This window comes from Rhipicephalus microplus, unplaced genomic scaffold (genome assembly GCF_043290135.1).
Source record: "Rhipicephalus microplus isolate Deutch F79 unplaced genomic scaffold, USDA_Rmic scaffold_15, whole genome shotgun sequence".
NCBI classification, from domain to species: Eukaryota; Metazoa; Arthropoda; class Arachnida; order Ixodida; family Ixodidae; genus Rhipicephalus; species Rhipicephalus microplus.
In genome coordinates, this window is record NW_027464588.1 from 6,737,757 (window position 1) to 6,881,935 (window position 144,179).

The following is a 144,179-nucleotide window of genomic DNA, read 5'->3' on the forward strand; positions in this document are numbered from 1 at the left end:
ATCCAGGGACAGGCGCACGGACGGACGGACAGACACACGGCTAGACGGACGGAAGCAAAAACGAACAGACGGACAGGGGCAAGGACGGACTGTCAGATACTTCACACCACTCACCATCATGCACTCCGTGCATATGCATTGATTTTTGGTATTGCTATAGCTATTATATGGATTCTCTTTACTGGATTTTGCCGCTGAAGTTGGTGTCGTCGTCATTCACTATATATGTATATACAGCTATATATATATATATATATATATATATATATATATATATATATATATATATATATATAAGAAAAAATAATCCTGAAGCAGACTCCGGCACACAAAACCGAACCACGACCTCTGAATTGTGAGTGCGCGGCAGCGTTGAGCCAGGAAGGAGCCTTCTTGCCGTTTGAGCCTTCTTCAAGGTTCAAACGGCAAGCGATTTATATCTACCACTTGTCGCTGGCAATGGGCATCTCGCGAGAACTACAATTGGGTTCTCCGCATTTCCAGCGCGAATGCGCAATGAGCGTGCGTCGGCTAGGGAACCTTCATGTGCGCGCGTCTTCGTTTTTTTTAACTGAGAAGCGCGCACATGAAGGCACCCTAGTGTCGCCAAATTTTGCTTCCTGTGCCCATTTCGACATTCATTGTTCCTTCATGGGACACGTCATTTGCCAGACAGTCTAGATGTTTGCGGAATGGGTTCAGTTGCAGCGTCAGTCAGAAAGGATGTAAAATACTCTACAGTTTTCTTTACACTTAAGCTTCATATGTAGGTCCATTTCAAGAGAGTAATCTTATGAAACTATTCCCAATGTGTTTTATTAAAAGTTGCCTACGCCGTTGTATGACGCCATAGCACCATCTTTGTCCTTTCGAAATATATCATACTGACGTAGAAAAATGGTGTTTTTAAGGTGTGTATTTTGTACACACTGCACTTTGCGTGAATATTTGTGTAGAGTTTTTGTACATCATCGAGAATTCTAAGCAGTCCTCTGACCTTCCATAGTATAATTTTTGTTTCCATATTGAGCGTAAAATAGTACTGTGTGTACAAAAAAGAGTGATTTATGCATGATAGAAAATAATGACCATTTACAGGGCCTTTGCGGGGTAAAGTGTGGGATTGGGCTAGTTGGTAATCCATATAAAACTTCTAGGCGCGTAAAACTTCAGACAACTAACATAAGAGACAAGGACGAGCGCAGTCCTTGTCTCTTATGTTAGTTGTCTGAAGTTTTACGCGCCTAGAACCTTTGCGGGGCTCTGTGATCAAAGTTTTGTCTTTTTTTTTTTGAGCGGTTGAGACACTCTCGTCACTCCTTTGGCGCTGTTTGTACCTTTTGACGGGAAGTGTCAATGGCATCTGTTGAAGCGACGGACAGTCGCTCTACCGAGCGTTGTTTACGCAAAGTTGGTTCGTCACGGCAGATGGAGCCTTCGTTCCCACTAAGCCAGGGGTAGAGTGGACCTCTTTGGCTGCTAGTGTAAGTCTCTTCACTCTGTTGTGTCTTTTCAAGTTCAAAGTGCGCTGAAAGACTATGAAATCGACAGCTTTTTAAAGGCTCCGCACCTAAATAACCAAAAAAGGTATGTAACCATACCAGTTATAGTGCCCAACATTAAGTTGTAGAGTGCGATCCCACAATGATAAGAGAGTTTCTGAGAGCGTTTCACCCGCAGTCTGTATAAATCATAAAAGCTTAACTGTTCCTTCAACGACTTTCGTTACTTAAGCGTCGCGCGCTTTTTGTATTGATGTTTCAAAGCTTAAACGAACTCGTTTTATCACCTGTTGAGTACTTACCCCAATAACGAGTTGTATCAGTGGGTCAAGTTGGGCTTCTATTGATTGTTGCACCGTAATTGGGTTGATGGGACACTGGTTATTCCACAACACATCCAGCTGTTGTTCAACGCTTGTCGTTCCTCTGCAGAGTTTGTACGTGCTGAAGTGAAACAAAATTGTGAGCGTGTGAGGCATTTTTGATGAAACCGCGAGTGCTGGAGCACCCATTTTTCACAAGGTGTGCCATGGTTAAGCTTCCCCTAACATTAACTCTCCAAGCCTGCAAGCATATTTCGCGTTGAAACAGAAATCACTGTGCTACTCACTCATTTGTTATGCCACTGAATATCAAATAATTATCACGGTGTAGTCACACAGATGAGGGCCAAGTGTTCTGGAATATTGTCGAACTGAAGACTTGTTAAATTTTTAATGGAATGTACATATAGTGCTTCTTTTAAAAGTAACCCATCCATTTTGGCGTATCTCCAGTCACTCTTCCGACAAACGGACATTGTCCATTTATAGACTTTTTCACTTAAGGATTCCTGGGCACCGCATAGTCTTACCGCAACTTGCACATTATGAGATCAATGTGTGACGACCTCGCATATTACTTCACGACACAGGGTTTATGATACGCTATAGTTACGTACGTCATGTGATGGCAAGATGTCATCCCCGTGCCGTTGAAGTACTTTACCTCGATACATGCGAGAATGTGCATCATGTGCGTAAATGCGTGAGCAACATCAATGCCAGGTCATGATATCGTTTCAATGCAATCTAGATGAGAGTAAAATGAAATAATGTACAAGGAGCATTGATAGGGTGCTTTGAACACGCTGTAGCGATTGAGAGCCAAACAACTGTTGCTGGCAGTGACCGAAGCAGCAACCTTCAGTTTCTGCCGGCGTCAATCTGTCTATTTGTTCTTTCTACTTTCGTCGCGTCTATGATCACAATTTCTACGCTACACTTCGGGACAATTATCATCCTCGCTACCTTCTTTGCCCTGACTTTCTGGCGATTTTCATTAAGCTTGTGTCAAATAAATAACGCAACAAGCCTTAGACATTTCTTCTATTCATTTTGGTCAGTAATCGCACGTCAGTAATGTCGGCTACAGAATGATACGAATACGCAAATAACATAAACGGCTTTCCTCGAAGAACTTCGCCAAGCTGCTCATCAGAATGTGCATGCATACATGACAAAGGCGCGCTCGTAAATGTTACCTTTTTCATGAATAGCAAAACGGTTTCTTTTGCAGCCCTTTTGTTTGATGTTGTATATCAATATGCATTATAACGCACAAAGACAAGACTTGCAAGCTATGACACGTACCACAATTACTCACGCAATACTAACACTAGTTAAGCAAACGTCTGATGGTTCTGTCTGATGGTGCTTAGTGATGTATAGTTTCGCATAACATTGGCTTGTGGGGAGTCCGCTGTCAGCGTGTGTGGCCCTATGCGTGTCTATTGTGGGAAGCAGTCGTGGTTATCACTGGTTATCACTTGATAATGTTTGCTAACTGTTGGCTGCAGTAGTGTTTCTCGCTAACTTATATGACTCTTGACTTGCATTAGATAGTGTTGCCTGTCCGTGTCGTTCATCTAGTCTTTCTCTCGCTGACTAATGTGATGAAATGACGCCCGTTGTTGAGTACTGTTACTTGTGTTAGGCTTTAATAACATTTGGGCACCAGTAGCTCCCATTATTGGTGAATAATTGTCTCTAAATATTAGATACCTCTCGGCTAGTGTTGGCTACAGCTTCTTAGTTTTCGCTAACTGCTGGTTAGCTAATTACTGGTTAGTGTCGGCTAACTGTAAGTTCGAGCTTGTGTTGGCTAATATTCGCTGTTTCACATAACATTGATAACCGTAGTGAATGTCATCTGCCGGTTTTTTTTTAATGTGAATGCCTTTATTAGTCGGGCTATATCAGGCGTCCATTGGGATCCGTCCACCGCCCTCTCCCATAGCAACAGCTGCGGGCGCACGCGTCCCTAGCAACCAACCCAATCCCCCGCCATGTCACGCTTCGGCGTCGGCAGCTGTCAGCAACAGCTGCGGGCGTGTGCGTTTACGCTCGCCCCTAGCAGCAGGAGCCCCCAACTTCTTGACTTGAGCGTGACTTTCCACCTCCTCAATGCAGTGCCTTTGAAACACGTTTGTTGCGTTTGTGCTGCTAGCGTTTGTGTAGCGTTTGTGTTCATAAGATGATGACATTACGACCATCAGGTATAGTGACAGGTGCAGTGCTTCGCCTCTCCTTCTCTCACCGTTCGCTCTCTCTCCTCCCTGCGCCCCACTTTCCCGTCAAATGAAGTCAAGTGGGCACCTCACTCTCGACTGGATTAAATAGTCAACTTAGCGCCAAATCCATAACCACGCCGATTCCCCTGTGGGGTTGTGAGTTTGGCGCTAAGTTGACCATTTAATCCAGACATGCACCATCTGGATCAACCGCAAGTTTTACTAAAGTCACTCTCGACCGTTTGCTGTCTCGCTGCTCCTTAAGGCGATGGCAGAAGTCAGTGAAGGCGAATGTCTGACGACAGCGGTACCCTCTCTCAGCGCAAAAAAACGTTTTCTCATTTCCTCACAATTCTCTTCGGAGAGGTGGGAGAATTTTTTTCTTGACATGCTAAATCTTCTTGACAGTCATGCATATGACTTGCGACTTTACGCTCAAGATTAAGGCCAAATACATGTTCAGGCTATGATGAGTGCATTTACACTTTTCAGAATGGATATGCAGCTTTTGGTTGAAATCATAACTGCCTTATTTCGCAGCAGTAAATTATTTCATTTATTTGTCAATTCAATTGCTTTATAACAAGAATACGATGATGTCATGTTTTATTGTGGAAGCTGCATTAAGCGTATTTCGATGATTGACTTATTTGGGCCCTTGTCTTAGCGATGTTGACATCGTTTTTCATCCTATCGTATATTCTTGGCCTCACTACAACTAAGCACAACGTTTACGTTTTATACCATATATTACAGCGTTTCGTTTCTAAATTTCAGCGTCGTAATTGTAAGGTAGTACACGACGGTGCTTAGGAGGGCAAGTATCATTATGAACATTGGGGTCGAAATGAACTAATGACATGTAGAAATCATTGAATTTGTGTCTTAGCACTACTTTATGACAAAACAGCGCAGACAAGGAAATGAAGACAATACTCAGCGATGTGTCCTGCATATTCATCTTCCGGTGGTCTGCGCCACTGTGTCATAAAATAGTTCTGAGACACCAATTCAGTAGGTCTTACACCACTATTCCTACACACACTTCAAGTCACAATGCCGAGGTGACCGATTTGATTTGATTCGCTAACCAATCAAATCTCAATATCGCCACTGTAACAGTCTATTAACTTAGAACGGTCCAAGTAAACAAACAACAAAGGAGTACTTACCATGAGCCAACATTGTTCAGGCACGGAATTGTCAAGCCATTGCTTTTTTTCATTGTTATCTTCAGCGTCGGGTTTGATGCTAGCTGTGTGCTAATGATGAGCGTAAAATTCACTCTCATTGTTTTTCCAATCTGGGCATCTGTTATGCTTACGTCGCTCACTTTGACGTCCTGTACACCTGAATGAAAGCCCGGGAAAACATGGCGCATGTAAAGGCTTTGGTAGCTTCTAATTATCCACCATAGTTTGAGAACGCACTCCTAATAAAAAATGCAGTCATTAGAAATGCAAAAGTCTGCTTTTCACTTTGCACCAAATGGTTGTGAAAAACATGTCCACAACAAAAATACATAACATACTAGGATAAGGAACAGGTGATGAACCATTGCCTCAATAAGATTCATCCGATACAGATGGGGGCTTTTAAAGCTGCTCCTATTGCTTAATCACTTTTTGAAACGCGACAGTGAATGAATGGCACAATGACCGACCACTTTGCTCAACGAGTGTCTAGTTTGCATGTGTGGATCGTGGAAAGCGCAGCAAAACATATGGGTTAACAGAAGCCACTGTCTATAAAGGCCGGATAACCACTGCGAACAGGCAGTTTTTATCTTTGTGTCTGTTTCACTCAAATTCACAATGCAGCTGCCATGCCAGGTTATGTTTTAGAACGACCATTAAGTTATATCTTTCTTTGTACTTTATTTAGGTACGCCAAGTAAAACACTTATAAATAGAACAATGTGGTAAGTTTTTACTTTCAGTCATTGCTTCACTACAAATAACTCTTCATCCTTTGAGATAAGCTACAGCCCCGCCCACTTAACAAATTGTGCATCTAACAGCACTCATTCATTACAGAGAAGTAAAGGCTGAAAAACCCTATATTTAATGTTTTTACTACAAGTTAAGCTACTCCACGTAAAGAACAAAATATTTACTTTTTGTGTCTTCTTGAGAATTGAAACAGCTATGACAAGTTCTCTCATCCACGGGTGTGACCATAATTTTATAAAGTTATCTGCCTCCTTCATGGCTAAACCTGATAGTGCAGTATTGTTGTAATTCACACTTGCAGTCTGTTAAGCAATTTACCATGAAGGAACTGCATGAGTTTCATACAACAAAAAAAATAAAACTCAGCACTTTTCCGCACAGTGCGAGAGACAACAAATAAAGCAGATGGGGATGGTGTTGCTACAGCAGTAAGAAAAACACCGCAGGTGCAATACTTCAAGTACCCTGGTTCTTTGGCGAGAAAGTTGTTATCAGATTTACCGTCTTGTGCAAAGCCAACTCAGCAGGCGACCCAGCTCGGCTGCCACTACCTATAGGCCTAACAAGCTTTAGTCAAGCACGCACGGGCTGCGGCCATTGCCCCATGCGTCTCAAACGAAGGACTTCAAGCTAGCATTCGTTAGAACCAGCCCATGACGGGCTGCTCCAAGTGCACCACCTGTCGTTCCTAAACCTTATTCAAGTTTTAACCAGCATCAACGCCTTAAGGATCATAGTATTACGCTGAAGATGAGACATTCGCAACGTCCATCGTTCAATTACAAGTGAGGCGAACACTGACGGAATTAAACACCAAGACGGAATGCTTTGCCAAATCTGTCCGGCTCGAAGTCATTTCACTTTGGTTTTGGTAAGTACAATGGTCTGTTTGTACTCGTGAAAAATATTACTGCTAGCCTGCCTGGCGTTCTATTCCTCTTTTTGTCTGTTAGCACTTTTGTTGCGTATCAAATCTCGCTTGCATCTTCTATACCAATACTGTAATAAGGTCATCTCAAACTCTCATTAATGCGGAGAGTTTCGTGTTATGTAAACACCAGCAGGTTTGCACTTCATTACTTTGCAATGAAAAGAAATTTATTTTATTCTTATTTTTATTTATTCAGAATACCCCTAAGGGCCCTCTCACAGGAGGATACTACATAGGGGGGGGGGCTATAACACATACAGGTACATGAAATGATTAATAGAACCTGAAAACACGCAAACTAAACACCATACAGCTACTAAATACATTAGAATAAATATAAGGTCAATATTCTTACCGCATAATCTTAAATAATCAGAAGAAATAATATGAGTCAAACAATATTAAAACTAAAAAAATATATTCAAATTGAACTACACAAAGAAGGAAATAGAGTCACAAGAGTACAATAAAACGCAATCTAGCTTACTACAAACACACGCGCCATTAAGCATAAAGGAATGGCAACATCACCAAAAACACGTGTGAATAACTGAATTAGGCAAACACAGCAATAAATAACACGAACCATGAATATACGCAGTTTCTACAAAAAACACGGTTGGCAGAAAAATGAAAAAAGAGGGGAGAATGCCGCAAAAGGTTCACACGCTTGCACTCATGTTTAGTAGGTTCTGAAATTCAGTGATATCGGTGACGGTTGCAATGTTTGAAGGTAAGTCATTCCACTCGGTTATTGTGTGCGGTATGAAGGATCTAGCATAATGAAAAGTGCGACAAGGGAAGCGTTCGATTTTAAAGAGATGATCGCGGCGCGGAAAGATAGCAGGGGGTGGCCTAAAGAAATCCTCGTGAAGTGATGTGTGATGGTAGAGCTTATGAAGTAGTGATAAGCGAGCAATTTTACGGCGACGTGATAAGAGTTCCAGTTCGGCACGAAGTTTCGATGAAGTGACGCTGGTGTGACGTGAATAATCAGAAAAAATAAAACGTAGAGCACGGTTCTGCAGGGCTTCGATGTTTTCAATAATGTAGTCTTGATCGGGATCCCAAATGGCTGAGGCATATTCTATTTTAGGACGGATTAGGGTGATATAAGCCAGTTTACGCAAGGGCGAGGGGGTGTATTTCAAATTACGTTTAAGGAACCCGAGTGAGCGATTTGCTGAAGCAAGGGTGACGTTAATGTGGTGATGCCATGACAGGTCAGACTGAATGTTAACCCCAAGGTATTTATAAGAAGTCGTAAGTTCCACTGAAGTATTATTTAGGAAGTAAGACGTTGGAATACGGGACGCTTTTTTAGTAAAACACATTAGCTTAGTCTTTGAAGAATTTAGTGTCATTTGCCATGCTGTGCACCACGAAGTTAAAGAGACAAGATCAGATTGTAGAGATTGTCGATCAGTTTCAGATGAAATAGTATGGTAAATGACACAATCGTCAGCGAAAAGCCTAACTTTAGAATTGACTGAGGAGGGTAAGTCGTTAATATAAATAAGGAAAAGCAAGGGACCAATCACACTTCCTTGGGGAACTCCAGATGAGACTTCAACAAAAGGAGAGTTAAAGTTATTGACAGACGTGAATTGTTTTCTACTGGAAAGAAAGGCTTGTAGCCAGGCGAGAACAAGTGGGTGAATATTAAGCTGCCTAAGTTTTAGTAAGAGCCGATGGTGAGGGACACGATCAAATGCTTTTGAAAAATCAAGGAATATAGCGTCAGTTTGAATGCCGGCGTCCAATGATGAGTGCAAGTCATGGGTAAATCCCGCGAGTTGAGTTTCGCATGAATAGCCCTTGCGAAAACCATGCTGGTATTTAAAGATGATATTGTGTTCCTCTGATATTGTGTTCCTCTAAATAGGAGATTACCTGGGAGTGTATAATGTGTTCCAAAAGTTTACATATGGTACTAGTTAAAGATATGGGTCTTTAATTAAGCGGGGACGAGCGATCACCAGATTTAAATAGCGGCACTATTTTTGCTATTCGCCAGTCGTGAGGAATGGTGCCTGATGATAACGATAGAGAAAATATTGCTGCCAAAAAGCGATAGATACCTGAGGAAATATTTTTCAGTATTTTGTTATTGAAGCCATTATGATCGGATGCAGAAGAAGTTTTCAACTTTTTGAGTAAAGATAGGATACCAGCTTCGTTAGTTATTATTTCCGACATATTAATACTGGCAACTACATCTATGTTAGGGCATGAAGTAGTATCCTCAAGAGTAAATACTGATAAGAATGTATCATTTAATAACTGAGCGCATTCGGATTCCGGAACAGGGCTTCCATCAGTATTAACGAGATTTACATCAGGTTGGTTACTAGGATTTATCGTGCGCCAAAAGCGCCTAGGGTTATTTTTTAGCATTGATGACAAATCATGGCTGAAGAAACGACGACGAGTAGTTTTTAAAAGGCGTTGGTATAACTTGTCACATGCTTTATAACGACACCATGAATCTGATAATCTGTTTTTGTCCGCTACTCTGAACGGTCGCTTTTTTTATTATTAAGTCGACGCAGTTGATTATTGAACCACGGAGCGACGTTGCTTGTTTTTATGGTAATGACTGGTATATATTGATCAATTAAGTTTGAAAGAGCATTTTTAAAAAGGTTCCAGTTATCTTCCATTGAACGCGACAAATGGGTATCTAAAAACTCTCCAGTGAAACTGGACAATTTGGCACTAACAAAGTCGGCACGGTTGTAACACCTTATATGCTTGTTGGTAACTCTTCTTTCGTTGAGTGAACATATTAAGTTTCCCGTGATTATGTCATGATCAGAAATACCATCAAGATGGCCTATATTAGTGAAAAGATCGGAATGAGAAGTTAAGAGTAAATCAAGAATGTTTGCGCTTGTGGTCGAGCAACGTGTCGGTTTTTCGATAAGCTGGCACAACGAAAAGTTGAGACAAGAATTTAGAAATTCCTGTGCCTGGGTGTCGGTGGATGAAACAGATAGCGTAGACCATTCAATATTTGAATAGTTGAAGTCACCGAAAAAGACAAGAACCGCATTGGGAAACCGCGTGCATACTTCAACAACAACCCGATTAAATTCACTTTCGAACGTTGAATTCATGTCAGGAGGGCGATAAAAAACGCCAATATTTAAATCGGTAGAAACAAGCCTCAAAGAAACAAAAACGCATTCAAGAAATGAATTAATAATAATGGGTAGAGCAATGAATTTTTTACAAATTGCAATGAGCACACCACCGCCTCTTCGATCTTTTCTATCACAGCAGAAAAAATTAAATTCTGCTTGACTGACAAGAATATTACTATCACAAACAGTATCGTTGAGCCATGTTTCTGTTAGTGTGAAGATAGATGGCGAGCATGAGTCGATTAGCGAAGATAGCTCAACACGTTTAGAAAGAACACTTCTGATATTAGTGTATAAAAAAGCGACCTTTCCATCTGGACGAGATGGTGCGGCTGCCTGTACTTTTGAAGGGGCACGTCATGTCGATGTGTCCTTTGCAGCGCGAGCGTCGACATGCACTGCGCAATTAGCATTTGTGTCCCAAATGTAAGTATCTTTGTTTAGGCACAGTTTGTCGAAAACAAGACGCACACAATCTCTTTCTTTCCTTACTGTTTTTGAAAATTGCAGCAACTTTCTGCGCTTGTCCCGCACAGCCTCAGAGTAGTCACGTGCAACACTGAGGGGCGTATTTTTGAGTTTGAAGCCTTTGCTCAGGATTGTTTCCACTTCTTATTCATTGAACAGTTTAGCGATGATAGGGCGTTTTTCTCTGTGGAGAAGCGACCTATTCGGTGAGCTCTAGCTAGCGAGGAGATTGAAAAGTCAAGACGGCTCGTGCAAAAATCACGCACAAGGCGTTCAGACGTTTCCCACGTTTCAAACCGTTCCCCGTCCTCAATTCCATAGAATATTACGTTTGACCTACGGGAACGATTCTCCAGGTCATCAATCTTGGCTTGAAGGTTTGAGATACCCTGGTTGTTTCCGCAGGCTCCCGTTGGTGTAACCGACTCCATTTTACTTTCAAGTACCTGAACACGTTTCGTCAATGAGTCCAAATCGGTCTTTAACTCTAAGTGGATTTGCAAAATCTTATTCACCGATTCAAGCACGCTTGCATTATTGGCCTCAAGACGTAAAACAGCTCCATGCACTATCTCTAACTTCTCTTCTTGCGCCTTAGTCATAGGACCAGGATTTGATTCAACATCGCCACTACGCATGAGAAGGCGCCAAAGGTACAGGGCAGTCGAACGTACACGCTTCAAAAAATCGGGTGGCCACGGCACTGCTAAAAAGCAGACATCATTGTCACGGTAACAACAAGATTCATAGTAACCAACCTGAGCAAACATGGTCAATGAGCGCTGCGCCGAAAAAGCAGCGCCGTGGCCCAAGCTGCCGTCGAAATGTGCGCTCTTATCAACTGCCGGGTTATCCGATGCTGTCCCATGTTGCCGGATGAAGGGAAGTGATGTGTCCAAACACGGCGGCGCAGCGTACAGCACATCCGAGGATAGGCCGCAGAAGCTCGGTGGTCCCTCCTTTTCGCCGGCTTGGGGCAAGACGACCCACTCAAGGGTAACGGGTGACAGCAGGCCAAGGGCATAGAGCCGCACCTGAGCAAACATGGTCAATCCAAGCAAATAGCCGAAGGTCACGATTACATAACAATGTGAGAAACATCCAACTCTATACTCACTAGAACATGACGTTAGAGTCGGCGTCTGTACAGAAGCCGCTGCCAAGACCGAGAATCCTAACGCGATGAACAACACTATGAGGAGCATATTCATTTTCTAAAAGCAAATACTAATCTCCTTAGCGCTAGTGTAAACGTTTCGATTGCTATGCATTGCATTCATAAAGCAGATGCTTTTATATACCCGAATGATTGAGGATTAATAGGCTTTGAATGCTTTACGCACGAGAATGGCGGACAGTACTGAAGTAAGCCACTTCCGTTTCCTGTTTTACATTTTTGAAATACCTACTTCATGTGCTTCTATGGCACGTGTGATCTATTTTTGAGTGATATCCCTTAGAATAACACATGCAGCTTACACTATGCTGCGATGAACTGGGCCAAAATGTCATTGACAGCACCCGGCCCCATGTGCACGTGTGTTCCTGTTATGGATATCTCCACGTAGTCTAACCAAGATCTTTATATATCGCTTACGATAAACAAATCAACTTCATTTTCCAGATAGATATGTAGGGTTTCATGTCCCAAAACCACCATATGATGATGAGAGATGCCGTAGTGGGGGGCTCCGAAAATTTTGACCATCTGGGGTTGTTTAACGTGCACTCAGATCACATCCATCGAAAATGCAGCCACCGCAGCCGGTATTCCATCTCGCGACCCACGCGTCAGCAACCGAGTACCTTAATCACTAAACCACCAAGGCGGGGAAGCGTCGTAACCTTGAGGCCCTTTTTTCAACTGATGGAATATGTCGTGGAGGTATGGGATACTTGCAAAATTAGCTTTAGGTTTGCTTTTTAACCTGATTTTTACCCCTCAAATCAATCTTCACCTTCTGTGAAATCCTTTTGGCTAGAGCAGCTAGATGGCGCTCAGAGAACCATGACTGCTTCAGTCGTTCTACTTGCCTAGCAAAAGTTTCGTACATGCGATGCGGGCAAGATTTCTTGTGCGAAGCTTTCACACAGGACATCGCAACGTCATTCTTTATTATTTTCAAAGAATGAATTTACTGGGGCACGCTGATGGCCTACTCAAATCATTTCTTTTTTGCATCAACTCAGTTGCGCGCACGTATAAACGCATCACTCGAATGAGTGATGTATAAACACATCACTCGAATGAGTGATGTGTTTATACCTTGGTTCGCTGTACTCGTAATATAACCGGGTATCTTTTTTAGTGTTATTGTTTGCTCTGAACTTGATGATTGGCCCGCAATTTTTAATCACCAACACTGTAATGACAGCAGAGTTCATAATTTGGCGCACTCTACTCATAATTCCACCTATTCTTGTAACCGATGAAGAAGATGGGTTCAATTGCAAATTATTGAATTCTGTGTTATTAATAATCGCTGATGGGCTTCTTCTATTTTACTGTCAGGGTGGTACGACCTATAGTCAGGCAATTAGCTGTGTCCCCTGTAGCAATCTTTAGCAACTCCTCTTTCAATAATCCACATAAACCGATAAACCAAACATGTTCAGCGTTATTTTCGTGTTTGTTTTCAATATCGTAACGCACTGATTTCATACGGGCAGTGTACCCCATTCTCTTGTAAGCAGCTCAATTCCTTGTCACAAACTTCCATTCAAATATGAAAGCCGGAGATCTTGATGGCTTGTGCTTCTGAACCAGTTCCAACAAAATATCCAACAAAACATGACATCAGCGTAGGCGTCCGCAGTGAAGTGTGACCAAGTTTGAGCACTCTGACGCAAAGATTAGAACTATGACCAAATTATTCTGTTTTCAGATGTCGACCACCACTAGGTTTTTTTTAAAGTACAGTTCAATGCTTTCAGCTCCTTGAAGTATCGGTATTTCACTGGTTATTTTACAACGGCCTTATAAAATAATAATGCGCAATAAAGGCTAAGTGTTGCCGAATAGCTGGAAAGATTCAACTTTGAATTTTCACAGTTCCTACATGGAATTTCTGTATTCAAGTAGTAATGCACTTTTCAGACACGTTGATCTAAATTTGTGTTCTGCACAACAGATTAGCGGGTGGATTTTAAAATATGCTGGGACGACTCGGGCTCAAACAGCATTGAGCATCACCCGGCTTGTTTGGTACGTGTTTTTCAATCACTTTTGGCTTAAATATTACCTTTAAAGCATTAGCAATCATTTTCAAAACAAACACCATACTTGTGTTCACTAATCTATTGAACTTTAAAAGTGTACTCATGAAAAAAAAGCGTGATTCACTTCACTGTAAAGCCAGTTTTCATCTTCCATCTTTAAGTGGAACCGTTACGGGGCTGCACTGTTAAATTGCGCAACAGGCAGAAAAGGAAAGACTTTGAATTGTACGTTTTACGACACTCTCTCTGCCTGTATATGGTAATGTATATACGTAATTTGACTAGCAATATATTCGCTACTACCCCTGGTTCCCATCTGATGCATTTTACCGCCAAACAGCTCTGACTTTAGGAGCAGTTTATGGTCAATCACTATTGATCAGCTAAATAGCATGTTAAAAATCGTCGAATTTAGGAAATATACAATAGCTGCGATGAACTAAATAGTTCTAAGGGAGTGAAATTTGCAAAATTCAGAAGAAACAAATGTTGCCTAATATTTTGACGGAATAAGTACGTTTATCTATTAGGTCGATAAAAAGAAATGCACAATAAGAGGAGCATTCTGCCTTCATGTTCAATTTGTATTTATAAAACAATACTTCATTTTATTTTCATCTGCACGAGTATAGGTAAGTGGCCTACCACAATCCTTCGTTCTAAGCGGCTTCTAAGCAGTTTTGGAGGAGCTACGCCACTATATTTGGAAAATTTGAGCTTATTTCCCCCTCAATGTCCTATGTACCTCAGTAGTTTCGTTACTGACTAGTTTTCTCACTTAGTGGCTGCTTTGCACTTGTTTTATTGTGACAGTGCTAAAAAACCTCTGTCGCATAAAATATGACCTCAGCACTGAAGACGTTGTGCATGAGGAAGAAATCTGGGTGGACGCAAAGAATAAACCCAGGGCTTAAGCCGGAATGCAACACAAATATTTTGTGTCGTTTTCATGCCAGTTCTCTAAAGTGGTCCAGAACTAGGCCTTTTAAAGGGGTCATATGTCGGGTGTAAAACCAAGTAGACTGGCGTTCAACAGAAGTATATTACAACACGAGGCATAACACCCTGTGAATTGCTATCAATCCCATTACGAAAGACTCAGCTGTGACTAAACATCATCGCGAGCAACCATAGCATGAAAGAAGTGTGCAGATACGTAGGTTGCACTTATTGCTTTACGTAAAGGTAGTGGGTACATCACGGCAGTTTTTTCCGCAGCACCGCAGGAGAGTTTACAACACTCGCGGACGTTACTTCTCTCCCAGACAGCAATCATCTTTACTCAAAAGGGAGCCGACGACGTAGTTATTCAATGGGGATATAGTGTCAAGTTGAGGTTGCCATGGTCGTGATCTGAGATCTTGGTCCTGCTCACCTCACGTTGCTAGTTTCTGAGGCTAGCGTTTGTCAGCTGTCTCTCCCACTGTTCTAGGTGTCCTAGATTCTGTGACAGGAAGTATTGATGGGGTCACCATCGCCCACCCATATTATATGGCAGTGTCTATTTCTTGCTGAACAGGAGTTATATTTTCTTCGGTAGCTTGCATAATACATGCAGTATAAGAGGAAACCTTGAGGGTATCTCACTGTCGGAAGTTTTTGTAACAACACCGTTTGTTTTCTTGTGAGCTTAAGATGTGCGGTGGATAAGTGCTTATGCTCATTTTTTAATGACTAAGAAAGGCGCAATTTGTTTACAGTGAAAGCTGTTATGATATCAAAACTTAAGTCACGCGAGGAGCCATAGTTGTCCGCCGCCACTGGTGCCCGCAATCGCATCGCACGAAATTAGAAAAAAAAGTTTAGTACCAATGACACAGAGGCGCTTGAACCCGGGTGCACTGGGTGCCAGTCCAGTAACATATCACTGAGCCACACCGGTGCTTAGGGCTTGTTGACAAATTTGCCTTGGGCAGGTTTGATATCAGGAAATCTATCGTGTTAATTCGACTTATACAGTGTTTTCCAGCAGCGCAAGAACAAGCAGTCATCGCACAATGCGAATAGCGGAACAAGTCAACCGTTCAATGCTCCAAGCCATTACAAAAGCTTCTTGTTCACCTATAAACAGTGGCGCATAGCCACTTCAGGCATAATTGCAATCATCGCAACCATGCAACCCACTGCATTCATTGTCATCAGTTACTACATGAACAATTGTCACAAAATTTCGTGCAATTGTTTGGCTCATACCACTTTTCTCAGAAGAGTGGCGAAAAATGGCATAGCGAATGCCGGCCTGCTAACCAAAATTTTCATTATTATGTCGTAGTGGTTATCAAGCAAGTGCGCTTGCAGAAGTTACCCAATGAGTGTTGAGAAAAGGCTCTGAAAGGCCGCTCTTCTAGCTTTCGCTGTGACTGTGCTGCGCCTTCTGCACAGGCCAGAAGTTTTTGTACTGATTGAGTATAGTTTGACCAAGGCTCGCAAACTGCATGGATAATCTATCCTCTTTTCCTAACAGTATGCTTTAATTACGCACCCCGAACGCACGACCTCCAGTGACATCGGCTTGTTTAGGCTGTTTTACTGCATCCTGCAAATGTTCCACTTGTGAAAGGTGTGTCACGACACAAAATAAGCAAGTAACAAGTGTTCATCAATAAAACTCCTGAGACTCTCTCACTCTTTCCTGCCGGATTCCCAACGAAGCGTTTGCTAAAAAGTTTCACAACCGAATTTGTACCAATCATGAAGAAACTCCGCGAAGAGTTTCGCTTTACAGCCTGAACTCTTGCCATCTTACACAACAGCCTCTTTGGCGGTATTATTAGTTGCAGCAATTGTCCGCCGCAGCTGATGTGCTAAATGAGAAATGTGTACAAGTCGTATACGACACAACGTGAATGGTATAAATCAAAATATCACCGTATTCACTTAAACAGCTCGGATACCTCAAAACGCTTGACATATAAAAAAACAACACGATGTTCCATGCATCCCTTGATGGGCAATGCGTTTACTCACATACAATTATAGCTAGTTGGTAAAATTTCGACAAAGGTTGTCCAGCATACCGAAATATGTATGCGTATTTGACGAACATAACGCAATGAATGGCATCATATCGATGGTAAGCTATGTTGCGAGTGGCAAGAGAATAACTGCGCAAGTAACATGTTACCATGGTCAATTTTCCATTAGCAGAGGCATGTGATAACGTGAGCGGCACAAAATGACGTTCACGCCAGAGCATGTACTTTGCTTTCTCAAATGAAACCTTAGCGAGGTGGTCCACTCGTGGCTTGCGTTCTGTAATGGTGTCTAGAGTCGACTAAATCTGTTGGCCATCAATGTCTAATATTGACTAGTGTGTCCGAGTGTTGACTAGTCGTGTCCAACTGTGGGCTATTGTTTGAACGTGGATGCTGGCCTTCTGAACAATGAGCACCCGTGATTCAGATTAATGCACACCGAAACTATATATTCGTCGCCTCAGCGCGTAGTTTACTTCGGCCGCCATGGGAACAAGAAAATAAGACGTTCCTAGAACACATCGGCACGCTCAAGTATTTCCTTTCTGTGCTCTTCTCCAAAAAACGCTCCCTGGATCCGACCATAAGCTCCGGTGGCATCTTGTAATTATGCACGACCTTCCCAAAAAGCACTGGCTGACCCGATTTTGCAGCTAAATCTTTTTATGCGCAAAATAAAGAAATAAATAGGTGTACATTTCCGATTCCTTAATTTCTTTGATCAGCGTGAGGAGACCTTTTACAAGCAATGCTCGAGGGAAGGTCACAAGCTCACTTGAGCGTCATTTGCATTACAGGATTAAAACAGCCATGTATTTTTTTCTTCTAGGTAATTCTTATTATAATTTCGGAAATTTGACATATTCTGGAAGCTTATTTCATATGATATGTTTCGTACATTAACTAGGAGGCAATGATTTATAGCATTCAGCATAATTAGGCAGATTCGAATGCTATTCTTGTACTACTTCTGTCCTACAGTAAACAAGAATCTTGAGCCTATAGCCATCAGTTTTCACTCCATGAACTATTTATTTATTTGCCCCATAACGACTGTGTATGTTGGGACACACTGAAGATTTATTCTATTGCTAATTCTTCACTGATTTTACACTAACATCTACAATGTAGTGAAGAGAATATTCAAAAAGTTGGTTGTTGAATTTTATTGCAAGACAAGAGGTCGCCTTCAAAATCAACTTCAACCAAGCGGTGCGACTTCATTTTAGTTCTTTTTTGTTGAAAATCAAGCAGCAGCTATATTCACTTTAAATGACTGACATCCAACCGTAACTCCTTCGTTCAGGATTGCAATCTGAATAGTGAGTGTTGTTGGCGCCGTCTGTAAAAGATAATCGACAGGTTACTACGGCCAGGTAGAAATGCAACTCTAGAGAACCGTATAACTGCGACCTGAATGCAAAACAATGTCATAAACCAAAGTTTCATTCCTCTGTATGTGTGGTTTCATTTATTTTTTCTCAAGATTGTGCGCATTCATGCTTACAACGTGATTTGAATTCACTTGTTCAATATGTAGTCTTTTTAAAATTACAATATATTCTCCAATTTTATTCATTGAAACCCTAATACGATTACCAACTAGGTGTTTTGGAAGCACCTGTAATTTATTTTGATAGGGATTCCTTAACGTTGATGGTGATCACGTTAAACTACAATATTTGCCTTTTGCCATCATCAAAATGAGTCCGCCGAGCTTTCAGTCTAAACTGCGTCCTTGTGGTTTGCACGACAACGCTATTTTAGCTTATCTAAGAAGTTTTTGTGCTATGTTACATCCTTAATGTTTCATTTGTCACTAACTTCTGCTGGAATAACGAAAGTCTGAAACTTTTTTTGAGATGACTGTTGAGTACGTTGACACACAATATTGGCTGATTTTAATTGCATGCATTTGGTTTTTTTTTGTAGACTCACTGCTTCATACTTGACGCAGGCCTGCTTAGGCAGCTTCGTAGGACTCATTCCTGCACTACTGGGGTTTCATCCATAACATTCTTTGTCAAAGTTTCTTTTGATTTCGTTGCTTGATGTGAACAACGCTTCGGTGAATATGCATGTTGTGTTGGTTTAGGTGTTTCCTGCATTGTATATGCTGTGTGCGCTGTGAGATTTGCTATACGCGAGAAACGAAAGATTCATGTAAGCATGTCGTACTGTGTGTAAGAAACCATGTAACCGAGCATGTGTGTCAAGTACATGCGCTTAACAGGCGCAAATAGTGAATCCAGTAGAAAGAACATACTGTCACGCGCTAAGAGCTCGAACGAACGTACAAAGGGACGCGACTGTCGAAAATCTCAGAGAAAGAAGGACGTCTCCGCTGGCACGGGTTGCTCGTCTTCGTCTTCCTCGTTCACCGGCACAGAACTGACCCACTGTTCACTGGCACAGAACACCAGGTGGCATTACTCCTCCCCCCAAGAGAGCATCGACCCGATGCTCAAACAAAAGTGTGCACAGCAGTGGGTCGAAGTAGCCAACATGAAGGAACATTAAACAAATTAGTGCACGAGAGAAAATGCGTTCCGGGCCCGGCAATCGGAAATAAACGGCATTCACTGTTCACATGAAGAGTTCACTAGCACCAGAAGAAAATTCGCATCACCGCGTAAAGTATGGTTTTAGGTGGACTACGTGTACAGTCTTTGGGCTGGTAACCTGCGCTGAAATAATGGCGAGCCTCCGTCTGGAACCACTTCGTAGTTCACGTCGCTCACACGTCTGAGTACTTTGTAAGGTCCAAAGTACTTCCTCAAGAGTTTCCCACTGAGACCTCGCCGCCTAATGGGCGTCCAAACCCAAACTTAGTCACCACATTCATAATTAACTTCTCAATGGTGGGTGTTGTACCGCCGTGCATCTGCGCACTGTTGAATTCGGATGTGCACACGGGCCAGTTGACGTGCTTCCTCAGCGCGCTGAATGTACTCATTGATGTCAGGGGCTAATTGGTCGAGCTTGTCGATGTCCTCATATGGAATCATGGCGTCCAGCATAGTTCTAACATCTCGACCATAAATGAGCCGGAATGATGTGAAGCGTGTAGTTTCCTGCGTTGCAGTGTTATACGCAAATGTTACGTACGACAGGATGTCGTCCCACGTTTTGTGCTGCACATCCACGTTCATAGAGATCATGTCAGCTAACGTTTTGTTTAGGAGGAGGAGGAGGAATAAATGAGGAAGGACAGGGAGGTTAGCCGGTTCTCAGACCGGCTGGCTACCCTGTAGGGTAGCCAGCCGTTTTGTTTAGCCTTTTTGTTAAACCATTACTCTAAGGGTGATACGCAGTGGCCTTTCGATGGGTTGTGTAACTCAACCTGAAGATATCATCCAAGAGTTTCGCTGTGAATGATGTCCCTCGATCAGTGATGACATGTGACGGGGCGCCATGCCGTAGCACAATTTGATGCATAACGAAACTGGCAACTTCAAATGCGGTCCCTCGTGGCAACGCCTTCGTCTCAGCGTAACGCGTCAAATAATCGGTTGCGACAATAATCCATTTGTTGCCAGAAGAAGACAAAGGAAACGGGCCTAGGAGGTCCATCCCCACTTGCTCAAACGGTGTACGTGGTGGAGCGACCGGTCACAGACGGCCTGCAGGCTTTAGATGTGGTGTCTTTTGACGCTGGCATTCACGGCATCCCTTCACGTAGTGTTTGACACAGGCAGACATTTTAAGCCAGTAGTAGAGTTGTCGCACCCGATCCATAGTTCTCGAGTAGCCCAGATGGCCAGATGTGGGCTCGTCGTGGCAAGCTATTAAGACGTCATCGCGGAGGGCTTCAGGCACGACCAGAAGATGAGATCTGTCACCAGCACCGGCGTTCCTTTTGTATAAGACGCCATTTCGTAGGCGAAATGATGGCAACGTTCGCGACATCGGACAAGGAATGGGCGCTGTGCCACCTTCTAAATGATCTATAATCATTCTTAGATTGGCGTCATTTCGTTGATGCGACAACAGATCCGCTCCGCTGACAGTTGCCACGAAGGCGCTGTCCTCTTCTGCGCAAGTACTGGCGGATTGAAGAGGTGCTCGTGATAGCGTGTCGGTGTCTTCGTGCTTTTTGCCTGACTTGTACACGATGGTGACATCAAATTTTTGAAGGCGCAGACTCCATTGTGCTAATCTTCCTGAGGGGTCTCGTAGATTGGTCAACCAGCACAAAGCATGATGGTAAGTCACCACTTTAAATGGTTTTCCATGGAGATGCGGCCTGAACTTTCTAATTGCCCAAATGACCGCGAGACATTCTTTCTCTGATGTGGAATAGTAAGATTCTGCGCGAGACAGTGTGCGACTTGCGTAGGCTATCACCCGTTCAATGCTATCTTGTCTTTTTACCAAAATAGCTCCAAGACCAATATTGCTGGCTTCAGTGTCAGCATTTTCATCGAAGTGGCCGAGCACGGGAGGGGAAGAGAGCCGGTGCTGTAGTTCCGCAAAGGCAGTCTGCTGTTCGTCAGCCCAAACAAATGGTGTGTCATCACGCGTGAGGCGTAATAGTGGCTCCGCAATGTTAGAGAAATTTTCAATAAAGCGCCGATAATAAGCGCACAGACCTAGAAATCGCCGAAGACTTTTCTTCTCAGTTGGAGGTAGAAAAGCGGTGCCGCAGTTTTGTCAGGATCAGGCCGAACACCAACGGCGCTCACGACGTGACCAAGAAACTTTAATTCTTCGTAGCCGAAATGACATTTATCAGGCTTGAGTGTGAGATCGGCCGATCTAATGGCTTCGAGCACATAACAAAGGTGACGAAAATGCTCGTCAAACGTTTCTGAAAACACGACATCATCGAGGTAGACGAGACAGCTTTTCCACTTGAGGTCTGCCAGGACGGTGTCCATCATTCGCTGGAATGTGGCTGGAGCGGAACAAACGCCGAAAGGGAGCACTCTGAATTCATAAAGGCCATCCGGCGTTACAAAAGCGGTCTTTTCCCGGTCACGTTCATCGACCTCTATTTGCCAATAACCGCTCTTCAAGTCGACGGACGAAAAATACTTCGCGCGTCGCAGCTTGTTCAGAGAATCATCGACTCTGGGCAACGGGTACACGTCTTTCTTTGTGACGTTGTTCAACTTTCTGTAGTCGACACAAAAGCGAAGCGTGTCATCTTTCTTTTTCACAAGAACGACTGGTGATGACCAAGGGCTGCTTAAAGGCTGTGTCACGCCATCCTGAAGCATTTCCTTAACCTGCGTTTGTATCGCGTGCCGTTCGGTTGGCGAAACACGGTAAGGCTGCTGCCGTATGGGATGCGCGTTGTCGTAGGTGATAATACTGTGTTTCGTTATCGGTGTTTGACGTATCTTTGAAGAACGTGCAAAGCATGTGTGATACTCCAGCAACAGCTCGCTCAAATGCTGCTTGTTCGCTTCAGAAAGCGTTGGATTGATGTCGACGCTGCGGAAAGGCGCTTCAGCAGTGCCGATGGCCTCGGAATCAAAACACTCTGTGACATTGGCGACTGGGTCGGCGTAGGTGATGACAGTTCCAGGAAAAAGGTGCCGGTGCTCGTAGCTGAAGTTTGTGACAAAAACGTTGCAGTGGTCATCACGAAGGTCGACAAGGCTTCTCGCTACGCAGACACCCTGAGACAGCAAAATCGAGTGATTGCTTTCTACGACTGCTTCATTGTGCATCACTCCGTCCGACGCCACCAGAACCACAACAGTTGCACGGGGTGGTAACGTGACAGCGTCGTCGACGACGCGAAGAGACACTCGGGAGTGGCTGGGGTCGGCGTAAACTGTTGTGGCGTTTGTGGTCGCGAAAGTGACTAGACGTCGTCGAATGTCAATTATAGCACCATGCTCCCTGAGAAAATCCATGCCAATGATCAGGTCTCGAGAACACTGCCGGAGAACGCTCAAACTGGCAACAAATGTACAACCGCGGACTTGCAGTCTTGCCGTGCACATACCGAGTGGCGTGACGATATGCCCGCCAGCTGTACAAATCGGCGCTCGGTTCCAAGGCGTCGTTACTTTCTTGAGAAGGGCTGCCAGCTTTTCGCTAATTATGGAATAGTCCGCACCAGTGCCCAATAAAGCGCTGACTTCGCGACCATCTAGTAGAACAGGAATATCTAAGGAAACTCTTCCGCAATCAGCCGGTGGTGTTGTTGTCGATGTATCGTCGATATCTTCAGTCCACGTCGATAGGGGATCTTGAGCATGACCAGTCTGAGCGGCCTTGCCCCTGAAGGTCGCTGAGGCTAGTTTTCCCGACGCGGGCTAGGTGACCGGCCTTGCGCCACACCCGCATAGGTGCGATAATTCGGCGGGAACCGCCGCGGTCATGGAGAGCGTGAGTGGTGCCGAGATGTCGATCCGCGCTGCTGAGCAACGTAGTCAGCGATTTCCGGAGGCCGCTGGCCGAACCTAGGAGGTGGGGAGTTGGCCGAAAAACCACGAAGTCCCAGCTCTCGATAAGTGCACTGTCGGTAGATGTGCCCAGGTTCACCACAGTGATAGCAAAGGGGACGTCGATCGGGGGCCCGCCACACGTCTGATTTTCGCGGAATCGGTCGGCGGTCACTGAGGTACGGGCCCGCTTGGACTGCCTGAAGCATGGCTGCGGCTGTGGCATAAGGCGGAGTGAAATGTGGTGCAGGTGGACGCAGAGTTTGATCTGCCGGAAGCATGGCAGGGGCCGCGGTGGGAAGCGGAGGCAAAGGTGGGGCTGGCTGGAGTAGAATTTGTGCATACGACATGCGAGGAAAGTAATTTAGGGGCCGCGGCTCTGTCTGACAGGACGGTTCTCGTATTGCCTGCTGAACTTCATCTCGGACGATGCCGGACAAAGAACTGACAGTGGAGGCCGAGGGCACAGATGCAAGGGCACGCTCTGCAGTTCTTCGCGAATTACAGAGCGTATGAGCTCTCGGAAGAAGTCGACGTTGGCCCCAAAACCACCCATATAGACCGTAGCAGAAGCAAAGTTCACTTGCCGCTCGTACGTCTGGGTCCGTTGCCGAAGCGTGCTTTCAATCAGGACGGCTTCAGCAAGAAACTCTGGCGTAGTCTTGGGGGGGGGGGCTGCGTACAAGGCCACCGAACAACTGCTCCTTCACTCCACGCATCAGGTATCGCACCTTCTTCTCTTCCGGCATGTGAGGGTCGGCTCGTTGAAAAATACGCGTCATGTCCTCAACATACATTGCTACGCCTTCATTTGGCATTTGCATATGGCACTGGAGTTCACGTTCAGCTCGCTCTCGGCGATCGGGACTTGCATACGTTTCGAGAAGCCGGCGTTTGAAATCCACCCATGACGTGAACACACCTGCCCGGTTTTCGTACCAAACACGTGCCTCATCATTCAAACTGAAGTAGACATGTCGGAGCTTGTCTGTGTCATCCCACATGTTATGAGCGGCAACGAAGTCATAGTGGACTGGCCAATCTTCAACATCCTCATGGACAGAACCATGAAAGGAATTCGGCGTTCGTGGTTTGAACAGCGTATATTGCAATGGCGTACGCCTTCCATACCGGCTGTGTTGGAGCAGCTTGGGACGGCGCTGCCTGGAATAGTTGGGGCCGTCATCTCTTCTGAAAGAAGTCCGAACTCAGGGTCCAGTCCACGGATCCTGCGGCTAGCATGGTGAACAGGCGTAACCACCGGTATGGGGCTGGAGCTTCTTGTACTGGGAGGGGTTCGGGGCATAGGGTACCGAGCACCTCCACCAGTTGTCACGTGCTGAGAGCTCGATCGAACGTACAAAATTTCAGAGACAAAGAAGGACGTCTCCGCTGGCACGGGTTGCTCGTCTTCGTCTTCCTCGTTCACCGGCACAGAACTGACGCACTGTTCACTGGTACAGAACACCATGTGGCAATATACGAAGATAAGCAAAGTTGTAAAACTAAAGAGACGTAGAAAACATTGAGAAGGTGGCTGCCACTTGTGCTTTAGCTTTGTTAGAGAAAATTTAAGACAAACATTGACTAAGGCATAGACGCTCAGGTGCCCTTCCGAACATAACTTTCAAGAATGCGAGACAAGAGCTTTAGTTTGTGTGCCTTGTTGATTAGAAAGGGTGGCGGAATCTTGTCGGGCAATAATTTGCCTTTCAAATGCGTAGCATCTCTCAGTCGCGCGATGTCCCGGGGCGTGCGTCGGCCTCGTCTACACCCCGACTGCGCATGCTCGCGCCTCGCGTATCGTGCCGCACGCTTGCGTCTCGTGGCAACTGTTTGCTCACCGCCCCCCTCTTCTCTCACTTCGAAAGCGTGCGCTAGTAAAAACCGACTGGTCGTGCGCTAGTAAAAAATAGCGTGCGCTAGTAAAAACTGACTGGTCGAGCAGCACAACCGTTCACTGGCCGCCCTGTATATGTAGGCACTGGATCGCACATCAACGTCCCACTCCTCGTTGAAGGCGACCCTTATTACAATAATAGCGAAAGTTGGGCTAGTTGGTTATTCCTACTTGGGAAGTAAAAACAGCACAAGAATATTTTTGCGCTGTTTTTACTTCCCAAGCATCATCTCTTATTAAATTCGAAGCACTTCTCTATCTATCTCTATCTATCTATGTACCTAGCCGCCTACGGCTTTTATCTCTCCTGGTCGTTTCGGTAATATTGACACCAAACTTGGTATGGCATAACATGACTGTATGAAGGACATATTTGACTACTTAAACCATGAAAATCTTGACATATATGTCATGAGTGTCATGATTTACATTTCATGGTCCTGCAGCTCTTGCGGTAGTTTTGTTCACATGGCCTGTAGCAAAACTGGTATGGTATGGCATGAATGCATAGCAAACACAAGCGACCAAACCTAACATGAAAATTATAACATGCGTCTCATGTAACAACATGACTACATGCCACGCTCATGATTCACTCGCGGCCGTTGCGCAAGCGTCACATATACCAAATTTGATATTACAGTACGTGAATGAATGACGAAGGTATGTGACTACTGCGAACATGATAATCATGATATGCGTGTCATGTAACAACATGACTGCATGCTACGCTCATGATGTGCTCGCGGCCATTCCGTTAGCTTCACATGTACCAAACTCGGCATTACGCGACGTGAACGGACGACATAGGTAAATGACACACCCACACATGATAATCACGACATGCATGTCATGTAACAATACGACCACATGCAACACTGATGATGCGCTCGCGGCTGTTTCGCTAGCGTCCCGTATGCCAAATTTGGTACGTGACGCCAATGGATGACGAAGGTATGTGACTGGTGCAAACATGATAATCATGAGAGGCGTGTCATATGAGAACATGACTACATGCCACAGTCAAGGCGGCAATGCATTTCGACGTGACTCGCTGCGCGTGCTTGCCGGCTCTCATTTCGTCGCATCATGCCAGCGTTGCCGCGCCAGGCGCCAGTCCTGCCATTTACTCGCAGGCGCGCACCGCGCTGCATTGCTTTGACGCATGCGCGTCTCAGCGCATCCGGCGTCCCTCCGTCACAAAAAGCGCGAGGCGCAGTGTTGTCTGCGTAACGCATCGGCGCGAAATGCAGCATGCCGCATTTCACGCTGCTTGCCGTGGGGCCAAGCCGACAGATGCTGGTCGCGCCTGGCGTCAGACTACAGAGTGCTCGCGTTTTGCTAACGTACACGGTGACTGTGCCCAGCCTGCGCGTGTCAACGCTACATTGGGGTATATTGGGCCCTTCATAATGCGCTAGCTGCCGTTTTGCTAGCTCCACATATACCAAATTTGGTGTTACGTGACGTCAATGAATGACGAAATATATGAGTTGTGCAACAATGATAATCCTGACATGCATTTCATGTAAGAACATGACAACATACCACGCTCATAGTGTGCTCTTGGCCGTTTCGCTAGCTCCACATATACTAAACTTGGTATCACGTGACGTGAATAGATGACGTAGGTAAACGACACATTCAAACATGATAATCCTGACACGGAACTCATGTACGGCATTATTCACCTCCACCTCGTAACGTTGCGCTGTTTTTAAAGTGGCATAACAGTGCTCATTCGCGCTTCGCATGTCATCGATTGCCACAGTACGTGGGATCTGCCATTTTTTTTTTCTTTCAGTGAGTAAGAATATAAAGTCAAAATAACAATTAAGCATTCTTTGATTACTTTGACGTAACAGAGGAACAAACCGCAACGTACTTACCCCGATAAGTAGCTGTATCGACGGGTCAAGATTTGCAGTTATCGATTGCTGAACAGTGATTGGGTTTATGGGACACTGGTTATTCCACGGCTTACCAAACTGTTGTTCAAGGCTGGTTGTACCTCCGCATAGCTTGTACGTGCTGAATAAAGCAATTTTTTTTTCAAATGAGAGTGAAGGTAGGCTCATATACAATCTTAGAGACTGTACCAGTGTTTCTTAGGCATATCTGCCAATGGCCTACATGCCCGCCACTTCAGCGCGCCAAGCCTGCGAGCAGATTTCCAAGCGCAAAAGAGACACTGAGGCGCCCACTTCATGCACCACCAATAGCACTAAACATCTAATAAATGTCATAGTGTTGCCTTTGAAATGAGCGTGAGGAATTCTCACCACTCGCCTATTCAAGCAGGTTACTAGATCACTCCAGAGTTTGCACAGTACTCTGCAAAACGAGAGCGGGAAAGGGAAGCGAGTGTGATGAGGAGGGAAAGAATAATCGGAGAGAGTATAACGTAGCAACGAAAGGTTTAGAAAGGACGAAATAGATAGAAATAAGTGTTGAAAGACAGAAAGTAAGAATAGTGAAAGAGAGACAAAATTAGACAAAGAAAAACAAAGCAAGCATCGTGACCAGATACCACACCTCCTGGCTAAGCCGTTCATGCACGATGGAAAAGTCACATTCTCCAACAGAGACATCGCGCGCAACTTCCGCTCTAATATCCTCGACATCTTGGAGTTGCGCCCTATCACGCGTGACGGCAGCGCGGGGACTCCGCTCTCAACAGCGCTACAACAGCCGCTGCTCCTATGCGCGGATCAGCTGCTTCTGGCGGGAGCTTAGTCAGACGAACAGCCTCGCGAGGGTCCATGCCAACAAATGTTTTAGGGGCTAAGCTCCTTATGGCGTGGCTCGGGCGTCCCTCGTATGTAACCACCGGTGGCACATACCCGAAATAGGTATAACACTTGACCTCCAAGGTGGTGCCAGTGAGAGATTTCTTCTGTGCGTTGTTTAACAATAAAAATAGTGCTCAATGTACATGCCAATGGCTGCTAATGGGGAATGAGAGACATGAGCATTCGGTTTTTAGTCAACGCGCACGCTGCGATCCCCATTAGCAGCCATTGGCATGTACATTGAGCACTATCGGACAAGAAAGGGGTGCTACATTATTCTCGCTGGGTGTAACCTCCTTAGCTTTAGAAAGGTGTAGCGAGCGTTGAGCCGCAGTGCCATGAATACAATGAACTTGTATATACCATGAATGAACTCAAGGTGGTTAAAAATGAGAAGTATATACGAAGCACAAGCCGTAAGAAAGTAAAAGCCGAATTCTCCTGTCTCTCATTTCTCATTAGCAGCCATTGGCATGTAAATTGAGCCCTATCTGACAGGGAAAGGTTGCTACGTTATACTCGCTGGGCGTAACCTCCTTGGTTTTCGAAAGGTTTAGCGAGCATTTGGTCGCAGTGCCAGGAATACAGTGAACTAGAATATACCATGAACTCGAGGTGGTTAAAGGTGGGAAGTGGACCCAAAGCGCAGGCCATAAGAAAGTGTGCGTGTGCCACCTCTCGTTCAGTCCTTGGAATGTCCGCTGGATGGTGGTGCTTCTATATGGGGAATATATGATAAAAACATGCGACATGGTGGGACTTGGAGTGTTGAATATATGAACGAACGGACACACAAACAGATGCATGGATGGACGCATGAACGGACGCAGGGGCGGATGCACGAAAGAACGCAGGGATGGGCGCACAAACAGACGCATAGATGGTCACACAGACGGACGCATGGACGGACGAATGCTTCGCCCCACTCTCCATCATTCACTCCGTGGATATGCTGCCATTTTTTTGAGTGCAGTTATGAACTTGTTTGAGTTGCGGCCCAATCGACAGGGCCATAAATTTCTCAGATGGCCGACGAGTGTTCTTGCTCGTCATCTGAAACTTACATCATGGTATACTAAATGTTCGGGTGTTTCTTTGAATATTTCAATAGGCGTGCCTTTAACCAGCATCTACAAGTACGTTGCGAAACGCCCTGATCTCATCGACGGCACCGTGGTGTACGACGCAGCTCACGTTTACCTGCGCCGTTGAGTTCACATCACGACAGTTCGCATCACCATCATGGCTCTGGTCCTGCAAACAAGTTGAGTTGCGAGCCCGCCACAAAACGATCGAGTTCGTGGCGAATTATCAGTCAGTTTCTCTGTACACAGTGTGTTACAAACAAATATTTTTTTTTTCTCTGCGGTGATGAGCAATGGTTTACCGTGAAAAGGACGTTAGCTTTCGCAAAAATCCTAAAGGGCACGCCTGCCCTTCTCTTTAGGATATTTTTTTTTCTGCGGTGCAACTTCGGTGAGAGTAAACTTGGGCGAATGTGGGATAATCGCTGATTTCTCCCTCTCTGGTATTCTCAAACAACACATGACACCATTACCGCTGAGCAGCTGTTTAAGTTGCAGCATTCGGCAGTGAATCGAACTTCAGTGGCATCTGTAAAAAGGCGATGTAGCATCGAATTACCGAACTTTAGATATTCGTGGTCAGATTGCGGTCATGGGCATCTGCGGTGTTTTGTATTGAAAGTGCAAGCCCGTGTTGTATCGCAGCAAGGGGGGACTTAAGGGGCAGATTCTGGTGTGGATGGCGGAGAGAGCAAGGTTTGTCTTGTTGCACCCCCAGTCTTCATTAAATGACTGTAGTTGGTCTCAGTATTGTTCGTTCAGTGAGACAAATATCACGTAGTAGTTCATATTGTTACCATACAGGGTCATCGTTAGGTATTAGAATATTTCACATAGCTATCACTGATAATTTACACCACTGAGAGGGCCACAGAGATTAATGTGTCACAGGTAAACTGGGTGCAGTTTTTGTTCGCGCTCGTGGTGTAACGAAAAGCTTAAGGAGGCCCGCCTAAATGTCTGCACCACCTCAGGTTAACCTTTTGAGCATGTGCACTTAACAGCGACAGCAGGTTTTGCTTACGAGTTTATGGCAAGCAGTGTGCTATGAACGCGCTTATCTTGATCAGCTAACTATGTAGAGGCATAGTTTCAGATATCCTGCGCCATTTTGAGGTTTCGCCGTCGGCTGTTTATCCAGGGGCCTCGCGGTAGGTTTTGTGATGTCACTGCACCTGGTCTAATTCACCTAGGCTTGTAGCCTCCTTGCAATAAATGACTGAAACACTGGCGAGGGGCTCAAACATGGTCACGAGCTTTACAGAAGTGGGGCGCGTACTGCGGATATACCAGAACTCACTGTCAGCGAAGTACTTGCTGCACACAGTCGATGAGGGCGTGGGGCACTTTATCTTTCTGGATTTGACTATCCACTTCTCCCCAAACTTGGGGTCGTTATAAAAGTTTTGAAAGCTAACAACCTTTTCACGGGTGAGTGGTCATATAGGGGCACAGAGAAGTACTTCACCATTGCGCGGCACTCGCTACGGAGGCAAGCGACTGCAGTTCTAAGAAACAAAGCGTCATGCTTTTTAAATGAGCGCTAAAAGCGGAGTCCCATGGTTGTTAAAACAGCGTTGGTAGCCACCACATACAAAATAACCAACTGAACTGCTTTTTTGTCGAGTTGTACCACGATGGTAGTTTCTGTACGGCGCCGCGCCTAGAAAGCACGTGAGTCCCCGCGTTGACGTCCTAGAAGCGCGGTTCGCAGTGCCGCCAAGCGCTGCCAACCAGGCATATAGCCTATAGCCTCGCTGTGACTGATGATGACTAGATAGCCATGGATAGGGCCTGTGGCATAGCCAAACTTTTACTTGGGGAGGAGGGGATCTTCGCGCTATAATATATATATATATATATATATATATATATATATATATATATATATATGTGTGTGTGTGTGTGTGTGTGTGTGTGTATTACAACACAAGTTCACAATCAAGTAGCAGGCTTATGAATTAGCTGGCGATGTTGGTCAGCCCCAAGAGCAGTGTTTACTGAGAGTTTCGTTTCACCATTTATACAGTTGTCACTGTCAGTATACACTGACAACAAATGAACGGATTTCAACCAGTGTCGCATACGCCGATCTACACGTCCGCCGGGAGGCGATGGTTGTTGTTGCAGGCTGATAGTTTAAGATATGACCCATGATTTGAAAAGTTTGCTTTTGCCCCACCTTCGTTCATGAGCTAACGGCGTCGCATAATTGGGATCGAAGCAGTGTCTTGAGCATGGGGTGTACATTAGTGCGTAAGTGGTGAAACATCTCAGTCATTCTGTTAATTATTTCAGTAAATGGGAGTGAACATTTTGTAATCCCACATTCTTCTGCCTTTAGGAACATAATTTTACGTTAAAACACATATTTTAAGTATTCTGCACTCTCGATTTTCTCATGGGAGCAAAGCGATGTCTACATTCCTAGCCCTCGCGAGCCTTGGCCACTTTATTGGGCACTCTAAAGCAATTGAAGTGAGCAGACATCTTTCGAAAAAGTCTTGCTGTGTAGTGACACTAACGCACAATAAAATATCTCCCTCTTCGCATTGTTTTTTGATGGGAGTGGAAGCAGATACCGTATCAACTTTTCGCACGTAGAGTGTGCTTTCACACTCACTGTACACAGTTAAACTACACGTCCTTTCAACGAGAACTTTGCGGGCACTGCTAATCTCCTGTGGGATGTTGTAAATAGGCGTGATTTCTCTAATCTCCATTCTCGAGAGATGGTGATGTCCCCCTTTGTACGCCTGCATCAGGTCGCCAGCGTCACCAAGTTTAATTCTATAAATGTCATTTGCTTTCTGGGCAGTGTAGCGTATTCAAGGCTACTCCGTGGGCGCCGTCTACGAAAGCCCAATTATACCATCGTGCTTTTCTCCTGCTGTTTTATTGAGCAGCGCCTCCTTTATCTCTCTCTCTCTCTATCTCTCTTGCTTCATTTTAGGGCGCTAATCAGAGAAACCGGAGCAATCGTGGAAGCCACAAAACGCGTATAGCGCAGTACAATGTGTTATCTGCACAACTGTTTTCTGAAAAGGCGCCTTCAGAGCGATGAAATAGACTTACTTCTAAATACTACTTTTGGGTCTGAAGAAACGACTTGCCGCTCTCCTAATACCCTTGTTACACCGGCAGGCTAAACCGTGGTTACGTTAACCGTGGTTCACTGATGTCACATGGCACACGTAACCGTAGTTATGCCGTTAACCACGTGTTTAAGAAACCGAGCTTGGCAACATCAGTTAGGCAGATAACCGAGAAAATGCCGGCACGCACCCGCGATGAGTGGATGCCACGAGTGCGCTTGGTGTGTTTCTGTCGCGAGAAATGTGGTATGCGTTTCCAGCTCTATAGCAGCTGTGTAACATCAGTGAACCGTGGTTGGCGCTAACCACAGTTTGACTTGGTTAATTCTGGTTGGTCGTAACCGAGCTTAGCTTGCCTATGTAGCATGGGTATTACAGATAAGACAATAAAGCGTCCCTGCAGTCCACTGCCAAAGATAACCATTCCCTTTTTTTGTTCCCTTCTAGTGACAACAAAATGTTGAACAAGTGCTGATGACTGGCCGGGTGTGTAAGGGTTCATCATCTAGCAAATAGCGCTGCAGGCAGGACACAAGGAAGAAACGCAACGCTGCACTCGTCTTTCTAGTTTCGTCCATCCTTGTGTCCCGTCTGCTGCGCAGTTTGCTTGAAGGTAGAAAATGATAGTGTCATGTTCAATATGTCTTCGTCACAACGATGTATTTACAATATGCTCTCTATAACTTAAAACTGGGCGTCTGGCTTGTCAACAATGATTAAGCATTCATGGTAGCACGGCTTAGCGAAGCAGAGTGAAGGCCGTTAATCTGCGCACTGCTGGTTCGTGAAATGGCAATGCGTGGCTCTACGTTTCTCTTTACAGGATATTTATGAAGGTCATACACTGTGCCGCGATGCGTGGTGAAGGCAGTTAGCCCAAATTAACAATGTTCCTACTGAAGTGTCTTTTTGGCAGGGCAAAAGAACTCTGGAGGAGTGCATTTATATTTCAGTGCAAGTGGCTGCATTGGTCGGCGTTGCACGACAGTGTGAAAAACAATTCGGGAAGGGGGAGGGGGGAGGCGGTAGCTTCGTGAGCACCCTCTTCCCTTATCTGGCTGCACCACAACATGGGGCGACTTATGAAACTGCGTACTGCAGAGACAGCAAGTGGTGTACAACAAGAAACGCCCGGTCACTTCATTTATCCCTCTCTAACAACTGAAGCAGGAACCGTATTTTTACGTTACTTCGTTGTAAAGAAACTCTCTTTTTACGTTTTTTAATATACTAAAGGCGCATAAGTTTCCAGTGCACCTGTTATAAGCTTGTGCGTAGTGTAGAAGAGTATTTATTACAGGTATTTGTCAAAAGACACAGCGAAGTTTGTGTATGGGGGCTACTCCTGAAGACTTAGCTTTCATGCTAGTGCAACTTTCCACGTCAGTGGGCAAACCAGAAGCCTTCCAGGACATGAGCCTGTAAACACTAAAACCGTCATCGCATGCAGTGGTCTAAATTACACTATACTGTAATTCCGTACACTGTACGTGTAGACGACAAACATTTTTAACGCAGGAATTATAGCTATATAGAAGCATATTTCCAGACTCTGCGCCAGTTAACAGCATTTGTAAGTTAAAAAATGAGTGTGCGAATGTCATCGCATTGTATGCGCATGCCATGTAGTCAGAACGGACAAAGCAAGAGCTAAAAAGTCACGCCATATATGTGAGGAGTGGCTCTTGGCAGAACGTAAAATATGTGTACGGAAGATGTAAAATTGGTAGAAGGCGCTGCCGTAAATATCTTCAGCGTGGATAAGTGAACTATCTGCATAAGCATAAAGGAAATTACCTAAATGCATCGGTGCAATTACAATGGTCATTGCTAGCTTGACGCCGCCTCACGGGGAGAGCTCCTTTCAGTGTGTCGTTGGGATAGTAATGACTAACCTGTATATTCAAGATCCTAACTACACACTCCCCAATCAATGCTGTGAGATAAGGGGCAACATGAGAGAGAATAATATTTTTAAGAACCACGAACAGCTGGGCGAGTTGATAATTCATCTTACCTGAGTGAACGAAAAAAATTTGATTCACAAAAGGAGGCCACATGGACGCAGCGCACTGCCCAGATGTTTTCCTTTTGCACTTTAATTTTTTTACGCACTCAGTTAAGATGAAACATTTCTTACCTGCATATTTAGTAAGTATTGTAACATATTTTTTGGAATTCATGTTCAACCACACTGAAAATTTTGGCGTTCAGCGCGAAAATGGCATCCACTAATTTCATCTCTTTAACAGTCTTTCAAAACTGAGCATTCTCTAGGTGAACAGCAATAATAATAATAATAATAATAATAATAATAATAATAATAATAATAATAATAATAATAATAATAATAATAATAATAATAATAATAATAATAATAATAATATAATAATAATAATAATAATAATAATAGTAATAATAATAATAATAATAATAATGTATAAATAACAATGAAGCGGCATTTACCATGAACCAACGTTGTTGATGCACGGAACGGTGGAACCACTGCTTGTTTTAATTGTTATCTTCAGGGTTGGGCTCGATGCTAGTTGCGTGGTGATGATCATAGAAAAATCCACTTTCATAGTTTTCCCAATCTGAGCGTCCGTTATGCTTACGCCACTCAGCTTGACGCTCTGAGCACCTGAATGAGAGGGAGAACATGGTGGCGCATATCAGGGTACACATAGCTGTTCATTCCTACATGACGTTTCATGCGCGTGTACGGTCAAAAAATACAGTTATTCAAGGTGGATAAGTTGGCCTCTTACTTTGTACTAAATGGTTAGTCATTTTTATGTTTTCACCCCTTCATTTTACACAAACGTGTATTGTGTGAAGAACAAAAGGCGTATGTGTTTTCCCAGACTAGAACCTAGCACCTGAACGGACACACAGAGCAGAAAAAAACATCAATAGGAATATTAAGTTTCGCGCGTTGATAATGCCTAACGCAAACCGGGCCAGAGTGTCTGGCAGTTCGCAGGCTTGAGCACGCAAACTAAAACAAAAGAGATCATTTTCGAACATAGCTGCTAGAGGTAACGCTCAAATGTTCGCTGCCGCATGTACACGTATAAATGCTGACGCGCCTTGCCACAGATCAGTGGATCGGTGACCGACGACTTGTTCACTGTATTAGCCTACTAGTGCCAGCGTTTATCACTGTAATGTGTCTTTCCATCTACTGACCACAAGTTCGGCCTATTTAACATTTTTTGTTGGACATACAGTCTACAGTCTTCGTCAACGTCATGATCACGTGTCAATACATACAAAAGCTGTTTGATACATTGTGAACAAAATGTATTTCTTTACGATTATATTAACTAGCCGAAAATAAACTGGTCGCTTCCTTCCTGTTCATTAAGCTCACTTTCAGCCGACAGTTTACAATTCGTGGAACTGTGCGAAGACTTTAACCTTACCCAACTCGTAACGCAACCAACAAGAATGGGCCCCACTTCATCAAATGTTCTTGATCTGATTCTCACCACTGTACCAGACCTTGTCCATTCTATTTCATATATCCCAGGCATAAGTGACCATTGTTTCGTGCAATTCAATCTAACAGGTTCTTTAAGGCGTCGGTCAAACAATCGGAAAACAATAAGAGACTACTCACGCGGCGATTATGACTCAATCAACAGTGAACTTGAATCGAATTTTGAGAGCTTTGCTAATGGCTTCTTTGATCGCAGCGTTCAAAAAAACTGGAACTTGTTCAAAATGAAAGTTGAATCTCTAATCATGCGATACATTCCCACATACGTTATTAAGGGTCGCCAACGCCCCCCTTGGTTATCAACTGACATAAAAAAATTGCGGAATAAAAAGAAACGGTTGTTCCGTCAGGCAAAGCAGACTAATTCGTTAGCCCGTTGGCACATGTACAAATCTGTCCTTTCCGAATACAGAGCAGCTATCAAGGAAGCCAAGCGCGTTTTTCTTAATAATACCCTTCCCTCAATTCTTGTAACCAACCCTTCTAAGTTTTGGAAAACTGTTAAACCTAGGGAAAAGAAAAACATTTCGCTTACGAACTCAGATGGGCAGCCTGTTCGCTGTGAAGAGTGTTGCATTGCATTAAATGATTTTTTGTTACTTCTTTTTCAAGTTGTTCTGCTTCTGCGTTGCCACAAATGCCTAGTCGTGATTTTTTACCCAAGTATCCTGTTACCGTTGATGTCGTTGGAGTGCAAAATTTAATTCACAAGCTTAAGTTATCCTCTTCTTGTGGCGTAGATGAAATCAACTCAAAGTTTCTAAAAAACACTGCATTGTATTCATCAATTTACTTGTCCCTAATCTTTTCGCAATCTATTCAGACCTCCACTTTGCCGCTTGACTGGAAAGTGGGGAAGGTGGTCCCTCTGCACAAATCTGATAACACACAGTCTCCTCTCAATTACAGACCAATTTCCCTAACCAGTGTTCCTTGTAAAATGTTAGAACATATAATTTACTCCAACCTTGTCTCATTCCTAGAATCAAACTCTTTTTTTACTCCCTACCAGCACGGATTCCGAAAAAGTTACTCATGTGAAACCCAACTTCTTTATTTTACTAATGACATAGCATCGGCTTTAGATCGCGGCTCACTTGTGCATTGCATTTTTCTTGACTTTCCAAAAGCTTTCGATAAAGTACCTCACCAATTACTCCTCCTGAAAATTAGTGCCTTAAACATTGACCCGAACATTCTTAAATGGATTGAATGCTTTCTGACTAATCGCACTCAGTTTGTAACAACTAATGACTATAACTCACCTCTTTCTAAAGTAACATCCTGCGTACCCCAAGGTTCCGTATTAGGCCCTTTACTTTTCCTTATATATATTAATGATCTTCCCGACAGCATTAACTCCGCTATAAGGTTATTTGCAGACGATTGTGTAATTTACCGCGAAATAAACAATGAATCTGATAACCAATTTCTACAGTCAGACCTTGACACTTTCTCAACCTGGTGCAATAAATGGCTTATGACTCTCAACTCTAACAAATCTAAATGCATGTCAATAACCCGGCGATCTATTTCTCCCCCCTGTACCTACAGAATTAACGCCGTTCCCCTCCAGCATGTCTCTTCATATAAGTACCTCGGCGTTTACATTACCAACAATCTATCTTGGCACACGCATGTTACCTACATCTGTAATAACGCTAACCGAACGCTAGGATATTTACGCCGCAACTTTTCTCGCGCTCCGCTGTCCCTCAAAATTCTATTATACCGATCACTAATTCGCCCAAAGCTTGAGTACGCGTCCGCTATATGGGATCCCGTGCAGCAAAATTTAATCAACGCGTTAGAATCTGTTCAGAACCGCTCAGCTCGGTTCATTTGTTCTAATTATTCCCGTACTGCTAGCATATCAGAAATGAAATCTAACCTTGACCTGCCCAATTTAACTGTCCGGAGGAAACTGGCGCGACTGCATTTTTTTCATAAGATATTTTTTCACAATCCATCAATGAAGCGAGACCTCATTTCACAACCGTCATACCACTCATCGCGCATTCATCACCAGCATAAGGTTGCCATTCCGTTTTGCCGCACCAAATTCTTTTCAGCAGCCTTCTTACCGAAAACAGCCGCCGATTGGAACCACCTTCCTTCTTCCTTTGTAACAATAACAGACCCTTTGTTATTCAAGACTGCAATTTCTCAGCAATTTTTGTAACTATACGCAGTTTCCATTATCTCTCTTTGTCTTGTATGTGCTTGAATTCTTACTTATACATATTTAGTTGACTTATGTTGCCTTTCTGATTTGCGCATCTGACACTTGTTTCTTTATTTTGTCTTTTTTTTCTTGTGTGTTATAAAATGTTGTACCCACCCCCTCTGTAATGCCCTACGGGCCCTGAGGGTATTCTAATAAATAAATAAATAGATAAACTCGTGAAAGAACGGAGTATTGTTCTCCAATTGGCGTCCTATAAAGCACAAATGGCAGCAAGCCTTAGCAGTGGTATAATGAGCATGCTAAACTTGTTCTAGTAACATGCGCTCACATCCATTTTGGCAGCAGTGTGCATATGCATGCCTGTCCATGGCGATTTCTGCAAAATTAAAGCTATTTTATTTGAAATGCTTGCCGCTGATCACTTTTTTCTTTCGATGACGAGAGTACGTCTCACCAAGAATGTTGAAGCAGAACAAATAACATAATAATTCAGAACAATTGCCTACGTAACTACCATTACTTGAGAAGCGTCCTATATACACAAGGGTAATCTAACTGTACTCGTCAATTAGGAATGGTATGCTGGGTATTACATCCAGAAACCACTATTTGAGTAAAAGAGATGCCTTGGTGGAGTGCTCCATACATTTGGAGTGTTTTGTGTTCCGGACCTCTAGCATTTCTCCTCCATCGAAATGCGACCGCTGCCGCTGAGATTGAACACTTGACTTTCAAGGCCATGCACCATAACAACTGTACCACCGAGGCGCACATACTGAACAACTAGTCACTATTTCTACGTCGCAGTGTAGGACCACACTGCTCACAACGCGTTTGTAGATTGCCAAGTATGGCTCATGTACACGTACATTACCTAAAGGAAACCAGTAACTGTTGGCCCCAACCATTCTACTTTGTGAACATTAGGCACTGCGAAAATAACTTTGTTTTCGGGGTGAAGCTCCTTACGCTGGGGCTCAGTAACTCCTCCGTAGCCACCCCTTACTTTTCACAATGATCACTTGATGGCACTGCGCCGTTGCAGTACGTGAGTGATAACTAAATGGAGTGGAGGCAGGCAGGCAGACAGGCAGGCAGACGGACGAACGGACGGACAGACAGACAGACAGACAGACAGACAGATGTACGGAAGGACGGACAGACAGGCAGACAGACAGAAGGACGGACAGACAGACAGACAGACAGACAGACAGACAGACGGACGGAAAGACGGACAGACAGACAGACAGACAGACGGACAGACGGACGGACAGACGGAGAGACGGACAGACAGACGGATGGAAGGACAGACGGACAGACAGACAGACAGACAGACAGACGGATGGAAGGACAGACGGACAGACAGACAGACGAACGGACCGAGCTTCACCCCGTTCATCATCAGTCACTGCGTAGATATACTGTGAATTTTCGGGTTCGCATGGTGGAGACACGTCCGAGTAAGAACGACGGTTCACACATTCTTGAACTCCTAAAGGCCCTGCTCAGCAGCCTATACCCGAACGTCAGGCAAAACACAATCAGTCACATCCTTGCTGCTGCTATGTATCAAGAAACTCCAGCCAAAGGTTGGGGGCGACTGGATATGCATTACGTGATTTACCGATTACTTTTAATAAAATTTTTTCTCTCTCTGTCTGTCTTCCTCTCCATCTACAACTCATAAGGGCACAATAAGCAGATATGGCACGTTGTTTTTGATGACGTGATTTCTGTTTTGTTAAAAAACGTCTCAGATTCCCCACGCAAAATGCGCTTAGAATTAACCACTCAGTAAACTGCAGATCTTATACGAGTATTTTTCTGCTGATTAATGTTCATCTCGTGAAATATTTCTGAGCCCGGCGCACTCGGTCAACTCGGAGCATCAGTCATTACAAACTTAAAGTTCAGGTATTGTTCACTGACTGCACTTGCGGCAAAACATCACGTTCCCAATGAACAGATAAAGGTCCTAATTCTTTAAAATCCTTTTAATCTCTAAACAGCCATGATGAAACACGCCTACGTAAAAGCGGAAAAGGCTAAATTTAAAAGGCTCGTTTTTATTTAGTTACAACTTTAATGAAAATCAACAAACAGTCAGGTTAAGGTAAATAGGGCGGAGGCTCTTTATATTTTTCTAGCTGTATTTAATTGGTATATAGATTTACAGAAAAAAGGGAACAAAAACATAACATGCAGCTGGCAGATACCTAACCTGCAAACTGTAGTTAACACGTCCCGTAATCTACCAACTTAGCTGCAGTGGCATTAATCAACTCGTTCAATTTCAATACCTGTGCTTACAAACCTTCCCCGCCACTCATAGCCATAACGCCGAGTGTAGAACAATCTTTTTTGTCGGCTGGTACTACGTAGGCCATAAACTCTATACGTGCTGGCCACAGCCTAATAAGCCCTCACACATTATCTGAAGACTTCCAGCCTGCATGAACGAGACCGGGAATTTGTCTGGCCGTTCGGGCACAAATAGCAATATTTGTTAGCTTACGAGCTTCGTGCAACCTTATTTCGAATTATCGAGTTTTAACCCCAGTGATAAATGTTATTTTATTAACACGCTTGTAGTCGTTGTCAGTTATGTCCTCTAGCTTGCTCTTAGAGGTTGTTTACAAGTTTAACTTTCATTTAAATTTAGCCTATACTTAAAGATACTGATCTCATACTGCAATTTAGATATACGCAGAACGGCATGTTACCTAACACTGACTCCTATTAGTGTCACAACAAGTTATACAAATTTAAAAGCTGAAAATCACGATGAGGGGTGCATGTACACACCTTACTATACTAGTATACTCACTGGAACATGATGTTAGCGTAGGCGACTGTACTGAAGCTGCGACCAATTTCGAGCACGCTAGCACGATGGATAACACAAAGAACAACAGATTCGGCTTTCTATCAGCAAGCACTGTTTTGCTTAAAAGCCTAGAAAACAGGCAAACACTTTCAGTTCTCAGTAAAGTTGGTATTTGAGTGGTTAATTTATACGTGTGCTGTAGAATATTAATGGGCAACAAAAGCTACACGTGCAAAAGCAGCGGCGAGTATTGACTCGTTCATTTTCCGGTCCCTTGCACTTTCCCGGCACATGAGAATAATTTTTCACTTAACTATCACCAAATAGAACACGAAGTTTACAATGTGCAGTGACGTGTCTCAACGAAATGGCTTGAAAATGCATCCGGTTTCGTGTGTGCTGTCGCCGTAAAAAATTCGATAGACTCTAGAAAGAACTTTATTATTCACTTACAATGGAACAGTGTTTGTGTCTACCTGTTAGCCAAGTCCTGTGACTGTTCCTGTGACAAAATGTGTCCTATATATATATATATATATATATATATATATATATATATATATATATATATATATATATATATTTATTTATTTATTTATTTATTTATTTATTTATTTATATCAAGATCATTCACAACCCAAGACCAAGGACGCCAAAAGCACCACCATGACGCATCAAATAGCACTACTTCCTACGATCCAGGTTCACTCGTCTGGCTGCATGTTCCTTCTGCTACACCTGGCCTTTCTACAAAGTTGGTCTCCAAGTATCACGGCCCATATCGGGTGCTACAAAAAACGTCACCAGTGAATTACCTCATTGAGCCACTGGAACCATCTTCTGACCAACGTCGTCGTGGCCAGGAAATTGTCCATGTCTCGAGACTTAAGCCCTGCTACGACCCTCCCGTGTTTACTTGTCCATAGGTCGCCAGGATAGCTCCTTGTTTCGCGGGGAGTAATTGTAATGAATCTGCATAACGGACGCTCTGCTGGTAATGAAGAAGACGATGATGATCGGTGGCTGTAGTAGTAGCTCGCGCACGCCGCTCGCCATTAGCCAGACCAGCCTGATAAAGCACATATTCCCAAGCTGCGTCTGAAACTTTCTCTACGTACAACACCTCTGTTTATATATATATATATATATACACGCGTGTGTGTGTGTGTGTGTGTGTGTGTGTAAAGCTAAATCATAAATTTTTCTACATGATCTGCCAGTGCTACCTCAATACGAAGGCATAACATAATAAAATTACTGACGCGATCCTTCAGCATTTGACATTGTTATCTATATAAAATTCTGGAATGAACATCGTTTCAACTACGGCAGAGTTTCTCCTGTGCTTGGGGTCACAATTGATAAGTTTTATGGCCTGAATGCGTCACCTTCTTGATTGCTTTGCTGTGAATTACTACTAAACACTTAAGCAGCTTGGTTGAATAGTATCATTGCTGTGATGGAAGCCAAATTTGTAATCTTGTACAAAACATCATAAATACCACAAGAACAGTAATAATGAACAGCATAATACAGAAAATAATAGTATTGAAGGTTATACGTCCCAAGATTAAGATATCAATATGAGACACGTCCTACTGGAAGGCTCCGGAAGTTTCGACTCTCTAGTGTTCGCTAACGCGCACTGACATCGCCCGTATACAGTCCTATACCATTTTGCTTCTATCAAAATGCGACCGTCGCGAGCGGGATCAAAGCAGTGACCTTCGGTTAGCAGCCGAGCACCTTAGCCACCACTCCAACGCTGCAGACAGGAAAAATACCTGAAAAAACCACAGATGCTATAAGATAATTGAAAAGAATTCTGTGCGAGCAATGAGAAACTTGTCCTTGTGCTTACTTCAAATATACATTGAATTGAGTTCTCATTCCTACGCACAACTAAGTTTGTAACCCCATCGGCTGCTATAGTTTGTCGTTTCGTCACACAAATATTTCCAGATAAGCCACGTCATCAACTTTTCAGCGTCAGTACTTATGGCGCTCTGTATATTAGTTATGTATGTATCTCAATAGTTACCAATCTCTAGACTAATACTGTCAATAAAAGCCAGATCAACGCCGGTTTTTACATGCAAGCTTCGTGACGCATATCTAAATTAGAGAGAGAGAGAGACTTTATTTACAGAAAGGTAGAGAGGTCGACCTGAATTATAGTTAGCTCTGGCCTGCTACTCTACACTGGGGAAGGGTGACTGGGGAGTGAAAGAATGATGAATGGCGGTAGTAAGGTAAAGAGATGATATGTTCTTATTAAGCTGGGTGACTCTACCAACGTGCATCCAGTCCAGTGGCTTCTAAGAAAGCGATGGCGGCTCGTATAACCACATGTGTGCTGCTGGCCTCAGGCCAAGGACCTAACACAACCTCATCGAGTAATGATCGACTAATATATCGGCCAAGCGAAGAGATCAGTTGCTGACATTCGCTCGCATATGCTGGACAGTCGCAAAATATATGTTCGAGCGTTTCTGGCAACTTACAGTGGCCACAATTGGGACCTGTGTCATTACAGTCAATCAAGTGAGTGTAACGTCTCGTGTAAGCCACACCGAGGCGAATGCGGTGAATAATGCATGAGATGCTTCGCTTTAACTTGTGAGGCGTACTAAACTTCATTTCCGGGTCCCATTTGTGCAGCTGCTTGTGCTGGTGTTTTGGTTTCTGCCAGTGCTCCAAGATGGAGTTGCGCATTACGCGTCGAAGTAGGATGTCAGTATCTTGTCGAGAAAATACGATGCACACTTCCGGGGCACTACTTAAAGCTCTCTTAGCTTCAGCGTCCGCCTATTCATTGCCCATTAGGCCACAATGAGCAGGCATCCATTGAAATGTTACATGACGTCCATTTTTTGTAGCAATGCCAAGAAGATCTGCAATTTCAATCGATAAAATATGATATGGACCTTGTCCCATGAAGCCATCGATGGCTTGAAGAGCAGCTTTGGCATCGCAGAGTATTGTCCATATACGAGCGGGTTCTGTCGACATGAAACGTATTACCTTCCGAGTAGCAACAAGTTCCGCGGCTGTTGATGTGGTCTTGTGATCTATTTTGAAACGTCGAGCTATCTTCATCTGCGGGATGACAAAGGCTGCGGCGGAGGTCGTGACGTAGTAGATCCATCAGCATATACGTGCGCCACACCGTCGTACACAGTATAAATGTGCAGCAGTGTAAGTTGCTTTAGGCCAATCGATGATACAAGGGACTTCTACATAATCCCAGAAATCTGAAGTATGACAAGTGGTCTAGGCAGTAGCCACGGAGGTGTCTCAGGAACACGTGGGGGAGAAAATCTTGGCGGTATGATGTTCTCGAGCCGCGATATAGCTCTAGAATAACTGCAGTCTCGGTGGCTGGCAGGGAGCACTGATAGGGGATGTTGCCTGTGTGCAGTCAACATTCGAAGGTGGACTCGAAGAGGCTCACAGAGCACATATACTTTGATTGGACAAGCCCGAGCTTCAGCGAGAGTTCCCTTGGTTGATGTGCATTGAGGTAAGCCCAAAAATGTTCGCAACCCTTGAGCTTGGATGCTTTCTAGCCTGCTCGCACAACTGGGCTTCATGCTTTAAAGCATGGGCATGCTGTATCTTAAGTACCCTAAAAATAAAGATCGGTACAGTTGCAGGAGAGCTGCCTCCGAAGGGCCCCATCTTGCTCCGGTCATGACCCGAAGAACGTGGACAAAACTCTTGAGCTTTGACTTCAAGGCTGTGACGTGTTTTGTCCATGATAGGGTCCGGTCAAGGATAACAGCCAGGAATTTGTGTTGCGCAACAGCACGAATTTCTGTTCCATTCACAGTTAGTGGGTATCGTGTCATTTGTTTTCTTGTAAATGCAAATTAAGTCTCTAAAAGCTCAGGTATGTGCACACTATATTCATCGTTGTCTATTTTTCATGTCAGGCTCCGCCGCGGTAGTCTAGTGGCTAAGTTATACTCGTCTGCTGACTCGTAGGTCGGGGGATTGAATCCCGGCTGTGGCGGTTGTATTTTCGATGGAGGCGAAAATGCTGTATGCTTGTGTGCTTTGATTTGGGTGCACGTTAGAGAACCCCAGGTGGTTGAAATTTCCGGAGCCCTCCACTACGGCGTCTCTCATAATCATATGTTGGTGCTGTGAAGTTAAACCCCACATATCATCAATCATCAATCAATGCTTTATGTCTGGTATTCAGTGGTGCACAGCAAACGTGAATTTTAACGTCACAAATAACAGCTAAGTACTGTATACTGTAAGTACTGTATACAGAAACTATACTTGTCGTGACATGACGTGGTTGTTTTGAGCTATTGCGCACACCTGACGTTACACTAAAAACAATGTAGCATTGAGTCAGTGAGTTGTGTACGCTGTCATGAGTAAGACGCATGTGCTGTGATTTACCTGTTATCGCAGAAGAATATCTGCATGCAGATAAACCTTATCTGCTGCAAGCATCACAAGTGCCGTGAACTCATTCTGTAGAATAAGCCTGAAATGAACCCCTCACGAGTTATTGCAGACATGATGTCGAAAAAAATGTAAAGCTAAATGAACTTGGTTACAACAAAATTAGACATAATGCACTAATTTTGAAACTACAGTTTTCTTTCCCTTAGGATAAGCGATCAAGTGCTATGAAATTAATTGTGTGTGCACAAACGTTGCCTTTTCTTTGGCGATACAAGTAATAGAGTGTGGTAATGAAGGTTATGTAGGAAGTCAGCACTTGTATTTTTGTCCTGCGCTGATGTTCCCGTTCATTTAGCGCTATTTTTCCTCCTCATCAATAAGTACCAACGCGCACAAATTTCAACAGCAATTGTGAGGTTTCTTATTGATATCAAGCGCTGTCCTATTATCGCATGTAGGCCCAGACAATGAAAATTTCATGAACATAACTTTTTTTTCAAATTGTCGTTTTGTGCTCTTGCTAAAACTATTTTATAGTCCCTTCTTACTATTTATCGACGCAGCACGCTACCAGGAACGTCACGGCTTCGTGGCTGGTGTCGTAGACCTCACACAACAACGCAAAAGCAACGCGTCAGTCGTCACACGGAACGTAGAAACGGCAGAGGAATTGGCTATCGCGATGGCCATAGCCCACACTGACGCCTCATGTGTAATCAGCGACTCGCAGACAGCCGTTCGAAACTGCGCCAGTGGCAGAATCTCCCCCGAGGCATTGCGGATTCTTAGTACAGGCTAAATCACGAGGCGGACAAATACGTGCACATTCTTTGGTTCCCTGACCACACACCACTACTAGGTAATCCAGAAAACAGTCAGAATGAAGTGGCGCACAACGTGGATCGAGGTCTTACGTTCCGAGTCGGGTCAGACGAAGCGGCCACCCAAACGGACTTTTCTGTGTCGGTGTGGGAATAGGACAATCGGCTCACTAAATTTAACGACATTATTCAACACTATTGACTGCAAAGGCGGGAGTACCCTCCGCTTCACCCCAAGCTAAATCAGGCCCAGTCTGTTCGGTGGCGGCAGCTACAAACACGCACATACACCAACCCTGTCATCATGCATCACATATATCCCGACGTCTATAGTTCTATTTTATGCCAGTACTGTACCACCAGAGCCACTCTTGACCATATCCTATGGGAATGTTCAGCATTATTCAGAAATTCTGAGGTCGCGGCCTCCAATTAAGGCCTTCGGGTGCGTTGGCGGACTGCGCTGCTCAGTTCGTGCCTGGACCAGCAACTTTGGGTAATCCAGCAGGCCAATGAAACTGCCGGGAGACAGTCGCTCTGTTAGCTCCTGGGGGGGGGGGGGGGGAGCCCGGCCCAGCAATCTGCCTGAAACTAAAAAGTCTATCTCTTTCTCTCCCCTCTTACCACGTTCTTACGCAGAACCTTTGAGGCTATAGTAAATAAACCAATAAAAATAAATAGGGCGCCTGTACTCTCAAGAAATTGCGCAGGATCTTTATTAATTGTCGAGTAATTACAATACTGTTTAGGGGTTAAGCACCTTAAGCTTTGGGTCGTGCGTCCTCGATTTATGTAGTAGTAGTAGGTAGCCACGTCTTTTTTAGCCCTTGGATTGTCCGCTGGTTGGCGGTACTTTTATATGATGAATATATAATGAGAAGATGCGAGATGGTGGTACTCGGAGTGTCCACTAAATGTAACAATGGACGAACGGACAGACATACAAACAGATGGACATATGAACAGGAGGGAGGAAGGGTGACGGGTTATAGGCAATGTTTGTAATACTGTACTTTTGTGTCACAAATGTAAATTACGTTATCTTTTATAAACAGTGTACCCGTATATATGCAGCACAATTCCTCAAGCAATAGTGCTGTTTCTTCCTGGGATCATAATATCCCTGATTTCTCTGAAGTGTGGTTTTGCGAATATTCGAAAATTTTGCCAATGATTTCAGTAACGTAGCATCGCATCTGGTACTCGAATTGCCCAATTTATATTCAAAACACCGAATATCTTTCAATAATCAGCACCGACAGGAAACCGTGAAAGCAACAAAATGCCCACGCTTCCTGACGTCATTTTTTGTCGCTTTCGTCATTGCATTTACAAGCATGCGGTGGAAGCTTTTACGAGACTATTGACATCCTAAGGAACACCGGATGAAGCCGTTTTTGTTTAGAGCGCCAGTGTCACCGATGTGAAATCCTCAATATTCTAATTTTATCACCATCAGATTTCTGTTTCTGATAATTGATATCTACGGTTTAACATCTCAAAAAAGCTTTTAATCCGATTAATTATGTCATAATATTAAAAAATTAACATACTTTGAAATTTGGGGGTTGCTCTCAGCATAATTCAAAATTACGTTACCTCGACATTACAATACAGAAGTTATAACGGGTTCTGTTCACAGATGAAAGAAATAACTCTTGGGGTCCCACAAATAATATTATTAGGTCCTCTATTTTTATAATGTATATAAACAGCATTGTTAATAAACCCTTTACTCTAAGTACAGTTTTGTACGTGGACAACAAAAGTTATATTTTTCTTAGTAACAGCCTAGGTAGGCTCTATTCCTCAGCTAATAATTGGCTGAATCAATTTTATATTTTGTTTTCTGCGAACCACTTACAGCTGAATGTCGGCAAAACCAAATATGGTGTTTTTAAGCCTGTAAATAAAGCAGCTGACAGTTATATTTGTATAATGTTCAACAATACTGTACTAGAACTAATTTTAGTTTTTAAACTTCTCGGAGTTATCATTGATGAAAATCTTAGTTTAACGCAACATGTCATGAAATTCATTCCTGCATCTGGAAGTCAACTGGTGGATTGGTTAGGATCAGGCACTTTGTTCCCGTTTGGGTAATACGTCGTTTGTATCACGCTGTAATTCAATCTAAGCTATAGTTACTGCCTGATATGGAGAATCATATGCCAGTCAAACCTGAATAAGCTCATGATTCTTCAGAAACGAGCAGCTCACTCAGTAGAAAACCTTCTTAAAATATGGTCTTTTTAAAAATTACCTATATTATCTTAGGCTCGTAATATACATACGGGGTGAACTCGGGAAAAATGCAACTTTTTTTTTCAAAGCTACCTTTCAACTAACACTCAATAGAATTTTAGGCATGATCAGTTTAGAGTTCACTATGACAGAAGAATGAGCAATCATAGCGGCAAGTGCAACAGCTGCCCCCTCCACCTCTTCCGAAGAAGAAAGTTCCCTTTTGTAGAACATTACACGGTACTAAACCACTTACATACTTATTCATATCCTTTGTAAATTCACACCGCAGTACTATCCGTATTGCGAAAAACTGCGTGTCTAAAAGTTGCTTTAAAAACGCCATGAAGAGGTACTTCCTTTCTGTTAGTGACTGGATTTATTGCTAGGTCAGTTATTTCGGACGTATTGGTTTGGGTCAGTTTTGTATGCTTAATTATTTTTTTAATTTGCTAATTTGTCAGTGCTACTTTCTACTTGAATACATTTTTTCTTGTTATTACAATTGGTATTAGCCTATACAAAATATTTGTTTCTGAAACGTGTCAGTTTCTTTTCTGTCATTTATATGTAACATAATTATGTTTGTTACTCTATTGCACAAACTTTGTATATTATTTTGTGTTCTATGCTACCGCATGCTGCCGCACTGTTGGAGCAATGCACGGGTGGCGAGGCCTCAGTATGGTAGACAATGTTCTGCCTTTTGCCTTGCCATCCAAGACTCAGTCTATGTTTGAAATAAACAACTCATTAGTATTATTATAGAACTACCATATGATTATGAGAGACGCCGTAATGAAGGGCTCCGGAAATTTCGACCACCTGGAGTTTTTTTACGTGAACCCAAATTTAAGTACACGGGCTTACAGCATTTTCGCCTCCATCGAAAATGCAGCCGCCGCAGCCGGAATTCGGTCCTATGACCTGCGGGTCAGCAGTTGAGTACCTTAGCCACTAGACCACCGCGGTGGGGCAGATTGCTGTTTCTGTTGATGTCACTTGTGAGTCGTGACAAAACACCATGACAAAACGTAGGTGGTACATCAAGTATAAATTTCCTTTGTTTTGCATTTGTACTGATATGGGCACTTGCGTGGTCTTTTCTGTAAATTAATTATGTGTTTTAACTAAGTGAATTTTAATGGTGCAAAATTTTTCTTCTGATGCGGCTGTTATCCAACGACTCGTTCTGAAATTTATTTTGTATAATATGATCGTGGGTACATGGCAGAATACAGCTTCAGATGTGTTATTACTTTACGCGCTTACTTCAACAGCTAAAGGCAAAGAAGTCAAGTTCGCGTGAATTGTTCTTTCAAATGCAAAATTTAAAGCGGACTGCTTGATTTTGGTGCTGAATCTCAAGTTGCGTTTAACTGCTTGTCCATTTGATTCCTTATTGTGTCTATAGTGTATCTGGGGAGTTCACTTCAACGATGAGCAATTTTTGTCTTACTTTTATTCACAGCCTGCGCGCTAAATACCACTGTAAATGCTGCAGTATTGGCTGTGTATGTGCCTACAGTTGCAAAACATTTCGAAGGCTCTGGAGGGCACAATATGTGAGCTTGCCTCACCTTGCGGAATCGTAGTATTTTTTTACTTTTGTAAATAATGGTAATGTTCAATTCTTGAAGATTGTGCACAGCTGTTCCGAATAAAATGCTGTACGATTCGAACACTGGCATGAAAATGGTAACATATATTATTCGACAGCGATCTGTAGTTTGTGGTGAAGGATTGCGAGAAAGATTAATGTAGTCGATAAGAGCCAAGCATCTATCTGTTCCGAAGCGAGACTGTGAATACATATGCTTTCCCTCTCAGTGCAAGCTCGCTTATTGGCTTCTTGCGTATCAGTTTCTCTCGTTCCTTTTTTCAAGTCTAGGTGAATTCAAGACCTTACCCTTTTATGGTCACTACACCGTACCTTCCCAAGAACTTCCGCCTCCTGCACTTCGCCTGGGTTCGTACTCAGTATGAAGTCTATTTAATTCTTACTTTGAGAATCGGGGCTCTTTTATTTTCACTTACGTTTCACTCGTTTTCGGCAGAAGGTGTTCAAGATCCATAAATAATGCGTTCTGTGAATTCCGCCAATAACTCTCCTCTGGAATTTCTATTACCGTTACCATAATCCCCTGCTGCATGGTCTAGAGCCTGGTTCTTTCCTACCTTGGCGTTGAATTCGCCCATCAGTGTGGTAAACGGTGTTTTCACTTTACTCATTGCTGATGCCAGATCTTCATTGAAGCTTTCATTTAAAACGTCGTCATGGATGTATCTAAGCGCGTAGCCCTGTGCCATCCTCATCTTCTCTAATGTTGCCACATAGGCAATTTAGGTATGTGCATCTGTGTAGCGGGGAACAGGATGCTGCCAGACGAAGAGGACGTTTGGTTGGTGCTGAGTGAAATACCTATTATAAGGTAGAGTGTGGCCAATCCCCCTTGTGGGTTGAGCCAAGATCTCCTAGACAACAAGACTCGACAAGACTTCTCAATCATAGCCGTAATGGTGCTGTCCCTGGCGTGCAGATTATCACAACGGGTCTTATTCGGGGAATCGCTGCTCTCTGCAAAGATGGCAAGTGAGAATGCTTGTTGTTCACGAATTTCTGCAAGTTTAAGACCCTCCAGCAGCACTGTAGGTTCATCAGAGCAGTTAATCACCCATAACCCTTGCGCAACCGATAGCGTGCAGTAGGGTATCAGAACTGCCTTTTTATGCAACTGAGATGCACGGGCTCCACATTTGCGTCAAAAATTTTCTCGCTTGCAATAAACGCTACTGGAATATCGGAATCTACCGTATTTTGTCCTGTGCGGCAATCGACAGTGGCACCACATAGTTTCAAGAAATCGTGTCCCAGAATGACGTCATGCGTAGTATAAGGGAAAACAGCAAACTCTGCAACAAATTTCTGGCACGCACAACTAACAGTCACAGTGCAGACACCAACAGGTTGGTTTCTGCACCACAACAGGTTTCACATCACACAGGTTTCACATCTCCGCTCACTCCACGAAACGTATCAGGATGGTCCCAACGAAACATAACTTTTCGTCCAAGGAGGCGGGTGAAAACGAAACTCACCACTGACACGGTTGCACCTGTGTCCACCAACGCCATTGTTAGTACACCATCGATAAGCACTTGGACCTTATTTTTAAACATTGAAGCTAAAGGAGGTATCTCTGTTGAAACTGAAGACTGTCCGGTGACCTCACCTCTAACGGCCGCGCTGACTAGTTTGCCGTAGGAGGCGAGGAGTGGCGGCGCCGGGGAGACGGTGAGAGGTTGCCGCGAGGGGCAGGCGGTGGTGTCACACTGCAGTCAGAGGCCGGAGATTGGTTTCGTAGCGGTCCTGGGATCTCGTAAGACGTGCTTCCTAAGAATGTCGGTGCTCGTGTAACGCCCGAACGGTATTACCTCGGTGATCGGTTGTACCATGGCGGCTGCCGGTAGTTGCAATACCTGGCAATGTGGCCTTCCAAGCCCCAGTTATAGCGGACTGGTCAATGACGCTCGTCAAACCAATACTGAAACCACTCAGCTGTGAAGGGTCGGGGACGAGCTTGCTGAGCGGGGGCTGCCCACCTTTGTGTGGCGGGGTCGTGACGAAGGCGTTGGCCATATCGCTAGTCGGCCGCAAATGAGTCACGATGTGGCCACGGAGTTCTAGTTTTGTTGATGTCTATCACACATACCGATGTTTGTAAAGGAGCTAATGGCGCCGCCGTATATTAGGGTGCACTGGTAGACGGATGAGGAATGGTTTCGTCAACCCAACCACCTTGTCGCTGCAGCTCTTCACGTAGGATTGCCCGAATAGTAGCGGAAGGGTCAGCGGGTGGGCTCACGTTGACGCTGACAGCCGTTGTCACATTTGCCAGCTCACCGAATTTCGGGGCAATACGATGGGTCTTCAGCTTCTCGAAAGTACGGCAGTGACGTTGGACGGCGAAGACGGAAGTGAGGTCTTCTCTGCCTATAAAAGAATTGTAGACATCCTCTGCTATACCCTTCAGAAGGTGTCCGACCATGTCCTCTACAGACATATACGGGTCTATGATCTTGCAGATCACCATAACCTCCTCTATGTAGGTGGTACACGTTTATCCACGAGTCTGAGCTCTTTGAGCCAACGTGCGCTCCGCGCTTTTCTTTTTCGAATCAGAGTCGCTAAAGAATTTCTGGAGTTCTTCAGCGAAACGATCCCACGTTGTTAAGGAATCTTCGTGGTTTTCGTACGACATCAGGGCAGTTTCCGTGAGAAACAGCGCGACATTTCCCAGTTGGTCGGCGGGACCCCAGCAGCTGTACTTGCTCACTCTTTCGTAATGTGTCAGCCACACATCCACATCCTCTTCTGCTCTTCCCGCGAACGGGTGGGGTTCTATGTAGTAATACTGAAGTGCAGCTGGCACTGACCTTTGCGTGGTTGGGAAACCGTGACCTTCGCTCTCGGCCATGATGGTTGTTGGCAGTGGCAGACCGGCAAGACGATGGCTCCGGCGAAGTTCAAACAGCTGCGGCTCCATGGTTCGTCGACGTGCTGTACCCCGCACCTCGACCACTTTGTTACGTTTACGAGAGAGGTTTATTCAAAGGCGACGTAACGGTCGACTCGAGGGTATACAATGAACGCGCCCCTGAGACTTCTTGCCACCAACCGAACGTCCTCTTCGTCTGGCACTACCCTGCTCCCACTACACAGATGCACATACCTAAATTGCATATATGTGGTAACAATATCTCATAAGGCTTAATATTCTATATCCCCGCCACCCTTTCATTATAGTTTTAGTATTCCTTTATATTACCGGTTATATTTCTGTGAATAAGGACCATCCATCCCGTTTTTTATGTGAGTCAATCCATGAGAGCAAAGAACGTGTCTATTCTGTAGCACTGCATAGGCCTCATCTGTATTCCTAACCTCATTGAGCCCTATTACATCCCACTTTACACCATCTAGATTGTTGAATAAGACAACTAAACTTGCCGCACTGGATAAAGTTCTAGCGTTAAACGTGCCCCAAATTCAGGTTCCAATGGCGGCCTGTCCGGATCCAGAGATTCTCAGCACCCTCTGCTGCGTTGCAGATCTGACCACCACCGTGGTCAGCTGCTTCGAAGCTGCTGGGGACTGAAGGCCGAGGACTATTTGGCGTATTCATGTGCGATGTAGTGATCAGATACTGCCGCATGGTAGCCAATTTTCCTCTGTTTAGCGAGTGTGTTACCGGCAATGGTCACCATCGAGGCCACACCCCCGGCGTCTTTTATCCAATTCCATCAAAATGCGGATAACTTTTTTAATCCGGTAGGAAATTGCGTCGCACGGTAATTCGAACCACGTACCTCTTGTATGCGAAGTCTATACTCTAATCATGACGCCGTCATGAGCTATAATTTAATTACTATCTACTAAACATGGCATCGAATAACGTCAATGTGCGTACAACGTAAATCGCAGACACTGACATATTTTGCAACGCATATCATTCACGTCAGCACGAGGTCTTAGTTTCCTGTTGGCTACTTCGCTCAATGATATATATATTGCCAAACTGACAGCAATAAATTGCGCGTCTATGCGAAATGTCGGTATTCTCGCAGTCACTGCATTTACTTAATGCACAAATGAACTAACGTGGCACACGAGTAAAAGAAATATATTTTACATGTGTCGCGTAACTTTATTGTCATGCCTGTCATGACATACATGACACAATCTAGTGTTGTGGGGGCCGTTTGATCACCCCTTAGTATACCAAAAGTACGCCTTTTGTGCATAATTAACATGTGCTGTGAGTTGTGACTTCAGTATAGCATGCATTTACCATTCGCCGAAACATGAATAGCATGATAAGCATGCTCCGTGCGCCGTGACATGTGTGAAAAGGCAAAATGGTCCTTAGAGTGCTGTAAACTTAAATATGCATTGAGTAATAAGTGCACATGAGGAAAGTGAACGACAGGCTGTGTCAGTAATTTACAGGACATGTTATTACCAATCAAGCAAGCGTCCCCTTCTCCCAAGAATTTCAATGGCTAGATCCCTCACCCTGACTACACACACTCACGCATGCCAGAGTGCTTCCATCTCTGTTATTTTTTTTTTGTTTTAGGCAATACGGTGACAAAGCAGCATTAGTCATGGAGCATCAGAGTCACTCCAGAGTTAGAATAAAGTTTCTGGTTGGCTGCACAAGCACTCCATTTCTCCGGTACGCACCTTGACGTAATATTATCCAAAGAAAGCTAGAAAAATTGAACTACAGGTATACCTTGTTGTGATAAGTGGCGCGGCACTACTAGTCATTGAAGAAGAGACAATGCTGTCCTTGCTCAGTCTATGATGATTCGGTGCTAGCAGGTTATCGTCGAACAATACTAACACATCCTAGCATCTATGCTGCCTTCGACGGCGTACGAGCTCCCGAAAAGTCGCCAATAACGGCTTCGGTACACTAAATATCCTGCGATGCATATCCAGGACATTACCTGTGATAAAGCAGAGGGCAATACAAAATGCTGTAGTGAGATCTTTTCCAGCTTGCCAAAGTAACGTCAAGGCAAACAAGAAAACATGCAACCAACATAAGATACCCTAAGCTTCATATTTATGCAATTTTATTTAATAACAACTCACTGCATACACAGTAAGAATAAAATAATAACATATGTAAAAAGAGGGGAAACAGAAATGAACATGTTATGTTTGAGCAAGAACACAATTTGTTAACAAGATGAAAAAAATGGTACGTACATGAACAGTCCGAAACCTACAATAAGAAAGAATAATGCGGACAGATGACACTATTGAAAGTGCAAATAAAAGATGACCAGTTTCTTATATTATCCAAAAGGTGCATCAAAAGCAACGACGTAATCAAGAAGTTATTGCATTATTAGCGCATGAATAAACAGAAACAAATCAGTATATTTAAAAAACATTATTTCTCGTTATATAAGGCGTTAAGGATGCTGCATGGTGACGTCTCGTTCGGCATACGACAAGCGGCTTCATACTGGTACTTGTACCACGCACATGAGTTCGTTATGCCTTTTGTTACCCTTTCAGTGCAATAGCCTTCAAAAGTCCGCTTTTCTTACGCATTAAAACAAGCTTTATTATATTATTTCTGCTCATATGATGTACTTGAAAAAACCACAACGTGTAGATCGTAGATATTCGCAACAACTCAGAGGAACTGACACGGCCTCCCACTGACCGTGCAGACTTCACAGCGGAATGCCTTGCGAAAACTCGCCGTATTTGCGACCAGGTCGCAGAGCTCTGCATGGTCTTTGTCTCCGCAGAAATGGCTACACAAACTCACAAAGAACGTTTGGTCTTCACTCATTGACTCCAGGAATCGGAGCTTGGAATAGCTTTGCGTAGCGGAATTGCTGTCCTCGAAAGCCCGTAGAGTCACGTTCAGGGCGAAGACCTCCGCGAGTGCTCGCTTCTCGCGTCTGGTCTTCGCATCATAGAGCGAGCACTTGAGCTTCTGAGCCCATCGAGAATCTGGCTGACCCTTCCCGTCGAGCATTCTTCCGTGACTGTCGAGCGCATGAACCAGGCTACGGGCGATTTCGAAACCCAGGCCGCTGAACATCATGAGACTGGAGCCATGCCTGCATTCAAAACCCGCAAGGTGAACACGTCATCAGTGCTGTACAGCCAGCGGCAGAAAGGGAGTGACAGTCAAGTTAAAGCAAATGTTTGGGCAAGTTTTCCCACAGTTATCAAAGAATTTAACAGCGCACAAAGACAGACAATCAAGGGAAATGCATTTACTGCTCTTAAGTCATACTCAACGCTGTGTAAGTGTGTCTTCCTAGCTGCTATGTTTTCTTGAGTGGTTAAAACCTCTCATTGGCAATCTAGTAAAGACCTTAAATATAATATTACAACGTGAACGTTTCAGGCTTTCATCTACACCAAATGCATTCGCGCCTCTAATTTGATAAAAATATGTCCTAATGGTACGTTTTTTGATGTACAGATAAGTAGGCGTCATGGGGCGATTTCAGTATGCTTTCTCCACCATAAATATTCACAGTTCAGTTGAATACCATTACTGAAGTGTTTGAGCATTTCGTCTCCATTTGACTGTTGTCGAGGTAGCCAAATATCTAACCCAAGTTTTTGTACATAGCTTCGTGACATCAAAGCGACCACGCTGTGCCACCACAGATATAATCCATGTCATCAGTAATCATCTAGTGCACTTCCCTCTAGTTCTAGCCTACTTTCTTTTTTTATGTGTGACCTTCAGATCCGAAGGTCACGGGTGGCAAGTTGTCTTTTCGCCCACTTCACTTAGTTCACGGCTATATCCAGAATTTTCAAGATACACTTACAACAGTACAGTCAACGTTCCCCATGCCTTCGTTGGCTTCATCGTCTGCTGGTTTTTGTTAAAAATAGAACTAGAGTATGGCGCATTTGAAGTGTTGAAAGATTCTGCACGCAGAAGTTTGAACCACCTATTCTAAGAGTGTCTTCGTTCTTGCATACCTCAAACTAAAAGCATGAGCTGATTTTACAATGGACCACTCTGCCACATTCTTGTGTATTTCTTTGGCTCTGGGGCATGAAAGAGAGACAAGGAGAGCAGAGCGAAAAGCAGGGGCATCCATATTGCCGGATGCATTGAGCTCGGGTCGCATTCTGCTCCTTCGCGACCAGTCTCGGCTTATCCTTGAGATGGCAGCTGGCCGAGGCTCTCTCCTAAAGCTCCCTGGTTTAGAAGTGCCTCGATCATTGCACTGTTCAGCCGTAAGGCATGCATGGTTCAGGGGTTCAGTGCAGATCGCTTTCACCTTTCTGTAGCCTAACATAAAAAGACACTAGAGAAAAATATAAGGTGGTATTGATTGCTGAAACAGCGGTCCAGATACCTCGTGGTGCTACTTTTGTCTCGAGGTAGTGATTCTTTTGAAATAAAATCACGGTTTAGCTCCGCATCGCGTGACCATACTTCAAATTTCCCAACGGAAACCATTTGTTTCACGTCACTGATGCTATGCCCAATGTGGCTCGCCTTTACTGCATGGCAACTCACACTAGAGCAAGAGTAGCGGGAGCCACAGCAGCAACAGCGGCAATTGAACAATTTTCTACCATAGCCTCTGCGATGGCCAGCGCACAGCGTCTTTTGATTCGTTCAATTGAGCCCGGCCTGATGGCATCGCCTATTTAGCATAACCAGGCAAAAACAAAATTTTAACCGCTTACGCAATTCCCCATAGTAACGTCAGGCGGCTCTATTTTCGATAAAGCAAACCGAAACGGACAAGCAGCATTTCACTATGTCTTTTTTATACACAGTTTCTTTTTTATTGCAGCTAGTTTGACTACTAGTGAATAATAGTAGTCGGATGATCTGACGTCCTCGGGATCATTTTCAAACTATCGCACTCATGGGGCATGTCGTGTAGTACGTTTAGCTTAATTTCTCGGTAAGTAGGGCACTGCTGTTGAAAATATATCCGTTTTAGACGTTGTCTTACATTGAGCTTTCACTGTTACATAATTGTTATTTGCCTTTAGTGTCTCTTTAACATCTTTCAAAACCAACTATTGTACTCTTGGTAATTCCACTCACCTCCTATAGGAAGGTGCAAGGAGGGCGCAAACACCGACTTCAAGGTAATTTTGGCTGTACAGGTAGCGGGCACTACGAGTAAACCAGCGGACGCGCCTCGTGAAAAGGCTGGAGAAGTAGCGGTTGGTCCTCGACTCCTGCAGCACTTTCATCGTTTGAAGCCGCAGAGAGAACAGTGACGTGCCTTCTGCGGGAAACGCTGTGGTGATCTCGTTGAGCATCTGTCTGCTGAAGAATGGTTCGGGAGGCCAAAGAGAAATGCCTAGCTCGTCGGCTATCTTGGCTTCCGCCCTAAGGCTTGTCAACGGAGTGATACTATTAGTATTTGTAATGACAACGCCCAGGGAGTTAGTAATAGAATCCAATATGGCTTTCACGTCGGCCCGTAGCGATGCGTTGAACAGTTTGGACATGTAAACAGCGACAATAGTGAGACCGTGCATTTCGTGAACAGCCAAGAACCACAGAGTCCTGGCGCTCAACGTTTCAGGGTTTTCATGCCCAGAATAGAACGTGTCGAAGCGGGCACCCATCGTCCACCCGTAGATGTAAGCGAACATCCACCCGGCCACATTTAGAGCTACTTCATTCGGTAGATCTTCGAGCATGGTGAAAGTGTCGTTGATTGTCGCTTTGTTAAAGGCGAGTATTTTAGTTTCATTTGAAATGGTCATGCCGAAAGCGCCTTGAAGTGAATTCCGTAATGCGGCCAGCCACTGGCCAGAACCCACACTGCGAGACAGGACATGAACTTCTGCGATGGGCAGAATTCCGTCTACCTCATCTGCTTCTTCACCCTTCGGATCCCGTCGAAAGGACAAAGTATTCCGCACGATTCTTTCATCGAGACGCAGGTTGGTCAGTTCTCTTTTGCTCAGCGTCACGGTGCCTCCAGAGAGAAAAGGCGCCATCTGGTGGCGTAAGCACAAAATATTTCTGCTTAAATGGTGAGTAAGAAGTGTATTGATGCTACAGAATAACACGTTTTAAGAGACTGTAGTATTCCATTGAAAGTTTACGAAAGCATGGCTTCAAAGATGTACCTAATCGATAACCTGAACATACTCTATATAGCACGGGCAGAAATGTATGTGCAGAACAAATGCAGGAGCCTTAAAATTGAGCTTCTTTTTTTTTGCTATGTCTTTGGCTCTTAGAAAAGTTAGCACTTTTTAGCAGGCTGTGTGGAGTTACTAAAGATTGTTAAGCAGAGCAGTTTCATTCCCATATATATTCGACGTACAGGACTCTTGCATGCTTTAAAATAAAAAAAACGTTTGTCATTATGAAAGCATCTTGGGTCAATTGTACGTTCTGCGAATGCCAGTGGACACTTAAAACCTACAAAGGCGACTCAGACTCCCGCCAAACAAATTAATGACAGCAATTACTCTTCGTCTAGCTCTTGTACATGGCATCGTGTTATGCCAAATATATACTGGCTTCGCGTCATGCCAATAACGCAATTTGTTTCCAAACTTGTCAACTCAAATTCTGGACATTTCCGCAACTTTTAAGCAAAAGAACTGCTTAAAGTATCCTTTCATTATTGCTAGCGTTTTCGTTGCACAATTGTAAGATAACTGGTGAAAAACATTCAAACGGGGTGTGTCTCTCGAGCCACATTTCAGTAACTCGCATTGCTTACATGACGTCCCTTATGAGTTGATGCCCCTATGAGAGCAGGACGACTTCTCCAGTCGTTAGCTCCAGCGAAACACCCCTGTCCCAGATTTTTAACGTGATAGCGTTAGAGAGCGCGTCTCGCAAAAAAAACCGGCGGTGGTGTCGGGCCCGTTGGTTATGAGCGAAAAATTGTCTGTGTGGCTGTGACGGAAAAATCAAGTTACCGATATAGCCACGGGAGGCCGCTACATGTCCATGCATGCGCGAGCGATCACACTGAAAAAGCCTCACGTTCGAAGAAAAATAAAGTGCTCAAGGTCACAAGGCGCGGTAGTTTCTTTGTCCTGCCACCTCTCCCTGCTTAGCTTCTAGCGCTTTCGTCGAGACGAGAGAAGAGATAATCCAATTTCAGCGTGCGACAAACCTTTGTGACTCCACTCGCACTGGATGGGTTCTTATAATTTTTGCGGCGCTTCATTCATGAGGCAATAAACTCTTCTGGTGAATTCATTCTACGGTTACTTTAAAAAGTGTTTCAGGGCCCCTCTAACGCGTTCTGCAAGCATCATTAAGTAATGCCTTACCTAGTTCCCCTTCTTTTTTATTCACCGCGCAAGAACCAACGTAACTTAGCTGATTGTCTGTAAGTGCGCAAACCATATTTACAATAAGATTCACGCATCAGAATCTTAACAAACGATGCCCTATGCACTTAAAGTTAATGTATGGTACCTTTATGATTGCTGTTTAGAAACTCGAATGACGTAGATTACCTGCTCCCGGACAACGCCTCCTTTATTTCTTTCAGTGCCAGTGCGAAAGCGCGTTTATCAACGGTGCCGTGAGTCCGCCTTCGTACAGGGAATAGTACGTGATGCGAAGCGGCATGAGGGGTCGCGCTAGGGAGCCTGCATGATTACCTGTTTCCTGTAGGCTTCCTAGGTGGCACTGCTTGCGTCACACGTGATTCCGCATGCTTTCCCCTGGAGATGCAAAATACATGTTTCTCGCCACAATATCATACGTCTGTCACATTTGTTCTTTCATGCTTCTTTTTTGTGGCTCGAAACAACGCCGCCACCACATCACGGTGCAGCGCATGTAGTAGCGTTGCACTTACACTTCCCTATTGGTTGCCCACTTAGCGCCACGAATGACGACACGCTATCTCGAAACCATATTTTTTACAGGGCCAGCGTGACCACCCACATAGTGAGCAAGAAGAACGCAAGACGCCGCCCCACAGATCTCTACACAATTTAGAGAAAAATTCGTATGATTTTCGTCGTGAGGCATTGCATGAGGGACTCCTTCCTCCATGACAACAAAGCACACGCGAAGGCTACGCGATGGGTGAGAGCATGGAAGGGGCTAGAGCAGAATGCGGTGAACGGCTAGATTGGGCACATCTCGCTGGCATTGATCAAATAGAGGAGGCGTTGTCTCGGATCACCAAAGGTGTGGTTGCTATTCTACTAATAACTTGATTTTTAAAAAAATTATGAAATATCAGGTGCATGGAAAATAAACGTATGGAGAAGCGTCTGACACGAAAAATACCGTTTCATTTCTTCTGCACTGTTCTTTTGTTGAACTACTTTTCTCCATACAAATTACAAAGCTAAGTTGTCCGAAGAAGAAAGGCATGAAATTAAAAGCAGCACTCGCAAAAATTAAGCCTAGCAAACCGTCCAAGCGCCAACAGTCGTGCTATTCCAATCAACGTATAGGAAACCTGATACCTGGAGGACAGCGAACATTTCAGAATACCATGAGAAGCACTCGACAGATGAAACATTGACCAAGGCCAGAAAAGCATGCGACTGTCATCGTTCAACTCTGCTGCGGTACTTTAACACGTTCACATGATTAACTGCACTTGAAAACTTTCTGTTTCACGTCATTATGAGCAGATGTATTTACTCTACATATCCAGCGTACTCATATGCAAAGAAACTATGTTTCTACAACACGACCTGCTGTACAACTCCGTCGTATGCGTCATCTCCAAGGGACGAAAGCTCCGCCATGCGGAACACAGGCACAGGTCCTGGGTAATCACGGGTGATAATGAAGCTTTCTTCACGGTCCAAGTTTATCACGTTCACGTCGAACCAGAGAGATACTCGCCAGTTCAGGGACAAGTCCACCAGTATGGGAAAGACCGGGTTACCTGCGCATGCAAACGCGCACCGGTGTGTTCTTTTTATTTCATGCTCAAAACCGATACCATTAATAACGAAGCCTCGTTGGCCCTGAGCTGAACGCGAAATTTTTTGACGGGGTCTGTCATTTCAACACCCCAAAGCTGACACCAGCGCGGTCCCTTGGATAAGGTCAAATTGCCCTTCCAATACGATACCACTGAAACATTCTTTGAAAAATCTCGAGGCCTAGGGCTGCATGTCATATCGGTAGAGGTTCATTGAGCAAAAGCGACTCATACATCTGTGACATTATGACACCCAATAAGGCAGGTGCCTTTGCTCCTGCGTGCATTGTGCGGTTTGGCTACCTCCCAATAAAACTGACCACACGTGGTCAGCAGTTTCTTACGCTTCAGTGAGCTGGTGACACACCTCGTATTGACACATTTCATCACTACAGCTTACCTCCCACTGTCCAATGAACCTAACTCTTCCAGTACCTCAAACAACCTCTCACGCTGCATAGATACCTTAAGGGACCCTCCAGAGACCTGTCGCTTTGCTCGTCATAAAAGGTACACGCAACGAATATCTGGGCAGCTCCTTTTCTAACTCGTCTGCTGTCACACATGTCCCGTTTATTAGGGAGGCGATCGCCGGGCTAATTCCAAGAGCCGAAATATCGGCCCCCCCGAACCGCACCACGAAAGCGTGGACAATTTAGAAGTGGTCCTTTTTGGTGCGCCAGCGGACGCCGGCTGTGGCCCAAAGAACAAGTCAGAGCCGAGAGTTGATAAACAAACAAATTATATTCTCAATAATGGCAGATCAAAAACAATACCTAAAATGCACACTCCACAATAGTTGCATACAATATGTCACCAATCAAACCAATCAATCAACGTACTACACAATACAATCAGCCACACTTGAAACAACGGACACGGACAACAATACGCACTACAATGTAGTCGCATGCATTGAACAACCAAGACACTTAAATACTAAAGAGATAGAAAACCTATTCAGTCCAATGTTCTTGGAACCAAAGTCTAGATGATACTCTCCCGAGAATCACTCACTCAAAGTCCAGCGTTGTTGTCGTTCCGCAGCCCTCGAAGTTTCTCTTTCAGGAAACCTCCCGTCTTCATATGGCCACTCTCCAAGCTTCAAACTTCTTCGTCGGAACACGTCGGCTCCACACACGCAGCTGTCGCAACGCGTCTTCGCTCGATAGCGGTAAACACACACTCTTGCCTGTAGCTCGAGTCGTCACCCCTCAGGTGGAAATCCTCTTCATCTCCGGCTTCGTCCCTACAGACCAAAACCTTCGCCGACTACACGGCGGAATCCCTACGCACTCTGGCATTCACTTCCGTCTCCTCCTGCTTTCTCGTCTCGGCTGCTCGATTAAATACCTTCCGCGCCACCTTTCAGAAAGTTCTCCTCATTTCGTCGGCGCGATGCGCAGCGAAGGCTGGGAAGAGGGCGAGACGGTTGGAAAGCCCACCGCGGCCGATGAGTCAACGCGGTTGACCACGCCCCTTTCGTTCTGAAAAAATCGAGTGCTTGCTCGGCCGCCGTTGTGGGGTGAGGAGGTTCGTCGGTGAAGCCACGCTTCTGCGGGGAGAGCGCGCGCCCGGGCAGCCTTGGCCGTTTGTTTTCTTTTTTTTCCTTTTTTTTCTTTTGACTTCGCGGCGTTTCTTCCGCCCGTTATCGCAAGAATTTGGTGGCGCGCCCATTTTTAGCGCTCGTTCTGTGACACTGCCCCCCACTTTAAGAATATTATCTCATAATATTCAACACCACACAAACGACCGCGAACAGTCATTACACACTCTCACAGACTGTAACATAGTCCGTCGCTCATGACACGTCACATTCACAATAGATCACTTATTACAATTGTACATTGTAATTCAATTACACAACACGTGAAAACACAACCACAAGCACATGAGTACAACACTCCACCACACATTCCCAATAATACAAATGTACAAAGTTCTCTCACTACAACAATGGTACAATACTATACATCACATCACAGCACAACACTTCGACACTTGTGAAACAGGATACCACAACATTAACACAACATATGGCACTCAACGCTGCCAAACACATTCTGCTTTCACCTCAGCACTTATCCTGTGTACTTTGTAACACAGGATAAGCTGCGCTTGCGTCCCTTTTTGCGGTGCTCGCTCGATCTCTTCTTGTGTTTCCACGTTCTTTTTCGGCCAGCCCTTTTTAACGACAAAATCTGAGGCGTCGTCTGAGCCATCGTTGTCTCTTCCGACACCGTTAACGCGTCATTACATTCGACGGGTCCTGTCTGTTTATTTACCCGCTTGATCATGCCTCTACATTTTGCCTGGCTGGCCAACTCCGTCTCCTTTACACTGTCGGTCGGTTGAGGTCGTGCCGACGTAAGTCCAGTTGCTCGGCCCGTGAACTTATTGAACACGATCATCTTCTCATTCGCTGTCTCTTGGGCCGCGGCTTCACCTTGGGCTCTAGTGAGATCCGTCACGGGCTGCTCCTCCGCTGTATCTCGCGGTCGCTGGGTTGGCGAGGGCTCTATCTTAGGGTCTTCTCCCAAACATTCCGGATCATTCGGTCCTCGTGCCCCGTCGATGTTTCCGATGACAAGGTCGTAAAGGGGGGTCGTCATACATAGAGTGGTAACTTTCCCGCTGAAATACGGGGTTTCCACCTCAATCTCTGCTTCGGGAAGCATCCGAACTGTACGGTCAATTAGGCAAACCGGTTTCGTTTTGCCTGTTAACTCACCTTCCCGTACCAAATTTCTCCGCACGATAACAGTGGAACTGCCGGTATCTCTTAACACCGTAACCTTTTTGTCCGCAACTTTTCCAGGCAGCGTTGGCATTCCTTTCGTAACACCGGTTGGCTGTTTTGACATTACAGCACCCACAATAGGAATTTTCTCCCCATTTTTCAATTCTACGAATCCGTCGGTGACGGCATTATTATCGGATTTCGGTGCTGCTTGCACACAGGATACCTGGTGAGTTTGACTCGCTCCGTTTCGACATGCATCTGCTTTGTGCCCAGTCTGACCACACTTAAAACATTTCACTACCGTAGGGCTCGTAAAGATCGTTCGACAGTTTTTCGCGCGATGACCCACTCGGTTACACAGAAAACATCGCTGAATGCTCTTTGGTGCACGCTTCTTTTCTTTGGGAGCCAATTTCTTCGCGTCATCGGGACAATCCTTCTTGACCTTGGCCAAATTAGTGCCACCTTGCGCTTCCAAGAATAGATCAGCCAATTCAAGCATGTCTTCAAGTGAGTCAGCCTTCCTCTCTTTTAAGTACAGTGACAGGCTTGGGTGGTAACTAGTAAGAAATTGTTCTCTAATTAGCAGCTCTCTAAGCTCATCCTACTCCTGCGCTGTCCCTGAAAGTTCAATCCATCTGTCTAAATAATGGCAAAGTCGGGCGGCATACTGCGTAGCCGTCTCACCATCAGCTGGCTTTCCTGTCCGAAATCTGTCCCGGAATCCTTCCACGGTAAATCTAAATCGCTTCAGCAAAGCAGCTTTCACCTTTGTATAGTTGGCTGCATCGGTCCGCGTCAGCCTACCGTACACACTGAGAGCTTCACCACTCAAGCAAGTACTCAAAGCAGTTGCCCATTGATGTTCCGGCCAATTCTGGCTCCGTGCAATCGTCTCAAATCTGTGAAGGTACGCGTCAAGGTCGTCCTTCCTTTCATCAAACGCGACGAGCAGCTTGCTTGGGTTCAAGCGGAAGCCATGATCTTCCCGTTCGCTGCTTTCAACTCTAGCTTGGACTGGAGTTTCACTTCGCTGTTGCAAGCGGAGCCGCTCGAGTTCCATCTCGTGGTGCCGCTGCCGTTCCCTTTCAGCCATCTCCGCTTCTCTTTCTTCTCTCGCCCTTTCGGCTGCCAACTTCTCTCTCTCTAACTCAGCTGCTTTTTCTTCCTTGGCCCTCTCTGCTGCCAACCTCTCTCTCTCCAACTCAGCTTCTTTTTCCGCTTTGGCTCTTTCGACCGCCAACCTCTCTCGTTCCAACTCAGCTGCTTTTTCTTCCTTGGCTCTCTCAGCTGCTTCTTTCTCCTTCTGGCTTACCCATTTCCGTAGTTCGGCGCCGGAAAGACCCATCTTCTCACCAAGCGCAACTAACTTTTCGAGATCCATTGTGTCTCGCAACTCGCATATAAAACCTTGCCGCGTGCAAAAAGTATCTGCCTAAATCAGTCTATCGGAACACTACCCTGCACTCGTTAACGAGAACACTGAACAACACACAAAACCGTTCCGATAGCACTATCAACAACTCGAGGCTCTTTCTCACTACTTTGGACACACTGTGCACCAAAAAGTCCTATGTCGCGGACGCCAGATTAATTGTCACACATGTCCCGTTTATTAGGGAGGCGATCGCCGGGCTAATTCCAAGAGCCGAAGTATCGGCCCCCTGAACCGCACCACGAAAGCGTGGACAATTTAGAAGTGGTCCTTTTTGGTGCGCCAGCGGACGCCGGCTGTGGCCCAAAGAACAAGTCAGAGCCGAGAGTTGATAAACAAACAAATTATATTCTCAATAATGGCAGATCGAAAACAATACATAAAAATGCACACTCCACAATAGTTGCATACAATATGTCACCAATCAAACCAATCAATCAACGTACTACACAATACAATCAGCCACACTTGAAACAACGGACACGGACAACAATACGCACTACAATGCAGTCGCATGCATTGAACAACCAAGACACTTAAAGACTAAAGAGATAGAAAACCTATTCAGTCCAAAGTTCTTGGAACCAAAGTCTAGATGATACTCTTCCGAGAATCACTCACTCAAAGTCCAGCGTTGTTGTCATTCCGCAGCCCTCGAAGTTTCTCTTCCAGGAAACCTCCCGTCTTCATATGGCCACTCTCCAAGCTTCAAACTTCTTCGTCGGAACACGTCGGCTCCACACACCCAGCTGTCGCAACGCGTCTTCGCTCGATAGTGGTAAACACACACTCTTGCCTGTAGCTCGAGTCGTCACCCTTCACGTGCAAATCCTCTTCATCTCCGGCTTCGTCCCTACGGACCAAAACCTTCGCCGACTACACGGCGGAATCCCTACGCACTCTGGCGTTCACTTCCGTCTCCTCCTGCTTTCTCGTCTCGGCTGCTCGATTAAATACCTTCCGCGCCACCTTCCAGAAAGTTCTCCTCATTTCGTCGGCGCGATGCGCAGCGAAGGCTGGGAAGAGGGCGAGACGGTTGGAAAGCACTCCGCGGCCGATGAGTCAACTCGGTTGACCACGCCCCTTTCGTTCTGGAAAAATCGAGTGCTTGCTCGGCCGCCGTTGTGGGGTGAGGAGGTTCGTCGGTGAAGCCACGCTTCTGCGGGGAGAGCGCGCGCCCGGGGAGCCTTGGCCGTTTGTTTTCTTTTTTTTCCTTTTTTTTCTTTTGACTTCGCGGCGTTTCTCCCGCCCGTTATCGCAAGAATTTGGTGGCGCGCCCATTTTTAGCGCTCGTTCTGTGACATCTGCACCCATATGCTCACTGAACTTTCTCGCTAAGGTGTTTTTTCTGAAAACGTTCACACGTAGTTCCTCTACACTTTCAAAGCACCTGATTCAAGTCAGTTTTCCATGCACTCAATACTTCTATTCACATCTTCGTCTACAACTGCGCTGTGCGTAAGCTTTCGCAACTTCACGACACCAGCCCGATCTAGTTCTCGTGCGCTGGCCTGACTAGGCGTGACCATGGGCGTGAGCTTTATTGGCGTATATAATATGTGCCGAACCCATCTATAATCCATCCTAACCTTCTAATTAGCCGATTTCGCAAGCCATTCTAAAGTCGTAAATTCAGTTTTAAGAGTAGCAAGTGTCCTAGCCTAGCCTTCATTGTTCCGTTTAAGTGTGCTACTGCACTGTAAGGTATATTCATCAGTCAACAACTAATCCAGCTCTCAACGTAACTGAACATCATTTCACTGATTCTACTACGAGCCTTCCGAAACACCTCGTGTCACTCTAAGTTCGCGTAAGCCGTCCGGCTTGCTTCCACACTTACCGAGTGGAAACCACTGTAACTTGAGGTGCATTGCACATCAATATCAATGCTTGCCTCCCACAACATCAATGCTTGCCTCCTCACGAATGCGGGTGCTCTGTATGGCATGCTCTAGCACAGGCTAGTGTTCAAAAATATTGAAACCAGTGACGCATACTGCTGATTTCCTGCATAGGTCCACATGCAGAGGTGCACCATGTGGCCTGCGACTGCCTTCCGTCTCTGCTCACCATAGATATATGAACAAAACGTGGATACACTAGGCCACTTATGATTATTTAATGTATATATTACAGGTTTGTTTCAGTTCAGCTTATTACCTAAAAGGCCTTCTTCCTAGGTAGCTTGGCATAAGCGGTGAAGTTTCGTAGATGTTAAAAATTAACGGCAAGCGTCGTTTCAGTGTTTCAAGCAATCAACGATACAATCTTGGAAAGCAGATGAAGCATAATAGTTTATGTTATCCCATAACTCCTCCTTCTCTTGCACCAAAGCCGCCGTATGCACGTAAAATTTAAAACATGACAAATATTCCAAATGGTAATACCGTTATATGCCTCCGTCGCAGCAAATTACATTAGTAAGCATTTGTAACCCGGGAACTAAGAAATAAATGCTTGTACGCTTTCATGGTCTAAATTACTTCTAGTTATAAAATGAACTTCTCCCACTGTGTGATTTCGATACCGATTATTTTGTCTTTAATTTTCTACTACGAGCTGTATTCGTAAAACTCGTACTCGTAAAATCTATGCACGATCGCTTAGCCCCCGTTGTCATTTTTGCGTTCATTGCATCTTGAACAGTCTGGATTCTTTGTCAATATTCTTGTTAATAATAGTATACCTTTTTGAGACTCTTAAAATACTGCTAATAAAAAATATGCCCAGCCAATGCAACTGCCACGGCGAACAAGGCTGACACTGACCTTGCGTGTTTTTTTTCTATATTTTGATTTCTTGCGTGCTTGTCTGCGTGCGTATTCAATAAAGCCATGATATAGCTCTCTGTATGCATGCTTCTTTTTGTGGCCCACCTGTACATATTGCACAACATTGCAGCTGCATTGCACAACCTCTCATCATTACTCGAGAGAAGAAAAGTTGCGTTAGATAAATGTTTTTCGAGTTTTCGTTATTCTTTTCACCAATAAAGGCACGATAAAGGCTTGTGCATAACAGTTTGTGTGTCATTTATGAAAACCGATTATAAAAGACCTTTCTTGCAAATATAATGTCCCAGACAATATGTTTTCTACAACCTAGTACTGTAACCCATCTTCTGGTAGCTCTGTAAACTCACGAGCCAATTGACATATGTGGAAGCCGGGAGGCGCAAACACCGGGAGCAAAAGAACACAAAGCTTTTAGCCGCATGCTGCGAAGGGAATTGCTTCTGTTAGCTCCTTTGAGTACACTCCTAAGATGCTTAACCACATCATATGTAAATTAATACTTGATGTTACAAGCATATGACAACCGTAGTGGTCAATGACTTTTCGAATACTGAATACCTACAACAATTTTTGCTAGGTCCCGTAACAATTAGTCACTTTTAAATATTCGGCATCTATTTACTCTACTTGGCACCTGTAAGTAATGTACTAAAGCACAAAAAGGAAAACATAGTTGGGTTAGTGTTTCTATTTTTATTCCCGCGAACATTGTTGGGAATTCGGCGCAGCATTTTGCTTCAAAAAAGAACTGTTAATAATAAATATACAAGTGTTCAATACATTATAAGTTATTTGTGTCTGACGATCTACAAACACTCAAGCAATATTGCCACAACCACTGAGCAGCAGAGAAAGTAACTAGCAAAGTTAACGGATTAATGGGAATCAGCAGTGCTATGTGTCTAAGCACCTCTTGTCTTCTTGAAAAACATTTTAAACGTATTAGCGTTTATGCATCATCCATACGCTTGCTGAATGACGCAATGTAAATTTTTGGTGAACCTCACCTGACTTTTTGCTTCCACGTTTGGGTAGTTTCGGTTCCATAGGCCACATCATTCTATGTTCACGCATAAACTGGACGAATGGTGCCGGATCCGTCGCCTGTGGTCTATCCAGGCACATGTACAGCGCCCGCGAAGCTTTCAGTTCGTAATCGTGCGAGATGCCTTTGTCCGCCCGAAGAACTTCTTCTATATGGTGCATGAAGTCCTCCACCTTTATAATGTACATTCTTAGCACCTTTTCCTCGTCAGTGTCGAAAGCCGCCTTGGTGTGATTAGTGCAAAAATACAGAAAATTAGTGCCATTTTTAGCACATAATTGCTAGAAAAAACATGGTGAACCTTCTTTTTATGAATTGTTAAACGGACATCATCATTTAGTTGGGTCTTTTATTATATTTAGTGCACGAAACGATGAACTTTAATAATATCCACGTCGCAGCAGTCAGTAAACGAGAATGAAAGTTTGGGTGAAAATTTGACGCGTGTCACAAAGATATAGTGATGCATAAGTTACTAGAGAGAATCCCATTTTACCTCAAAACTGCCATGTCCGCCTTTAGATCGGACATGGCACGGAAAAGCGGCAGAGGGTTTGACGCCGTGCTAGGGTCTGCATAATAGTGCACGAGGGCCGCATGTGACTGACCCCTGAGCTGGACCATTTTAACGTAACGTGCACATAAATTTAAGGACACGGTTGTTTTTGCATTGTTCTCGCATCTAAACGCGGCCACCATGGCCGGCTATGCAACCTGCGCCAGTTAGCTTAGTAGCTGCGTAACCTTAGCCGGCGTAGTACCATTGCGGATAATGAGTATAACAATGTCAGTACTTTAACTTGGGTGCTTTGGGAGACATTCGCCGGAATTACAGAAGCGTAGTAGCTCAGATGTGAAGCATCTTTCTGTGTGTGTGCTGTGAGGGTGGCGTGGGGGAACGTTCAATAAATAGCAAAAACTTTAACGATGGCAAAACAAGTTTATCTTTTTATTATGTATTTTTTTCCTCTCTTCTCTGTTGTACGAGTCTCCACACTCCCCCTCCCCCTTTTTTTGAGAATGGAAGTGGGCTGTCACTTTATACAATATACCAACGGGAGATACTAATGATATATGAATTATTGCGAACCATGAAATGATTGACGGCAAAACAAGTGCGCTTTGCTTTCGTGTTAGCACTGTTTTTTCGGTAGTACTAACTTGGCATGGCCTTCACATTGCCACGGCCGCTGACATCGCGTTAGACCACACAAACGGAATCGCTACATAGAATGCGTTGCCCTAGAATGCGTCCTCCACACGTGTATCGCACGTGGTGAAAGCTATGTGCTTCGAGTTTATAGAAAGTACCTAAAGTGGTTAAAGTATTTTGAAAATACGTTACAAGTGTTGACGCAAGCATAACGAAGCTGGCGTCAAGTCGTGCAGAGTCTGAACCAGCAAATCTGGATGATTCTCAAGTCTTCTTACCTTGCTACTAGGCTATTTCAAGGTTGTTTCTAGGTGTTCCGAACAAATTGTTAACAATTATGTGTTATATTGGCTCCCACTATGATAGCAGTTATGTGACTTCTGGACGAATGCTTAATAATAGAGAACGCATAACCATCATGAACAATAGGACTCCGCGAAAAATACTTACCCAAAGCTACCCCTGCGTAGAAAACACGTAGCTAATGCTTTGTAATTAGCGGAAAAGTTTCATGATAGCTGTGACAAGATTTAATACGAAATGCGTAGCACCTCTAGAGGTAGATACTTCTAGCATTTATTCATCGAATAGCTTTGTAAAGATGCGCGTGAAGAAATCCAGGCATCTTTTGCTCTAAAGCCGAGACTGACTGCCATCGTCGAACTTCAAATGATTTTCTTTATAGATGTTACGTGGCGATTCGCACCTTGCAATAACTGTCGTTAACACGTTCTTGCTTGTAAATACATAAGTATTGCTTCAAGAATGACACGAGGTTTCGTGCACCTACGTTTCCACAGACGTAATGGTAGAACTGAGAACACGGGTCTGCCGAATGGTTGAGCCTCGCGAGCAGAGAACTCCCGAACAGGATGCAGTCTTCGGTCGTGCAGACATGTTCCTCACTAGCGTGTCGCGACGCCAATTGTCGAGCGATGAAAACAGTCATGGCCACCACCACGAGAATACAGAGGAAGATAGCGCTAGACAGCGTCGCCCTCGAGGCCTCCTCTTTTTCTAGCTCGAGAACCGATGGCGAAGACGAACGGCGCCGCACGGGAATGACCTAAAAAGGGAACAGGTGGAAACAGCCTCTTCAAGACAACTTCGAAAGGTTAGGCAGATCGCCCACTCAAGCGAGAAGTGTAAGTGATAACAATGTTTTTGTTTAGAAAAAATTTATTGCCACAAACGTGAATAACACTCAACAGAACATTTCCTTCTTAGACATACTGTAACAATGATGACAAAACCGACGTAATTTACATGAACATGGATAAGACATGACGTTCATAAAACATGTACATTCGATGGTTCACTCAAACACAACCACAAAAAATACTTTAAGGTAAACAACAGACACAAGTCAAACGGTGAACGGCTACCGCCACGAATATATTATAGTCAACGTTGAGGAGCGTTGAGCATTTTGCATATTTACATGTTGGCATGCCATTTCTGCCGGCGCATCGACGCATCAGCCTGCCAATACCAGGCTGGCCGAAAGACAAGTTTCACTCGTCCGTCACAGACCGACACAAAAGGGCAAGACCAGTGCCAACGAAATTCCTCTTCACCGAGGAAGAAGAGCTCCTCCGACTAAACAGACAGCAGCTCCGAGTACAATCGCTCTAGGATCGGGTAGAGCGCGCGGCGGCGGTGGCCTGCTGCAACCGCTTCGCAGCGGTTGCGCCAGAGGCAGAAAGAGCCGGCAACAATGAGAAGACAAGCGAAGCGGCCTCGCGAACAACGCCCAGAAGAAACGAAGCGATTTACTCTGAGGCAGCGAAATCCGGCATGTACAGCTCTCCAAAAAATGCGAGCAATGACACAATGCCTCAGAAAATACTGATTTGTTTCCAGAAGGGAGCAGTTCGGACATGTTGCTGACTGGACCATTCTCCACCGTTCGATGAGGTCGAGACTGGGAAGCACACCCCAACCCAGGCGCCACATGAAGTCCTGAAGGTGTCCAGGAAGAAAAGAAGCCGTTAGCGTGTTCAAAGACACCCGTCTAGAGCGAGCACGGCGGGCTGGCGGGACCAATGTAAGCAACAAAGCAGCAGTTGTCTCAACTATGTGCTTGTTCAAAACATCTATGCCAGGACAGCTCGACTTGACATGGCGAAAAAATGCAACAGTTGTTGCATAAAGCGCAGGAAGTGTTATTGTCTGCGGCCCCCTGTTAAGTTGCACATTAGGCATCAAATGCCGAAGGTGAGTAACCAGAAAGTAATATGCAAGCGTTCGTGTGGGAGATTCCTCCCCCTGCACAAGGCGCAAAAGGAAGCTCAGTGCCAGCATCCGACAGCGTATGGACACTGAAGGGAAAGCAAAGCCTCCCTGAGAACGCTGCTGTCCCAGTGCCGCGCGAGAGACCAACTCAGACCAAAAAAAGGTAGACAAACCAGACTGCAGTGATCGCACGATACGTAAAGATGGTTGCACGACGTGAGAAAGGTACCGAATTCGACCACAAAATACAGTCTGCGCAAGGTACCTACGCTCTAGAAGCGGGAAGTCAAAATCCCGTGCATTCTGACTTTTCAGTCTTACTTCTTCAAGAGCGTTTAAACAAACGGATTCGAAAATGCCGTAGTGGTTGTATAAAATACCTAAAAGACGAAGGGACGCGGCCGGCTGAATAGGAAAACCGGCGCTAAGACTGGAGCTTGGAGGGCAAATGAAGGAATACAGGGATTCGGAGATGTTCAACGCTGCACCTGAAATGTCGCCATAATGGGAAAATACACGCAAGCTGCGTGAAAGGCTATCGCTATCTTCATCTGAAAGGTACAAGGTTATATCATCAGCGAAAGTTGTGACTTTCACAACATCACTACCAGGAAGCGCAAAATCCCGGACACGTGAATCCGCGTCAAGAGCACGCAAGTATGGCTCAAGGCTGCGGACAAATAGCACAGGAGACAATGGACATCCCTGACGGACCCCGCGTGTTATGGAAATGGTGGCACTTTTCCAGCCATCCAGAACAAGAGTGCTTTTCAGGTAAGTGTATGTGTTTTTATTCATTACCACAAACGAATGAGAAAAGCCGAAGGCTGTGAGCACATTAAGGATATACACGTGCTCTGGTCAGTCAAACGCTTTTTCCTGGCCCAAAGACACAAGGATACCACGCGCAGATCGCGACAGAATATAGGATATGATATCGCGTGTGGTAAATGACAAGCTTTGTATTTCTCGTCCAAGCACTGATGAAGCCTGGTGATGACCTACCAGGGTGTTCAACAGACACCTCAAACGGTGCACGGCTACCGCCGCGAATATATTATAGTCAACGTTGAGGAGCGTGATAGGTCTCCATCTTCAGAATCACCAGAAGAAGCATCACCCCTTGGAATAAGCACAAAGGGTTCATCTCGAAAACTTGATGGAAAGACACCGTCCTCGTAGCATCGCCGGATAACCGCAGTAAAGGTAGCACCAATCTCATCCCAAAATGCCAAGTAAAACTCAACAGGAAAATCGTCTGGCCCAGGGGCCGTTCCACGTTTCAGATATTTCAGTGCCGCTTTTACCTCTTCAGGCCACGGAGGGATGTGCAGACAATCCGCAGCTTCTTGAGAAATACGGGGCAAACATCGCAGCATTGGCGGTGTTTCATCACAGTTAGTCCGCATGGCCGAACATGACATTGCTTCAAAATGCGCCAAGAAAACAGATCCATCACGCGTAGGAAGCCGCTCTGCAGGTGGTATTTGTGCTGTCATAGAGACATATGGCTGTGATTACCCAAAAAAGAAATGTCTCGCGTAGCGCAGCACCTCGGGATGGCACATGGGTTGTGTCTACAGCGCCATGCTGCTGCCTCCAGGGACGAAGCAGCTGTCAAGCGCTGAAAGCGTTCACGCAGTTCACGCTCACACGCTTGCATCAGAGGAGAAGGCGTCTCGGCGCGCAAAGCAATGCGTAACTTCATTGCAGTATCAGCAAGCTCTTCAGAAACGCGCTGACGAAGCGAACGCCCCTCCACTGTGCAGCGCAGGCGCCACTGTGTTTTAAGCGCATCCCAATATTCAGGACCAGGCGCCGTGAGTGACACACGTATTGCGCGTGACAAATCTGATCTTGAGCGCGCGTCCTGCAGGACGCGATCTTCAAGACGCCATGGCTTTACCGAAAAAGAAAATGGAACTTCGAGCTTCAAGACAATAGGCCGATGATCAGATACGTACACAGGAGAAGGTGGGAAGGACGGAATGCATAAATCGGAGACAAACGCCTCTAACGCTCGTGGGATATAAACCCAGTCGAGCCTGCTGGAGGATCGTCTGTGTCACCATGTCTAAACAAAGGTATTTCCGTGCACTACATTGTGCGCGTCCAGTAATGAAAAGTGGTGGACAAAGCGTCACAGCTCACATGAATTCGAAGCAGACCGGCCCCAGCCAAGACCTTGTACATCGGTTCACGTATTTAGAACGCAGTTGAAGACGCCAATCAGAATGACATCACGACCGTCAAGAAAAAAACACATCCAGGTCTCTAAAAAAGTCATTAGACTGTACAGCTTGCGCTGGCCCATACACACACAGTATCCGTAATCTGAAAGAAAAGTAGCTACAGTCTAAAGCCAAAACACTGCCCACTCCATCGTAAAAAGCATGATGATCCCACAATAGAGCTCGATTAAAAATAATAATACCTACTCCCGTAAACGATATGTAGCGAAAGAGAAATAACAATCTAAGTTGAACTTTCGTTTCAAAGCAAGCTCGTCGGATAGCGAGAAGAAATATGTTTCCTGGAGGCACAAAACATCACAATTTGCAGCGTGCGTGACACTAATCACTTCAGCCTGCTTTTCCGGACTGCAAAAACCCTGAACGTTCAATGAAATAATATGCAGTGTAGTAGCCATAATAAAAAGTAAAGACAAACCTGGACGCATAGTTCTAGACGGTGTCCTGAAAAGTGTCCAGGAGACACTTCCTCAACAAAATTACAACGCACTGTTCAACCCTCAAGAAGAGGGTCGAGGTTTTTTGGACTATTGGAATTTACCACGGCCATCACTGCGTTCATCATAGTAAGAGCTGGAAGTGTGCCCTTGCTTTGTTTCACGTGGAGCTCTGATGTCGACGTCAAAATCGGCAAGGCTAGACAGTCCGATGCTACTATCCAGTCCCAAGCTGAAGCCGTCTTCCGAAGACGTGTCCTGAGAAGGTAGGGACTGAGCCGCCGGGAAGCTTGGATCCACATCCTTGATGCTGGCAGCACTGTCCACGTCTCGGCAGGCCGGTGTAGGCACCCTTTGTGTGGGCGATTTTTGACGTGTACGACGCGATGTCGAAATGGTTGGAGCGGCTGCAACAGAAGAGGCTGTGGTATTTTCGCCACTGTTTTCCGAAATAAAAGGGCTCGTAGGTTCAGCTCCAACAGCAGCAGCCTGAGAACTGGGTTTATTTGCGCACTGAACATGAATTGGCGTCAGAGAAGAGACGCCGACGCCGTTTGCAGGGCAGTGCGTTGCGTCTTTCGAAGCGCACGGTTCCTGCACCGGCGGGAAGGCCGACACGCCAAGCGTCGCATCGACTATCGCGCTTTCGTTGTACGCTTTGTTTGAAGGAACTTGAAGGGGTGAGGCTAGCACAGCGTCGGTGGCCTCCTCTGCGTCCCCCGAGTTGGTAGTTGGTTCCGTTGCCAGTGTCTGTGGTGGAAAGGCACCAGCGGCAGCGTCTGAGTAAGAGCGGCGGACAGGGCAAACCACCGTTGGGTGGCCGTCCCCGCAGCGTCGACACGGGCGGTCACATCCTTCACTAACGTGACCATGCACACCGCAGCGACCACAATACGGTCTTGTGCACTGGGCTCGTAGATGGTCCCCTGAGCCGCATCTTCGACATACACGCTGGAGACCACGCTAGTCGAACGTAGCACGGTGACCGGAGATGCGCAGGTAGTTCGGCACAGGATTTGCGGCGTTCATCTCCATTCGAACATACCGCGTTCTAGTGAGTACGCCACGTCGTCCGCTCATCAAACCACTGGTGACAGTGAGCACCTTGCCATATGGAGATAACGCTTGGACGAGAGCTTCGTTTGTGACGAACGATGGCATGAAAAGGGAGGTGACGTTGGTCACTTGTGGGCCAACGGGAACGACTTGAACACGCTCGCTGCCAATCACCAGGCAGACAGCATTGACGATTAGAGACATGGAGACCATGCTCTTCACGGTGAATTAGAAGTTTCGAGCTCCCTGATGCTGCAAGCAGTATACCTCTGAGAGGCCGACTATTGAGGCCGTCGCAACAACAACGGTCTCGGCACTAGTCCCCGTAGGGACAACAACGTCGAAGACAAGCGCCTTCGAAGGCGTTCAAGACGCGACGGGCACCACAACTCCTACTGATGGGGGGGGGGTAGAAAAAGTGGGTAACGATTTAGAGTACCAGGCACTCCACTATGGAGAGCTGACGGACGCCCCTGACGTAGAACAATCAGGGACGTCCTTGGCACTTGCAATACGGGCGAGGCTCTTTATAGCGGCACCCGGTCGTCCCTCGTAGCTGTTGCAGAATGTAACAAATATAACATTTTGATCTCCAAGGTGGTGCCGGTGGGAGATTTCTTCTCTGTATTGCTGAACAATAAAAAAATAATGCTAAATGTACATGCCAATGGCTACTAAGGGGAAATGAGAGACAGGAGCATTCGGCTTTTAGTTAACACGCACGCTGCAATCCCCATTAGCAGCCATTGGCATGTACATTGAGCAATATCGGAGAAGAAAGGGTTGCTACATTATACTCGCTGGGTGTAACCTCCTTAGTTTTAGAAAGGTTTAGTGAGCGTTGAGCCGCAAGGTCATGAATAAAATGAACTAGTATATACCATGAATGAATTCGAGGTGGTTAAAGGGGGGAAGCAGATACGAAGCGCAAGCCGTAAGAAATTAAAAGCTGAATCCTCCTGTCTCTCATTTAACATTAGCAGCCACTGGCATGTACATTGAGCATTATCTGACAGGAAAAGGTTGCTACGTTATACTCGCTGGGCGTAACCTCCTTGGTTTTAGAAAGGTTTAGCGAGCGTTGAGCCGCAGTGCCATGAATACAATGAACTAGTATATACCATGAATGAACTCGAAGTGGTTAAAAGTTGGAAGTAGACACGAAGCGCAAGCCGTAAGAAAGTAAAAGCCGATTTTTGCTGTTTGTCGTTTCCCATTAGCAGCCATTGGCATGTACATCGAGCACTATCTGACAGGAAAAGGTTTTCCTGACGTTATACTCGCTGGGCGTAACCTCCTTGGTTTTAGAAAAGTTTAGCGAGCGTTGGGCCGCAGTGCCATGAATACAATGAACTAGTATATACTATGAGCTCGAGGTGGTTAAAGGTGGGCAGTAGACCCGAAGCGCAAGCCGCAAGAAAGTGTGCGTGTGCCACCTCTCGTTCAGTCCTTGGAATGTCGGCTGGATAGCGGTGCTTCTATATGGGGAATATATTATGAAAAGATGCGAGATCGTGGTACTTGGAGTGTTGAATAGATGGACGAACGAACACACAGACATTTGCATGGATGGACGCATGAACGGACGCAGGGCGGATGCATGGACGAACGCACGCACGGACGGGCGGATGGACGCATGGACGGTCACACAGACAGACGCATGGACGGACGGAAGCAAGAACGAATGGACGGACGAATGCTTCGCCCCACTCTCCATTATTCATTCCGTGGATATGCTGCCAATATTTTTCATCGTGGCGTTTACGGTAGCGTTGCCGCGAGAAGAATAGGCGGAGTGCGCGCGGATCTAGTGGAGTGGCCGGGGCGTTTCGAATCCCCTAAGACCACATTCTGGAAAAAAAGAAAAGAGATAGTGCGCGGGAAAGCGATTGCGGTCTCATATCAAGTTCTCTCGGCATCGAAGCAAGAGCTACGAAGTCAAGTCGCATGCATCCTACCCCCAGTGAATGTAGTTCCACAATAGCGCCCGTATTTCCAACGTGAAATATAGAAGTTTCATTGTTATTTCCTACAAACAGCTATGTGAGACAAGACGCACCTCGCACCAGTAAGATATTTCTATCTCTTCTACATTATTCGTTGTGACCTCCCGTTTGTTGAACGCGCGAGAAAGTCTCACCTTTTCACAGGACACGAGAATGAGGCAAATGCCAACACCACTTTATTCAAGTATCATGAATCAACGGGCCCAGATATCAACCCTTCTCAACCTTTTCAGATTTCGCGCTAAATATCGGGATGCTTCGCGACAGCGCAAGTTATGTTCGGGGCAAGCAAGCGATGGCTGGTTAGTAGAAGGCGCCTGACGAAAAGGGAAGATTATGAAAAGCTGCTGCTCAGGACGGGTCATTAAGCCGTCATCCCTAGCATGCGCCTTTGTCGCCGAACACCGGGAGCTTTTGTTCATCGCTCCTTTCGCTGGTGAATTGCCCACGTGGCGGAAGCGTTCTGACAGAAAGCCTTACTGAGAAAAAAGTTATCCCCGTCACAATACCCATCCTGGCTGTGTGCTGTCACATTAATTCTGAACAGGCAGCCGCACCTTATGTGCAACAACTCGAGACAGCTGATTGACTGTCTAGCGAGGTCTGTTGATTCCGTACGTGACACTACAGTTAGGCTGTACCTTGAATAAATGGCTGTTTGCTTCTGTAGCCGATTTGCTGCAGGATAAGGGCAGCAAATTGTGAGAACGCAGAGGCGGAGACACGTCTCTGAGAAAAAGTAAGTTGTTTGCTTCCTTGGCGAAGCATCAAAAAGCGGTTGATCCCACAAGTCGCCGTTGGGTGAGACGGGATATATTTAAAAGAAAGAAATGAAGGGCGGAGAGCTTGGTGCTCGAAAAGGAGATCACGAGGAGTGGACAGATGTCATGCTTGGCACCAACTCTGATTTATTATTACATCGAGAATTGGGTGTCGGTGAATTGGCAGGTGACGCCTGCGTGGATTCAGCCTGGTTATTATACGGCGTGGTCCGTTTAGTGGTTGCCCTGGTCTTCGTAAATTAGTATCAGTGTGTGAATAAACTGGCAAGTATGCCAGGAACTAAACAGCCAGACCCTACCAGTTCTTCAACGTACCGTCGTGGTCATAGAAACCATCGTCATCAACCCTATCAACCATCCTTAACCAGGCAGATTATCTAAAGCACCGACCTTTGATACCAGGCTTTTGTTCTTCAGAACGTGTTGTAAATTGGGAACCCCACTGCGCCGTCTCACATTCTCTTGGAACTCCGGTTTCATCTGTCCCACTGAAAAAGAATTCCTTTGAAGTTTGAGTTGTTTCATTTTTTGAGCTGTACATATTGTGAGATAATAATAGAAATTCACCATAGCCACAACTGTTTTTTTTTTCACTTGGTCACGTAATTCACTTTTCTAACCCACCAGATTAAAAGAAAAAGACTGGCCGCGTATCTTCATGTTTTTCCGCAAAGTACGTCAAAAGACGGTAGTCTTCTTTCTGGGGGTGCTGTGTGAGATATGGTGCCATCTGGTAGTAACGGTAAAAGCAAAAGTTTTTTTTTAGAACGATGAGCCACTGGTAGGTGGCAGCACAAAGGCGCTTTTGGTAAGAGTGACTGTCTGTGCTACCTTTAGGTTTCATAGTAGGACATTTGTTTTCTCATGCCGCTAGCAACCATGCACTGCAGAGAAGCTGGGGCACAGGCCACACCACCCAAGGCAGTCGCCATTTATCAAATGATCGTCGTGCGCTCTGTAGCTCGTTAGCTAAACTGGTGCTTTTACTTGCTTTAGATGCATCTCCTGAAGCTTCGACAGCAAACTACTTGCGTGCATACGGCACTACTTTCCGAAAAACATACTGCAATAAACAGTGCCTTTCGGAGGACCTATACTTTGTGTTTGTTGTTGTTTATCTTCCATAGCAGGCCCCATTTGACAATGTGACAGCGCCAGTGCGTGTTATTCGGTGCTACGCTACACTTTTGCGCTTTTCGTTGCCGTAGAGACTAAATAAAAAAATGGCAGCATATCCACGGAGTGGATGATGAAGAGGGGGGCGAAGCATCCGTCCGTGTATTCGTTTTTGCTTCCGTCCATCCGTGCATCCATTCATGCGTCCACCCATGCATCCATCCGCCCGTCCGTGCGTCCATCCATGCGCTCGTCCATGCATCCACCCTGCGTCCGCCCATGCGTCCATCCGTTCGTGGAGCCATCCGTGCGTCCGTCCATGCATCTGTCTGTGTGTCCATTCGTCCATCTAGTCAACACTCCAAGTACAACAATCTCGCATCTTTTCATTATATATTCCGCATATAGAAGCACCGCCATCCAGCAGACATTCCAAGGACTAAACGAGAGGTGGCACACGCACACTTTCTTACGGCTGGCGCTCGTGTCTACTTCTCACCTTTAACCACCTCGAGTTTATGGTATATACTAGTTCACTGTATTCATGGCACTGCGGCCCAACGCTCGCTAAACCTTTCTGAAACAAGGGAGGTTACGTCCAGCAAGTATAACGTAGCAACCTTTTCTTGTCAGATACTGCTCAATGTACATGCCAATGGCTGCTGATGGGGAATGAGAGACAGAAGAATTTGGCTTTTAGTTTACGCAAACGCTGCGATTTTTTATTGTTCAACAACGCACAGGAGAAATATCCCACTAGCACCCCCTTGGAGGTCAAAGCGTAAGACATGTTACGTACTACGATGGACGAACGGGTGCTGCTTTGAGGAGCTTCGCCCATAAAATGCTTTTGAACTCTCATAGCAATGTCTCGAAAGCACGTGTTTCTCCTTTCTTCAGCGGTGGTTGATACGCCAGGCACGTCGCGTGGTGAACGGTGACACGCTTCGCCTGCATAAACAGAGTGTGGCTGCGCCGCGTAACTATAGCTGCTAACAAGGCAATATGGCAAACCTATTCACTACTTTGGTCACATAGGGAGCATATACAGTGGCTTTATAGCTTTAGTTAAAGACCTTAATTTTTTTCAGTGAAGCACTAGGAAATTCGCTATCCCGCTGATAGCATTGCATTTTCAGCCCAGCTTACTAAACAATTTGGCATTTAAAATTGCTTACCTATGCGTTTTCTAAATAAATATATTCACTGCCTAACATTGATGTATTGATGTTTTTCTTCAAGTAGGCGTAATATTCACTTCTTTGTTGACCATGTCCACAATTGTAAACACAGCGACCAGATTCAGATGGGTGGGTTTTAAGCATGGAATTTAAGTTTTCGCCAGATGCCTGAATTGTTGCACAGACACCAATAGGCAGACAGACAGAGAGACCAAAGTTTTGTCATGAAGTTAAGCCAGCTTTGTGCGGGCTGGTTTGAGGCCTACAGGACGGCTTTATGCTCTCCCATAGTACAGTACCTCGTACTCTAAATTGTTAACAACTCGTTCTAAACACACAGACCAAAGTCTTTGCGTTGTAGAATCCCGAAAAGGCTATCGTCTTCAACCATCCTCTTAAAAAATAGTGGTGATATATGTACCATGGAGAAGCCCGATACTGAAAATGGTTATATGCAAGGCGATTTGGGACAGAAATCTGTTATCCCTGCCGTTCGTGTTACGTAACATGGAGGGCTAACGCATCGTCTGTCACTCCGTAGGTTGCAATGTTGCTGGTGTGAATGTCATACTGCATCTTTCGTTTTCCCGTTCTTCCTTTGTTTGAAGTAGTGTATTAAAAATAAAATGCATGCTTCAAAGAAGTAGAATTACTTTTTTAAGGAGAACAGCAACTTATAGACATTTTTACCACAGAGGAGGATTCCCTCCTTCGTAAACTGCTGCACGGAAGTACAAAAGTTGAAGTCACAGCTTTGGCCACCCTGCATTTTTGGGGGTCACACATGTTAACAACAGCCGAGAGGGGCTCATGGTGGCGCCCATAGGGAATCTTCAGAGAAAAGATCTATTGCGGTCAATTAGTGGAAACCACGAAGTGATAACTAGCCCCTCAGCTAAGTCACGAACGTTAATGATGGGAATGAACGTTAATGGTGTTGAACGTCAATAAAGCTACGAACGCCAATGACGCGTATGGCGATTTCTGTACCGATTCCCTGCCCCGCCACGGTGGTCTAGTGGCTAAGGTACTCGGCTGCTAACCCGCAGGTCGCGGGATCAAATCCCGGCTGTGGCGGCTGCATTTCCGATGAAGGCGGAAATGTTGTAGGCCCGTGTACTCAGATTTGGGTGCACGTTAAAGAACCCCAGGTGGTCAAAATTTCCGGAGCCCTCCACTACGGCGTCTCTCATAATCATATGGTGGTGTTGGGACGTTAAACCCCACAAATCATGTACCGATTCCCTCTGTAGTACATATAACCGAAATGTTCAAAAAGTATGACATAGAAGCTGTGAAAGTCACTCTGTCGTGAATCTAAACCTGACCATTCTGGTATTTAAATTTAGAGAAGTCTTATTTTATTTTTTCCTTTCCTGTAACCATGTCCTGTTCCTTAGTTCGCCCTTCAGAATGCAGCGACCACTATGTACACAACCCAGCAGACCATCTCACAAACGCACACGAAACACACCTTTCCACTTTAGCCAATGGGTGCATGGGCAAGCGTGGTTGCGAGGCGCACACTAGCAGCGCGTAGGATACAACAGAACTTCTGCGCAGTTTAGCAGTTTCATCTGCTCGACCTAAGTGTACCTAGGTCTTACTTTTGAGTCACTCTTGCATTTAAAATTTCCTGGCCCAATGTATTTCATACCTACTGAAGACAATGTGTCAGAATTTTCACAGAGGTATACTAAGTGCTGCAAACATCCCTGTCCAATTTAGCCGTCACTAACGCGAAGCATTAACGAGTGCAGCACATATCATAGTACTTAAGCACAGTGCAAAGCACAGCACATACAAAGTCCACAGCTGTCACACCTGTCCCGTTAATTTAGGGAGGCGATCGCCGGGCTAATTCCAAGAGCCGAACTATCGGCCCCCCGAACCGCACCACGAAAGCGTGGACAATTTAGAAGTGGTCCTTTTTGGCGCGCCAGCGGACGCCGGCTGTGGCCCAAAGAACAAGTCAGAGCCGAGAGTTGATAAACAAACAAATTATATTCTCAATAATGGCAGATCGAAAACAATACGCAAAAATGCACACTCCACAATAGTTGCATACAATATGTCACCAATCAAACCAATCAATCAATGTACTACACAATACAATCAGCCACACTCAAAACAACGGACACAGACAACAATACGCACTACAATGCAGTTGCATGCATTGAACAACCAAGACACTTAAGGACTAAAGAGATAGAAAACCTATTCAGTCCAAAGTCCTTGGAACAAAAGTCTGAATGATACTCTTCCGAGAATCACTCACTCAAAGTCCAGCGTTGTTGTCGTTCCGTAGCTCTCGAAGTTTCTCTTCCAGGAAACCTCGCGTCCTCAAATGGCCACTCTCCAAGCTTCAAACTTCTTCGCCGGAAATCCGTCGGCTTCACACACGCAGCTGTTGCCCGCGTCTTCGCTCGATAGCGGTAAACCCACGCTCTTGCCTGTAGCTCGAGCCGTCCCTACGGACCAAAAACTTCGCCGACTACACGGCGGAATCTCTACGCACTCTGGCGCTCACTTCCGTCTCCTCCTGTTCTGTCACTACGGGCAGAACCTTCGCCGACTACACGGCGGAATTCCTACGCGCTCTGGCGCTAACTTCCGTCTCCTCCTGTTCTGTCACTACGGGCAGAACCTTCGCCGACTACACAGCGGAATTCCTACGCGCTCTGGCGCTAACTTCCGTCTCCTCCTCCTTTCTCGTCTCTGCTGCTCGATTAAATACGTTCCGCGCCACCTTCCAGAACGTTCTCCTCATTTCGTCGGCGCGATGCGCAGCGAAGGCTGGGGAGAGGCACGAGACGGTTCGACTGCTCTCTCCGGAAGATGATTCACTCGGTCTGACCCCGCCTCCTTCGTTCTAGAAAAGTCGCGGCCTTGCTGGGCCGCCGATGTGGGGTGAGGAGGTTCGTCTGTGAAGCCATGCTTCTGCGGGGAGAGCGCGCGCCCGGGAGCCTTGGATGTTTGCTTTCTGTTTTTTTTTTCTTTTTACCTCGCGGTGTTTCTGCCGCCCGTTGTCGCAAGGATTTGGCGGCGCGCTCATTTTTAGCGCTCGTTCTGTGACAACAGCATCAAAGTTGATCTAAATATATCATACCGATAAGTCTATCCTGAAGTCTTGCCGCTTAAAGTCTTCGCACAAGGGCGTCGTTCCACTCTAGTCTATGGATAACCGAGATGACAGACTGATGATGATGATGATGATGATGTACCTTCATCTTTGCTGGCACTCGCCCACAAAGGGGGATCAGCCAAGAACCGGGCGGCTGGATCATCAAGTGTGTTCAGTCAGGCATTCAGGAAGTCTCGTAGTTGTAAGTAATAACAATAGGCTAACAGGGTAATCTCTTTGTTGCCCTTATGTAGTCGCACACAGCAGAGAAAACCTCCCTGTGGCTATAACCTAATGTAATCCCTCCGAAGGATAAAATTAGTTCCACGTTTATTTTGAAACCTAGCTTCTCAATTGGTTCGACCAGGTATCTTTTTCTTTGATAAGCATAACGTTTACAGTATAAAAATAAATGATCTATTGATTCCAATTCCTTGCAAAAGAGACACAACGGAGATGCTGTTAGTCCAGCTTTATGTAGGTAGTAATTCAGATGCGGAATTCTGCATCGTAACCTGGTGATTGTAGTTTCTAACTGCCGAGATACACACCACTGTTTGTTCCAGCAATATCTTAGATGTACGAAGTCTCTGACTTTATCCAATGATAATTTTTCTATTTCTTTGTGCAAACAAGTCTTTCTATATCTTAGTGCTGTTACGTAGGCAAAATCAGGTAAAATAGGTAAGATTGGTCCGCTTAAAGATGCTTTGGCTAACGAGTCTGCCATCTCATTCGGATAAATTCCGCAGTGGCCGGGTATCCATAGCAAGTGAAATTTTTTCAGGTTTTCTGGTAATAAACTGCTAATCATACTCATTAATGTCAAATTTTTTGCTGTAGATAGTGCAGTGCATACTGAGAGAGAATCGGTAAGTATGACCATTTCTGATTCGCTTGCAGGAAGTTTACGAAGCGCTAGAATTATAGCAAATAATTCAGCGATGAATATAGGCGTGTAATCTGGTAATCGAATTGAGAAAGACCAGTCGAGAGAAGTACAGAAGATGCCTATTCCAGCCTTTTTGTTCAATACGGATGCATCCGTCGCAATAATGTTGTTTATGGACAGATGAGTCAAGTAATCTTTTAACCGAATATTTAAATATTGAAGGGGCAGTTGTTTTGCATTAGAGGGGAAAATATCATCAAATTTAATTTCAAGCTTTATATTAGGTGTCTTCGTTATGCAAATCTGATAAATATTTACATTGAGAGGTTCTAGCAACGCTTGGACGAACCTAATCTGAGGGGAGTGTAGTCTAGACCATTGTGTTCCAAAGAATGCGGTTGGTTCTTGAATAAAAACGTATGAAACTTGTCGCAGAGGCGAATTGTATATTTTTAAGAAAGTTTGGACTGTAAGAATTCTAAACCGAGTTAACAAAGGTGGAAGGCGCGCTTCCATATACAAAACATTGTTTGCCACAAATTTTGGGAGTCCAAGACACAAGCGCAAAGCTTCTCTTTCTAATAATATTAATTGTCTCATCTTGTAAGCCGCGCTGCCTGAAAATAATACACACCCGAATTCCATAATAGGCCATACATACATCTTGTAAATCATTATCAATGAACTCCTACGCAATCCTATTTTTCTGTTTCCCAATTTGTGTAACCACCCCAAGGCACGTGACGCTTTACAGCCAACCTCGTCTATATGGCTTTTCCAATTTAGCGTCCTATTATATACGATGTCTAGGTATATTAGGAAATCGACCTGGGGAATGAGTTCGGTACAATACATCAGGGAAATGTTGACACGATCCTTAAAAGAGAATGGCAGAAGCGTGCTTTTTTTGACGTTCAATGACATATGGATATTGTCAAGCCATCCTTCTAGCATGTTCATGTAATTCTGTAATGCCTGATACAATGAGTGCAGATCACTGTATGTTGCAAAGAAAGCAATATCATCTGCTCATACGTAAATTTGGATATCCTGATGAGTTGGAATGGAACTTAGTAATATGTTGAATAACATTGGGGATAATGTTGAATAACACGAGGTGTACCCTGAGGTACACCTCGTGTCTGCTTATATTTTTTAGAAGAGCATCCATCCAAGAAGCAATAAAATTTTCTGTCTTTCACAAACTCTGTAATCCATGCTGTTATATATTTTGGAAAGCGATGGTCTTGCATCTGCTGGATTAGGATAGGATATTCCACTTTTTCGTACGCTTTAGCTAAGTCTAGAGTGACTAGTGCACAGTATTCGCGGCGATGCCGAGCCAGCTGTATGCGACTTTCCAAATCCACATGTGCACACCAAATGGAGTATCCCGATATAAAGCTAATTTGTCTGGGGTTTAGTATTATATGTTCATTGATGTAGTTTATTAAACGGGTATTTAAGACTCTCTCTACAAGCTTGACCAGGTTAGATGTCAATGAAATATGCCTTATGTTATCCAGAGTAAACTCCATTCCCTGTTTCTTAAGTATCGGAATTATTTTGGAAAGCTTCCAATCGGCCGGAATCCAAGAATTTTTCAGTGAATAATTAACTATTACGGATTTCATGTGGCGATATTTCGTATAACACTTTAATCATTGTAGAGGTCACCCCATCAGGTCCGGGAGCAGCGGACGGTAAGCTCTTCATCACATCCGCCAGTTCAGCTAAAGATACCTCTTGATAATCACAATCCACCCTTAATTTCTCCATGGACTTTGGCATAATTGTCGTAAACCTAGTTTGCAAGCCTTTAGCAATATTTTCCAAGAATTCAGAGAGTTCGCGAGGAGACATAATGGTGGAATGACTGCTTTGTGTCTGTGGAATCATTTTCCTGGCACGTAAAAACCTGAAAAGCATTTTCTTATTTTTAGACTTAGACAGATAATTAAATTTATTCATATCATAGTCTTCTTTTGCTTTGCGCACTAGACGCTTAAAATTGGCGGCCATGAATTTATAATCACTCCAATTTTTGGGGCATTGGTTAATTAACAGCTTTTTCTAAGCTGCTTTTCGCTTTCTATACCCCCTGACACATTCTAGATTCCACCACGGGCTAAAAGATCCCGCTGTGTTCGAGTTTACAGTAAACGTTGAATTTTTTAGTGATCGTTTCAACATCGCAGATAGACTCATAGCCCTAAGGTCTTCCTGCATTTTCTCGCGAAAAGTTAACGTAGATTTTAAGTCTTTTTGTAATTTAGCATAATTTACGAATGAGCCAACTTTCCCTGCCAAACTAAACCTCGGGAACTTAATTTCAAACGTAATGGGAAGGTGGTCGCTGTTTGTAGCCCAATCTAATATATTCCACGAGGATATACTTAAAGTGGGGCTGGAAAATGTTAAATCAATAGTCGATTTAGAGTTACCTCTTACAAATGTAGCAACATGTGAGTTCAAGCAGGAAAAGTTATTATCCAGCGTCCATTCCCACAAACGTCTTCCGCATACATCAGATTTGAAGCCCCAAGACACATGGTGAGAATTGAAATCACCACGCATTACTATTTCTTTTCTGCATGAAGCTACCATAATATCGAGGCATCTCGTGTCTTGAACTCCTGCAGGAAAGTATACGTTTGCAAAAGAGAAAGGCGAGCAGTCTGGTAGTGTTATGTCTAACACCAGAATTTCGTAATTCTTATCCATACACTGATACGATATCTTGGCTCTGTGACTAAATTTAGTTGATATTAAGAAAGCCAGACGCCGCCTCTACTCGACCGATCCAGCCGTATTAATCGATAATTTTTCATGTAAAATTTTTCACCGTTACCAAGCCAGGTTTCCTGAATGGCAATTATGTCGGGAGAAATTTCCGAAGAAATATATTTTAAATCTGTGGTTGCCGACCAAATAGACAGGCAGTTCCACTGCAGAATTTTTAGGGAACCTATTTTGATGCTATACTTGCAGAAGAAACTGCCTGATCCAGAATATCTTTTTTCAAGATATCATTTTTTGAAAGGCTCTCAAAGAAGTCTTTCTTTGACAAGTATTTCTTGGATTTTGGGTTCTGAGAAGACTTTTTAGAAGGGGGAGACCTGTTACGTTTTAAAGTTCTTAGAGATTTTGTGTCCATATCTGTAAAGTCTCCTGAATCATCTGTCACAGATTCTGACTCAGCCTGAACTCTATTTTTTGAAGGTCCTGTTTTCGGAGAGATAGATCTATGAATGACTGTCTGATTTTCCTCCTCTGTACCTCTTGAAATCAACAGAGCGTGGGAATCCCGATTTTGCACAGAAACTGTACCAATGATTTGTGTCAGCTGTTGTGTTAACATATCAGCCAAGATTCAAAAAGAGTAGCTGCCAGACGCTGCATTGCCTTTTCAGTGGACTTTTCAATAGCCTCAGTTATCGACCTTGCGAGCGATGCATCCATCTCCGCTGTGTGACGGGATGTTATGCCTGCGTAACCTTTCGTTCTTTCATGCATTTCTGCTACCGCCTCCCTCCTAGAGCAACGCCTGCGTTCTATGATTTCTAGAACACCCATTTCTTTTACTTTTGCACCACATTCAGCCGAGTCTGCAGGGTGCGCTCCATTACACAAGCAGCACTTCTGTTCATCGGATTTGCAATCGCAGCTGTCATGGCTCTCTCCCCACAGACGACATCTAGCCTGTGATCTGCATGCTTTCACGCTGTGGCCGAATCGCCAACATTTTGAGCATTGCAAAGGTTTCGGGGAAAGTGGTTCTACTTTGTAGATAAGTGGCCATGCCTTAATTTCTGTTGGCCTAACTCTTCCTGCAAAAGTTACTATAAGTGATTCAGTAGGCGATTTTGTTTTATCAGTCGTTCGGGTGCATCGATAGACTGAAACTGCCCCAGCTACAGCAAATAAGTCAAGAATTTCTTGAGGTGTCAGACTCGTATCCACCCCACAGACTATGCCCTTCGTACATGCAAGATGAGCTGGAATAAACGGGCTCACCGGCTGTGCAGCATATTCAGAGCAATTCAGGAGCTCTCGGACGCAATCCTGGTCTGCAGAGCAGCACAGGATACCCCCTCGGCGAACTGTCGGACCTCCGTAATCTTCTGGAAAAGCGACGAGGCTTTCTGGAGTTCCAGTTGTATCACCTTCGGATTCTTCATTGGAATGAAACCCCCATTTGTAGGAACCAGAGCCACAGGGACGTAGCTATCTCCACTGCGTATCAAGGTATCGAGCGGCCAATCCTTGACCGGTAGTGAGGCCAGCCAAGGGGAGTGCCCTTGGCCGGGTGATGAGAAAGACATCAGAATATTCTGACTTGCCTGACCTCCAAAGGGCTGCAACAATGTTTCAGTAGAGAGAAACTAACAAGAAATACGAGGCATGAAAAGCAAACCAAATCCTAGCTACAAGGATCCTGCCGCTCGACGTTGAGCCGATCTCCGATGGCGAGCGACGCGACTTGCGTTCTCAATGGCTGCGACAATCAATGGCTGGGACTCAATGGCTGCGACTGGTTCTCAATGGTTCTCAATGGCTGCGACTGATCGCTTTGTTTTGTTTTGTTTCCCTGGGATGTTGGCTCATACCCACTCAGGGGGATTGGCCAAGAAAGTGTAGGGCAGTTTTTCTGTGATCATTTTAACTATGTATAATGAATTGGTATTATATCAAGACTAATGTAAAAATAAAAACAACATAAAAACAGCAAACGAAATAAAAAATCAAGTTGAGCAATTTTGAGATTTGAGGTGTTATGATTACCACTCAGCTGCGTTTACTTCACTTTTTCCTGGGGAGTAGTAAATAATTTTTTTGATTGAAGATCACAAAGGTATACGCTTGGTTGCCTGAATATAATCGCAAACGGCATTGAAAGCATCCCTGTGGCAATGTCCCAAAACTGAGGCACCAAAGCTTAGCGCCGTTTCCGCCGTCAATCTAGGGCCTATTTTCCGAAATGGCATAACTAGTAACTTTTTTCTAAGTACATCGTAGCGACGACAATACAAAAAATAATGATCTAGTGATTCCAATTCTCCGCAGAATGCGCAGAGGGGTGATGTTGTCTGACCAGCTCTGTGTAGATACAAGTGTGTAGATACAAGATCGCTGTACCTTCTCCTTCTTCTTCTTCTGAGCTTATGAGAGTCACGTGCTCGGCGAATGTACTGATCCTAAATAAATATTCGATCTACACCAACGTACAGCGTGCAAAGAATATAGTCTGTTTGGAATTTAGGGAGCAATATCAAGTGCGAAACGTTCCGTGTCAAAAACTTTTTTTTCGCGTTTTCTATCGAAAAGCTTTCGGTGGAAGTGGGCGTCTTCGTATCAAAGAGCTCATTTGTGGAACAGTGCTTTCTAAAAATAATGAAGTTACTGCGAACTACTGAGAGTCACTTTTCTGTATTTTCAGCTGAGAGTCACTTTTTCTGTACTTACGTGTGCTTTATCCTCCTTCTGCTAGGATTACGTATCATTTGAAAGGCCTTAAAGTCATATCTTCAAATCTTGGCCAATCGCCCTGAGTGGGCAGAGCCATAGTGCAGACATCACCATCATCACATAGGGAAACGATCAAGGAGGTTTAAAAAATTGACAGATCTCACAAACAGTGGGCATCGCTGATATGCGAAGCATTAATGAGAAAGGTTGATATGTCACTTTAAATTAGCACAATGTTACAAGGTGGTGGTAAATGATGCCGTACACGACTTCCGTGTAATGATTACCATGTTTTGATGTGTGGTTTACCTTCGTCATCTATTCACGTCATGTGATACCATATTTAGTATATGAGGAGCTAGCTAACTGACCGCGAGCACACTAAGAGCTTGGTGTGTTCTAATATTCTTACATGACACGCGTGTCAGGATTATCAAGCTTGCACCAGTCATATATTTCGTCATCCATTGACTTCACGTGACACCAACTTTGGTATATGTGGAGCAAACAAAACAGTCTCGAGCGCATCATGAAGGGCCCAATATACTCCAATGTAGCGTTGACGCACGCGCACGCTGGGCACAGCGACGCTACGTTAGCAAAACACGAGCACTCTATTCTGACGCCATGTGCGACCAGCGTCCGTCGGCGCGGCCCGACGTCAAACGGCGTGATATGCGACATCCAGCATTTCGCGCCAAGCCATAGATTACCACTGCTCTATGCCGATGCCTTGACCAGACAACACTGCGTCTCCCTCTTTTCATGACAGAGGTACGCCGGACGCGCTGAAACGCGCATGCGTCACAGCAACGCAGCGCGGTGCGTGCCTGCGAGTATATGGCAGGACCGGCACCTGGCGTGGCAACGCCGGCGTGACGCGTCGAAATGAAGGCCGGCGAGCACGCGCACCGCATTATGTTGAAATGTATCAGTGCCTTGACTGTGCCATGTAGTCATGTTCTCACATGATGCGCATCTCATGATAATTATTTTTGAACTAGTCACATACCCTCGTCATCCATCGGCGTCACGTAATACCGAGTTTGGTACATCTGAAGCTAGCGAAACTGCCGCCAGCGCATCATGAGCATAGCATGTAGTCATGTTTTCACGACAGGCATCTTATGATTATCATATTTGGACCATTAACATACCTTGTCATTCATTCACGTACCGTAATACCAAATTCGGTATATGTGACTAGCGAAACGGCCGCGAGCGCATCATGAGCGTGGCATTTAATCATGTCGTTACATGACACGCATGTCATGATTTTCTTGTTGGGGTCTGTCGCTTGTGTTCGCCATGTAATCATGTCAAACCATACCAATTTTGCAACATGCCATGTGAAAGAAACCACCGCAAGAGCTGCAGGACCATGAAAGGTAAATCATGACATTCATGACATACATGTGAGGATTTTGTTGTTATGATAAGTCAAATATGTTCTTCATACAGTCATTTTATGTCATACCAAGTTTGGTATTGGTACCATTATCGGAACGGCCAGGAGAGCTAAAAGTCGTAGGTGGCTAGATAGATAGATAGATAGATAGATAGATAGATAGATAGATAGATAGATAGATAGATAGATAGATACGCTTAAAGTCAGTGAAGTTTGCTAAGAAATGCTTCGCATTTAAAAAAATTGCTTGAGTGGAAGCCCCGGCAATGCTTTGCCAGCAGTAGTGAAGCCTGCTTTTGCCCTCTAAAGATCTCAGAATCAAGCTGTTTTCTAGTTACGCCCATTTAGACTTCAAGTGGCTTTGATTTGTTAGTCTCAAGGATATGTTAGGTATAAATTAAAAGGTGGTTGTTTTCGAAGAAATTATCCGCAGAGACTAGTATCGATGACCTAATCTCCAATATAACTTGCCTTTATTTGAGGCTCACTAAAGAAAACTGGTAACGCAAGGACGAACTTTGAGCACAATCTGACTCTAAATACCACGTTGAACTCGTTGGGTGTGCGAGAATAACGCTGCTTCGGCAGATTAAGAAGACGAACAATGCTTCCTTAAGACATATTATGCCGCCAGGGATGGCTTTATGCTCTCCCATAGTACAGTACTTCGTACTCTAAGTCCTTAACACTTTTTTTCTAAACACAGATTTAGCTTAAGGGGGATCGTTACCGTGGACGGGACAGCTTTATGCTCTCCTATAGTAGAGTACCACTTACTCTAAATCGTTAACCACTTTTCCTAAACACGCAGACAAAGCAGTTGTATCCTTCAACTGTTCGACTTTACTAGGGACGGTTTTAAGCTCTCCCATAGTAGAGTACCTTGTACTCTACTATGGTCATTTTCCACTTTCTTCTTACACCCCACACGTGGTGATATGGCCTCAGGAAGTGTGAGGTCCACGGGACGGCTTTGTGATCTCCCATAGTAGAGTACCTAGTACTCTGAATTGTTACCCGCTTTTTCCTAACAACAACATGCGCTGTTTCAGTGCTCGGTGGCGATAGGCGTCTGGCACATGGTACAACGCCTATTTGGCTTTTGCACAGTGCGCATGGGTACAGAACGTAGGCAGTTTGCAAGACTGGTCTTTTCAGGGACCTTGCACATACTGTGGGGGCAACGCTGTTTAGTGGGAGAACGACACAAGCCTCATAGAGGCACCTATCCCTCACTCCAGAATATAAGGCTCATTGTGTGGAATTACCTAGACCAGCCGCTGAAAGCGCACCGCGAAGAGGCTTTTCTTCGACGATGGCACACGTTTCCTATGAGTAAGAAAGTGACAGCTGAAGTTTCCAGTTCCGAACTAGTTATGCTCCCTCTCTAGTACACAAGCATACGTGGTACTCGGTAAAATGTGATTAACTTCATTTATTTTATTTTCCTTTGACTTGTAACATTTGGATACGCAGTGATCAATCATATCTGTGGCTCATTTGTAAGATCTATACATGGTCTTCACTAGTTTTCGATGTTTGTGTGCGTAAAAGTTAAGTGTACAATAAACTTCCCTTTCTCAATCGTCGTTAGCGTTTTATTGTGTGAGGGCAGTGTTAAAAAAAACAGCAGATCGCACGTACCTGGGAATCGACCTTGTGCGAAGCATGTGGAGGAAAGGAGACTGTTGTACTTTTTTATTGATTAACGCAGCATGAAATGACGATAAATATATGTACAACTGTTGCACGCACAGACATAGGTTGGAAAGTGGCAAATGTTTATATAACTAGTTTTTTGCACTTGACAATCGATGCCAACTGGAACATGCGCATTAGCAACACCAGAAGCTGATACGAAGCGCTGATGCTCGCGACGATGCTGGCCCTCGACACTGCTGTATGAATCAACTTCAGCGCATGGCAACTATCCACAAGTGACGTTAACCCGACGTGACGGCTGTATCAAAAGAACAAATATGCAATATTAGCACAAAACTGGGTAGGCAGCACTGCAACCACCATTGACCCTTCACGAAGATTACTGTCTCTTCGAAAAGTAGCTCCGAGACCTGGCATAGCTCTGTGGTAAAATGCTTCATTGTCATGCAGAATGCTTGGGTTCAACTCCAGCTGTGACCCTGACATTTGTTCTTTGCAATCGTCGCGTTGACCCTACTGATGTCGGGAATTTTTATTGCTCGCGCCTTAAAATTGCCCATGTGTGTTCTCGTCGTTCTTGGCTATATACTAAGTGTCAATTACCTGTTGCACACACCCGCGTTTCAGCGGCACAAACCCACCCATGGGTATGTGCCCCTGTCTGGCACAAAGTGTTTAACAACATTTCGTTTTCTTATATACAGATACGTATACATATACGGTGCATGACATCGACGTCAACGTCGACGCTGGCGGCAAAATCCAGCCTGGAGTGTCCATATAATTGCTATCGCAATAAAAAGTTTAAGTGGAAGTCATCGGCCGACCACGTGTGGTCATGAGTGTGTCGCAGTGGCGTAACAACTGTTTCACGAAAGGAGGGGGGGGTGCGCAAGCCTACCTCACTCGTCAGTCAGAATATATATATATATATATATATATATATATATAGATATATATATGACGTATGAAGGTAGCGATGGTTTCTAGAAGTAGAGAAGGAAGAAGTGCAGAACGGAAAAAACATGGGGTATGAGCCAGGCCACGTCTCCCAGTCATCATAGCGTCACACGAGTCGACAGGATGGAGACCTGCCTGCCCCTTCATCAGTCACTCATCATCGACGCAGTTCCCCAGAAGACACCCTGACCATACGTTGACTACCGAATCATCGCCTAGAAGGACAACGACCAGCACCATGACAGAACCATCGGCTGACCTCGACATCCCAAAGTACACTGGATCAGTGGACGACGGACCCGTACAGGACTGGTTCAACCTATTCGAGGTCCACGCCGCCACTGCATCCTGGTCGGAACGGGAGATGGTTACGAACTTCAGCGACTACGTCACCGGTGAGGCATTTAAATTTTACCTAATTCACATATTCGAGAAAGACAAGTCATGGCAAAAAATCAAAGAGCAGATGATTACCCGTTTTAACGACTATGACCAAGACCTACTCATTGCCAACCATCTAGAGACAACCGCACACTATCGTAAATTTCCTAAGCAGTCCTCAACCATTCGAAAGCCCAACGCGCATCGACAACTGCCTCAAGACGAACTGCCACATGAGTTTACTTACAGAAGGCCATGCGTATATTGGGAAAAACCTAACCGTCAAGCGCGCCTCCCTTCTGCGCGAAAGTCATCGCTTCAGCATATGACCCGAGACGTTGCTCAACCACCTGATGCCCTTCACTCTTCGACTCGGATACGTGGTTCACCACCTTGGTTTTTGTCACGCGGTTCTTCAAGTGCTCCTGACGCTCACCGCTTGCCTCATAAAGACGCCGTGTTCACGATAGACGAGCTGACGCACCGGAAAATACCCTGTCGAGCCATGATCCTTCCGCACGGGTTCATGCATCCCCATCCGGTGCATACACACTCGACAGTGGAAGCGACTCCGAAGGGTCCGACACATCGAACGTCACACGCTGCAATGCGCAAGAGCCTCTCGTAGTGAACAGGGTAGAAAAAGCTTCTGAAGAACTTTCTACCAATTCAGAAGCATTATCTTCATTGCCCGAAGTGCACGACAACAGCCCACAAACTACCAGCTGCCGACTTGGCCCCACATCAAGTTGTGAAGAAAACGAGCGCGATGTTCAAGAAGGGATTTCACCGCAATGCGTTCCACAGCAACAGCAGCAACGTCAGCAAAAGCAAGTCCAAGAATCGCAGACACTCCAACGGATACACCGACAAAGACTACGACGAATGAAAACTTCAACGGAAGCACGCTCCCAACTTGAACGACTTCAAAAATTAAGAACTTTGATACAAGGGCCACTTCAAGAAAAAAGACGTTTTCGGATGAAGGAACATCGTCACGGACGCTTTCTGCGCCAGCGGTTGCACAGACGACAACACCACGGAAAACGCCAATTAATACGCGGAGCAACTTCTTGCACGCCGCCAGCACACAGGCATTTAGTCGTCACCATCTCTCAAAAAGCACGCATACTAGATACAATGCATCTGTCGCGGCCACGACTCAGAATCCAACGGATTAGACATCCAACCTTCCAACGCTACAAGGACTCCCAACCTTGTTCGTTTCTCACTACTATCCAGGCTGTGTCATCATCATTTTCCACGTCGAATGAATGGTTATGCTCTCCAGAACGCAACAGCCAAACTCGCCCACCTGAGGTCTCCTAGATCTCACTGGACTGCCTTCCCAGTGAATGTTTTTGTGCAAGTGCATGGAACTGCCGTGTTACATGGAACTACTCTATTTTGTGATATTTTTTCCTATGATGAGACACCACTTGTTCATGCTTATAGTTTGTAGCTCGCGCATTCTTTCGGGGGGAGGGGGAATCGTGTGACGTATGAAGGTAGCGATGGTTTCTAGAAGTAGAGAAGGAAGAAGTGCAGAACGGAAAAAACATGGGGTATGAGCCAGGCCACGTCTCCCAGTCATCATAGCGTTATATATATATATATATATATATATATATTTATATATATATATATATATATATATATATATATATATATAGTGGGAGTAGTAATTCAATAGGCCAGTTAATCTTCTTGAAGGTATGGGATATGGCACAACGGGAGCGTTGTCAACAAGGATAATTATATTTATTTCCCAACAGTTTCGGGAGGGGTCCTCCCTTCATCAGGGGATGAGTTATACTAACATGAACTTCCAAACTTCGTTGCTGCCGCGTCCCTCTCGCCTTGGAAGATGTTTGCGAGAGTGAGAGAGAACTAAAACAAGAAAGAAAAGAAAAAGAAAGAAAAAAGAGAAAAAAAGGACGAAAAGAGTAAAAAGGAAAAAAAAGTAAAAAAGAGGGAGAACCAATGTTAACACTGAATACAAAACCACATGTCCGTGCACGTCCACATCCGGTTCTAATCCCGTGCCGGTCAGTTCTCTGCGTGTGTCGGGCCACCAAAGATTGTCGCCGCGGTGGCGGGAGCGGTCCGTGACGGCGTCCGTAAGGAAAGGGTTTCCCCTTAATGGGTCAGTCGGCTCTCTTTCATCTTCGTCCATTTCCCCTCAATGGTCATCAAGTGGTAGGCGAACAGAACCACTTTGTATGTGCATGTGAAAAAGAAAAGGAAAAAAAGAGAAAAAAACAAGAAAGGACAGTGTACACGTACGAGTCAGTCAGAAAAAACAAGCATGGTCTCCAGCTATCAATCTTTGTCACCAATTTCTTCCTGGCTTACTTCTCGGAGGCAGCAAAGTCTTCCACGGTCCTCGTTGATGCCGGCTACTAATGTTCGAAATTTTAAAAATAAAATATGCCTCACGCTGTTCGCGCTCGCGCCTGTTTGAGAAACCGGACTGCAAAAGAGTTACGCTGATATTTTCAAAACTGTGGTTTGGCAGGCGCAGATGTCTAGATAAAGGTAGCTTCGGCAGTGAAGTGGCGTGGTACCGGTGATTATTGAACCGCAGCCGAAATGGCGCGTCTGTTTTGCCGATATATTTTTGCCCGCAGATGTTGCAACGCAGCATGTATATTATGCTACTGGAGTCACAATTATGGCTTTCAGTTATGCAGAATTTGAAATCCGAGAAGTTCGCTTTGGATTCACGTGTTGTGACCATCTGTGGGCATACCTTGCATCGAGCTTTTCCGCGGGGATGGCACCCTGATTGAATTTTGGGGGTGTTTGTTTTTGCTCTCTCAAGAATGTCCTTCAGATTTTTATCCCTGCGGTACAGCACGTGAGGTGGCTTCGCGAAAATAGTAGTTAGTCGTTTCCTTTGCCTGATTATGTTGAAATGGCGGGAAAGTATGTTGTTGAGTTGTGGCGCTGATGAGGAGTAAGTTAGTACAAGGTTCGTTTGGGAAGTCAATTTAGATACTTTGTTTGGTCCCTTAATTATATATATATTGTAGGCATTCATTAAGCACATCTGCTCTCTTTACACATAATCATCATCGTGAGTGGTCGTCATCTTCATCTGCTGTGGGGACTTCGCTTGTCTGAGTTCTGTGCCTTGGGCGTGGTCGTCTTCATCGTGTCTTCCGGGTCTAATAAAGGTTGCCTTCACCGTTACATCACAAGTGGTGGAGTGTGCTCTACGATCTTCCGTCCTCTCCCAGCCAGATCTGCCTCCTGGAGCTCCGCTCAGGTCGTCGTTTGTGCCAGGTGTCCGGTAACATGCCTCAGGACGAGCCATCCGGCGCTTCTGCGTCTACCTCCACGGCCCCGGCTCCCACCGCCTATCCATCGTGGATTATCACCGCGCACCAGCGTGAGCCGCCCACGTTCGCCGGACTTCGAGGTGAAGATGTGGAGGATTGGTTGGACCAGTTCAATCAAGCGAGTTCCACTAACAACTGGGATGATCCTACCAAGCTTCGCCGTGTTTCTTTCTATCTGACAGGCGTAGCGAAAACATGGTTTTTTAATCATGACACGGACATTACGGACTGGACACGTTTCAAGCAACAGCTTCGCCAAATTTTCGTCACCCCGGGGGTTCGTTCAGCTCTCGCGAAGAAGACACTGGATGCTCGCAAGCAACAATGCGGTGAGTCTTACACATCCTACATAGAAGATGTGCTTGCTCTCTGTCACCGTTTCAACACGTCCATGTCTGAATCAGAGAGAGTTCGTCATCTCTTGAAAGGGATCGGCACGGTCGCGTTCAATGCCTTGGCCATTCAAAACCCAGTCGCTGACGTTGTTGCCACGTGCCGACGCCCAGAGGAACTTGAATTCCAACCGTTACCACCGGACAGCGCTGAAAACACCACCCCTACTGATGCCTCATTGCGTGCTATCATCCGGGCGATTATACGGGAAGAGCTGCAATCGTTCGGCCTCTCAATGACACCGAGTCCACCTCCCCCCTCCAACACTGTTTTGCGCGACGTTATCAAAGAGGAGTTAGCGTCCATGACTGGGACAGCGTATGTAGACGCTCCAGTACCTCGGCCCCAGCCGACGTACGCACAAGTCCTCGCTGGATCCCCACCCGTCGTACAACCGATGCCCGCACACTCGACGCCTGTCCCGCTGGCTTCGTTGACTCCGAGGGCGCCTAGCCAACCCTTTCACCCACCTTGGCGGCCGCGTCGTCCGATCTGTTATTACTGCAGCTATCGGGGCCACATTGCACGCGTCTGTCGGAAGCGTCAACAGGACGAACGTCGTGGATTCGACACCTACGGACGGGATGATGGGACAAGCTGGTACGCTTTCCAACGTCGTCCTTTTGATCCGCCGATACGTCGCTCAACGTCTCCAACTGTGACATCTGAGCCAACCAGTTCTTACCGCTCTACTAGACGCCGCTCACCCTCACCCCTCCGCTGCTCCACGTCTACATTGCGACCTGTCTCGCAATTCACCAACCAGCGCCCGAAAATCTAACCTCTGCAGCTTTTGGAGGAAAAGCTGCATCGAACGAAAAGACAGAAATTCCCCCAGTGCGTCCATATAGTACGATATTTGTTTTAATAGAAGGTGTGTACGTGGACGCTTTAATAGACACTGGTGCTTGTTTATCTGTGATTGATCGTTCTTTGTGCTCACGTCTGCGAAAAGTCACCACCCCTTATGATGGACCTACACTGCACGCTGCTCAAGGGGACGCCATTGGACCTGCCGCCATGTGCACCGCTCGTTTTTTCATAGCTGGTCTTCTTTATTTTGTGCAATTCGCTGTGCTGAGTTCGTGTGCCCACCAGCTTATATTAGGCTGGGATTTTCTGTCTACGGCAAACGCTTCCATCTGCTGTCGAGAAAATGTTGTTCATATGATGGAAACTGACTATGCCCTGTATGCGGATGGCAAGCCCGTTCACTTGCTTGCTGCTGAAGATACCTAGCTACCACGTAGTCATCAGCGGATAGTTGCCATAACTTCTAATGTGATCGACTCTGGTGACGTGTTTGTCCAACCATCTGCACGCTGTCTCACAAGAGGTATAGCCCTTGCTTCAGGTCGAGCGTGGTTCCACAATGGCTCCGGACTTCTCTACGCTACAAACCAGACTTCTGAGAAAATTCTCATTCCTAAAGGCACCACAATGGCTTGCGTTTTTGAATCTCAACCTGTCTCTGTTGTCTCCTTTATGCCAGCGTGTTCTGACCTTCCTTCTATAGGACGTTCATCAAGCGTTTCTGTTCTTGCTGCGACTATTAGTTCAGAACTGACCTCTTCACAGACAGATGAGTTGCTTGGCTTGCTACAAAAGCATAGGAGATTGTTTGATGCCCACTCCTCATCTCTGGGACGGACGTCCATTATTAGGCATCGTATCCAGACCGATGGCACTTCCATTGTACGCCGTCGACCATATTGCGTCTCTTCGTCTGAGCGTCAGATCATTGAACAAAATGTAGCCGATATGCTGCAACGGAACATTATACGTCCCTCCGCGAGTCCTTGGCCATCGCCTGTTGTTTTAGTGAGGAAAAAAGATGGCTCTGTGCGATTTTGCGTGGACTACAGAGCACTTAGGATTACCCACAAGGATGTTTACCCCATGCCACGCATAGACGATGCTTTGGATTCACTGCAAGGTGCTGAGTACTTCTCAAGCCTAGACCTGCGTTCAGGTTACTGGCAAATACCCATGCACGAGGATGAGAAAGAAAAGACAGCGTTTTTAACACCAGATGGGCTGTACGAATTCAACGTCATGCCATTCGGCCTTTGTAATGCTTCAGCAACATTCGAGCGGATGATCGACACTGTTTTATGAGGCTTGAAGTGGAAGACTTGCTTGTGCTATTTCGACGATATTGTTATTTTCTCGTCAACCTTCCCTCAGCACTTGCAACGACTGGACGAAGTACTTACGTGCCTTGCAAACGCAGGCCTTCAGCTGAACACCAAGAAGTGCCGTTTTGCGCGCAAGACGATTAAAGTGTTAGGCCACATCGTAAGCAAGGACGGTATTCGTCCCAATCCTGACAAGATTTTCGCTGTCCAACACTTCCCGCGTCCTGAAAAAGCCAAAGACTTGCGCAGTTTCCTCGGCCTCGCTTCTTATTTTCGCCGATTCATTCGAGACTTTGCCTCAATAGCTTCACCATTGCACAAGTTGCTCGGATCAGGCGTCGCCTTTTTGTGGTCTCCGGAATGTGAAGCGGCGTTTGCTCAACTGAAGTGTTCACTCACATCCGAACCAGTCCTCTGCCATTTCGACAAAACCACGCCTACGCTCCTGCATACAGATGCTAGTGGTCGAGGCATTGGTGGAATTCTCCTACAGCGAGACAAATCGTCACGTGAGAAAGTCGTCGCATACGCGAGCCGTGCACTGACCCCTGCCGAAAAGAATTATACCATCACCGAACAGGAGTGCCTCGCGGTCGTATGGTCGATACAAAAGTTTCCACCTTATCTCCACGGCCGCCACTTTACTGTGGTTACGGACCATCACGCCTTGTGCTGGCTCTCGACAATCAAGAACTTGTCCGGCCGCCTTGGTCGCTGGATTCTTCGCTTACAAGAATACGTCTTCACGATCACATACAAGTCGGCAAACAAGCATCAAGACGCCGACGCACTTTCGCATTGCCCGCTCTCTTCGGAGCCACTTAACAAACCCGCCACTGCCACACTCGAGAAGCTTTCGGCCGTCTCTTCCCTACGTTTTTCGTCATTAGCTACTGTGAACCCAACTTCTCCAAGCGGTTTGTTCTTATCTCTCCAACGTGCTGACCCTTACTGTCGCCGCATCATGGACCATCTTGACGGGACTTGCCGGCCCCCTAACGCCCGTCTTCGCCGACAGCTGACGCAATTCAAGCTCAACAACCACGTCCTGTACCGTCATATCTACCACCCTGATGGTCAACGCTGGGTGCCCGTTCTACCTCGCTCTCTTCGGGCTCAAGTCCTCAAGACATATCACGACGACATGTCTGCTGGACACATGGGCTTCCAGAAAACGTATGACCGCATAAGATGTCACTACTACTGGCAGGGCTTGTCCACCTGTGTCGCGAAGTACGTTGCCTCATGCGCCCTTTGTCAGCGTCGCAAGCTACCTACATTGACTCGAAATGGACAATTACAACCGCTCCCGTGTCCTTTGCAACCATTCGAGGTAGTTGGCATTGACCTGTATGGTCCACTTTCTATGACTGTCACGGGCAAACAATGGATAGTTACAGCTGTCAACCACCTGACCCGCTACGCCAAAACAGCTCCCGTGCCTTCTGCATTAGCTTCGGAAGTGGCCAACTTCATTCTTCGAGCAATAATCCTTCGACACAGAGCTCCTCGTGTAATTCTGAGCGACCGTGGAAGAGTATTTCTTTCAGAACTCGTTGAAGAAGTGCTCAAGGCATCCGGCACTACACACAAAACAAGCTCCAGTTACCATCCTCAGACGAACGGCCTGACTGAGCGCTTTCATCGTACACTGTCAGATATTATATCGATGTATATCGAACCCGACCACAGAAACTGGGACACCATTTTGCCATTTGTCACTTTTGCATATAATACCTCTGTACAGCGCACAACTGGTTACTCGCCGTTCTACCTCGTCCACGGTCGCTTCCCTTCTTCGTTCCTCGATGTTTCTTTCTTCTCTGCGCCTGTCAAACCATGTTCATCTTCAAGTGTAGAATACGTGTCTCGTCTACTTCATTGCCGCCAGCTGGCTCGCGTCAACACTGAAGCCAAGCAACAGGATCGCAAGCTTAAATATGATGCCTCTCATCGTGCCGTGTCTTTCATCCCTGGCGACGAAGTCCTCCTTCTTACACCCATTCGCACTTGGACTGTGCGAGAAGTTTTAATTACGTTTTATTGGCGCCTACACTGTCTTGGAGCAAACGTCTCCTGTGAATTATCGCGTGGCACGCGTTCTTCTTCCGACGGACCACCGCTACAGGGCAGCAGAAATAGTCCACGTATCCCGCATGAAGCCTTTTATACGGCGTTCATCTTCGCTTTAAACTGCGGCCAAGAACTGCAGTCAGGATGACTGCTTTCACGTGGGGGGGGGGGAGTTAATGTAGGCATTCATTAAGCACATCTGCTCTCTTTACACATAATCATCATCGTGAGTCGTCGTCATCTTCATCTGCTGTGGGGACTTGGCTTGTTTGAGTTCTGTGCCTTGGGCGTGGTCGCTTCATCGTGTCTTCCGGGTCTAATAAAGGTTGCCTTCACCGTTACATCACAATATATATATGTATGTATGTGTGTGTGTGTGCGTGTGTGTAAGAAAAAAATCTAAGCGGCGATGTCAGCGAAATTTTACTATGCAGTAACATAGCCTCGCAACTTCATTTACCCGTAGGAACATAATTGAGTAATTACTGTTGTGATGGAAAACTACACCTTACTTGCTCGTTTCCCCAGCGTGCAGCCAAGAGTGACCGCTGTCGAAAGTGGGGGGGCTCAGCTCCCAATCTTTTCACAGTGGGTGGGGGGAGGGGGGCTCTCACTTTTTTTGCCGCCCCAGCTCGTACGCCTATGAGTGTGTGCAGGCTGCCGCCATAGGTTGCCGATGACGTGGCGGTCTCGGCTTTGCAGCCTTTCGGCAAAGTACGTAGTATAACATACGTTCCTCTGCAACGACGTCAATCTACATTTTACGGTACACGAGTGGTGAAGATGGAAGTGGCAAAGCCTGCACCGAACTTCATTTCAATCCATGGACGCCGCTTTATTTGGAGTACCGTGGCACGCGTCGCGTCTGTGCTCGTAGCCACAATGAAGGCCACACAGACAAGAAAGTGTTGCACAGGTCACAGCGTAGATAGAGTGCGTACGGACACGCTGTGGATTAGTGCATTGAAGCCTGCATAAGGTGGGGAGGTGATCACCCGACCAAAGAGTGTTTCAAGCACAAATCACACACAGTCGCAGCTCAGAAGGCGTCGTCATCGAGAGTAAAAGACTTCCCAACGCCGGAAGAATCTACCTCAAGCTCCTCAAGTGGAGTCAAGCAATCTAGATCCTATAAAATACTGCGTCAGCAAAAGAAAACGACACGAGCTAAGACACCAGATCACTGGGAGGAAGAGAGCCTGACAGAGGAATTCGTAGAGGCACAGTCGAAAGACGCTACTCGTGTCAAGCCGGCCAGTACGCTAGACGGGGCAACTACCGATGAACTGCCCGCTCAGACGCAGCATGTACACTCAAACGAGAGTTCCACGAAAACGTCCAGTGATTTTTCTTCACTAGCAGGCAGCATCGAAACTCAACATAACTGCAGCGCATCAATGGTGTCCGAAGAGCGTCATACGCCTGACGACCAGGTACCCCTTAAGAGGCATCACAAAAAGCACTGCTTTGATTCCCTCTGCCACGACAGCGACATACGCCAGTGAGAACACACCGAACGCTAACCTTGGAATGTCTACGACCCTGGATAGCATGAACGCCATGCCTTCGACTTCGATGAAGCAGCTAAGAAGCCGACCACCAACGCGGAGAAAACCGGCGGACATCGAGGTTTCTGCTAAAACCGCACAATCTGCAGAAGCATCAAGTTCTTGGAGTTCACAACGCCGTTCCAAGCCAGGCAGTTGGAGCAGTGGCAGCGACTCCGCTAAACACGGAACATTCAAGGAACCCCACGTGGGATCACCGCCTCGGCAAACGTCACCAACCGTGAGTGATGAAGATATGTACTGTGACGTCTCCCGCTACGCCACCGATTGCCAAAGAGAGGGAAGACCACTCAACCCCTTGTCTATCTGGTTCCCTCTTGGCTATGTGTCTCAATCACTTCCCACATACAGGGATCCGTGCTGGGGCCGGGAAGTAAGAGACGCTACGATCTGTTCCTGTTTACTGATGCATTTCATTTATTACCAATTGCGAACGGCGTACGAACATGCTGCCCTCTTAAAACAACCGCTACATAAAATTATAACACATGGTTTAGACACTCGCGACGTGTGACGCAGGATACATAAGGGAAACAACTTTGACAATACAATGGTGCGACAATACAAAGTAAACGCATGACGACACAAACACGATGAAGTTATCAGTTACCAAAACCCGCAATGTCTCAACAAGCCACCTCGCTTCCCGCAAAGCAAATCTAAATAAGGTGCATAAAGTCTGTCTCACGAAAGGTCCATGTTGACGGGAACCTCGGAGCTGGCTGCTCGAGCCGGGGCTCAGGGCTTCTTCCTAGGGTCATTGTCCAATTCGTTAGCGTCTTCATCGTCTTCGTCATCGTCGCCTTCGTCGTGCCTCTCAGTGATTTCCATCTTAGCCCTCTTTCGTAACGTTCCATTCACTCGCCTCCTATCCCTAACTTTCATTCCTCATCGTACCGTCCTTGCCCCAGTCATCATCTCATCGCCTTTTATCGCTATCTCTTCGCACCGTTATCTTCCTTTTCCATTCCGTCTCTCTACCATCTCAATCTCAACGCTCCATCTCCCTGACTCTCCTCGCATTGTCTCGTAGTCCCTTTTCGTAGGACCCGACTCTGCCCCTCCGTGGCACCTAACCAATTGCCACTGTTGACACGACACATTTCTCTGTCAGTCGGTGTGTGTAATCTTCGACGGCCGCCCCCGGGGCCCGCACCAGTGGAAAACCCTCTCCCAAGCATAGCCGAGTAAGTAACTATGTACAAGCTCAAGCCTCAGAAAGAGAGATGGGCGAGCTGTCCAAAGACACGTGAATTACGGGCGAACAATGGTCTCAATGCTCCGACAAAGAGCGTCGTTTGTAATGGCCATCGTCCGGAGTTTCCAGTGTTGTGCCGAAATGTTTTCGGCCGAACCAATTGCCTCGGTTTCTGGCACCCGATGACCCGTTGTCTAGATCAAGTCTCAACGTTTCCATGCAGCTCGGTGTCTCCCGCGAAATTCTCCGTAGCCGCCGCTTCTTCGTCGTTCACCGCCGCGGGCGGCCATCCGCGCAGAACGCAGTAATGAGCCCTGGAGCCACGGAGGCTGACGAAAAGTCAGGCTGGGCCTGGCACAGACACTGCAGCAGGGTCCCATTTCCCGAACCAACAAAAGGTGCTCTGCTGCTCCCCCAGGCCACAAATCTGAAGGGTGCGCGCGGCTATTGCCACCGTACACTGTCACACTGTCCGTAGACAACAAGCCGCCACCCGGTCCTGGTGTTTGCGCGCGGGAGGGGGGGGGGCGAGAACTGTCAACAGAATCCTTCCAGGTACTCCACTCTGGAATGCACATTCGTTACTCCAAGGTTTTATTTTTCTTTCTTTATTTTAATGCGTGGGTTTAAGAAACGAACGTAAACATCTTTAAAGGGGCGAGGTTCAGTCCGTGTTTGCGGGGACGTCACAGAACCTTTAGCATTTGGCTCTCCTCACATTTACCTTTCTTTCCTTTGAGCAGCTTCCTCGCCTTTAATTCAACAATGGCATCACTTTCTTTTATGTCGTTCAATGTTCGCGGTTTCTGAAATTCGGTGAAGCAGCAGGCAGTACCTGACCTCGCGCGGGTGCATCACGTAGCCTTGCTTCTTTTGCAGGAGAAAAATTCGTACTAAGCCTAACGTTGCAGAGTTTCGGGAAAGGTTTAAAGTAGAGGTCTTCTTCTCTCTCACAGATGCGCGTGCACGAGGCACAGGAGCTGTTTTCATGACGCAACGCTGAGGAGGGTGTTCACTGTCTTATTGACACCGAAGGCCGCATCGTAATGGTAGAAGTGGTACTTAACTGCTAACGAGTCAGATTTGTCAACGTATATGCGCCCGTAAAGAGGTCAGAAACGAGCGGGTTTTATAAAGGTGTCCGAAATTTTTTGATCGAGCCGATATTATTCGCAATGTTCATGGACTGTCACTCTGCTTAGCGGAATCCAGGAGCGTCCTCTCATCAATGATCATTAGGCAGACGCTCCGAACGCTCCCTTGTTCGGCGATGCTAGCCTCTGTGTTAACGCGTAAGCCTGGAACAAACACAAACCACTTTGTATGTTGCGTGCATCAGTGAATATACTGGACCATTCGTAACGTGAGAAATCTTATTCATTCGTGCGAGAGGCGAAGTTTTCGTGAAAATACGTGGCAACTCACGCTTTCGATTACAGCCCACAAAGTAAACATATCAGCTTCGCTAGCAGCTGACGATCAACGATCAGCTGCTAGCTCGTGAGCGGCGAGTTCCACTTCTCGTCCTGTCGTGCGTTGATCCTTTTTTTTAACTCTTGCAAGTCACTTTGATTGTATTTATTATATATTGTCTTTCAGCGAGCTAAAGAAAACAGTTCTTCTTGTGCGTTATATACATGCTAACTACAGTGAATATTAAAACGCTGCATGCTGCCAATGCGCTTGAGCTCGACCAGCGAAGCGAATTGATTAGAGCAATGAAATATGCAGTTACGACTAGAGTCCACGCTAACTTCTTCTGCACTTCCACGGTGCCGTTCAAAAGACGTAGTTGTTCCACAAATTTTTACAATTTTGACGTTGCGAAAAGCGTAGGCATGTATTCGTTTCGATATCCTTGTTCCGATCGCGCTGATGGAACCTGCAACATCCGAGTTCAGCGAATTGCGCACTGTTAGTCTGATCATGGCTGGGACAAACAGCGCTACTTGATGGGAAGTTGAATGCTTGTGTTCCGTTGGAGAAGCAGCTGCATGATGCTTACAGCGCAAGTAATGACGACAGCGTAATATGTTTGCAAGCCATCGCTACGTTAAACATTTTGTCCTGTGCAGCCGCGACGGCCCACTACTCGCTAGGGGCCTACTACTGCGGCAAACTCGGCGGGCAGGCACGGCACAAATTATCTCTGAGTGCCGTTCACTTCACACGTGAATCCTAGTTCACACAGTTGTCTGTAGCACGTACAGTATTACGCAAAACATCGCTGATACACGGACGATCAGCTGACACCACCACCATTCGCAGTGCAGCACGAAACGAGGTAGCGAACATTCAACATTTCTTATAGTTTGGGAAAGTAATTTGGTCCGATATACATTCATTAGACGATCAAGAGTTCGTCTGGTGAAAGCGGCACGGAGATTACGTCCTTGAGTTCTATATATTTTCCTATGCGAGTTCACGGGTTCATCCTTCCTCCGCAGCCATCGTGGATTGCACGGCGCGCCACCTATAGGCCATGGGCGTTGCGAATATTTGCTTGTCGGACATTTCAACTGCGTGCTTGATACTACACGGGACGTCAGGGGTCTCGACCAAGGCGCCAACAATTTTTACGCCAGAGAACTACAGCAATTAGTTAAAAATGTCAATTTAGCTGATGGCTGGTTAAATCTACATTGAGTCAAGCTTGTTGCAACCAATGCTTGTGGCATTCACAAAAGCCGAATATACAGAATTTTAGTACCCGATGACTTTTTAGTGAACCTACAAGCATTTGAGGTGGTATAGCTTGCGCCAAGCCAGCAGAAACTCAGCGATCACGCTCCGTTACTCTTCACCTGTAACGTGAGCACAATAAAGAGAATCCACAAATCTTGGAGGATAGACCCAACTATTCTTCAAGATGACGAAAGTATTTCCGGGCTTCAAACTGAGCTGGCGGCCTCAGAGGCAGAAGTAGGTTGCATAACTTTGAGTACACCGACTACACGGGGCCACTTGAAATCTCACCGGCACCTCATATCTCAGCAGGCCAGAGAAGCACACCATGCTCGCTTCAAGGCCAAGAGGAATGAGATTCTTCGATGCATTCAAATCATAGAAAGAGGTGGGTCAACTACGTTCACTGTGTTCGAATACGTTGAAGTACAATAAAATCAAATATTGAAATCTTTTAAAGTAGAGGTCTTTGGCTACAAGGCTCGCAAAAGCAATGCACATAACCACAGATGAAACCGAGAACTTGACTTTTGCACAAAGAAAACGTGATGCCAGCCCTGCTACATCGATGAGGTGCTGAAAAAGGATAGTATCATTGTTAATGACGCTGATGAAGTTCAAGAAGTTTTCCGATAGTGCTTAGCAAAAAGTGTTTGCTGCAGAGAATCACGCTTAGGACGACGAGCTTAGTGCCAAACTCCCAGCCTTTCGCGAAGGTTTGCCATCGCTAGGCTCGGAAGATGGTTTAGTATTAAATACGGAAACTGATAAAGAAGAGGTATGAGACGCCCTAAAATCAATTAATACGTCCATGTCACTGAGCCCAGAAGGAATACTTACGAAATTTTATCTGCTTTTCTTTGATATTTTGGGAGATGCGATCATTGATCTCGTAATTATTTTGTTAAGTGATGGCGAAAAACCACAGTCTTTCTCCGAAGGAAAAGTAATCCCATCTGAAAAAGGCTATGGAGGCGTCACATCCAAAATCGTGGAGGCCTATTACCCTTCTAAACACAAACTTTAAGTTAGTAGCCACGCAGCTATCACGTTGGCAGCGGCCTTTCTTGGAAGAGATCATGTCACCCTTGCCGTCATGTGCAGTACCAGAGCGTTCCGTCTTATTCGTACCTCTAACAATCATCAAAGACCTCTTCGCATATGCCAAAGAAAAACACATCACATTATTATTTATTTCTCTTGATAAGGTCAAAGCACTGGTATCTTTACACTATTTTGTGCATTTTCGGCCTCCCAGAGCAGTCTGTGTGATTGGTAGAAAGACTTTATGAGGACCTGTCAGGCTGTCTTTGCTTCAACAATAAAGGGACCAGAAGCTAAGCAATTTAAAAAGGAGTGAGGCAAGGCTGTCCGTTGTCTCCGGTATTATTCATTTTGTCTCAAGATCCTTTCATTAGAAAGGTTGCAAGCTGCGAGCGCATAGTTGGTTGCAAGTTGCCAGGCAAAGAAATCTTCAAAATTGTTGCATACGCCGATGATATTTCGGTATTTTTTCGTAACTTCTCTGGCTATAGTACATTCCTTGACATTTTTGCTGAGTATTCCTATCTTTCCGGTGCTCTTATAAACAATGCCAAATGTAAAGCATTGCGCTTTGGAGGCTTCAGACAACTATTACCAGGAAACGTAGAATACGTTCAAGCTGCTAAGGTTTTGGGCATTTACTTTGAGGAAGGAAATGTCTCAAAAAGGACCTGGGATGGCGTGCTTAAGAGATCCACCGATGTCATATCAGCAGCCATTCATTTTAACTTGTCACTAAAGGCAAAAGCAGCAGTCATCAAGGCACGGGAATGCGCTTTTGCGTTTTACATAGCAGACTTTACCCTTCTACCTCGCCGTGTAATGGGGCGCCTTACCTCTATTGCAGAGACCTTTTTTTGGGAGGAAAACCAGCAAAGGTACAAAGAAAATTTTGCAGCTTCCCACAAACGGTTGAGGCCTGGGTCTCCCAGACATACCGATATTTGCGAGAGCGGTGGCTGCAAAAACAATACAGAAGCTATTTGATGACGGCAACTGCCTTGGTACAGGCTCTTTATGTACTGGAGCAGTACCCTAAAAGGAACTTTCACGGCAAATCCTTACATTGGACCATGAGCGTGATTCCGCTCGTGGTCCAATGTTTACAGAGCATTACATAACTGCTTTACAGAGCTGCCAGTGGGCTAAAACGAACAGTGAAATCAATAGGTTCATGCAGTCTGGAAAATGTTTCATCACAGTAACTAAGTAGAATAGTAACCAGTAGCATACAGAAAAAAATAAAAGAGAAATAAAAAGCATCCTGCATGAAAAAAATGGAAATGATGGCATTGAAATCGGGTACCTAACTAGGTGCGCGAGTTTGACTCGTTGAGAAGATGGACGGCATTGCCTACGCGCGACCGGTTAGCGCATTGGGGAGTCGTTCGAAATGACCGATGTCCAAACTGCGGCAAAAGAGAGACGGCACAACATGCGCCGTTTTAGTGCTCGGTGGCGAAAGGTGTCTGGCACATGGTACAACGCCTCTTTGGGTTTTGCACAGTGCCCATGTGTACAGAACGTGGGCTGTTTGCAAGACTGGTCTTTGCAGTGACCTTGTGCGTACTGTGGCGGCGACGCTGTTTAGTGGGAGAACAACACAAGCCTCATAGAGGCACCTATCCCTCACTCCGGAATATACGGCTCATTGTGTGGATTTACCTAGATCAGCCGCTGAAAGCGCACCGTGAAGAGGCTTACCTTCGCCTTCGACGATGGCACACACGTTTCTTCAGAGTAAAAGAAGGACAGCTGAAGTTTCCGATTCCGTACTAGTCATGCGCCCTCTCTAGTACGCAAGCATACGTGGAACTCTGTGAAATGTGATTGACTTCATATATTTTATATTCCTTCAACTTGTAACATTTGGATACGCAGTGATCAATTATATTTTTAGGCCCATTTGTAAGATTTATACACGGTCTTCACAGGTTTCGATGTTTATTTTGTGTGCGTACAATTTAAGTGTACAATAAACTTCCCTTTCTCAATCGCCGAACGCCAATAGCTCACCATGCCCTTAGTAAGATGACTGCCGTAGCCGACATCTTATGATTGGGACGGCTTCACTCGTGGGCAAGAATTTCCACTCCAGCCTTTTTTTTTAATCTCCTTGGAAACGATGCTTTGTTTCATGGCGTGGGAGTCATTGGAAGCTAAACAAGCGCATCAACTGGTACCAACAGTGCAATATTTCATGATTGATTTCATGTAAAGTCGGACATCACAGCTTTACAAAAAAAAACATTCTTAAAACCTCGTGAAGCTGCTGTCGTGAGCCTTTTAGCATCATTAGGTTGTGATCGACCCTTTCTCAAACGCAGCCTAATATTTTCTTATTTTTGTCAACTGCATCACCTCGCTTGTTATATATTAGAACTTCTCCATGGTCAGCCTTGCATTCACTTTTCATTCTAGCGAATAAACACACAAAGCCAAAGAGGCTGGGAAACTAGGAGAAGGAGGAGGAATAAAATTTATTATTCGAAACCAGCAGCTTTAGGTGGCCGGGCCTCGGCCTCCCTTGAGAAGACGTCCAGGGCTTGCCTGGGAGACTAACTTGTCTGATTTTTTAGATGCGGAAGCATCTTTTACTCGCGCCTTGTAGTGCGCCGTCCGCGCCGTCCGCACCGCTTCTCGAACATTCGACAGCTGACGCGCGCGCATGCGCCGTCGCGCCGTCGCCCACCATCTGTGCCGCGCGCGCTTCTCCTTCGAGAACCTTCAACAGCTGACAGCGCATGCGCCGTCGCGCCGTCGCCATCTGTGCCGCGCGCGCGCTTCTCCTTCGAGAACATTCGACAGCTGACAGCGCATGCGCCGTCGCGCTGTATATATACTCAAGGTCGGCGCTCGCTCGCTCAGTTGCCGCTCGTCCGTTGGTTTGTACTGCGCGTCGACGTCCGAAGTCGCCGTGAAATGAATGCCAATGAATCCACAAACAGAATGATCGACGTCCCTTCGACCAGCGCCGGCCAAACTGTTGGCGGAACCGCAAGCAAGTCGTCGTCGACTGCATCGACCACGTCTTTGCAAATTTCGACCTACGACCGATGCAACCCGATCCAATCACTCTTTACTTTACCGACCACAAAGCCATCGTCCTCAAAGTTCGTCGCAATAAATAAAACACCGCCCTTTCGCATACGTGCCGTACGTGTTCACTCATTTAACACCCCATTTTACAACCACGTTAACCAATTTAGCCATCGACCCAAGTAAGTCGCAATTTAACACCCGTTAACCAATTACATGCTTCCGCATCCTCCTCAGTGTTCCCCCGAGGGAAGCTGCGGGCAATTTTTTTTATATGCTGTTTATTTTGTTTTTTTATGTCGTTAAAAATATGCCTTGCAAGTGATAGGAGGAGAACTCAAACAATCACGACGACCACAATACTCATTTCTACTTCTATTTCTGAAAAGGTAAGTCTCTTTTCGGACGGTCAAGTCCCCTCAAAACTCTGGACGAGCGGCGAAACGAGAAGCGAATACCATGCCCGAACGTTCAGCTCGAACACCCACTACTACCACTTCATTGCCATACTTTCGCCTTAGCCGATCATTCGCACATTGCTTTGGTTGTATTTCGTATGTTTTCAAATGCGGTAAACAGGCAGCACTAGCAATCTTGTCCTTTGACAGTGCTTGAAAATCATTTCCTCAGTAGAAATAAAACTAGATGGTAGTTTCACGCCTACTTCCAAGTTAGTGTTCGTTGTTATTGTACGACTTACCAATCAGAGATTCGCTCTATCATGATTTAGCAACAACTCGCTCAAGCCGAGATTCTGAGTTTCGCTCCAAGCAACCATTTTTTTTTTTAATTTAGCAACAGCGAGCTTTGACGAATTCGTTGTTCAGCGCTTGGTACACCTCCTTTAATTCCTGTTACCCACTTACTCGCTCTCCGTGAAAATGCTTTCCTGACAGCTTATCCACAAACTACAGCTCGTTCGTCATATGCTGTATTTCTATTCCCACATACCTCTTCTCAAAGCTACTTAACAAGACAGGCAACCATAAAATATAATCAGGCGACCAACAATACAAACAGCTGCGAGGCAGGGGATGACCGTTGAGGTGATTTGTATCAGACAATATACAACTAAATGGTAATAAAGTACTTGCACAGTCAGCCACGTTTTGTATTTTACTATTAGGTTTTACCAACATACAAGTCGATTCATACAAGTCATTACATCGCTACATCTCGTGAACTTCAGTACATATCAACGCCTTCTATGTGCGCTTAAGTGATTATTTACTGTCATAACCTTTTCAGTCACGTTGTCCTCGTTTGAAGACGTGAACTTCCAAGGCACGTCACACGCCACGTGTTTCTTCAATGGCTTGAAACTCGGTCTGTACATTCCTGCAGGCACCTGAGCGGAGAACTATCGGTCATTTATTCCATTGCGCTGCGTATTGCTGCAGAGTACCACTTTGCTGAGGAAACTATCATTTTCAACGATCGTTCGACGCGTCGTGGTCGAGGACCAACGTGAAAAGTATTTTTCTTCTCAGTTCTAAACAAATAAAACCAAAAAACAAAGTGCAGTATGCATGCATTTCGAGCCTAACATTCGATTCCTTTTATGCAAGTATTGAAGCTGGCTGATAGCAGCATAATTAGATAACAAGTTCCACACTCATTAACAATCATTACTGAAACACACGCTAAACACATTCATTCATATTTTTTGTCGGAATATATTACTGAGTGTCTTGAATTTATGCCCGGCAAAGTTCGAAACATTTTTAACGGTGCATCATATTCGTGACTGCAGTCTGAAGATGATAAAAAGACAATGCTTATCTTAGGTCTCAAGACGAGGGAAAATTTGTAAGCACTCATGGTTGTTTTCCACGTAACCTTTGTAGTATATAGGGAGCATTTTAATTTCATGAAATCAATCTCCCGCAATCAACCATTGGAAGACTGAGAGGGTGCCTGGCTTGCCTATATAGATGCGTGACGACATGTTTCGCCAAATTTGAATCTGGTGGACAGACTCAAGTATTACTGAGAATGGCAGCGTGAAATTAAAAGAAACATCCATGGACAAACAAACAATTCCCACAGAATAGGCACTGTGGCATGTGCATGGTGGTTTTTATTTGTTGCTACTTACTAAAATTTATCTTGTATGAGAATCATCGCTTTCGGATCGCTTTCGAACCATAAGTTATTAAGCCTCCGGAAGCACTCGTAAAAGAAACAATGGTGCCGCTCCTTGCTCAAGCCGCTAAAAACTGTCAAACCCCAGTACGTACCCGGCGTCATACTGTGGGATTGTTCGCCAGGAGTTCAGCCTTTTAATCCAATATAGCATGGTGGCGCTACGACTCTTGACAAGTAGCGTCAACTTTGGCAGAAATATAGAAACCAGGATGTTTATCCGCGTTTTCTCTTCCCTCCAATGCGCTGCCGCTCGCTTACGTGCTCGTGCAGAGCACGCATGGTGCGTTTGAGTCACTTGACCGCCTGCAGTGCGGCTCCATAAAGATCTCTCAGCTGGACAAGCTCTTTTGAGAAGCAACTGTAACAAAAGGAGCAAAAGCTCGTTAGTCACGTTTATGTTTTGGAGCAGACGACGGAAGACGAGGATGCCCGAAACACTGCGAAATGCATATTTCAGGTCGTCCGTAACAACACCGTGTACGACCTATGTCTAGAAGTAAGTCTCATTCTGTTGACATGGATGCGCGTACTCAATCGATGTGCTTCGTCGACGTTTATCAAGGTCATATAGTTGTTTTGATGAATCTAGCAGTAGCAGCCATGTACTACTATGTGCAAACGCTTGCGGCGTGATAAAAAAATTAAAACTGAACCTATATGGCCATGGCAAAAAACTGTTCAAGAAGCTTTGGAGTCGTGCCCTGCGTGCTGCGAGTGCATGACCCACTGACTTCGCCGAGAAGCAGTAGGCTGCGCTTTAACCACTGCGAGTATCAAGTCGAAGTGCTAACTTCATTTTTTCTGGCTCTCGTATCATGCTTGCTCTATCTTTCGCGAATGCGGCTGTGTAATAGTGTTCTTAGTCGTCGTAGTAGCCAGTTGTATTGCATTGCGTATCAATAAAAATGGTGTTACCGCTTAACCACGCAGTGAATAACGATAAGTGAGGCGAAGCGTCCGTCAGTCTGTCCGTCCATCTGTTCGTGCGTCTGTTCCGTGCATCCATCTGTCCATGCGTTCATCCATCCATCCAGGCGTACGTGTGTCCGTTCATACGTCCATCATTCCACCCGTCCGTGCGTCCTACCATATGCGCCTGTCCATACATCAGTCCGCTTCAACCCCCTCGTCACTATTCACCTAGTGGGTATGCTGTGATTTTTTCTTCCTAAGGTAATGAAATATGTATCTGTATATATATATGTATATATATATATAAATATAAATAAATATATATATATATATATATATATATGTGTGTGTGTGTGTGTGTGTGTGTGTGTGTGTGTGTGTGTGTGCATGCGTGTGCGCGTGCGTGCGTGCATGTGTGTGCAAAAATAGGTAGCACGGATAGGTGGCTGAAATTACTTTTAATAGGCTTAATAGGCTTTTCTTTTTCTGCCAAGTGTAAAGGCAGATTAATAGTGCCGTCATTAACGACATCTCTGCCACACGAATTCCGCAAATATCAATTTCTGCTGTTTTTTTTTCTACTGCACTTTAATATGCATCGTACATGTGACAATTTCAATATTACTATGACACCGGAAGAGTGTATTATGACACCAGAATAGGTAATAGTGTTCTGCTTATTACACTCAAAAAAGAGGGGACGAGTTCAATGGCGGGTTAAGCATCACCGCCGACAAGATTAGAGCCTAATGGAAGAATGTCATGAATTCGTTTAAGCCAACCGTATATGTACAATGCGCTAACCCAATTCGCTGGTGGGGAGGACAACTGTATAATTAAGCCGAATGCTTTTTGCCGCTTGACCTACCGTCTGTTTCCCACCAACAGCTGCGCTGCAGTGAATGCACACCTGCGTCGAGATGTTCGCATTCCTACACCACGCACGCAGGCTGAAACCTCAGGCACGCGTTAAGAAATTTCTCCCGGCGCAATTAAGTCTCGTATAATCCCGTTCGCTGAACCGCGTGGCCTGCCAAGCACTGCGTTTAACGTGTTTCTCTATTTGTCGGAGTTTCAGGCACGATTGCTGCATTACTCTGCCGCATATCTGTTTACCTAAGCATCCTGACTTGCTGAAGTATGATCGGGCTCTCACGGGGTCATTTAATTAGCGGTGCCAGTTCGAAACGACCGCGGCATTCCTTGACAAAGCTGTCCATTGCAAGTGGTGTGGAAAAGCAGTTAGTGTGTCGACTGACCTATCGTCAGTTTACGGAAGCTCGCAGCACGCTGTCGGTGTGAACGACATCGTGTGTACTTACTTCACTGTAAAGCAGTGCCACTTGCGGCGTCGCGCTGTGTAGATACCACAGAGTCAGTACAAAAACGCTGAAGTGATCCGGAAGGTAAAAAGAAAAAAAAACTACAAGAGGTTGTTTGCATACGCACTGGCACCCATGCGAGTATGTTCCTGCGTGCGTGTGTGTTTGGTGTATTCCTCTTTCTGTGCCTGTTTTTTTTTCGCTCAAACATCAAAACTATGAAGAAACAAGCCCACATAGCCACACATGTGCTGCCATGCCATTGTAATAACTCATGCTAATTTCAGCACTGACTTTTTCTTCATTACCTTGGTTAAATTAATATTCCTGTTTTCGTGTCTCGTCTGCTCTTTCGATTAACACCCACAGCAATGTTTGAGTTTATAGCAACTTGCTTCCTCGTATCATTTCAGTCTTTTTGCGTAGTTGTTTTTTTTCTTAGCAAGATAAGTTTGTTTAAAGAAAAAGAAAGGTAGAGTGGTCGGTCTGAGCAATAGCATGCTCTAGCCGGCTACTCTGCACCGGGGAGAAAAAATGGGTGGAAAAAGAGTAATAGTTGATAATTGTAAGTCGGAAAGGTAAATATATACAATATATTCCAGCTGAGAAAAATGTTTTAGCCACACATATAGCCCAGTTGCTTTTCGTTCTTAACCGTCCATAATCGTTCTTAACTGTTCATAGCCGTTTTTATGACCACATTTGCACTGTTGGAGTCAAGCTAAGGGCCCAACAATGTCTGATCAGTTATATACTGACCTATTGAGAAATCGTTCACTATAGAAGAAATCAGTGTTTGTAGTTCACCTACGTATGCTGGGCGATCACAAAATATGTGCTCAAGTGTTTCTGGCACATCACAGCGTTCAAATTTGGGACCTTTGTCACTGTAGGCGTAGTTGTTTCTTTTTTTTTGTTAAATTCTCCAAATGAAACGTGTGCTGAGAGAGCAAGATATCGGAGAAAGCCATTCATACAACGGTGGTGAAACTAGTCTCTTTATTTCCATACATGAATTGTTTGTTTGCGTATACTTGTTGCACGTGCCACGGTGAAATACTTATCTGAACCATACTGTATGCCTCACTACTTCATTCTGAAATACAAGTTCACAACGGTTAAAGTATTTTTTCACTATGTGTGAGGTTTTCTTGTGACGATTTCTAATGGGTTCATGTGATCATCTGGTGGGGCTTCACACATAGAGTAACATAAAAATTACAAGAGTGGACAATCGGGCCAAAAGCAAGTTCACGTCAGCCGTAAGATGGCAACACATCACTCACTGCTTCAAGAAAACACGCGTACTTCTTATTTACTACAGTACTTTTTATAGTGTATTATACATCTACGTCTCAGGGGGCCAGATTTACGTTAGCCTAAGCTGCCATTCTGTAGCCACCAAAACAGCTGTTCTCCCGCTCCTTTTTTTTTATTATTGTCACTCTTGACTTGCTGTACAAGAACTTTGAAAAAAGAATTCCTGGTACCATAGCATGGCTGCCTAGTGTCAGGACCAATGATTAGACCTACTATGTAAATTAAGCTAACATTATACAATAGTAACAAACGTAACAGCTAAAAATACATATATTATTCGGTCTCTTAGAGGTAAGCTAATATACATTCAGTGAATTGATTAGTCTTCACGCATGCAGTGTTTTTACGTGTAGAGTAGGAGTCAGCTGAGCAGCATGGCCCATTCATTCTGTTTCGCTCCCTGAGTCTCACCACATTTTTATCATCTGGCAGTAGACATGTCTCGTCATAAATACTGCGTTTTAAAATTGAAAAAAGGTATGTTCCTTGATTTACATCTAATTGCTTAGCCATTATTTGTCGAATCTGAAACCATGCAGGCTGTACGGCCCTTCCGTACGCTGCTGGTAGAGTACATACACACCCCGACATGGGCATGTATTACGGGTAACTATAGTGAATTATAGGATTAAACACAATAATAATGAGATCTAACAGACAACTATGCCAATGACAGTAAAAGGGGAGCTACTATAAGTAATTGTAATGTAATTGTAAGGAAAGGAAAGTGGACGAAAAGATAGCTTTCCGGGGGCAGGGACCCTACTGCGGTCTTTGGTTGTCACTGTTTGGTCAAAGAAGCGCTGTCCAATTGTTACGAAGGACTATCTTCGCAAATGTTTCTGCTACCACTTTCCCATCGCTTTTTCGAGCGAAGCTGTTCTTTGTCGACACTTGCACACCCGGGATCCGTGGTTGTGTTGCGTCATAAATGAATAAGTGCCACAGCCATTGAATAAACATCACTGCTCATTACTGCATGGTCCGCCAAAAATGGAAGTGTCAGTTAGCACAACAAAACGAGTATGTGCCACAGAAATCTGTGTGGCTTATCGGAAAACTATCATCGTCATGAAAACGCATATGCCACAGATGTGGTGAACTAGAAGGCTAAATCAATACAGCCACAGAAATTGGGTACACGCAACTTCCACTAAATAAACAATACGGGAACAGCTATAGCCTAACAGATGTGCTCGATACTACAGTCACACCAGAACTACGTGATTCTATGTGGTTATAAAAGGTGGTGACAATACAACCCTTTTAAAGCTCAACAAACGGCGTTGATTGAAGAGCAGCTATGCAACATATCGGAGCATCTTAAACGAGTGCTTCTTCGTGAACCTGTGCATAAGAGTGCTATGGTAACGATACAATGAAACAATACTAACCCCCTCAATATGTATTAACAAGACTTCAATTTGGGACACTTATACATCATATCTGAAAGACTTTGGAAACATCGAAAAGCGTTAACTTCCAGCTTCGCTGTTACATTGGTGTCCGCGAAGAGAACCTGGTTGAATTCTTCTCTACTATGTTTTAACACTTACAACCGCCTAAAGCTGCGGACATTGGCCATAGGAAGCGCCCAATTTTGATGAAACGCATAATATAGCAGTTGAAGTGTCTCACAGGCTACCTATCATTTCTCTTGGCCTATCTTTTCATCACACGCTTTCTTTAAAGCACGATTATCTAAAGACTTTTGGAAAAATAATTATTATAGCATTTTATTATGTTTCGCTATAAGCACCAGTATGATCACTTTTCCTTGTAAGTATGTGCCGTTTGTGAGCAATGTTATGCCTGCGAGTCCACAGCGAACGGCCGTGCCTCTGAAAGAGGCAATCTGTGTCAAGGCCAGTCCGCCTGACGCGAACAACTCAACGGCGTCAACAGGCGACGGCGCCTCTCTGGCGTGCACGTGCAGTGAGTCAGCCTCAGCAAGCGACCCGTCGAGTAAACAACTGGCGTCTTCATGTCTGGGGGTCTGACGCATTGCGCGGCGACCCCATTGGAGGAGTCTGCCCTGACGACCAGCGGCGCTTCTGATTGGACATTTTGGTTGGACCCGGTGCAAATAAAAGAAGCCCTGCGGTGCGTCGCGATCGGTGGTCCTAGGTGAAAGCTGACATGTGTGTCAGAACGGACACGTTTGAGAGCAGACCTATGTGTTAGAGAGGAGAGCTCGGCTCTTCGAGTCTCTGTCGGCCCCAGTGCCGAATTTGTAATGCCTCTGTATATATGCTGTACATAAACCTTGTTTAACTCACCGTCGTCTCGTCCGCTCGTCTTATCAGCTCTGCGCAGAAGCAGTCGCGAGCTGAGAAACATACGCTACCAAACGGCTGGTGACCTTCCCGGCGGAGTTGGAAGCAGTGGCGCCTTCGGGACCGTGTTGGCGTCGCCGTCTTTCGAAACAGTGGTTGCAGCGGTGAGATTCGTAGCGCCCTTCGTAACGTCGTCGGAGGTGCGCTTCGCAACAGCAATCACCATCAAGGAACTGCCACTCGTGCACGCCCTCGACCCTGTAGAAACCGAGGTTTAAGATCATCTTAGGCCACTTCACCAAAAGGCGAATTCGCAGGACCGTTCTCATCTACAGTCACTACTGCTAGAGTATGCAGGGCATCGACCAGAAGATTACCGACGCGGATGGCAACAAGCGAATAGACGTGCCGCAATACATGTGGCTAGTACAAAACGCCTACCCGACACCAGGGAACGTCCAGAGTTGGAGCCAGAACCCAATTCAAGTGACGAGTCAAAGCCAGTGGCCTGTTTCAGGTGCTGTTTACGGACCTTCCAAGAGTGGCCTTCAGCCACCCCGTGGAATCGGGCCGCAGTTCACGCGCTCTGCTCTACAAGCAACGACGATGCAGCAGAAAGAGGTGAATGACAAGCAATACACGACCATAGACCCAGCCGTGTCGCCAGTGGGACAACCAACGCGTTCGGGTCACAGCTCAACGTCTTTCTCTTTTCGAGGGCAACACTCTCACCTGGGCGGTGGCGGCTGTTGTGACTCGACGTCCAGCTCCACGTCCAGCAGTGGCCACTGCTGCATCTGCAACACGATGAGTGACAGCGACTTGATTCCTCCTCGCAGTAAGCGCCGCCTTGCAAAGTCGGGAGGTGACAAACGGGAAAAAAAGTTCTCCTGAACAACCTGTGCCCCCGTGGTAGGTGTAGCGTTTGTCGTCGCCTCTTTGTTCCTGCTCGGCATTTCAACCCGGTTACGATCGCACAGCGTGGCGTTGTCTGTCGCCGTCACGCAGCAAATGCGAGAAGCTGCCAATGAAATGCATAAAGAAACGTCTCCGGCTACCGACTCGCCAGCAACGAGCAAGTTGACTGAAGAAAGAGGAAACGAGGACACTGCAAAAACTGACCTGAACACGACGACAGAGGGCGTAATGGAGCTAATCGAAAGATCTGCACCAACGGTCAGGGCTAAAACCGTGGGTCCAGGTCTGAAGAGGAAACACACCAAGCATGCTCTGAAGACGCATTCTTCACCCAAGCGGACTTCCAGAAAGGGCAAGAAGAGTGGCCGGAAAGAACGCAAAAAAACTCGGGCCATTTCATTACGGCAAGCAGTGAGTAATTACATTTTTCCGATTTGAAAGTTACGTCTCTGAAAATTACGGCATCAACACTTCGACTTCAATTAACGCTGGCATACTTCTAGGCGTCGTGGTCGAGTGTTGTCCACATTCATGTTGTATTTTTTGTGTACTACATGTAGAGAACTTTGCAGGAGGCTACGCAAAATGAGTTATCTTGAAATAATTTCGCAAGTGTTTGTTAATACACAAAGACCTATACATCAAAAATACGTGATCAATTACTACCAAGTGACCGAAAAAACGCCAGAACGTGTGTATGTATCGTAGCAAAACTCAAGAAAAAACATAAAATACTGTGACTTATTCCAGCATTTTTCTTGCGTTTTTATTAGGATTTATATTTTTAAGTCATGCTTAAAATTATCAAAAACCGTCTTGTTGCACAGCCTAGCGAAAGAGCCTTGAAGCTGGAGTACGGAATATGGAGTCGATTCCTTTGCTGAAGCGGGTGCCTAGTCGGATGCTGTCGTGCGTGGCAGTACTCAAACTTAGAATATGTATATTATTATACGGCCCACTCAGTTTTGTGCCGCTTATGACGTAAGAGGAATATCACCGTGATGAGCGGCGCTGCCGTCGCGGCTGCAGTGGACCAAGTCGGGCCGTGGCGCATCCGCGCGGAGTGCACGCATACGCAATAAACCACCACGCGCTCACTGTTTGCAGATTGTGAGCATAAGAGTTTATATTCACTGCAGATAGAAAAAAATCTTACAAATCTTTTGCGGCGTTTACCAATCTATCACTTCGGGATCAGACACACTGACGGGTAAAGGCCTGACCCCACGTATACGTCGCGGCACGTCGGCGCGTGTCTTTTTGACGCGGCTTCGAGCCCTCTTTCATATGGAGAGAGAGCGTGTGGCTTCGTGTAGCCGCGCGCCCACTCTCTCTACAGAGTGATTGAGTGAGATCAACTTTATTAAACATATCTTGAGGAGGCTGAGAAGGAGCCATTCTGAACCTTAATTCAGCCTGGAGGCTCCACCCAGGGTGGCGCTGGCAGCCGAAGGCTTGAAGCGATGTCCTGGGCTCTCGGACCACCTGTAGTTGCTGCTTGTATTCTTTGCTCTTGGGGGCTTCCCGCCGAGCCTCATGGGTATTCACTTGTGCTGCGCTGTGGGTAGGGCACAGCCAAAGCATGTGTCTGAAGTTGCAATAGGTATGGTTGCAAAGTGAGCATGTGGGTGGTGTGTCGGGCTCGACTCTGTATCAGGTGGATAGTGTTAAGTACGTACATGTTCGCAATCTTCTTAGAGTTAGAGCTCATGCTTTGTTAAGTTTTGGGTGCGGTGCTGGGAAGGCACGCCTTTGTTCTCGGTAATGTGAAGTGATCTCGTGGTATGGGAGTGTTTTGTCTTGTCTGCAGAGATTCTCGTACCGCCCACCCTTCGAGGGGTCGTTGTCCGCGTCGCGGCGTGTGAGTTCATGCGCCATGCGGTTGACGTTTTTGTTTGGATTGCAATGGTCGAGTCCCGGTAACCGTCCCAGGGGTGCTGGAAACCAGGATACGTGAATTTTAGATTTCTCTTCTTTAATAAGAGTTTCTTTGCTCTTGTGCTCTCTCACTGCGTTGACGGTGAGTTTTCCAGTGCTTCTAGCTACTAGGCCAGCCGCGAACGTTCGTGCCGCGGTCTTGGAGTCTGTGTATATTGTGGAATGGGCTTGGCGGCTCCGCAAGGCTAGCGCGATCGCCATTTCCTCCGCTTTTTTTGGACGGCTGCCGCGTTTATGAGGTTTCCGTCTACATCAACGACCGCTATGGCAAACGTCTCCCTGCCGTAGTAGCGGGCGGCATCTACGAATAGCGCGTGCTTGTCGTGTTTTTGCCTTGTTTACGAGCGCCCTCGCTCTGCCCTTCTTTCGGCCTTTGTTGAACGTTAGATGAACGTTGCGGGGGATCGGCTCAACCCTAATGTGTTTCCTCACGTCATTGCTAAGTTTGGTTATTTTCTCTAGTTGTAAAATTGGGCAAATGCCCGCGTCTCGGCGGTTGAGATGGCCTGCCTGCGTCAACGACAGGCGTGTGATCTGTGCCACTCTTTGAGCCTCAAAACTTTCTGCAACCGTGCTTCGCAGACCGAGTTGCTCGAGTTTCTCGTTGCTCGGACTATTGGGCAAGCCGAGTGCTGTTTTAAGTCCCTTACTGAGCATGAAGTTGACCTTTTTGATTTCAGCCTTCGTATGTTTTAGAAACGGGCAAGCGTATGCTACGTGACTTACGAGAAAGGCGTGATACGCCATCATGATGTTGTCTTCTAGGAGGCCTGCCCTGTTGTTGGCGATTCGAGCAACGCCTCTTGCAAAACTGTTCATGCTTTTTTTCGAGGTGCTTGAGTGCTTCCGTGTTGTGGCCATCCTTGGCGCTTAACGATGGCCCTAGTACCTTAACCTTAAATATAGTACCTTAAATATTTGTGGTATCGTTAAGTTGTTCTCAGCTTTGAGAACTACTTACTACTCCTTTTTTTGCCAATTTCGTTGAGGGTGAAAGAGGGTTAGTGTAGAATTGGTGGGGGAGGGTGTGAGTTCAGTTAGCCTAAGACATTTTTTTGTTGTAGTCAGTGCTTGTTGAAGGATTCCTTTCAAGGCACCATATGAGAGGCCACATGGGACCCATATTGTTATATCATCCGCGTATGTGGCATGATGCACGGATGGGATTTGAGAGAGCTTCTCTGACAACCTGTGCGTCGCCAAATTAAAGACCAGTGACGAGAGCACTGACCCTTGTGGGGTGCCGATATTTCCGAGTCGTTCGGGTTCGCCGCATTGCTCTCCTCTGCGTATGGTGGCGGTTCTGTTCGCCAGAAAGGCTTTGATCTAGTTGTACAATCTTTCACCTAATTTCAATTGTGATATTTCTACTAGTATGTGTTCATGTTTTACGGTGTCAAAGCACTTGGCCAGGTCCAGGGGTAATATGACTTTGGGCGAGTGGAGGAGCCCGTAAGGTATGTGCTCTCTTAACATCAACATGGAATCCTGTGTGAACAGTGCCCTGCAGAAACCAATAATGTTGTATCGAAAGAGCCCAATGCTCTCAATGTTGTCCGTTATACAATTAAGTATTGCATGCTCAGCTACTTTTCCAACGAAAGATGTGAGTTATATGGGCCTTAAGTTATCGATGCTCAGCGGTTTTCCAGGTTTCGGGATGAGCGATACCTTGGCGCTACGCCATTCTTGTGGCACGGTACCCGTTTCCCATGCCTCATTCATTTTCTTAGTAATGATTATGATTGCTTTATCGTCTAAATTCTATAGCAGTTTATTGCCGATGCCCTCTGGCCCTGACGCCAATGTGCCATTGAGTTGCTGTAGAGCACCGTATTTCAGCTTCGCTGAATGGTTCGTCTAGCTTTTCTTGCGGTAGACCTTCATATGAGGTGTTTCCATTTTCCCGGGCTACTGCTTTGCTTTCCTGAGGGAGATATTTCTCGCCTAGAGTTTTGAGGAGAGCTTGAGATCCACCACTGTCCTGGGCGGGCTTGTGCGCCAATTGTTCAATTTACAGCTGGGTGCCGCCTCTGGTGGGTTTGTCGCTGTCCGCAAAAATGTGAGCGGCCCCCATTTGCTTCCCCTCCACATTTTGTCATCTGCTTCGTCATATGTGTTGTTCCACTCATGGGCGCAGGGCGTTTTGGCGTGAGAAGCGATTTCGCGGCCAAGGTTCCCGATTTTCGTGCGTGTCTGTTGAGCTTGTTTTTACACCGTGCTTTTTCTGTAGCAAACTGGTCAGGTGAGAGTTCATAGCCCGGATGAATTCATCAGTCTTGACTTCTTTGGTGGCCTGATTTGCTGCCATTTTTTATTCATTAAGAAGTGCTTCATACAATTGTTCTGTACTGCCTTTCTGCTCCTTTGTTTTACAGAGCTGGTTACCGTCTGTGATTTGAATTTTCTTGGCGCTTTGACCTCGTTCTCAATGGTAATTTTCAGGATGCAGTTGTCCCTACCTAGGTCCTCGGTGAGGTTATCCCAGGTAGCTCTGACGTTCTTGGTGAAGGTTAAGTCAGGCATTGTGTCCCGCTGTACCAAATTACATCTTCTTGAAAAGAGAGCAAAGTTGTTTATAAGCTGCAGGTTCAGCGCATTTGCGCTTTATGCTAACTTTGTGCCTTTGCCTTCGTTTTTGTAAGTGTCCCCACTCGGTTCCCTTGGCATTAAAATCACCCGCCACTATGGACAGTTTGTCACCCACCATTTTTACCGTGGAGGTAGGCAGTCTGTTGAAGTCTCTTTTTTTATGTGATGAAGGAGTGTAAAGTTTGAGCACAAAGATGCTTGTTTTAACAGCCCTGTGCAGTAAGATTGCCACCAGGACCATTTCCAGGCCTTTTTTGTATGTGCGGGTGTCCCTTTCGGCGAACATCATGTCCATCCGGATGAAGGTAGCCACTCCTCGCGTCTTGTTCTGCTCGGGGTGCAGGGTTGGCCTGGCCACCCCTGTATGCCAATGCTTGTAGCAGTTTTGCTTCTCCACATGCCTGTAGCAATATCATATGTGACTTTTTTGTACGCTATCAATAGTTGTGTAAGTGGTGCTTTGCGTTCCTGAAGTGAGTTACAGTTTCAATGCCAGATCTTAATATTGTTATGGTCAGCGGCCATTTTGGCTTGGTAGCTTATGTGCGTCGTGGCTCGTCACCTCCGCGAGATTGCGTGCTTTGACTGGTCACACTTCAGCTCTAGAAGTGATGCTCGGCACGCTTGCCGTGACCGCTTGTTTTTCCACGATTTGGTTCTGAAGAGCACTGCCACAGGTGGATTGGCTACACCTTCTTCAGGCTTACGAACCTCTGGCCAGCTTTGTCAGTGGAAGTCTTGAAGGTTTCCATAAAGTTGGCAAGCGTGTTCGCCAACGTGTCAATTTTGTCGTTGATTTTAGTTATCACAGACTGTGTTGTCAGTAGGGCTTCTTTATCACTCAAGACAATCTCGACCTCCTCCGTCGTATCGCTGTCGCTGTCTACGGATTTGCCTTGTGTGTGTTGTGGATCATTTGTTGTATGCGTGTTGTCGGTGGTGCCGGTTAGCTCAACTGGTTGATTCCGTGGCCGCTCTCTATTCTAGCTATTGAAGCCCGGAGCTCTTCAAGCTCCTTGTTGATCGCCTTGTTTTCTTGTTTCAGCGCTAGTATGCGAGAACCGGGAGCATTCTCTGGCTGGGCCTTACTTTTCCGCTGGCTACTTGTGCTTCGTGATGCACCTCGAACCCTGCTGACCCAGGAGTTATTGTTCGGCTGCGGCTAATGCTGCGTGGTTGCTGGTCTCGTTCTCGATCGGGATCTCGAGCACTCTTGAGATGGCAGGCGGTTGTCGAATCCCGACAGGGTCGAGGGGCGCCCTCCAGAACGAGAACGCCCTCTGGATCGGAAACGCCTTCTAGATCAGGATATCCCCCTGGATGGAGAACGGTGATGGACGCTCGAGGCGTTCTGCCGTCCCGGCACCTGGTTGTCGCAGGGTTCCTTGAACGTGATGGATGTTGGCGCATTTTGACGTTGTTGTGCTTGCCACTCTTGCTTTCTGCGACTTCTTCTCCTTCTCACTTTGTGTGGAATGTGCAAGTGTTTTTTGCATTCGTACCTCCAGTGGGTTGACTGCCATTGCAAAGCTTGCATTTCGGCTCGCAGTCATGCACGCAGATTTTTTTTTTGTAGCGTTTCACCGCAGTTGTGACAGTTCTTGCTCGTTGCGTTTGTGTGCCGGCAAGCATCGGCGCGATGACCAACTCCTGCGCACGTTCTGCAAACATCGACTTGTCGCTTGTAGAGTGAGCAGGGAACCATGGCAGTTCCGCCCATCACTGTGCTCAGAGCGTGCTACCCATCGAAGAGGATTGTGATAACTTTGGTCTTTTCGAAGCATCCTGCCTCGATGGCAGTAGAATTTTGGTCGTGCACAGCCAGGCGTTTGAGAGTGGCATCGTCAAGGGAGAGGTCAACGTTTTTAATGACGCCCTTGCATGTATGATCGGGTGCGACCACGATTGCGGCAACATTGAACGAGCCTTGGTTTGTGTGGAGATTCTGCACATTCGCGTATGATGTGGCATTATTTTGAAGCGGTGTAGAAATAACGACGATGTTTTGCATCTTGTTGGGGCAGATCGCGTCCTCCCGTGCTTGTTCGTCGGTGATCTTGGCGGCTATGATGATGGCTCTCGCCAGCAGAACGAAGTCGACTCTGGCTACATCTAACTTGGTCTCATGATTAACTTGATCTGGTCATTGGGTAGGCGGGGTAGCCTGGAAGCGGATACCACCCGGTGTAGAGCCGATTGACGCTTTTTGGAGCCCCTGGGGTGCTTCGGTTGGTTGTTGTGCTCGACCATCGCAGTGACCAGGTCCTCGTTCAGCGGAGTCATCTGTCTTCGGCGTCGCATGGCGGTTACTTCTATTCCCTCCATGGTTATGGTGGAAGACATTTTCAGGGCCTGGCTGTCGGCTGCGGCGTGCTGGAGATGATCCAGCAGCTGAAGCGTCTGGCCGTGCCCTCGGCTACGTGTAATAACCGTACTCCTCGCCAACCCTAGGCACGGTTAGGGTAAGCAAGGACACTCGGCGCTTCGCAACTCTAAAGTCCTAAAAGATGTCCAAGAGTTCACTCACCGCCAAAAATGGCGTCTCCACTGAAACCGCAAAGCTTACTTGTTCGAATAAGCAGAAAGTCAAGTATCTTGGAGAAAAAAAACGACCAAAAACATTTAGGAAAGCGGGAGCTGACGTTTTCACGTCCACGCTCTTCGGCGCCACCTAGTGGTCTCCTCTTTCTACAGAGAGAGGGCGCGGCGCCGCGTGAACAGGCTTCGCGCTGGCGCGCTGCGACGAATGCGTGTGGTTAGGCATTAAAGAAACACTAAAGGCAAATATTAAATCGACGTTGATAGCTGAAATAGCAGTCCAGGAACCTTGTAGCGTTGCATTTGTGCAAGGAAGGGCCTATTTAGAAATAAAATCACGTTTAATAGTTCACGTCGGGTTAGCACGCTTTAAATTACCCGCCTCCAGAAGCAGACCGACCGGACTGATTCACGTCACTGTTGCCGTGCCCAACCTTGCCAGTCTTTACTGCGCTAGTAGCGGCAGGCCGAAAGCAGGGCGATCCACAGAAGCAACAACGGTCATTGATCAATTTCCCACCATTGGCTTCGAGATTGCAGACGTTTTTTGTTGTTGTTGTTGTTGTTTCAACTGCGCCCCGCTAGATAACACCACCTGCCCCGTGTAACCACGTGAAAATTGAATTTTTGAACCACTCGCGTCATTCTCCATAGTAGCGTCAGGCGGTTCTTTCTTCCATGAATCAAGCAGAAACGAACTAGCGAATATTTGAAATAAATAAATACCGAACATAATATATTTACAAACGTACACGCGGAGTCCTCCAGCCAATAGAGTGGAACACCGCAACCAACAAGAACAACACGAGTCAAATTGCAATCGTTATCTTGAGTGCTTTGATTGATGGATCATTCCTTCTTGTTCGTCTCGACTTCTAACAATTTTAACAAGCTTATGGCATCTGATATCAGAGTAACTTGGGAATAATGTCATTGCCAACGTCACATAGGTCATTGCCTTTGCTATACTAGAACGTTGAGATCAACTACACATATCCTGGGGAACGTGGTGTGATCGCTTTCGCATCAAGCTGGTCACCTGCGCTCGTACCATCACTGCGTTCGTACGGAGCAAAAGCTTAACTTCGTAACTAACTTTAATTTGCTGTGTCTCACCACAACCGTTTGGCATGCGCTTCGACTTTTTTCTTATGAATTCAAATGAACGTCGTGTTTGTTTCCATAGTCTCTGAAATCCAAACACACCTCATATATCATCTTTCCCACCCTCAGTCAGCTATACTCTGCACAAGTGTTTTGCGCTGTGGAATTTAGTATGATTTATTGTTTACGTCGTACTGCTCACGTGTCGTACAGGTCGTACGCGAAGACGACGGCGATTCCCGACGTTCCACCAGCGTACCTGTTGAGCGTGGACCAAGAGCAGGTTCTGGCCAACTGTCAAAACGAGTGCACGCGGCATCGTCTGCACGAGATGCTGGCATCGCAGAAAGGCGTGTTCACGCGGGGGCCAGGCGGTTCCGCGCGTTACTGCGTGTTATGCCATCTCCTCAAGCCGGACAGATGCCACCACTGCTCCACGTGCCGAAGGTGAGCCCGCGTACACTGTGCATTTTAACATAAGACGTCATCTGGTGGCTATAAAAGAGATTACTGCATCAATAAAAGATTTTGTTAGCGATGCATGTTGACGCTCCTTAATAAATGAAGTCAAGAACCTACCCTTGGTGTGAGTCTCGTGCTCCTTTGATGTGTAAATGCTCTCTGTTCATAAAGTTTTCTCGTTCTGAGGGGCGTGTCATCTTTTCAGTCCTACAGTAAATGTGTATATGGATACGCGCGTGAAATTAGTGACCCTTATAGAGCAGTTTTCCTCTTTGTATGTCATTCCTAAAGTGCCTACAGTACACAGAACTGAGCATTAAAATGTTTTACGACCTCTCTCGCAGTTTATCGATATGCCACAAACGCAGACCTCCTATAAATATTTTCGCAGATGCATCATGAAGATGGACCATCACTGCCCGTGGTTCAACAACTGCGTCTGCTTCAGCACCTACAAGTTCTTCTTGCTCACTCTCTTCTACACGGTTGCACTGTGCCTATACGGCTTGGCCACCCTGGCAGCCCACTTGGTTGAATGGTGGTCGGACGCGTGGCTTCGGAAGCCGTACGCTTTCCACGTGGGCTTCCTCCTGATCGTGGGCACCATGCTGGCCGTCGCTCTCGGCTCCTTTCTCGTCATGCACCTTTTCATGGCGTCAAAGAACGAGACGACGCTCGAGAGGCTGAGCGACGCGACGTTTCAGATACTCGGGGACTCGTTCGAGCTCGGGAACTGCTACGAGAACTTCGTAGAGGTGTTCGGTCCGCGAAAATCACTGTGGATGATTCCCGTATTCACGAGTGTTGGTGACGGCGTCCGTTTCCCGACCAGGCTGCACCCCACGCGAGACATGGTTGAGCCTCGGGCATCTGCTGTCGTGGTGAATTATTCTGCGGCTACCTACTCGATCAGGTCATCCGGTTTCGATAGCATTGCTGACATCGTGGATATAGAACGATAATCAATCGAGGCCTCTAGAGACTGCTGTAAGAAACGTAACACGACCGAATTTCGATGGTTACTTCTTTTGAATTACGTTCTGATATGCACAATAAGCACATCGCATGCTCTTTATTGCCCGAGCGTGGCGCTCCGTCTCCTTTTGTGCCAAGCTACACCACATCTGTTCATTGTATCTATCTTTGTTATATTATTTTGGTACATCTGCGAATCAAATAAAGGTCTCTCGCAACCTCTCACGCCCCCCTTCCCCCTTCTACCGCTTTCACACCCCCGAGCTTCGCACAGTACGAACTGAGCACACATAAGGATTAATTTCATTTAGTAAAACTGATACCTCTTTTAGGATTCCCAAGATAGCCATACCGCTATCTCGACTCCACCTCATATGCCAAACAGGTACCATGCTGTGACCCAACGGCGTGCGCAGACCAGTACTCTACTCGTACGTAAAACCGCCTTTATGATAGGCCACAATGAATAAAGAAATGCTTCAAACGGGGAATGCACCCACTTTTGAAAACTGCACAATGAACTTACATAAAGCGATTGATTTGTGGGGTTTAACGTCCCAAAACCATCATATGATTATGAGAGACGCCGTAGTGGAGGGGTCCGGAAATTACGACCACCTGGGGTTCTTTAACGTGCTTATATGAAGTGACTATTTAACAAAACTATATATATATATATATATATATATATATATATATATATATATATATATATATATATATATATATATATATGTGTGTGTGTGTGTGTGTGTGTGTGTGTGAGTGTGTGTGTGACGCTATGATGTATTGGCGACGTGGCCTGGCTCATACCCCATGTTTATTCTATTCTCTGACTTCTTCCTTCTCGGCTTCTACCAATCATCGCTTCATACGTCACACGATTCCCCCTCCCCCCGAAAGAAGGCAGGAAAAGTACACAAAGAGAGGTTGAGAAGTCACGAATATCAAAATGCCTTATTGGTTTCATGGCTGTGTAAACTCGCAAAACTTCAGGACAGAGTGCAGCAGTCCGGTTAACGCAGGAGTTCTGGTGGGCGAGGCTGATGGTTGCGTCCTGGATAACACAAGAATGCTTTGGACGTGGAGATAGCGGAAGTTGCAGCTGGCATTCTTGTTAAGAACAAACGAGGTTCGAACACCTTGCAGAATGGACAGTTCGGATATCGTAGGTATGGAATTCTTCGTCGTGGCACAGGTCGTGCAGGCAGCTTGCGTTCGCGTTGATCGAGGTTGATTGGGCACTGCCTGTGTTTTTGCCGAGTACTAGGGGTGCTTTTGTGGCTTTTGAAGATTTTTCTATGGCGATGTCGCAGATGGTTTGATGAAAGGCACATTCTTGATCTTTTGTGGAGAATGTATCTACGACGATGGGCCTTTTTGCAATGTTCTTTGAGCCTTAAAAGTGGTTTCGATGAGGTTTCCTTTCGTCGTTCCCAATGTTGAAGTATACGTTCACGTTGTAGTTTCTTGGTTTCGTCGATTTGCGTGTGGTGTGACATTGATCGTGCTGAGTCAGGATTCTTAGCAAGTCCTTCGCAGGCTTCTACGACGTGAACCAATGCAGATGTTTCCGGTACAAAACAATGTGCGGGGTTTCGTGCACTTGAATCTTCTGTATTCATAAATCGTTCATTGTTGGTGGTTGCCTGAAGATTACTTGTGTCATCAGAAGTCGCACCTGTGCTTTTGTTTTCATTGTTGGCAGTGAGGTTGTATACTGGATTCACGTCACTTCGATCTTGTAATTGATTCTTTCCTTCACAAGATGCTGATTGTGAATGCTTCTGTTTTTGTGGCACTGCTGAGCTGAATGCCAAGTCAGTTTGCAAAGTGCGCATGCGGCATGAATTATTAAATGCATCTGGGTCATCAATAGCGGATTCAATTCTTTTATGCGGTGGTGAGTTGAGCACTGGTGATATATCCGCGGATGATGAACCAGATGGAAGGTTGGAAACACGACCACGTGGTCTTTCCGTGAGCATGTGGCTAACTTCACCTGGCGGGAATTGTAAATTCATGCTCTGTACTCGAGTGCGTGAAGGCTGCTTATGACTGCGATGACTGAGTTTGAATGCGCTGAGAGTGCGTGTGCCAATCGAATCTTCATTATAGTCTTGAAACCAAATGATCATTCTTTCTTTTATCTTTTGCCAAGACTCGTCGTTGTCGAATATGTGAATTAGGTAAAATTTGAATGCCTCACCGGTGACGTAGTCGCTGAAGTTCGTTACCATCTCCCGTTCCGACCAGGATGCAGCGGCGGCGTGGACCTCGAATAGGTTGAACCAGTCCTGTACGGGTCCGTCGTCCGCTGATCCGGTGTACTTGGGGATGTCGAGCTCAGTCGATGGTTCTGTCATGGTGCCGGTAACTGAATGCGCCTGAGATCACCTCTTCTGTGGTCGATATTCAGTTGAGGCGTACTGCAGGTGGCTTCGTGAATGATGTGAGGTTGATGAGTGGTGGCCAGGTCTTCATCCTGTCGACTTGTGTGACGCTATGATGTATTGGCGACGTGGCCTGGCTCATACCCCATGTTTATTCTATTCTCTGACTTCTTCCTTCTCGGCTTCTACCAATCATCGCTTCATACGTCACACACATACATACATATATATATATATATATATATATATATATATATATATATATATATATATATATATATAATTTCAAACTTCTTTGACTATTTCGCCTACGGTACAAAGCACCAATTATCCAAACAGCAGCCACGAACAGTGTGTCTAAGATCTACCCTTGCGCGCACTCACTCTCCATGTGCCATCTTTACCAGGACAGTGAACAAAGACAACACCAGTCTTGCCAGTGCTCCTATCATAAAAATGGCGATGAATATCTGCCTAAACCGTACACGTTTTGGGTCAGTACGAAATGTTACATGTCAGGGGCGGCAGCCTGCAGCCTGGCGGCGGCATGCGGCCCGTGGAGCGGTAATATGTGGCCATCAGCACGACGTCAAAACTTGCTATCTCCTTGTCACAGGCCGAAATCATTATCCACTTTATTTCTAACACGCTTGTTGGGCGTGTTCCAGGAAATGAGCTGTGCAGAGGAAGCCGTAGTAGTTCTGACAGCAAGTGGGATTTTGGTAAGTAACCTATCTTTGCAACCGACCCTTCTGAACGGTCGTAGCCAGAACGCCCTTCCGGTGTGCGTTTTTGCTTTCTCCTGAGTGCACGTGCGTTTTTTATTTCTCTCTATATATATCTCTCTCTCTAAACCCTCTTTCTTGGCCCTATTTCCCCATCTTCAGTGCTGGGTAGCGAACCGGATGCCAACATCTGCTTAATCTCCCGGCCTTCCTTTTCTCTCTCTCTCGCATTATTTTTTTTACCATGGCCTTTAGCTCCAGCCCGTGCGCTTCTCGGGCAATTAAAACAAGCATCGAGGAATTGAATGATTTTCCCCTTTCGGCGATTCATGCGTGAACTTTAGGCCTTTTGAACAAAAACTAAAGAACATTGAAATACTCCAGGTGCATTTATTTCACTCGTGAGGCTCCACGCCCCTTTAGCACCACGAGGCAATCGTTCACATATCTAAATATTTTTTGTTCTAAAAGTCTGATTAATAGGCACTGCAATGCTTCTTTCACAGTTTGCTAAAATCATTGTGCTTAAAATGGTAGCTATGCTCCCCATACACTTTTCATCTGTATTAAGAACTGGTCATTAAAGAAAGTGTCTTGGCAAGATAAGAGTTAAAATATGGTCACGTGATTGTGGAGGAAAATAAACAGTTAGTGGGAATAATATTTACTTATTGGGGGTATTTGTAATCAGGAAAACTCCGAATACAACGAATAAGCTCTAAAAAATACCAGAAAAAGCAATTCCAAATAAAACTTCCAGTCAAAACCCCTCAAGAGCTGCGAAAGTTCTGAGGGTCCGACTCCTCAATAGCATGCTCTACGTTCCTGAGAATGTCAGGCTGAAGAATAAAACTTAGAACTTATACCAGAACAATAAGATTAAATACGCAATCACTTCAGGGTGATCCACAAGTTTCCACGTCAGTCACGCGTCCAAGGGCTTTGTAGGGAACAAGCGACGCTGCTTCGCCGGTAAAGAATTGACTACGCATACACGCCGGCTTGGTCATTCAAGACTCTGTGACGCGTCTCCCCGTTTTGTGTCTTTTGTGGTGACATTGGCGGCATGGAACATTTCACTGCGCCCGAAGTTTGACAGAGAAAGAACAAAGATGGTACACAACTTACAGAAAGGTTCTTACAAGCACAGGACATTTGAAGATGTCAATTTTCCCGGAAGGACCCATGGCGGCGAGGAGGAGTGTGCAATGGATCCTGATGTCGTTCCTGCGAGACACTGGGCTAAGTGACATTTCGTGACGGACCCCTATAATTCAAGAGATGTTCAGGCGGAACAAGTGCGGTCATTTATGCCAGACTAACCTCGCCTTTGCAGCATATCACAACCACCACCTCCTCCATTACATCAAACCGCTACCCGCGTGTACATCAGCCGGGCTCCCTTCAGGCCACAGGATACCCGACCCATGGCCGAAGAGATGGAGGTTGTACAAAACGCCTATTTGTCACTACCTCGACACTAAAGACTGGAGTGACGGGTGTAACCACCAACGCACCCAAAACCGACTGAATAAGGAAGCGTGTCAGACGCCCGAAAGCAACATACACGGAACATTGATGCACCACATCTATCCAATGAAACATGGATATAGTATGTGCCCACTCTGCAATGTACCGGATGTCTCGCACTTGCTCTTGGAATGCCAATACCATGAAAACAACACATTGCGACCGAAGAGGAGGGTGAACTAAGCACCAAAAACGAATCACGACCACCTAATCGAAACATAGGTGGCCAAGCTCGTCCTAGAGGACCCGGATGACCAGTGACAACTCGTCGCCAGGGCCAAGAGGGCAGTCGAAGCCAGAGGTTTCCGGGACTATAGGGAACCCGTAGGGTGGTAGGCAACGCTGCAGGTTGGCGCAACTATGTACTTCGTTCTGACGAGCACTAGGCCAGAAGTGCGACTGCACTTGTTTAACCAGTGCCGGGCGGCAGAAATTCTCTGCTAGCCACAGCAGCGGCAGAAGCTCAACTATTTCACCAAGGCTGTGGTGGATTAAGGTACGCCCCTGGGCCTTCGCAGAACCTTATGGGGCTACCTTTCCGGATGAGTAACCAGAAACAACCGAACGCCACGTCGGTGTACTTCTCTACCCATTGAGAAAAACTGGTGGGTTCTGCAGTTGGCACTGGGAATCGAGCGCGGTACCTCCCACATTGGTAGCGGACGCTCTAACCATGTAGCCACCGCCGAGGTTAATGACATCGGCACGAGGAGACGGTAGCAAAAGATCGTCATTATACTTTTCGTCATTATACAAAGTTTATTCAAAAATAGGCTTTTATTCAATTTTTTTCAATCGTCTAGAGTGTATGCACGCGTAAACATTGCTGCTTTTCTCCCAGTGTCACGCGAGCAATCGACAAAGAAAAAAAAGCACGCGGCCTATGTTTTGGCCGTCAGCAACTGGTGCGGAAGGGGTAAGTTGTAGCGCTACAAAGGGTATAGCGGCAGGTGCCACTACCAGAAAAGGCGTGTTGCCGCTTCGCTCGCGGGGCTGGGCAGTACAATACAGTAGGTCGTGGTAGCGACACCTGCACTATGGTGGCTAGAATTGGGAGGTGACGCCAGCGCCCGCATATTCGCCGAGCGCGCGCGATCCTCGTTTTCAAGCGCCGCCGCGATGGCCACCACGGCGCTCCTGTCGGCATAGTGATGCGGGTGAAGCGCGCGCTCCGCGCTCTCTCGTCGACTCGCCGCTGGGTTCGCTGGTTCGCCTCTGGAAGCGTGTCTGGGTGTGTGCAGTTTTCCGCGTTGATGTCTCGCTTATGGCAAAATGTATTTAGTTGCTGACATGACAGTGTGAGTGCCGACCTTAGGATGAACTCCAGCACTACGAAAGCGAGGCAACGCCACTGCTTTGCTCCTGGCTGCACGAGCGGCTATGTGTCATCGAGGGAGCAAGGTCAGCGTGCTTCTCTTTTCTCTGTTCCCAAAGACCCTGCCCTCTTCAAAGCCTGGCAACGAGCCGTACCCCGTGCCGACAAGTCGTTGGACGTGAAGTCGGCGCTATGTGAGCTTCATTTCGACGAGCAGTTTATTGAGCGTTTTTACACGCATGTGATAAACGGCGAAACTGTTCAGATTCCCCGAGGGAAACCGGTGCTGAAATCTGACGCGGTGCCAACCATATTCCCAAATGTTCCTGCGTATCTTTCAAAGAAAGTGCCGAAGAAAAGGACGTCAAGAACATCCACTTGCGGCCTACCATCGAAAATTCGGCGTCAGGAACCAAGCACGTCTGCTTGCGAGGAGACAGCTGGCTCGTACAGCACAGAAAGCGACAGTAACCAAATACCTGTTCCGAATGTGCCCGCAATTCCCGACGTCCGCAAGTGTGGTCTTCCCAGCGCTTACTGGGCTCGACATCTAATTGCTGGAGCCGACAACGCCACGGTGTTTACAGTTTGCGCACTAGATGGTGACAAGTTGACTATTGACAAGTATGTGCTAATGACATCAGATGAAAACAAACTTCAAGCGACAGCTTTTGTGCAAGCCACAAAAATAAAGACCCTTGACATTACCGACATCGAAATGGCAGAAGAGTTGCTTCGCGACGTCGACTCCATGATACCATGCAGAGGGTTTGGTAAAACTGGTGAATTTGGAGTGAATTTAAAGTACAAGGAGAAAACTTTTGATGGCAGAACCTTCAGCCCATCTTGCCGTGGGGTTGCTCCAACGCCAGAAAAAGCCTGCCCACAATGCAAGCACCTCAGAAGACTACTCCTGAATCGTGAGTCCTACAGGCGAAGAAAAGGCAAAAATGTGGCCCAGTCCCAAAAGCTTTCATACAGGCTTAAGCTGCGAACAGCGCAAGCGAAAAGGAGTCGCCTGAGTGTCCTGCAGGCTAAATCACTCATCAAACAAATGAAAGAAAAGAATGCACGGAATGATTCTACAGCATTTGAAGAAGCGTTGAAGGCCCTACCCATTAAGCAGCAGCAACAAGTCAAGGCGTGCTTTGCTAGCGGCTAAAAGAAAATCCACGAAAGGGATGAAGTATGAAAGTGAATGGGCTCTAGAGTGCCTTATTATGTCCATGAAAAGCCCACGCCTCTATGAGCATATACGCAAAAACAACATCACGGCGTTGCCTTCTCGAACATCACTACGTCGATATCTCAAGCGTTACAGGAGTGGATTCGGCCTGAGCGAAAAAGTGTTTGCTGCTGTGGCGGAAAAAACAAAATCTATGGACTTGTTCCAGCGCCATGGTGGGCTGTTAATTGATGAGATTAAGCTATCTGAACACTTGAGCTTGGGAACCGATGGCACCATCGAAGGTTTTGTGGACCTTGGGAAGTTCACACCAGAGAGTGAGCGCTCCGTAGCATGTGACCATGGCCTTGTAGTATTGTTCGTGCCTTTTACAGGCACGTGGCACCAGATTATTGGTGTGTTCGCATCACGCAGCAATGTGAAGTCCGAGACGTTAGGCAAAATAATCCTCGAAGCAGTAGTCATGAGCGAAAACGCCGGTCTGCACGTAGACTTTATCACCACTGATGGAGCTGCGTGGAACAGAAGCATGTGGCACTCATTCGGCATACACGGCAGGAAAGAAAACACAGTATGTAGAAGGCAGCACCCTACAGACCCAGAACGTTTTCTGCACTTCATCTCGGACTTCCCACACCTTCTTAAATGTGTGAGGAACACCTTTGTTCGAACGGGCGTGAAACTGCCAGAAGGCCATGCCAGTGTTGACCCTATTGACTGTGCCCGGAAGCTTGATGAGCAGCATGACACGACTCTCAAAGCCATGCCTCATATTAGCAAATCGGTTGTGCATCCCAATGGCTAAATTATGCAGTGCGGCTTTACAGTGATGAAGTCCTCAGAGGCCTTTTCTTGTACAATGCAACCATCGAAGAAAAGCATGGGAGCACAGCGGCGACAGTCAGCTTTGTGGAAAGAATGAGAAGGCTCATTGAGGCCATGACTTCAAGGTGCAGTTCGGGTGCACTTAAGCCTGGAGGGATGCACGAGAAGTGCATTCAAAACTTCTTGACTTACCTGGACGATTGGGAAACAGCTGCTGGCTCCGGAGGTTTCCTAAGCCGCAGTACAGCCGAGGGGCTTCGTGTTACCTTATCAAGCACGCTACACCTTCTCCGCTACCTGACGATGAAGTTGAACTTCAGCTATATGATGACATGCCGCTTGAGTCAGGACCCCCTGGAGAGGCTGTTTGGAATCGTCCGACAAATGTCTGGATGCAATGATCATCCGACTGCCTCCCAGTTCCTAATCTCGGTCAACACTTTGAGCTTCCAGAATTTGGCAAAACCACCGAAAGGAAGCAATGTGTCCTCAGGACTGCTGAGAAGTCTGCTGGGAGCTGACAACGGAAAGGACCTCACTCCTCGGAGGAAATTAGACGAGCTTCTTGACGTAGGAAACCTTGCCGAAGCACATGAAGTGCTCAATGAATACGGCCACGGCACCGAGCATGCAGACATGGTCGTGCAAAGCAGCGATGCCAGACTCATATTCTACATGGCTGGATATGTGGCAAGAAAAAGCGTTGCAAGCACCAAATGTGCAGAGTGCAGCCATCAGCTCCTACAAGGCGAGAACGATCCATCTCCAGCTGCAGCATCCCTCACGGCTGCTGTTGACCGAGGAGGCCTGCTGTACCCATCAGTCAAGCTCAATGAACTCGTGACCACTCTCGAGAACACTTTTACCCACTGCTTCAGTGTTACAGAAGTCAAACCTGACAGCATCATGGACTTGGTTTCCTTCTTGCAGTTAAGAAAGCTTACACTTGTTGGCTGCCCTGACCACAGTATGTCCCTCACAAACAAAATTATCAAGTTTTATGTTCTTACTAGGCTCCACTTTCATGTCAAAGCCCAGAACAGCAAACGAAACGCTAAGCAGGAAAGAATGAAATTGCTGAAGCTTAGACGCGTGCTCTGAGTTTGATATTGTAACTTTAAGCTCTATTGATTTTTTTTTGCCGAGTGGAAAGTGATTGTATGCCTCTTATTACTTAGTGCCAAGTGATGCGCTGTCTGTGTGCAATGTTTCAATGTTTTTAACTACTCCCGAGCGTATGTAAATGTGCGTATTTTTTCATTTTATTTTATTTTACCCTGTATTCCATGATGTGCAATAAATCTTCCTAATAATATGATGTGCAATAAATATTTGTTTTATTTTCTTCGCCCAGAACTTTGGTAATATTTTTTTTTAAAAAACGCCGTCGCCTTGCACTCCAAAACACTGCAGGGATATGCGAACGAAAGCTTTAATTTGCGCAGATTCAACGTCACAGAAGTCTTGCAGCGGCAGCCAACTTCTTTTAATGCTTGAAATGGCGTTCTATCAGCCATCGTCACAGTGAGTTATCTGAATCGCCAATTTATCTGAATCATGCTTCAGCAACAGCATCTTTGAAAGGTCCGCGCGCTCAAGGCGCGCGCGCGTAACTAGCATCATGATGATGATGATGATGATTAAAGGCCGCCCCTTTGAATCGGGGTGACGGCATGCGCCATCTAGCCTACCTTAATAGTTCGAGTTTAAATTCTGTCCCTCAACTCGGATGTCTTTTTAATTTAGCCCAGCCGCTACTCTTGGCTGGGATGTTATTTTATCGACTTCTCTGCTTTTCCTCCACCAATACTCCAGCCGCTGCTTAGTAATACCTACTGCTGACCAGTTAATGCTTCCATCAACCGCGAAGCCCAGCGCCTCAGGAAGTGTGACCTTCCCCCCATTTCTATCCGGCTGAATCTTTTGACATTCCATGACTATGTGGTCGATTGTTTCTTTATTTATGCCACATCCAACACATGTCTCATCCTGTGACGAATATTTGCTCCTGTAAGTTAGAGTTCTCAAGCAGCCAGCCCGCGCCTCAAAGAGCAACGCACTACCTTTATTGTTGTCATAAAAGTTCTCTTTCCGGATCTCTTGTTTGCTTGCCTTGTAGATTCCCAGCGATCCCTTCTTTTCCATCCTCTCTTTCCACATGAGCGTCTCTGTTTCCCTCACTTGCTTTTTAACTGGCCCCCTTTGCTTATTTGCCGCGGTCAAGTTATATTTAGTCGCCAGCTTTCGCGTCCTCTTCCGCCATTTGGTGTCCACACTTTTCAGGTACAGGTATCTGTGCACTCTGGCTGCCCAGTTCTTCTCATCTAAATGTCTAAGTCGCTCCTCGAACCGTATTTTACTTTGTGCTTCCCTCGCCTCAAATGAAGCCCAACCCATATCGCCTTGTACAGCCTCGTTTGTAGTCTTACTGTGAGCTCCCAGAGCTAACCTGCCGACTGCCTTTTGGTTAACCTCCAGCCCCGACAGGATATCTGACTTTAAGCATAATACGGCATTAGAGAACGTGAGCGCCGGCACCATTACCCCTTTCCAGATGCCTCGTACTACCTCGTACTTATTGTGTCCCCAAAGTGCTCTATGTTTCATTACTGCTGCATTCCGTCTCCCTTTCAGTCTGAGGTGTTCTTCATGAGCATTCAGGTAGTCTTTTCCTTCATTAAGCCAGATCCCCAAGTATTTGTACTTATTTACTAATGGTATGGCTTCCTGTTGTATCCTTATTGGTGCTACATGAGCTTCCTCGTTGAACACCATGACTCCAGATTTCTGTGGGTTAAAATGTAGGCCTAGGTACGTTGCCTCATCACCACAAATGTCAGCCAGTTTTTGAAGTTCTTCCGCATTATCCGCCAGCAGCACTATATCGTCTGCGTACATCAATCCCGGAATCCGTTGCTCCACTAACACTCCATTGCTTCGGTGTGACAAATCAAAGCCCAATCCACTCTCCTCTAGTCGTCTTTCCATTCCTCTAATGTACAGTGTGAACAGCAATGGCGAAAGAGGGCACCCCTGTTTTAAACCTCTTCGAATGAACACGGGCTCTGTGTATGTACGCCCTTCCCATGTAATGTGTGCCTTGTTACCCTCATATATTTCCCTTAGCAGCCCTACAAATTCCGACCCAATCCCCTCCTCTTCCAGTATATGCCACAGCAATCCCCTGTCCACGTTGTCATAGGCACCCTTTATGTCCAGAAACAGTAGCCATGTTGGTCTGCCCTGTGCTGCCGAAATTTCGATGGTCTGGGTTATGACGAAAAGATTGTCTTCCAAGCGTCGACCCGGCCTAAATCCATTTTGCAGTTCCCCTAAAATACCGTTACTTTCAACCCACTTCAACAACTCGGCTTTGATGGCTTGTATAGCTAATCTATAGAGCACTGACGTGACTGTAATCGGCCTGTAAGAGCTCGCCTTGTCCCTTTCTCCCTTGCCTTTGTAGATCAAACTCATTCTACTTTCGCGCCAGTGCGTAGGAATCCTCTTGGATTTTATAGCGCGCTCGATGGCTCCATACAAGTGCGCCTGTCCCGCTGGTCCCAAATGGTTTATAATCTCTATCGGGATTCCATCCGGTCCTGTTGCCGTACTTTTGGGAACACTGTGTTCTGCCTTTTTCCAGTCCAAAAATTTGATGTTATATTTTTCATCTGCCACTCTTTTATTTTCCACCTGGGTCCAGTTAGCCGACCTCTCGCGTGCTTGGCCGAAAGTCTTTCCGGTGACTCCATGTAGGTATTCTAATGCGCTGTCCCCCAGGAGAACGTTGCCGTCCCCGTCCTGTATCTGAGTCTGCATCTCTTTAGTCGTCGTTCCCAATGCTTTTAAATGGTTCCAGAGATTTCTGGGGGCACTCTTATCCTTCTTACGTATGTCTGATACCCATTTCTCACTCGCAGCTTTAATCTTCGCTTGTACTAGTTTCTGCACCTCAAATTTCTTTTCCCGGTACCGGCTCCACCGTAACTGCACCTCATCATCCTGATATCCCATTTGCTTTGCTTTTCTGTGCAGTCTAGAGGCCCGTCGTCGCTCTTCAATAGCCAGTTTAATTTCCTTGTCCCACAAGCTTCGTGGTTTCCGTTTACTCCTCCAGCGGTTTTTTTTTCCTTACTTTGTTTATTTCCTTTTGTATACAACTAACAACCTCGTCATATTCCCACACCTTTGTTGGCTGTGCTTCTAATTCTCTTTCGATGCTATTGACGATGTCTGCTATCTGCTTTTCGCTTACTTTCGGGAGCCCAACCTCCTGTGTTTTCTTCCTAGCCCCCCAACTGTCAAATTTCAGGATTATACGCCTGTGGTCGCTGCCCAGACTGTTATCTCCTTCTTCATCTATCGTCATTTGGTTCAACCGCTCGTACGTGTGTTCTGAGACCAGGCCGTAGTCTATACAGGACTGTCTACTGCCACTTTGCCACGTTATCTGCCCGTCGCATTTATGTTCCCGGTTAACTATTACCAGTTGCTGTTCTTCACACATATCGATAACCATTGCACCGTTATAGTCAGTATATCCATCCAGATCCTCAATGTGGGCATTTAAATCTCCTACTAATATCACC

General features: G+C 45.7%; 3 protein-coding genes across 3 annotated transcripts in view; 1 reads left to right on the top strand and 2 right to left on the bottom strand.

The window, feature by feature from the left end:
* LOC142784594 (uncharacterized) overlaps window positions 1-5,389 on the bottom strand; it is a 21,561-nt gene extending 16,172 nt beyond the window's left edge. Inside the window, exons 1-2 of the mRNA XM_075883016.1 lie at window positions 5,226-5,389; window positions 1,805-1,946 (exon numbers count right to left, since the gene is read on the bottom strand). Coding sequence (XP_075739131.1) covers window positions 1,805-1,946; window positions 5,226-5,344 — 261 coding nt within the window. The 5' untranslated portion in view covers window positions 5,345-5,389. The remainder of the gene's footprint in view (window positions 1-1,804; window positions 1,947-5,225) is intronic.
* A 45,584-nt stretch (window positions 5,390-50,973) lies between these two features.
* LOC142784743 (neprilysin-1-like) lies at window positions 50,974-115,535 on the bottom strand. The gene is made up of 8 exons (XM_075883243.1): window positions 115,515-115,535; window positions 71,456-71,731; window positions 69,475-69,736; window positions 61,268-61,455; window positions 57,657-58,567; window positions 55,383-55,680; window positions 51,261-51,360; window positions 50,974-51,002 (listed from the first exon to the last, which is right to left on the bottom strand). Exons 1-8 carry the CDS (start codon window positions 115,533-115,535, stop codon window positions 50,974-50,976), a joined length of 2,085 nt encoding a protein of 694 aa, XP_075739358.1.
* A 14,543-nt stretch (window positions 115,536-130,078) lies between these two features.
* LOC142784595 (palmitoyltransferase ZDHHC20-like) lies at window positions 130,079-131,838 on the top strand. The gene is made up of 2 exons (XM_075883017.1): window positions 130,079-130,623; window positions 131,030-131,838. The coding sequence occupies exons 1-2, from the start codon at window positions 130,349-130,351 to the stop codon at window positions 131,598-131,600; spliced, it is 846 nt and encodes a 281-aa protein (XP_075739132.1). The 5' UTR covers window positions 130,079-130,348; the 3' UTR covers window positions 131,601-131,838.
* Window positions 131,839-144,179: the final 12,341 nt, after the last annotated feature.

What these genes read in the sequence shown, in the direction of transcription:
- LOC142784743 (XM_075883243.1), bottom strand. Translation starts at nt 115,535, where the DNA reads ATGCGTGCTCTGCACGAGCAC. An exon ending in ACCATTACGTCTGTGGAAAC is followed by an intron (nt 69,737 to 71,455) that starts GTAGGTGCACGA and finishes AATCACACCAAG; the next exon opens with GCGGCTTTCGACACTGACGA. An exon ending in AGTCAGCGCGGCCGTTAGAG is followed by an intron (nt 51,003 to 51,260) that starts GTGAGGTCACCG and finishes GTTGTGGTGCAG; the next exon opens with AAACCAACCTGTTGGTGTCT.
- LOC142784595 (XM_075883017.1), top strand. Translation starts at nt 130,349, where the DNA reads ATGATTTATTGTTTACGTCGTACTGCTCACGTGTCGTACAGGTCGTAC. An exon ending in CACTGCTCCACGTGCCGAAG is followed by an intron (nt 130,624 to 131,029) that starts GTGAGCCCGCGT and finishes ATATTTTCGCAG; the next exon opens with ATGCATCATGAAGATGGACC.